At 30.9% G+C, this 135000-nt stretch overlaps 1 protein-coding gene across 1 annotated transcript; it reads left to right on the plus strand.

Moving 5' to 3' along the window:
* The first annotated feature begins 19088 nt into the window (after nt 1-19088).
* LOC148305200 (carbonic anhydrase-related protein 10-like) lies at nt 19089-99079 on the plus strand. The gene is made up of 11 exons (XM_088267074.1): nt 19089-19358; nt 61971-62250; nt 63104-63151; nt 63420-63556; nt 67030-67221; nt 89373-89468; nt 89948-90014; nt 90642-90796; nt 92028-92159; nt 97910-97952; nt 98543-99079. Exons 2-11 carry the CDS (start codon nt 62151-62153, stop codon nt 98620-98622), a joined length of 1050 nt encoding a protein of 349 aa, XP_088123200.1. The 5' UTR covers nt 19089-19358; nt 61971-62150; the 3' UTR covers nt 98623-99079.
* The last annotated feature ends 35921 nt before the right edge of the window (nt 99080-135000 follow it).

Raw genomic sequence — 135000 nt, forward strand, 5'->3', positions numbered from 1 at the left:
TTCGATAATAATTTCCTTTCAAAGTCGGTGCGATTTTCAATTTTCGCCTCGTGCTGAGCATTCGACGTTGCTTTTTCGAACGCCGGCGATCCGAATTCAAATTTGAACGGCATCCGATGTAAACGCTCTCTGAACGAAGATTGGGGGAATTTGTAGGCGAGTCATAGCCGCCATATTCCCGAACGGCACGTGATCGGCGGAGGTCTGTTTTACCGACTTGTCAAAATGTAACGGATGTCTTCTTAAAATACTCACCTTGTGAATCTCCTGAATTTTAGCGTGCTGTAAAACCTCGATATAACGGACTTATTGGGAAAAATATATGTTCCCCGGTAATGATTTTTATTGATAACATGTCACTTTCAACAAATAAAGAAGAAAAAAGTCCCTCTTCAAGCACAAGAGCTCAGTCTCTTTTGGAGAGGCTCAGCGAACTTAAATTAAAAGATTTTATTTAGTACAAATGTATAAAAATTGTATTAAATTGTATAGATTTTTTAAAACTTTATTAAACAAAATAAAATAAATAAATTGTTTGGGGAAGGGGGTGTCCGTTAAATTCGAAAGTCCTTTATTTAAAAACAGATTTTAAATAAATAATTAAAAAAAATATATGAACACTGTGCTTAATTTAAAAACAGTGATTTAAATAATATGGGTACATAAAACGAAAATAACTTGAACAATTATATTTTCTTGAATGTTTTCACTGATACTTTGTGGCTCATTTTATAAACTTTATAAAATAAAACTGCTTTGTTTTTTATCACATTTTTGGGATAAAAAAGTGGTTGAAAACAAAGTAGTTTTATTTTATAAAGAGAACAATTATACTTAAATGATGCTCCGAATGCTGGAAGATGTATGTATTACACCTAGTCTAGGCAACTAGAAACAACTGAATTATGAATGCTTAGATGGTCAGCTGGAGTGTCTTTTAAAGACAAAAAAAATGCATTCCTGGAACATATGTATGTACATGTTTAATCCTGATGATGACAATGTTTTTGTTGAAACTAGTTGTAGAAAATTAACAACAAAAAGTGGTTAAAAACAAGGTAGCTTTATTTTATAATTTCCTTTTTAAAAAGTGCGTTAAGATAAATCGAAGGTTCAGGCGCTTCTAAAATAAATAATTAGAATAAAATAGACTTCTTTAAAAGGCAACGATTAATAAACGAATTCGCGCTTCTATTTTGCCGGCTTTGCTTCTCGCGTGATGGCCTCCCACCAAACGGATGGGAAAGCCATAAATAAATCCACCGAACGCGGGTATTTTTTTTAATTGAACGCCTTCACAAAAGGGAAGAATGCGAATTAAAAGTTGCATGTTAGACCGTTGATTAATTAAAAGATTGGGCAGATAATACCATCCGCGCTTCTCAAACATGGAGGAATATTGATATTAAAATGTATTTTTTTTAATATTTGACAAACAAATTCATTTATCGATGACAGTATCTGGCCGAAAAGCAAGAGACACAAAAATATTACCCAGGACTAAAATACCATCATTCGGTAGTAAGAAACATTATATATCTTAATATTGCTTTCATTTTCACACTCTGCTTTATATAGAAAAATCTGTTTATTTCGTCATTTTCAAAGTTTAAAAAAAAATTTACAAAAATGTAATTTATAAAATTTAAAAAAATCTTTATTCTTGACTCTCATGTAATTTTATTCTTTTGAAATTGAAATTTTATATTTTTCAAGGATTGACAATTTTGTTGAAAATATCAAAATGCATAATTTTCAAACCTCGGTTGAGGGCTTAAAGTAGTACGGAATATTTTTAAAATATTTTTTGCTGTATATATATCGCTCACTCCTTTCAAGAATATAATATATCAAAAATCGACAATTTTCAGTTGAGCATGTTTTCAAGATGTCCAGAAAACGTACTATATCCCAGCAAAAGCGGCATATTTTTAACTTAATATTTATCCGCTATGGGGCAGAAAGTGTAGTTTTTTTGTATTTGAAGAAAAGGTATTGTTTAATTTTTTTTTTAAATATGCTTAATATTTTTCAAATGGAGAAAAAACCTTCAGGTTTTACCTAAAAAATCTGTTGCACAGTAAAAAGTTCAATAAGTGGCTTGATATTTATTTTTAATACATTTGATTATATTCTTAAATTTTAAAAACGATCTCATGAATGTCAATGTCTCAATCAGGTATGTCAAATACTTGAAAGCGGCCGGGTCAGGAGTCGTAATAATCGTCGGGTATGTATGAGGAGATGCATGAATGTAGAAGAGGCAAAGAATGTTTGCAAAGACAGAGTGGTGTGGCGTTCGATTCTCTCTGCCTACCCCTGCGGGGAAGCGGCGTGATGGTTAGTTAGTTAGTTAGTTAGTTGAAAAATAAAGTTTTTTGATATATGACGTTATATAATATAAAACACATATTACTTTGTGTAATACTGAAAACGGTACTGCACGAAGTGACCGACGAATTATAAGAAAAGTGTTATATTACCATATCGCAAAGTTAACAACGATTTTAATATACAAAATACACAAAGTTTTATAAATCGGTTTTTCTGTTAGCTGGAAATCGATTGTAAATTTATTTGAAGTCCTGTAACAGAAAAAAACGAGTGCCTATCCTCAAAATGTACAAACGAGGAACCAAATTAAAATAATGCTAAAAAACAGGCAACACTGGATTGCGTTACAAATTGTAGGTGTGATCAATTCGGTCATTCCCGTCGGAGAACAAAGCGGGCTGGCGGGAAATCCGACGATTTGGTGGGAGTTTATGCGCGCGTAACATGTTAACTCCCGCCAAAATGGATTTTCCGTCAAAGAATTTCTCGTATTGATGGCGGTAGATAAACAAAGTATTTTTCCAATTGATGGCCATAGATTTAAAGGGCGGAGGGCCCGTGAAAGGGAATTGTTTACATTCGTAAAATGATTTTTTATATTCACACATATCGCTCACTCCTTTCAAGAACGTCATAAATAAAAAAAAAATGATTTATCAGGAGAACGTTTTTAAAGTTTAAAAATATAATACAATTTATTTAAAATAAATATAAAGCCACTTGTTGAACTTTTTTCTGTGCAAACAGATCTTTTTAGGTAAAACCTGAAGGTTTTTTCTTCATTCAAAAAATATTTAGTACATTTAAAAAAAATGATTAAACAATACCTTTTCATTAAAATGCAAAAACAACACTTTCCACCCTCTGTAGCGGGTAAATATTAAGTTTAAAATATGCCTCTTTTGCTGGGATTTAGTACATTTTCTGGGCATTCCGAAAACATGCACAACTGAAAATTGACGATTTTTGATTTATGACGTTCTTAAAAGGAGTGAGCAATATATTAATTAGATAACGAAAGACATTATGTTTTAAGGCCCAAAGTATTTTTCCAATTGATGGCCATAGATTTAAAGGGCGGAGGGTTCGTGAAAGGGAATTATTTACATTCGTAAAATGATTTTTTAGATTGATGTATTAATTAGAACATTATGTTTTACGTCCCAATTTACGTGAAATTGTAACTTAAGGAAACACTTGTTTTTATACCACTTGAGTAAAGAGTGTTTCCACAAGTGTTTCCTTAATCGTTGTAACATGTCTTACCACAAAGTTAATGCCGAAATAAAATAAATTGTAACTTAATATTCTATAAACCTTGGTAAAATTTGGCAGTTCGAATTTTTCTCAAAAAGCCGTTAAAATTTAAAAAAAATCTTCAAACATATCGTTTTTAGAACTAAAGCGTTTTCAAAGGGTGAGGAATAAAAAATTTACTCGTGTAAAGTTACCACTTGACCAGCCTATGATAGGTCATAAGCCCTGTAAATACCCAGACTTCCATGTTCTTCTTCATCGAATCTGAGAAGCAAAACAAAATCCTGTGATAATCAAATTCATTATTTGTGAAAAATAATTGTATACACCTAAAATATTCTGATTAATTGAAATGTATAAATTGAGGCTATTTCCATACAAAATAACGATTTTCTTTTTTTTTCTTCAATTCTTCAACTATTTTATTTTTATTTAATTTGATTTTATTAGCAACTATTTATTTAAAATATTTTATTAAAAAAGTACTATAACAATTAAGAAATTCACAAGTAATTCTTAAAGGTTTTTCTTTTTTATAACCACACTACTATAATATTCAGGCGAACAAATAAATGACAAGTTCGGTCAAGCTATTTTCAATATGTATGTATATCATATATTAAAAAATATATATATTCAAGTATTCATTCTCAGGCCATTTACCCTTTTATTAGTAGCGGTGGTGTAGTGAATCACTGGATATATAACAACAAACAATGAATTAGTGTTTGAAACCGAAGGTCTGACTTTATTCGTCGTTAATCAATACGAACCGAAAAGTGATTTGTCTTCTTCTACTTTTATAAGCTTTATAGTAAAAGAATGTTTCATTTTTCACATGCTTTATTGAAAAATAATGTTTGATTTTTTTATGCTTTATTGAAAAATAATGTTTGAGTTTTTTTGATGTTGTATTGAAAAATAATGTTTGAGTTTTTTTGATGTTGTATTGAAAAATGATGATCGAGTTTTTTTAATGCTGTATTGAAAAATAACGTTTGCGTTTTTTTTATGCTGTATTGAAAAATAATGTTTGAGTTGTTTTATGCTGTATTGAAAAATAATGTTTAAGTTTTTTTATGCTGTATTGTAAAATAATATTTGAGTTTTTTATGTTGTATTGAAAAATAATGTTCGAGTTTTTTTATGCTGTATTGAAAAAAAATGTTTGATTTTTTTTGCTGTATAGAAAAATAATGTTTGATTTTTTATATGCTTCATTGAAAAATAATGTCACGATATTGTCAATCATGAGTAGAATGATGAATTTTGCACGTGTGTAAAGTGATCACTTAACCAACCTATTATTATAGGCATTTTCATATCCAAACATTCATGTTCTTCTTCAAAAAGTCATATTTAGGAATAATTTTATTAATTTTCTCTTTGAACGAGCTTTCTTTAAATTTACTCAGATTCCATCTTAATGTCTAATAGATGCATTGAAACTGCAGAACATTGCATCCACACAGAACACGACTTCATAAAGCATTTACCATGTATGTAGCATCTTACCTTCAGTAGTTAGAGCCCAGGGGTGACTAATCAAACACCTTTAAGTAACATTTTTTACTAATATTTGGTACACAAGTTAATTCGTTTATCACAAACCCTTACTAATAGTTATTTTGTGACCACTTTATTATTTTTAATGAACCTAGATGGCTATTTGATAATTGATAATTGGATGAGAATTAAGAGTGAAGTTTCACATTTTCTCTCGGTGAGTAGCACTAACATAAATAACTTTAAAAAAGTAAAAATAAAAGACCAAAACCACAAATGTAATGCTTTAAATTATATTAAAATAATAATTGAAATTGTATTTTGTATTTATATTTAATTGTATCTGTTTCTTTTTCTCTCAACGTCATATATTTCTTCTCTCTCGTGTAACGAAATGTGCCTAATAAACGTGACGTGTCCTTAAAATTTCAACCTCAATTCTCACTCAACGAATTATCGATTATCGAAGGAAAAGTTTTGCTTGAAATGTATTTAATATACTAGGGGTGTCAGTAAAAACTTTTTTTTAAGTGAAATAAGCCGCAAGGCCTCTATTTTTAAGGCTTTTTGCAGATAGGATAGTAAAAATAGTGAAGGTAAATGTGAAAAACACTTGACAAAAACCCAGTCTAATTAAAAATAAGTCATTCTTAAATTTATTTTACAATTGGGGGGAATCGAACCCGCGATGCCAATTTCGCAGTCGAGCCTACTACGCCACGGCACCTGTCGCACTGTCATGAAAGGTTTTTTCATAATTTTGACTGAAAACTTGAACTGAAAAGGTTTTCCATCTCGCCCCTGGCTTATGTAGTTTCATTACTATTACAGCGTATGGAGATTGCATGTTTCAAATGTGATTACTTTGACGGTATGCAAATTAAATACTTGAATAGATCCTTAATGAAGTCATTTAGTCGTTCCTATGCTCTGTACGGAAGTTTGATTGCATTTTTCATAATGCTGTTCTAAATGCATAAACAAACACTTCCAGCGTTCTCGCAAATAATAATACTAAAAAAATATTTTCATGAATTGATTCGACAGTCACTTTGTGATAATAACTATCCATTATTGATTAAAATTTTGTGTTTAAAACGGTGTTTGAAAATGATACGGAATGCATCGAAACACGTATCACAGTAGATTTTTTTTAAAAAGTGGTATATAAATAGGAAAACTTAAATAAAAAAAAAAATTTTTTTGAAAAAAAAATATGTACGTGTGCTTGTCCAGAAAAGCTGTTTTCTGCGTAACAAAAAGCTTTTCTTCATTTCACCAATAGATTCTCTAGTGAAGTTCTAGTGATTCAAGAACAATGTTTTTAAATTGGTTAATATATATAGAACTTCCAATAATTTGAGTATTGTGGTCGTCAATAATGGGTAAAATTGGTGAATGTTACACGTGTGTAAAGTGATCACTTAAACCAGCCTATGACGGTCGTCAGCCCCGTAAATGCCCAGACTTCCATATTCTTTTTCATCTTTGATGAGATGTCAAAAAATAAAATGTTAAATATTACTTTTATTATTATAAATGCTCGGTAGTGCTTCGTTTTGAATTTATCGGTTACTCCTTTCAAGAATGTTAGAAATAAAAAAAAATCGTATTTTCAGGTGAACGTTTTTAATGTTTAAAAATATAATACAAAGTATTAAAAATAAATATCAAGCAACTTATTGAGCTTTTTACTGTACAACAGATTTTTTTTAGGTTAAACCTGAATGTTTTATATCAATTTGAAAAATATTAAGTATAATAAAAATATAATTAAACAATACCTTTTCTTCAAAATGCAAAAACAACAATTTCTGCCCTGTAGCGGGTAAATATTAAGTTAAAAATATGCCGCTTTTGCTGGGATAAAGTAAATTTTCTGGGCATTCCGAAAATGTGCACAACTGAAAATTGACGGTTTTTGATTTATGACATTCTTGAAAGGGGTGAGCTATATGTATACCCCATTTCCAACTCCAAGAGAATAAATGATTTTTGTTGAGTAAAATGGCCTTTAAATCTCACCCTTAAGACTTCATAAGACACCTGTACTTTTAACAACCGTGGAATATAACTTTTTCATATAAAAATCCGAAGAACTCCAACTTCTCTCCTTCCTTCTCGCTCTTCGTCACATTTTTATTATTTTTCAGCAAACTTTCAACTCCGAAGAGGAATAGAAACTCCTTTAGGTTAATCCTTCCCCTGAAGCTTATTTAATTCTTAAGAAACACCTTATTCAATTTCATATCTTTTGTCTTCCGGAAAGTTTGCGAAATATTTTTTCATGAAGTTCTAAATTCGGGATTATTTCGCGAAAACTTGCTGGTTTTTCTTTAAAGCTTTGAATGTGACTGGGAAATCAAAATAATGTTTGAATAGGGTAGTTCAAAATAACTGCAAAAAAAAACTCTCACATGTTTATTAAAAATTTCAATTCCCTACCAAAATAGAGAGATATTAAGCATATAAATGAGACAAGGATTAAAAACCTAAAAAATAAAAAAAATGCAATACATTAAAGATCATACTCAAATATTCAATTTAATTTTTTTTTAATTAGTCAAAGTATACAAAACATTTTGTATAAAAAAACTAGGTGAAAATTAATACTGAAATATTTTATTTTAGACAAATTTAATAACGTTTTAAGTATCTTGATGAATATGTAGTTGTGTATTAGTTTTATTACTTCTTCTAGAAACCCTTTTCTTCAAACCCTCATGTGCACCCGATGGTGCATAGGGCACTGCATCATATAAACGCAGTGTTGTGTTGATCGTTAACACACGAAGGAAAAGTGATTAGCTCACCGCTTCAGGTACCAGTCCAGGGTAAAATCGAATAAATATTAGAGTGAAAAATCACTTAAATTTATTTGACCCCCTCCTGGGAATCGAACCCGAGACCTCCAGTACCATGCTGACTATTTTTACTTTTTATGTATATTTATGATTTAAAAATTTCACACAAAAATAATATTTTTACAATGATTAATAATGGATTGAATTTGACTTTAAACGGGCAAGGTTATGGTAGAAGGTGCTTTAAAGAAAAGAACTTATCTCTTACATTAAGTATCAATAAATAAAAATCAGTATCTGTTCGTACCAAATAAAACTCTCCAAAAATACTAGTGAATATATCACTATTTAAAAAAAAAAACCTATTTTTCTAAATTTTACTATTTTATAAAATCTATTTTGTCACGTGTTTCAATGCATTCAGCATCATACGTTGCTTATAACAGTGTATCAGTCCAGTAAAATTATACGTAAAAACGAATCGAAGAAACCCACCATACATACAATACTTTCTTAGCAATATAAGTTTCAGTTCGATATTGGGCCTACGTCTATATAAAAGTACACAGTCGAGGGAGAGTAACTTGGAAGCTATCTTCATGAAAGAAAAGTTTTCAGCCTCAGGCTACATCGGTTTCAGATCCGGGGGTGAAAATGTTCATTTATTATTAAGGGAAAAAGGTTCTATGCCAAACTAAGCAAAGCGATCCTGTGAAGAGATTAGGTGACCTTCTATTGAACAGATTCCTAGATGGAAGATTGCTAGAAAAGTTCTTCACATTGATTTCTTTTCAGATATAAGTATTTTTGATCGATTCTATACATTTCACCATAAAATATATTTAAAAAAAAAATACTTAGTCGTCTGTGTTAATTGCTTAACACGTGTTTCGATGCATTCAGCACATTTTAAAATTGTGTTTGCAAAACACGTGTCACAATAGATTTTAAGAATAAATGGTATTTACCAAGTAAGACATAAAAAAAGATAAATATTTGTGTGTTGATTACTTACAAAAATACTTCATTATTTACGATTTCATTCTATTTCTATGAGTCTTAGCGGCTCATTATGAAAAATAGGTAGGTATCAAATTGTAGTAGAGCGGGCTCGAACCGAGAAACTCTGACTCAAGAGTCCGTGACCTAACCGCGGGACCACAAACCAATACACTACTAATACCAATACGTACGAAATTATTCATTAGAAAACAAGGGAAAATTCTGTGCTGTGAATCTAAGTTCAGGCTTTGAGTGTGTCGAGATATTACTTAATATTTTAAGAATGAGCTCCGTGAAAAACAAAAAAACTTGTGCCGTCAAAAGCAACCGAAAACAATTTATTTTCCCTCAACACTTAAAGTAAGTCTTACCGTCCCACTTGACTTAAATCCTCTCGGAACTGACACAACACAGTGGTTAAAATGTACGAATTTTCAAAACTTACACTTTTCATTGCGAAATATTTTTTTTAAATTTAATTTTAGGATTTAATTCAGGGTTTAATTTATGACTGAAAGGGGCAACAGGTTGTTGCCGAAACTAGTAAAAATGTGACTGGATAAAAAAAGTATTTTTATTTCTCAAAATTATATATCAATATGATCCACAAAGTTAATGCTTTCAATATTCAATACAAAAAATAATAATTTGTGCTAGCTAATATGCCACTTTTCCGTATGGGTAGGTAGAGAACTTATAATGTAACGCCATCATTATGTATTTACTAACATTCTTTACCCCTTCCACATTCATGCATAACCTCATACATATTCATACATCACACTTTTTAAGCATAGAGAATAGAACGCCACATCAATGTGACTTTGCAAACAGTCTTTGTATCTAACACAATCATGCATCTCTTCACACAAACACGCAATCATTCCGACTCCTGACCTGACCACTTTAAAGTATTTAAAATCATTGATAATGCCAAGAATTTCTTGGTGTTTTTTTGCTTCTATTAACACCAAGATTTACCTCATTTATTTCTTTCAACGTTATTACGTTACTCATTTGATCGTAATGTCCACACAATTTTAACAAATATTTTACCAATAATGCTTATTTCAGGCTTAGATTCATTCGTTATTTGACCATTAGAACGTCTATCATACATCGTTTTGCCGAATATTCATCTAAGAGATCGCAAGTTGACTGCATTTAGTATACTTTTATTTCTCTTTTACCGCATACACACACACACATACACACACACACACATGTTTGAGTTGAGCAAGCTTTCCATAAGGATGTCCGCCTCCGTAGTGTAATAATGGTCAGCACGCTCGGCTACCGTTCTGGAGGTCCCGGGTTCGATTCCCAAGGGGGGTAAAATGAACACAAGTGATTTTTTCACTGTCATATTTATTCAATATTACCCTAGACTGGTATCTGAAGCGGAGGACTGATCACCTTTCCTTCATGTGTAAACGATCAAGATAACACTGCGTTTATATGACGCAGTGCCCTATGCACCATTGGGGTGCGGATAAGGGTTTTATTATTTTATTATTATTAAGCTTTCCATTTAGCTATTACTGGGAGACACCTAAAAACAAGATTCTCAATTTTTATCAATTTGAGCTTCTCAATCTATTCTTCACAAATAATCTGGATTACTCATCTAAGTTTAAGTTATTTTCACATCTCAACATAGACAAAGAAGATTATGAGAGTCTGTCATACCTGCCGATGTCCATTTTTCTCTGAAAACGGACCACTGTGAGAAGTCCTCCGAAGCGTGCGACTTACGGCCACTCGAGATAGCGGAACCGTAACTACGTAAGGACGTAACTACCTCCAGGTCGAAGGCACTTAGATTCAGGCCAAAGCACTCGAGAAACTGTGCTGGTATAGAATGGACTTATAAGTGTACACAGTATTATAATATAATATTATTCTTACTCTATAGTGTTAGTCTCTGTATTGTAGTAGTTAGTGCGTTCGGCTTCCTTGCTGAAGGTCCCGGGTTTAATTCCCAGGGAAATCGAAATAGAAAAATTAATCGAAATAGATGTCTCTAGTGAAGTTCTAGTGATTCAAGAACAAGGTTTCTAAATTGGTTCTGCTATATAGAACTTCCAAGAATTTGAATAGTGTGATTGTCAATAATGGGTACAGTTGGTGAATGTTACACGTGTGTAAAGTGATCACTTAATCCAGCATATGACGGTCGTCAGCCCCGTAAATGCCCAGACTTTCCTATTCTTCTTAACTTTGAAGAGATGTCAAAAAATAATAGAAAAAAAAGAAACTTGAAAATAATCACTCATTTGATAAAAATAAAATTCTAAATATATCACAGACATGCAATAGAGGACTGAAATTAGATTACTTAGAAATATTAGAAATTAAAAAGGCAATTAATAATAATTTATAACTAATATATACACAAGTTCATGATTTTTCTAAAAGTCCGTTATTAAATATGTTTCCAATCACTCATCATCCCTGATCCCTTTTGACTGTGACTGCCAATCAACAAAAAAATAAAGACACTTAAGATCTACCTCGCTCCTTTGCATAACCGTCAAAATATTTTGAATATTGTGTTTTAGTATAAATCAGTCTTGACAAAGAAGCGGTTACCTTCGTAACCGGTAGACATTATAATTAAGTTATAATACAATATTTATAGTGATTTTAATTATAGAAAATTACGAATATAGTGCCTCAAATATAAATTATAAAAAAAACAGATACTACGCCCTCTTTAACCTTGAACGTCCTATGGACCCAACTCTGAATGTTAGAATTAGTTTCAAATAAGGTGTTTGAAAATCACGCGGAATGCGTCGAAACATGTCTCAAAATACATTTTAAGAAATAGGGGCATTTAGGGAAAAACTTAAATTAAAAATGGATAGATTCTACCTCAAAGAGACTGCAGAATATATTAATGAAATTAAATGTATGAGGTTTATCACTGTTTTACCTATTAATTTATCACCATTAACACAGTCACAAAGTACAAAATGTACCTTTACCAAGTATTTACAACAGTTATTTTTAAAATTTAAAGAAAATTAATTATTTAATTGCAAAAATACGACATGGCTGAATAATGCGAATAATACCTTTTTCAGATCTACCTACTTTTTTTCTCCATTAAAACTAATTATATAAACTACATTTAATTGTATTACTATGTATTGTAAATATTGTACGAGTATAATTAACATAAAACAAGTAAAAAATATCTAATTTTTGTTGATTTAAATTTCAGTTTATAATGTTAATATATAAAAATAGTCAATTTTCAGTTTTGTATGTTTTCGGAATGCCCAGAATATGTGCTACATCCCAGAAAAAATGGCATATATTTAACTTAATATTTACCTGCTACAGGGCAGAAAATGTTGTTTATGCATTTTGAAGAAAAGGTATTGTTTAATTATTTAAAAAAATATTCTTAACTTTTTCCAAATGAAGAAAAAAAATTCAGGTTTTACCTAAAAAATTGATGCACAGTAAAAAGTTCAATACGTGGCTTACTATTTATTTTTAATACATTTTATTATATTTTTAAACTTTAAAAATGATCTCCTGAAAGCAAGTTTTTTGACATATGACGTTGTTGAAATGAGTGATAGATATGTCACGAGATTGATCAATATATCAAGGAGTTCTAAAAATTTGAGTAGTTCGGTTGTAAATTGTGGGTAGAATTGGTGAATGTTGTACGCATGTAAAGTGATTACTTAAATAGCCTTTAACAGGTCGTAAGCCCTGTACATACCTAGAATTTTCACATTTTTCTTAATTTATTTTAAAATGTCAAAATTTAATAAATAACTATATTTTCGTCACCTCTGTTGAGCTTTTAAAATGCATCAATTTTAAAATATAAATTTCTCACAATTTCAGCTAAAAATGTGACATTCTACATAACAGCTGAAAGAATTCAATACTTTTGTCCTTAAGTTCTTATGGTGAAATCTGGTTCAGACGCCATCCAGTCTTCCCGGCGCCGAAATATCGACGCCCCACCCCGACGCCAACTCCCGAATATCAACAAAATATAGGAACATATAAAATAATGTAATATCTGCAAATAATGCGAAAATATTGTAGTTTGAAATAGCATGTACTGTTTTATTTACTTTGCGGAACAACACAATGATACAAGTATTTAAAAAATAAAAAGACTTGTATGTCTATGTGTAATGTGTAATAATATGTAATAACACTATGTGTAATATATTTGTAATAATCAATACTTAATAATATGTAATAACACTATGTGTAATAATAAACTTTTCTAGTTTATTATTTTCAAAAGATGGAAATACAAATCACTGGTTCATGAAAATATCAATGGCTCTCGAAACTAATCCTGTGTATTTACTAAATTAACAACTTTTTATTTGTTTCCGAGCACATATTTTATTTGACCAGTGACCGGGTTTTGTTACTATCGATATTATCAAACTAGTCTGTTAGTCATCACCAGTCTGATGATGTCAGTAACAACGAAACCCAGCCACTGGTTAAATAAAACATACGCGGAAAAAATACTTTATTGTTGTTGTTAAATTATATAAAATGCAGTTCCACCACGAAATATTAACATGAAACTTAAATATAGCCGTGTTTATATACTTGTATAAAAAAACACTTGTTTATGACAATTTTTGAGTTTATTATAAAAATAAAAATAAAACTTCACTTGTTTCAAGAACTACAGTTATTCTCATTACCTTCATCAAAACATCTGTAGTTCTAAAAACTAGTCGTGTTTACATTAATAAACTCAAGAATGTGGTTTGTACAAACGTTTTGGATTTTTATAAAATAAAACAACTTTGTTTTAACCACTTTTTATTGGTACACTTTTTCCAACCGGTTTCGACAAGAATCTTGAATTCGAAAACATTGAAATACTCATAGTTAGGTGAAAGTTAATTATCCTTCCCTTACAATGCCAAAAACTTCCACGTACTCCGTACACCATATGAAAATGTGATAAAAAAAACAACGGGAAAAAACTTAAATTTAAGTAATTTTAATTTTAATTTTTTTATTATAGGAGTCTTCACTTGAGATGAAACATCTTGTTCTATGGACCATTGAGTACGGATAAGGGTGAAAAATCATACCTCACAAAATACCCAATAGTTTAAAAATTTCACATTTTCTGTTTTAACTATTGTTATATATACATATTTGTGAGTGAGTGCATATATTTTTTGAAATTCCTATTTGATCGAAGGTTTCTTTGAATTTTAACGGTATCTAAGATAGCGCATTTTGAGTGGGTCGTGCGTAAATATGTATTTATGTATCTGTGAAAATACATATATAAACAGTCGTAGGTTGCTACCTATACAGTCACTGAATGGACTTCTGACGCACGACTAACAATTGTGATTCAAGGAAATTTTTCGTACCCTCTACAAAGAAATATCGTTTTAATGATATTTTTCGATATAATAATATTAATGATTTAAATATTTCATGATAAAATTTTTAAATAAATTTAAATTTATAATAAACCGACTTAATTACCCTAACGCCATTTTCCCGAAAGAGCAGGCAGAGCTGATAAAATGCCAGACCAATATGTCTTTGTAAGCTATGTATCTCCTCATACATACCCGCCAATTATAACAATTCCTAGCCATGTCTTTTTTTTCTTCTTCATCTTATTTTCATATTTTTTTAATACTCGATTATCCCAATATCTCCTCGGTCTTCCTTTGCTTTTATTATTTTATCATTTGCCTCATAATATTTGTTTTTTTCGTTCATTCAACATAATTTCCTTGTTCCCATACATCTTGCATAAAACCCTTACCATATTCATATTTCATTATTGTTAAAAAGGACCTATTGAATCCATTTAATTTTTATGTGAATTGAACGAGTGAAGAAAGGACATGAAAAAATTATGAGGCAATTCGATTGGTGAAAGAAACTGAGGAAACCTGAGGAACTTAACACGATCAAGTATTTCAAATACCTGGGCGTGGTATTTTCGATAAAATTATGTATATTGAACGGTGTGTTGAGATGGTTTGGGCATGTGAATTGAATGAGTGAAGAAAGTACAGTAAAACAAATTCATGAGGCAAATCGGTTTATCTTTTAAACTTTTTAAGTTAAAACCTAATCAGGGCCATGAAAAGTTGAATAAGTGTTATATTATCTTAATTTCCATGTCACTTGGACTCTTGGACATTAGGAAAACTTATGATCAAGTATTTCAAAAACTTGAAAGTGGTCAGGTCAAGAGACGGAATAATCGGCGTATATGTATGAGGAGGTGCATGAATGCGGAAAAAGCTAAGATTGTTTGCAAAGACAGATCGGTATGGCGTTCTATTCTCTCTGCCTACCCCCACGGAGATGCTGCACGGCGGTAAGTTAGTAATAAGTGAGTTAAACACTCCTTTTTATTCTCATGTCACTCTTATCGGAAGTGCGCGACCATCTCCTTAAACTCCATACGATCTTGGTCAAGCCGGATGAGGAATGCTGCCTCCGGTATTTCAAACCACTGTCCAAGATCTTTGATCCATGATGTTTTTTTACGCCGGAAGCCCCGTCTGCTTTCTACCTTTCCCTCTACTAAAAATAATACATGATAATATATAATTCTACTTAAGAAACGTTTATGTATAGTAGATCTACGCATTTTCGCGTAATCAAATCACTCAATTTCCGCCAAAAAAATGTACGTAGGATGTTCATTTTTCCGGAGGCGTCTGCGCAAGCGTCGGCGGAGATAAGCCACGCCTATTGTGTGAAGAAAGAAAGGGACGCCTAGATGTCTCATCCCTCATCCCTTGTAACTTGAGACGGATGAACGCCTTAGGATTTTTCTCAGATTTTCCTAAAGGCTTGGAAATGAGAGTACCGAGTTTTTTGTCAAAGAAAGCTCGCGTGTGGATAATACAAGGCGTTTCGAACATGCCTACATATACATATTGCCTTCCATTCTCATTTGTCATAAATACATACATACTGATTGTATATGTATACTTCAAACACACTCTTCTTCTTCTTACCTCTTTTCGCATTCAATGGTGCATAGGGCACTGCATTGTATTTACCTATTGTTATATTTATCAACATTTTCATTGTATTTATATTTTATGTAAATCATTGTTAACTTTGTGGTATCGTAACGTAACATTCTTCTTATCATTTATTGTACACTTTTGTAATACGACTTATATATAGGTAGTAAAGATATCGCTCACTCCTTTCAACAACGTCATATATCAAAGAACTTGATTTACAGGAGATCGTTTTTAAAGGTTAAAAATAAAATCAAATGTATCAAAATTAAATATCAAGCCACTTATTGATCTTTTTACTGTGCAACAGATCTTTTTAGGTTAAACCTGAATGTTTTTTCTCCATTTTAAAAATATTTAGTATATTTAAAAAGTTAAGTTAAATTAAAAAATATCTTTTCTTCAAAATGCAAAAACAACACTTTCTGCCCTGTAGCGGGTTAATATTATATTTAAAAATATGCCGCTTTTGCTGGGAAAGTATTTTCTGGATAGTCCGAAAACATGCAAAACTGAAAATTGACAATTTTAGATATATGACGTTGTTGAAAGGAGTGAGCGATACCTCAAAATAGATAATAAAGATTTAAATTGGAAACAGAATATGCAAAAGACGGTATGCAGTTGACAAAAATTGATAAGGCAACAGGGCATAAAGGTTTATCGCATTTAGAAGTGTCTTATAAAGAAAATATGACAAGAGAAATAAGATAAATAAATGAAGTATGTGATAAATCTTTATTGATATAAGATGAATTCTTTGTGTCTATTGTATTGTATCTAATGATTTTTTTTGGGATCAACTTTATTTATTTATTATCTACGTATGAGTTATCTTTATAGAGATTTTTCTTGATATATTGACAACCAAACTACTCAAATTTTCGGAATTCCTGAATATATGATCAATCTCAAGACACTACATATGAATTAACAAAGGCCATTCACGCTGGATTAAGAAATTACCCTAGTGAAAAACCCAATGTGGGCATATTAATTTGTATTTTGTAATTTTATGTAAAATGAAAAATTTAAATAAAATATTTGTGATAGATTTATATTATCCACTGAACTTCGTGATGGAATTGCATTTTTAATTTATTATTAGATCAAAACCAATATTTTTAGCTTTTCCACTTTTTTATTTGACCAGCGACGAAACCCGGTCGCTGGTCAAATAAAAAAGTGAAAAAGCTAAAAATGTTGGTTTTAATCTAATAATAAATTAAATATTTGTGACTCTCAAATGATAAATATATATTATTTTTTGACATCTCATCAAGATGAAGAAGAATATGGAAGTCTGGGCATTTCGAAAAACTCAAATTATTGTAGATAAATATATCTTTATTTGTTGTAAGTTTTCTTTTATAATCAAGCATCGCTTGATAAGTGATTAGTTTGGAATTTAGCAGTGTAACTTAAAAAAATAATAAAAATTACAATATCATCAAACAAAGGAGAACGAAAAAATAATGTAATACTTACATATCAGCTCGCTAATTTGAATGCTCCATAATCCAAAATTTGCTATAATTCGATCAATTTCGCGACTCTAGTGACGACGAGCAGCTGATGCTAGTTTGAAAAAGTCCACCTTCTGAAGCCGTGAAAGCTTTCAACAAAGCCACCAACTGGGCTGAATAAGTCGTCTAGAACACTGAGAAATTTATGGTTTTGAGACAAATATGTGATTAGAGCATTGATAACCAATTAAGTTCGTTGGTTCAAAAGAAAATATCTGATGTTTTCAAGGTAATATCAAAATTTAATTATTTGAAATTATTTATTCGGATCCTAAATAAAAATCTTATGAAATAAAATTGCAGAATATTTTCATAGAGCGAGATTTCCTTTTTTTCGTATTTTTCTTAAAACACTCATTAATTCGAACAATTCCCTAATCCGAACTACACACTGTACTATTTTATTATTTTTATTTTATTCAGAAATTTAACAGAATAGTTAAATAAGTCATGTCATTCACATAAGTGAGTTACACAAAGTACTATTGCAATTACAAAATTCTACAACTATAAATTTGTGAAAATACCTGAAAGAGGGACGGGAGGGAGGAAAAGGGAAAAAGTGAAAGCTCAAAGTTCAAGTCAATGACAAATTGTGTGAAAATAGGGATACAAAAATTGCATAAATATAGTAACTCTACGTTCGGATTAGCGAGCTAGCATTATAATTAATATAAAAACCTATGTCACCCGATAAACACAGAACGATAATGGAAATCACTGGTGAGTATTAGAACACCGCAGTAGTATATGTAAATAGTTCCCGTAAGATCAACAAACTTCAAGTCCGTAAAAGCTCTCATGAATGCATTTAAATGCATCCCGTATGGCTGCATTCAATGCAAAGACAACATTCAAATACAAATTGGTCACATTATCCAGCCACGTTTTCATTTCAATACGAGCGTATTGTATAAAATACGAGTATCATAGAAACTGCAGACAATTTTGAAATCGATATTTTTTATCTATCATTTGTCTGGAATGCAGTTGGTAGTGCTGTAAATTTTAATAATAGACTTCCATTCCATTTACTCTTCTTCATCGTTGTTTGGAAATTAATGAAAACAATTGATTTCATTAATGATTGCCAGTCAGTTTTAAGTTATATCTACTATTTTTAAGTTCAGTTTTAGTTCATAAATACGACTTATTCTAAAATTCGAATTGAATGCTGAAACAATTAATAAAAAACTAAATATCAGTGTTTGTTTTTTTTTATTATTTTAAAGTTACAAATGGTTATTTACCTTGAGTTTAATTCAAATTAAAAATACAAAAACAAATATTTTACGCATTTATTTTTTCAAATAAATTTGACTTCTAAAAACTTGAAAATACTCTTATATTTCTCAATGAAAACAATCAAAGGTCAATCAGGATATTCGATTTTTTATTAACAGTTATTTTCGCTATGTTTTCAATGAAAACAATCGAAGGTCAATCGGGATGTTTTTCGTTCGCGGGACATTAGCGTGTGCTGTCCCCGAACGACGTTTCCTCCCCTCCACTGTGATTTAAGTTGAAAACGCGCCCACATTTCATATGGCCTTCCTGAATTTAGGCGTTCCGCCTAGAAGCGGGACAATCCTGGCCTGTACGTAGGAAAAGCGCTGAGTTTCCCTCAGTCTGGCAGTCTGGCGCCGATCTCCGCGCGGGTAGGACGTCTCTACGCCGGAAACTGTGAGAAAATACATCGAAAATTTACGAGATTGAATTTCATCCCTTGTATGCAACAGTGAGTTGAAAACTTTTGAAATACAACTTTTGAAGTTATTTTTTTTTACAATTGATTGAGTGATTTGAAAAAATATATTTTCTTGAATTTTGCGTAGTTATGTGATTTTTTTAAAAAATAAAGTTTAAGTGGAAAAAGTTTTGAAGAAATTTTGCTGAACTTGAAAGTAAGTAAATGTTTAATATTTAATAAGTAACGATTAGTATTTCCTGATATATTGAATTTTTGTAAATATTTTTTAAATTTAAATTAATGAATGTAAATAATAAGGCACAACAGAATGAATTATACCTCCAAAAATCATTTAAAACTGATTAAAATTATTATGATGTAAATGTTGTTTCCAAAACTTTCAGATTAAAAAAATGTTGAAATAATTTTAATATCAAGTTTAAATTAAAGCCAGTTATACATAATATATTGTTATTTAAATTTAAATAAAAATTCGTTTTATGTTATGTATTAACAATTTCTGCCCTCTAATTTAAAACAGTTGAAAAGTTAATAAAGCTGTTTTTGTTGGTTGGAAGATATTAAATTTTAGCAATTAACCGCCAATGCTCATATACTCGAAAAGTTTGATAAATTAACTTACAATTAGGCCGCTTACCCACAGGGACATGCAGAGAGAATAAAACATCACACCACTCTTTGCAAACATTCTTCGACTCTGATTTCACTCATGAATATCCTCATTCATACCCACCGATTATTCCGAATCCTAACCGTTTTCTAGTTTTTGACATGCTCCAATTTACAACTTTATTAGCCTCATAAATTTGTATAAAAAAATTGGTTTCAAAATTTCTGCATATGCAAAAATTGTATGTCGACAGTGCGGACACCTTTATGAATTGGAAATACAATATACCTCAACTGTTGTAAATATATTCCCCAATACTTTTTAATGATGTTCAAAATTTTTGGTACAAAAAAAACGTTGGTAATTTTTTTCCTTAATACAATGAAATTTTCTAGTATAATTGCAAAACACTGAAAAGATCCAAATTTGAAATTTGGATTAATCCGTTAATTTGACTTTTTACCTATGATCTTGAAGCAATCGAAATAAAAATAAATAAACTATAATTAGAATTTAAATTGGAAAATGCTATTATTTTTACAATCGTTTTTGACATGTTTTTCGATGCATTCCGCATCATTATTGAACGCCGTATTTACCAAGTAAAAAATAAATTGAAAATAGATAAAAATTAACACAAAGTGACTGCCAATAACACAAAGTGCCGAATAAGTAAACTTTTGTTTGTTTGTTATTAATTGTGACTATTTTAATGTCCGCCTCCGTAGTGTAATAGTCAGCACACTCGGCTACCGTTCTCTAGGCTCCGGGTTCAATTTCCAGGGGGGTAAAATAAATATAAGTGATTCTTTAATACCCTGGGCTAGTACCTGAAGCGGAGAGTTGATCACCTTTCCTTCATGTGTTAACGATCAAGATAACACTGCTTTTGTATGATGCAGTGCTCTTTGCACCGTCGGGGTGCGGATAAGGGTTTGAATTATTTTATTGTTGTATTTTTCTACAATCGTCAATTTCAATAAACAAAATAATATTAAAAATACACAGAAATTAGAAGTTTTTTGTAAAAATGTATTTTACTATTCTCTCTACCTACCCCTACGGGAAATTAGCATTATGGTTAGTTAGTGTGTGTGTTAGTTATAAATTCTTCTACTTCTTCTTACCCTTTTTTCACACACAATAGTGCATAAGGCACTGCATCATATTGACGCAGTGTTACCTTGATCGTTACTTACATGAAAGCAAGGTGATCACCCCTGCGCTTCAGTGACCAGTCCAAGGTTATATTAAATAAATATTAGAGAGTAAAATCACCATTATTTGTTTTCACCACTCCCCTTGGGAATCGAACCCGGGACCTCCAGCATGGTAGCTAAACACGCTTACCATGGCGTTGAAATATTTTTTTTGTTGAATGCTATGATTTCATTGGAATAAAAAATGTCCATACAATTGACTGTAAAGAAAACTTTAAATAAATATGGACAATTATGTATGCGTCACGTATATTGGGTACTAATCAAGGAATAATAAAAATGAATGTTTTTTAATACTAGATCCAATATATTCACATATTCTTATGTATGTAAGTTTTTAGTGAGCACTTATTTAAATAATTTAGGGTATGACATATCTTTCTGTTAAGCGATATAAGATCCGTCGGTAAAAAAAGTATCGGATTTTTGTAATCTATTCCATAAAGGGAATTTTTATTTCATTTACAACCTTTTGAGTGTGTCCAAATCTGGATTATCTCCAATTACAGGAGTTATTTGCATATTATTTTTTAACACCTCATCAAAGATGAAGAAGAATATGGAATATTCTCAATATTATTAATATTTAAAGCATTTGCTTTGTGGTTAGTCATTTTTACTTATTTTTTTTTTACAAAAATGTTAATAAAGTTAGTATATAACCACTCACCGAGATTTTTACGTCTACCGGTTTCGAGACGTACCCGTCTCTTCGTCAGGACAATCACTAACACAGCATGCAAACAATACTACCCTTCACCACCATAGCACCATTTACACACTTTGTGTAGTTTTAAGTGTGTAAATGGTGCTATGGTGGTGAAGGGTAGTATTGTTTGCATGCTGTGTTAGTGATTGTCCTGACGAAGAGACGGGTACGTCTCGAAACCGGTAGACGTAAAAATCTCGGTGAGTGGTTATATACTAATTTTATTAACATTTTTGTAAAAAAATAAATAAGTAAGAATATGGAAGTCTGGGAATTTACGGGGCTTCTTTACATCTCACCAATAGATGTCTCTAGTAAAGTTCTAGTGATTCATGAACAAGGTTTCTAAATTGGTTCATATATATATAGAACTTCCAAGAATTTGAGTAGCGTGGTTGTCAATAATAGGTAGAATTGGTGAATGTTACACGTGTGTAAAGTGATCACTTAAACCAGCTAATGACGGTCGTCAGCCCCATAAATGCCCAGACTTCCATATTCTTCTTCATCTTTGATGAGATGTTAAAAATAATTTTTATTTCATTTAATTATTTTTCTTTCTTGTGCTTTTTACTCTCATTTGCACCCAATGGTGCATAAGGCACTGCATCAAATTGATGCAATGTTATGTTGATTTGTTTTGTCGTTGTACTATTTACCTAACTAACCATCACACCCCTACCTCGCAGGGGAAGGCAGAGATAATAGGAAGCCATACCACTGTGAGTATGCAAACAATATTCCTCTTCCATGTTCATACATCTCCTCATACATAACCGACGATTATTTCAACTCCTTATCTGACCTCTTTCAAGTATTTGAAATACTTGATCATTTTATGTTTTCCTCGGTCTTCCTCTGCTTCTATTATCAACTGCATTCAAATAATTTACTCATAAAATAAAATTTTAAGACCGATATTTCGAAATTTATGTTTACGTAAATTAAACGGACAAATTCTAAAATTACAAACTATTATTAATTTTAATATAACGACAATCTTACGACTCAACCAAAAGTAGCGCTGAATGTCAAACACCTTTCTTAAGTTTATCGGTAATGCTGCATTCTTTCCTTATTTCACCATACAAACATCTATCACACTTCCTATTATTGGACAAACGTCTGAGAGATCACTTTTGGCTGCATTTAGTCAGATTTTGCCATCTTCATGCTTCCTTAGGGTTGGTACTGGGACTCCACTGTGTACTGCTGTTTAGCTTTCACTGATAGGTTTTTATTTGCTATGACTGATTTCAGTGCACCTTTCAACATTCTTTTCCAACCTTCATATCGCTCACTCCTTTCAACAACGTCATATTTCAAAAATCAACAATTTTCAGTTGTGCATGTTTTTGGAATGCCCAGAAAATGTACTATATCCCAGCAAAAGCGGCATATTTTTAACTTAATATTTACCCGCTACAGGGCAGAAAGTGTTGTTTTTGCATTTTGAAGGAAAGGTATTGTTTAATTATTTTTTTTAATTATACTAAATATTTTTCAAATGGGGAAAAAACCTTCAGGTGCTACCTAAAAAGATCTGTTGCACAGTAAAAAGTTAAAAAAATGGCTTGATATTGATATTTCAAACAATTTATTATATTTTAAAAAATGAAAAACGATCTGTTGAAAAATCAAGTTTTTTGATATTGTTGAATTGATGACGTTGTTGAAAAGAGTGAGCGATATGTCTGAGAGATTGCATTTCATTTTCATTTAGTCTACTTTTATCCTATTTTTATCATCTTCATGGTTCATTTTGTTTTCATACCTTAGGGTTGGTACCGGGACTCTACTGTGTACTGCTGTTTAGCTTCCACTGATAGGTTTCTATTTGCAATGACTGATTTCAGTGTACCTTTCAACATTCTTTTGAAACATTCATATGTATCGCCTAATTTCAAAATCCGCCAGATTCAAGTTTATTAGATTTAAAAATGAATACACTATCGGACTGCCAATTGTGGGCTTTATCGTTTAAAATATTTATATACTTGAAAACTCTGCTAAAAAATACTTATAAAAGCGTTGTATTTCAGATTCCACTTTATTCATGAAACTTGTCTTCTGACCCATATCGGCCAATCAGAGAGCGGGGATAGGTTGAAAATTAAGATGATGTCATTATCAGTTTGGGTCTTATGTTTTTTTTTTTTAAAAACTGTTTTTTTTTATGGGAATATTCTCCATTGCATTATATTTTATCTATTAATAGACATTTCTTTTGAACATTAATGTTGCCGGAGAATTTTACATTTTTGTAAAAAAGACTTACATGGATCTAGCGGATTTTAAAAGTAGGCGACACATATGTTAATCCCTGTTTTTTTTAAATTGCTCCATTAATTTTTTCGATTTTTAAAGAAAAAGCTTAAAATATTTTTTAAACTGTCTTTATTATCTGAAAGAGTTTACCCATAAATGGAGGAAGAGTATAAAATCTCCTTTACCTCCCAAAGGACCTCTTATCAATTTCCACCCTTTTCCATACATAATGTTCAAAATATAACCTATTTTCTAGACAGAAGCAACCCTTTTAATCCATGACAACCTTTCGTAATACAAATGAAAATGTCTCATTTAATTATTTTAAAATATGACAGAATGATAACAACATTAGGAATGAAAAAATACAATATTACAATGTTTTAGACAGGCTCTGTGGCGTGGTTAGGTAGACACTCGAATGTCAAACTGGCGTCGTGGGTTTGATTCCCGCCAAGTGCAAAATAAATTCAAGAAATATTTATTTTCAATTGGTCTAGGTATTCTTGATGTATTTTTTTTTTTAAATATTTACCTTCTCAACTCTGAATATCCTACCTGCAGACAAGCCTCTAATTGAGACTTTGTGGGTTATTCCTTAATTAATTATAAAAAAAATTATTGACATTTTTAGGTGGAACTCCATTTTATATGAAAAAAATAACTACCACATAGTTTTTTCTACATATAAACATAAATGTGGAAAAAAACTGTCAAAATGTTATTTTATTTTATAATATAAAAACGATTTGGGTTATAACTAATTATAATAATTTTGGATAATTTATATAGCGCCATTTTCGTAAAATACTACCTTAAGGGCGTTTTACTGTGATTGAATTGGGAAAAAGAAGATTATAGAAATAATTGAAAAAAAATCATTTGTTTCTAGTAAAATTAAAATACGAGGAAAACTCGACATTATCAAGTATTTTAAATACTCGAATGTGGTCAGGTCAGGAGTTGGAATAATCGGCGTGTATGTATGAAAAGATGTATGAAAATGTGGGAAAGAAAATAAAACTGCATGCAAAAATAGATTAGTGTGGGATTCTATTCTTTCTGCTTACCACTGATGGTTAGTTAGTTAGTATAAAAAAAAACATTTGACAAAAAAATAACCGTAGTTCCCAAGCAAAATTGTGTTACAAAACCTTTTTTATGTTACAATAATTAAAGAAAACACTTTTTTTTTACCACTTGAGTTTTATTATAGACTACATGTTTCAGAAGTTAAACTTCCATCATTCAGGTCTGTATAGTAACTAAAATATAAAATATAAAATTTTTCTATAAATAAGGAGAGGGGAAAGTAAGTAAGTAAGTAAGAAAGTTAGTAAAATATTTAATTCACGTTATAATTCCTTCAAAAATTGTGATTATTTTGCTATTGATACAGAATTTTTAGACTTTTTCTTCACTTTAAAGACCATCAAAATGGGGTATTACAAAATAAAATACTATTTTCATACATTGCTATTTAATACATTTTCATATTTTTTTTTGCATTAAGCTCTTTAGTGAAAAATTATAAATTTTATTTTTACAAAACATGAATGAGGTTTATCAAATTTCATTAGCGTACTACTTTTTGACGCCAATCTTTTCAAAGTTATTGATTGAAGATTATGAAGACCTATCTAAACTAAAATAATCTTTTTCATAGAACTACGTTAAAGAATATTTTACTTGAAGATATTTTTTAATAAAGTTTTTTGTTATTTGAAATTATCGTTAGTCATTCTATTATAAATTTTCTGGTGATAAAATATCTATAAAAATGCTAGGTTACCATGTCTTAAATATTTTTGTTTATTTTTTAAAATATCTTTACATCAGTTTTAACTAATTGATATTGAGAGTTTTTATTCATATCTAAACACAGACGAAGAAAAATTTGAAAGTCTGGTCATCTTTATCGCTTACAGCTCTGGACTAAAGGCTGGTTTTAAGCATCCTAGAGCTTATGACCTGGCATTTGGTTAGCTTAAGTAAAATATCACTTTTTTATTTCGACCACTCAAAACATATTAATTTTGTATTAGCAATACTCAGTAAAACCAAATGTGGTATTGAGAAATTTGTATGTAAAAGAAGGTTCAATTGAAAGATAAATATAAATTCCGAAATTTGTCTAGTGTGGTTGTAAAAAACCTAATAATTTGATAAAAGAAAATGGGAAATTTAAAGGATAAACATTTTAATTGTTTGTATAATACTCGAAATAAAATTCGAGTCTAGGAGAGGTACTAGGCAAAATCTATATTCGCAGTATTTGTAGGTACATAATGCAAACTATGCCATGTTCTCTCCGATTCCGAGGCTTCATATGTAAGCCAATGCTTTTGAAAGTATAGATTTATTTAATATATTGTTATCCACCTTGAAGTCTGTACTTTCTCAGCATTTCTTATCCATGTTATAATGGATACATTTAAACGATGTGTTTTACTCTCTCTCGATGCTCGCTGATAGTGTGTAAAGGAGACGTGTATTTATCAGTGCTTACTATTTGTTATTTTATTATTATTTTATGTTTAAGGCTTTTCGTTTCTCTATAAGTGTATTTTTATATAAGATACTGTATATATGAATTATGTTAAAGGCCTTTCAAATAAATAAATAAATAATGCAGGCTGCAATAAGCATTGTCAATCAAAATAAGAAAGGTGTTTTGAAATGGTTTAGATAGGTGGATATGTATGGAGATATATGAATGTATTTTTTTTATTTTATATTTTTATTTATTCGGGAATTGTACAGCTTACATATAAAAAAATGACATAAAACAATAGTTACATTAAGAAAAATAAACATTACATTACAGTTACAAAAATAGTTACATTAATAAAAAAAAGCCAATTAAACAATTCCACATTTATGTTATAAAACTATTAAAAAACATTCAAAGATTAAACAAAAAAGGGTATTATATAAAAAATAGATTTGGCAGGAAGGAGAAGGAAAGGAGAGGAATTAATAAGGGTGGTTTAAGGATTTTTTTTCTTGGTATGAAGTTTAAAAATATATTTATAAATATACATACATACATATACATACGCATACGTACACACATATATATACATATACATACTTATACATATTCATTATACATACAGAAAAAAAAATGAATGGAGATTAATGAATGTGTAACAACCAAAGATTGTGGTTTTTTATTATATCCACCTACTAGTTTACTGATTTTTTTTTAGTTAGTATCCATTTCTTAAAATCTAATATAAAATGTTTCGATGCATTGAAAGACAATAAAATTTAAGAAATAGTGGCATTTACCAAGTAAAAATTAAATTAAAAATAAAAAGATATTATCAAATTGTGACTGCCGATTCAAGTTAAGTTTATTTTTATACTTATTTTTCATATTTAGATTTTATTGATATTTCAAGGACATGACTCTTAAGGTGTTACCCATTTTTCTCAACCCAAAAAAGAGACTCTTCTTTCTTGGTAGTGTTTTCCGGTAAATTTAACCCCAGGCGCTGGGAGTTCGGTGAAAGGGACCAAAAAGGCTCTATTGGAAGGCGCACGGGTCATTTAAAGCGCTGCCTCGTTTTATGACGAAGGGATGTCGTTGCTTACTCAGTCAAATATCAGGGGGACATTAGAAACTTTGTCGACGCATGGGTTGGGGTCGGAATGGTACTTACGGGAGCTTAAGGGTTAACGACCCTTCAAATTTACACCTGATTAAGTCATTTTGGTGGTGTTTATGGATGCTAAGTGAATTTGTGACTTTTCAACGCATCAAAATCATGATAAATTAATTTTATATTCATCACAGATTATGTGTGATGATTAATATTCAAATGATTGTGATAAATATGCCAAAATGTATATAGAATATTGTGTGTTATTTATTGTTTCGGCATTCATTTTGTGGTAAGACTTATAAGTAAAAGAAATTTTAAATAAAACTCTGTTTTTTTCTAATTCTTCTCAAGTGGTAAAAAACGAGTGTTTTATTTATAATTTATAATATCTTATGTGTTTGTATCACATTGTGGTGCGACATGATTAAATCGCAAATAAAACATTTGTATTTTACCGCATGTTTAGTTTAATCATGACTTTTCACTTATATGGTAATAAGTGATTGAATTATAAATAAAACATTTATTTGTTTTTTACCACTTGAGTATTTTATTGTTACAACTCTTTATGGAAGCTACAGATGTATAGCGATGTATATATACAGATGTATATATCTGTAGCTTATGAGAGAAGTGTTTTTATTTAAACCAGTAGTTGGAAGTAATTATAGCTTCTGAAACTAGAAGTAGCAATATTATGTTTTATATATTAACAGGTTTATGCCGAATCTTCTTCTTCTTCTTTTAGGACTAGGTCCTGTCATTCTCGGGTCGCTCCTGGGAGGTGGAAGACCAGCTATCCTTCCATCGTTTAGGTTGTCTTCCTAGGGGTCTGATCCCGCTTATGTTGCTGTCCGCTGCCACCCTCACCACTCGATCCGAACTAGCTCTTCTCACATGATCTCTCCAGAAACGTCTTCTTTCTCTTCCCCATCGCACAACATCTTCAACATCGCAGATTTTTCTTATATGTGAGTTTCTTACTCTGTCGCGAAGTGTAAGGCCTGCAATGGGTCGTAGAGTCTTCATTTCCGATGTCCTAAGAAGGCTTTTTATTCTCGCGGTGTCGGCTCTTGTTTCCGTGCCGTATGTCAGGATCGGTCTTACGCAGGTTTTATAGATCCTCACCTTACTCTTTTTCAGCATGTATTTGTTTCTCCATCAATAAATATAAATATATTTATGTTCAAAAGGAGAAAACTTAATATTTGTATATATTAAATATGCATATTGACAAAATTGTCGAAATTTTATAACAAGAGTCTCCAACTATTTTTTACTACTTGAAAACAACGGTGATTAAAATATTTTTTTTTGCCTTTATCACCATTTTAAAACCATAAAATATGCAAAATAAATAGGAGTTTTTATGTGTGTCGAAAATACAATTCATTTTACTTTTCACAATCCCAAATAAGTACACGTCACTTTAGCGAACTTTTAAAACCTCCTATCTAAACTTCGGTATGAAAAGTAAATTGAATTTTCAGTATCTGGTTCAGGGGTAACGCGAGGGTAGGTGACGGAGTTACCCCTTGCAGTTTGCAGCGAGCAGTATGTCAGGTCGTATGGCTGAAGCGGCGCCCCCGATGGCGAACTGTTATACCGTTTCAGTGTCAGGTTTCAGGCTCACTCCTCGACTACTTTCAGGACGTTTCTGTCTTAATTATCTGAATACGTGTGGGAGCCTGAAATTCAGTCTACAGGAAACTGAAGAGCATATGAATGTGTTTTAATGGGATACCTTACAAAACGAGATTAGATGTTTTTATCTTTTATGAAGTTATTTGAGAAAAAAGCATTGATAAAAATAATAAAACAACTTGTATAAAATTAATTAACTTTGTTTTCACAACTTTTTTATTAAAACAATTTAACCCGCCGGTTTCGACAAGAACTTTGTCATCATAAGGGTTTGTTTAAATTCAAAAATATTAAAACACTCTCACCAAAATCTTCCACGCACTCCGTAAAAATCCTAAATTTCATTTACATCACCAGATGGATCAAAATTTTTTTTTTAATTTTTCAATCTAATTTGTTATCATCCTGGTCTGGCAATTTTTTTAAAAATATTTATTTTTATTTTAGGAACATAGATACATTTTTTCAATGTAAAAAATTCATCATTTGCCTTCGTAAAAGAAACGATCAAGATCACATTGCGTCAATACAATGCAATGCCCTTTACACCGTTAAGTGTGAATTAGGATGGGAAGACGAAGAATATTGCATTAAGACATAAATTATACGAGTACATGGTTTGTTATTGGATTGCTTCCGAATGTTAGTTATAATTGTGATTGATTTAGAATTTTGGCTGAATTAAAAATTTGTGAAGAGATTATTAAAAACAAAATATTTCTATTGTACTACGATATGGAAGCCACGGAAATTTTTCATGACATTTCAGGAATTCCTGAAATGCTTCCTAATAAGCCGATTGGCATAGTTTATTCAGTTGAGAGTAATGTTCTCCCAATTTCCTGGAATGTTCCCACTATTCTCAGAGTTACTGGAATAACAACGAGCCAACAATACTAGAGAACGGTTTAATTGTCGGCCTTCTCCGCGGGGTGGAATTCAGGGGATGTTTTGGTCTCAAAATCAAAACTATGTGTTTAAAAGTCAATGAATACTATATTAATTAATATAATTCATTATTATTGCTTTGGTTTCTCTTCGTGGTTAATTCGTAAGTGCGTTTGCATAGCTTGCGCTTGAAGTCCCAGGTTCAATTCCTATAAGGGTCAAAAAAAAATATTATATGCGTTTAAATGATTTGTAGTACAACATTTTGAGTGTGTCCAAATACTTGTTCACAAATCTAGATTATCTCCAATTAAAAGAGTATTTTTCAAAGAAACCAGCCTATGACGGTCATCAGCCCCGTAAATGCCCAGACTTCCATATTTTTCTTCATCTTTGATGAGATGTCAAAAAATAATATGATTTGTAGTAGTTAAATGTCAATTCACAATATTTTGAGTGTGTCTAATTTTGTTGCTCACAAATTTTAGGTTATGTTGTACTTATGAGTTTATATACCAATGAAAAAATATATGGATTTCTGGTTATTTAAGGCGTTAATTAGTATTCAATATATCTAAATATTTTGTGAAGAATCTTACTCCTATATTCTACTCACGCATTCGTTCCACATATCCAAACCATCTCTACACACTTTTTTTGTTTTTATCGAAAACGATTTTCCCAGGTTTGCATCTTTTCCTTATTTTACCATTCAAACATGTGTCATACATCGTTTTGACGCACGTTCATCTGAAATACCGAATAATGACGACGTTCAATCATCCTTATTTTGAACTCCTTGCTTCTCTTCTATACAAAAGGGTAGGTGCCAGGACTCCATTGTGCACTGTTAGAAGATGTTGATTCTTAGACAAAACAACAATGTGACAAGTTAAAAAATATTCTTACTTTCCACCATTTACATTTTCATTTACAGTCACCATTTCAAACATGTATCAAATATCATTTGCCGCACTGAGAGATCGCATTTTGATTGCATTCAGTCTACGTTCATCCTTCTTTTGCTAAACTCCATATTATGCTTATATGCATACAGTAGGATTGGTACCAGGACTTCATTGTTGCGTGTAAACTATTGTAACAAGATTACATATAGCATTATGCGCAATAAATTTTGGGGAGGCTATATTTACCTTTTAGCCATTTACAATAGTATGTGGACCTCCGTGGATTGTTTTCGTGAATAAACCGAACTTATAATTACCAGAATAACTTTTTCTTCCTGCTCACTTCTGTAATCCTGTTAGAATTAAACAGGCTTTCCATTAAATCAAAGCCTTGCAGCTTTATCAGAAGATTTCCAACTATTTTGTTGACTCGTTTTCTGCTGAAACTTTAGCAATCAAATGTTAAGAGCGAGGTGAGAGGTGAGTCGAGGAAGGAACATTGGTGACAGAGATATTTACGGAATTCTTAATTACATCGAAACAAAGTTTATCTTCTAAGAACAGCGATACACCTAATTAAAAATTTTCATGGGCCCAAGCCCAAATGACCCATTTTAGCTGAAAGACAATTTTTTACTTGTTACGTATTAAAATATTTAAACCGACATCTTCAAAAATAATAGCAACATTTTAAGTCAATAAAGACTTCTTCTTCATCTATGTTGAGACTAACAAACCATCACGCAACTTCCAAGAAGGGGTAGGCAGAGAGAGTAGAATGTCAGAAATCTGTCTTTGTAAACAATCCTTGCCTCTTTCGCATTCATTCATCTCCTCAAACATATCGGCCGATTATTGCCCTGACCACTTTCAAGTATTTGCCTTTTTTTAAATTTTATTTATTTATTAGAAAACCACATTTTTACAAAAAAAATTGAAATGAAAAACCAGACTTCAATTGCCATTATAGGTTTCTACTTAAAATAATATTAAAACTGTATACAAGAATAACGTAATATTTGATTATAAGTTTTTTAATTTATTTTAAAATGATATTTGATGACTGTTTCAAGTGGTTTTTGACCGTCTTTATAGTGTAATGGTTAGAACAATTAGCTACCGTACTGAAGGTCCCATTTTCAATTCCCAGGTGGGTTAAAAATAAATATAAGTAATTCCTACTCTCATGTTTATTTCATATCAATCTTGACTATTTCAAAAAACGCTTGACTTCATAAAATTAACGTTCAAGACAACACTTCGTCGATACGATGCAGTGTCTTATGCACCATTGGGTGCAGAGAAGGATAGCAAAAATAAGACATGTAGACAAAATACACGTCTGATATGCATTTCATTTATATTCTGTCACCTGCCTTCCTTAGCCTCCATATTTTTATAAACTCAAATAATAATAATAATTCTTCTTCTTCAAACCCTTATCCGAACCCCAATGGTGCATAGGGCACTGCATCATATAAACGCAGTGTTATCTCGATCAAACACACAAAGGAAAGGTGAACAGACTTCCGCTTCAGGTAATTTTGAATAAATATTAGAGTAAAAAAATCACTTATATTTATTTAACCCCTCTTGGAATTCCTCCTGGGAACCTGAGACCACCTGAACGGTAGTCAAGCATGCTGACCATTACACTACGGTGGCGGATAAAAAACTCTTTGATAGTGTTTGATAATGTCTTGGTAAGACGAATATATCGTTGTATATATTTAAATAAAAGTGGGATTCGATCTAATTATTTTTTTATTGTGGATACATTACTCAAAAATTAAAAAAAAAATATTCTACCAACTGACTGCAGTTACAAATAAATCACTCCATATTTTTGTTCAATACTCATATTGTATCATATATTGTTCGTACGCCGTTTCACATATTAATTGCCATTATATGTCTGAGCTTAATTCCTTGATCTTCCCCCATAAAGTACCCTAAACTCGCTGTGTTCTGACGATCACACCCCCTCCCATACCCAGTGTTAATTATCCCATTACGGGATACTTCCACCCTCGAACAATGGCCTGATTCTACAACCCCCTAACAAGGATATAACATTCTATGGGATGCAGAAATTATAAATAAACATACATACGTACATGTCGTAGTTAAATTTAATTAAATAATAATAGTGCACGATAAGAGTGTTATTTGTAACATGACATTTACATAGCGTAGTCATAAAAGGAAAGTCACCTGGTGCATTTTTTTATAAAAACGTGATCATTGACTATTTGATATCTTACTAGCTTAATATTGCCCTGAAAAAATCCCTTTTTTAAACTTGGAAGTATAATATATTGACTTATTAAAAATGACTAACTGCATTGACGTTTATTTTCTTGCCAAGCAAAAGTGACTTAAATGGCCCAAGTGAACATTTTACGTTTTGTTAGTTGGTCACTTTCTCCTGTACGACTACGATGTGTTTAGTATGTAAAACTCCAGAACCATATTTCAATAAAACACAATTTTTATTTAACAAAATAAAAGGAAAAAAGCGAAACACTCTCCTTATCGTTCATCGTTCACTTTGTGTAAAACCACTTTAAAAAACACTACTCTATGACTACCGTTTCGGAATAATCATTAATTTATCAGGTCAAATGTAGACTCAAGTGAAATTGTTAGGGTCTGACATTTATTTGACCTGATGATGGAATGATTATTCCGAAACCGACAGCCACGTTTTAAAAAAAAAGTTGTATTACATAAAGTAAATGATGAATGATAAGGAGAGTGTTGTATTATACTACCGTACCACAAAGTTAAAAATGCTTTTAATATACTATTGTAATAATTTGTAAATTAATGTTATAATTTTATTTTCAACCATTTATATTTTTGGTACATTGATAACATTTTCTTTTTGAATATTTTTTACAGATATTTTATGGCTCATTTTTTAAAACTTTATAAAATAAAATAAAACTTTGTATTTAACCACTTTTTTATTTTTATTTTTGGTAAATTTTTTAAAATCGTTTTCGAAAATCATCTTTCATATACAGAGATGGATAAACTAAAATTAAAAGTCGAAAATATTTATGGCAGGATGAGGAAGTGGGTAATTAAGGCCAACTTACCTACACATCCATCCCTGAATATGAGAAGATGCTTGTCAAAACCGGTTTTATTCGTTATATGAATATGAATTTGAACAAGTGTCGGATTGTGGTCTAGTGGTTAGTGTCGTAGGCTCTTGAGTCAGAGTTTCTGTGTTCGAACCCACTATACCACAATATGATATTTATTGTTAAAAATGATACGCTTAGGCTCACAGAAATCGTATGAAATTCAAGTATTTTCGTATATAATAAAAGTTAAATATGAAACATTAAAAAAAAGTGAAATCACGGTAAATTTCCACCAATTACTGTTATTTAAAAAAAATATATAATTCGTCTCGTTGATATAACGAAGTCTACTATAAATGGTTTTACAATCCATAAAATGAATGTATTGCGTGGGTGAAACTCCTGAAATTAAATACCTCTACACGTAAGATTCAACACGTTTCCATTTTACCCTTAGCCTAGTTTATTATGGTAGATTCAATTGTAGTAAATATAATTTACTAGCATATTGTTAAAAAGGTTGACGAATTAATTTAAATCGCCTTGTTTTTCTACCTCCCGGTTCAATTAGGCGTGCTTAAAATTATAAATTTGGATAATTCGATTCGATCGAATTGAACTTTCTTCAATCCAACATAGATGGTTGTTGTGAACTCAAATGTACTTGTCACGAGATTGATTGATAAATTGTGTCGGGTTGGTGTCGTGGACTCAGAGTTTCCGGGTTCGAACCCACTCTACCACAATTTGATACCTATTTTTGATAATGAGCCGCTTAGGCTCACAGAAATATTATTGAAATTTAAGATTTTTCGTAAAATAATAAAAACACGAATATTTGACTTTTTTTAAAATTAATGTTTTACTTAGTAAACGCCACTATTTCTTAAAATCTACTGTGACACGTGTTTCGATGCATTCCGCATCATTTTCAAATACCGTATGCATCAAAACACGTGTCACAGTAGATTTTAAGAAATAGTGGTATTTACTAAGTAAAACATTAATTAAAATGGATAGATTTTACCACAAAATCACTGCCGAATCAATTAATGAAATTTGACTTTTTATTGAAAAAAATATATGCATTTAAAAAAAGAGATATATTTGTGATTTTATTATTAAGAAGCTCTTATTATTTATTATTTAGAATTTTTATTATCATAAGCTGTGTAATTATCCAGACTTTCATATTCTTCTTCATCAACGTCGACACACGAAAATGTTCAAATAACGTGCAAGTGAAAAAAAATGATGAGCTGATTTGTGAACAAGTATTTGGACACACAAATGTTGTTATATGAATTTTATAAAATAAAACTACTTTGTTTTAACCACTATTTTATTATAAGTACACTTTAACCTACCGGTTTCGATAAGAAACTTGTCACCATCAGAGTTTATAAAATTCTAAAACATAACATAACATAAAAACATTTAGGATTTAGTTTTTGGTAAGGGGATGTAATTAATTATGAGTATTTTAATGTTTTTAGTGTTTTATAATTTAAAAAAGTAACAAACCTTGATGATGACAAGGTTATTGTTGAAACCGGTAAGTTAAAGTGTACTTATAATAAAAAAGTGGTTTAAAAAAAGTTGTTTCATTTTATAAAGTTCACAAAATGTGCCTCAAAGTATCTGCGAAAAACATTCAAGAAATGTTATATTAATCATTATCTTTTAATTTACTTTATTTTAATGCAATTCATTATTGAGTGGCAGGCTTCCGGGAGAGGCTGATGAAGAGCTCCAACCTCATCATAAAGCGGCTTGTGGAACACAGATGGGGGCTGGACATGTGGCGGCACTGGACCACAGGGCTGCGTTTGCCATCGAGCTAATTTTCATCTACATCTCTCCAAATTTATTATTATTATTATTGTTATTCTTTTTTCTTCCTCTTTTTTTATTTGTTTATTATTTTTAATTTCATTGTAAAAAAAAAAATGTTGTAAAACATATTTGGCTGACTAAGTATTGCACCCACCACTTAGTCAAGCTGGAATAAAGAGTTATTATTATGATTGTTATTATAATTATTAGCGAAAATTCCAGGCAAAATACTCGCTATATTTACCAATGTAAACGAGGCATCGGTAATGTAGCTGTGCTCAATTCAGCCTGTGACACGGTACAAACATTTAACTATTACGACTCTCGGAATGAAACAATATCACTATAATCAACTATTTGGTTTGATAACCGTCTTTCTACTTGTAAGGCCGTTATCATATCGCTATAGGCCTCGAATAAAGCTTAGCTAATGCGTATTGGGGTAGTTTGTAGGGGTTTGAAGAACAATAGTGTCGGTGGTTGGAACGATAAGTACTTATATCTGGCTCCGTGGTCGAGTGATTGGATTGCTTGGCTGCCATGCAAAGCTCCGCTTCCCAGGATAGACAAAATATTTTTTGTAGTAGTTTTGAAATACCGAATCTACTGAATCCACCTCCGTGGTGTAATGGTAACGGTATTTAGCAGGTCCCGGGTTCGATTCCCAGGGGGGATGAAAATAAATATAAGTGATTTTACACACTGGATTTTACCTTGGACTGGTCATCTGAGGGATCACCTTGCCTTCATGTAAGTTACGATCAAGATAATACTGCTTAAATACGATGCAGTGCCCTCTGCACCCTTAAGAGAACAACAGAAGAAGAATACTACTATTTCATTTTAAAAAAATTGTGACAACGTTTATGTTTAAAAATGATGCGTTATTCATCGAAACTCGTCGAACAATGGATTTTAAGAAGTAGTGGTATATATCAAGTGAAATTCAATTGTTTTAAAAGCACTGTTTATTTATTTTTTATTTAAGCACTTTGTGATAATGTCAATCATTAAAGTCACAACAGATTTTAAGAAAGTGTTGTTTACCAAGTAAAATGTAATTTAAAATAATAATGCGAAATATTATTTTATTATTTTTTGACATCTCATCAAAGATGAAGAAGAATATGGAAGTCTGGGCATTTACGGGGCTGACGACCGTCATAGGCTGGTTTAAGTGATCACTTTACACACATGTAACATTCACCAATTCTACCCATTATTGACAACCACAATACTATATTATTACTATATTATATTATTTGTGAAATATTATTACATATATTTGCTCTTCTAATATGTTTACCCGCACATATCAATTTCACAAATTTTCATGGCTTTTTTGGGCAATGCGAAAGAAAATGGTTATTTAAAAATGATTGGAAATGAAAGTATTGCGATAAACAACAAATGTGTTGGATAGATTTCGTTCCTGAAATTGATTCGTCTAACGTCCGTTCATATTTATTTTACCTCTGATTTATTTGTATTCATATTTATTTTATTTTATTTGTGTTTATATTAATTTTGCTTTATACCTATTTATACTTAACATATTAAAACATATTTATTTTACCTCTGATTTATATTTAGTAAGCCAACATAACAACTAGAAGTAAAATAACTGTAGATTCACTGTATTAAGAAACATCTTCAGAATGTAACTGTTTTCGAAGGAGTTTCTTAGACAATTTAAAATGATTAATAATAATAATAAAAAATAATAAAACCCTTACCGCACTCCAATGGTGCATAAGGCACTGCTTCATATAAACGCAGTGTTATCTCGATCGTTTACACATGAAGGAAAGGTGATCAGCCCTCCACTTCGGGTACCAGTCCAGTGTAATATTGAATAAATATTAGAGTGAAAAAATCACTTTTATTTATTAAACCCCACTTTAACCCGGGACCTCCAGAACGGTAGCCGAGCATGCTGACCATTACACTACGGAGGCGGACTAATGAGAATTTTAAAGTTTTAATTTCAATCAGACCTATTTTATAAACTGCCAAACTTTACAAACAAATTTTACAAACTGCTCTTTGAAGTGAAATGCACTGCTGGTAATTTCAGTCACTTGCCGCCTTTGAATATATCAAATACTAAATGAATGGGGTTCGAGGGGGTGTTCATCATAAACAAGTTTATTGTTATTCAAGCCTCGTTAGTTACGATGTATTACAACATAACGCGTATGGCATCAAAAGGTTTTACAATCATACCAATTGAGAGGTTTAATTGTCCCCATGTAAACAAAACAGTGATGTTAAGATGTTAACAACATTTTACTAACTATTTGGGATAATGAATCTGTTGACTGGTTTCCGAATGGCACTTAAAATTTAAAACCAGCTTATAAGAACAAGATTTTTTAACGTAAGGATGACTGGAAATACTGTTCCAGTCTCTTTCTCCTAAAAATGTATATGTAAATTATTTCACAGTGAAATGAGCATACTTTTCCTCTCTTTCCATTTGTATACGACGTCCAAATCCTGGATTATTTTCACATAATTGAGAGCTGCCTGAAAACTTGATTTTTATTATTTTTATTGACAGGCGCCGTGGCGTTGTTGGGTAGACGGTCGACTGCGAAACTGCTATTTGGAACTGTTATGAACTATGAAACTGGTTCGATTCCGCGAAATGCAAAGTAATTCAAGAAAGATTTATTTTCAATTGTTCTGGGTGTTTGTGATGTATTTTTCACATTTACCTTCCCTATCCTTACTATCATACCTAGAGACAAGCATCTAAAATAGACGCTTTGTGGGTTATTCCTTTAAGAAAAAAAAGCTCTGGGCATTCACGGGGCCGACGACTGTCATAGGGGGTTTAATTGGACACTTTACACACGTGTAACATTCACCGATTCTGCCCATTACTGACAACCACTCTACTCAAATTCTTGAAAGATCTATATAATATATATATATATATATATATATATATATATATATATATATATATATATATATATATATATATATATATATATATATATATATATATATATATATATATATATATATATATATATATATATATATATATATATATATATATATATATATATATATATATATATATATATATATATATATATATATATATATATATTTATATATAAATATATATAAACCAATTTCGAAACATTGTTCTTGAATCACTAGAACTTCACTAGAGACATCTATTGGTGATGTTTGGATACACTCAAAATGTTGTAAAACATCTATGTATGTTATTATCTCACCGACTCGAAAAATAATTTCGGATGAAATTTTTTTTTAATGAAATAATCGCAGATTATTTGAACTGAAGCGTTTTGGTGTAAAACACCTATTAGCCGTGAAGAAATAACGAATAATTTATCACTGCTCCGCATAATTTTAATTGCTTTTATCAGCGAGTTATTTGGGAACAAATGAATTTTTAACCAAGTAACGATTTTGGCGCCGTCCTTATCTTCGTAAAATGAGGGTTGTTAGGGACTTTATGGACTTCGTTTCGTTTATAAATAGGGGAATGGAGGCACAATCGATGATATCGTTATAAAAACCTGCTTTATGGAATTCAAATAAATAATAAAACATTAAATAAAAATGTAACTTTGATAAAAAATGACTATAAATAATATATTGTAACTTAATTATAATGTCCACGGGTTTCGAAGCTAACCGCTTCTTTATCAAGACTGTTTAATACTAAAACACTGTCTTTTAAACAATAATCAAAATATTTTGATGGTTAGGGAAAGAAGCTTAGGTAGATCTCAAGTGGCTTTATTTTTTTGTATTGATTGGCAGTCACAGTCAAAAGGGATCAGGAATGATGAGGATGATGAGGAAACATATTTAATAACGGACTCTTAGAAAAATTATTTACTTGTGTATTTATTAGTTGTAAATTATCATTAATTTCCTTTTTAATTTCTATTATTACTTAGTAATCTAATTTAAGTCATCTATTGGATGTGTGTAATATATTTAGACCTTAGTTAGTGCTTCAAATATAAATTATATAAAATAAAACACTTTTATAAGACCACTTTTGAGTTAATAAATGTAAACACGGCTAGCTTCGAGAATATCTGTAGTTCTCAAAACTTGTGTTTCCATTAGATTTATATTTCACAACTTTTTGAGTGTGTCCAAATACCTGTTCACAAATCTGGATTTTCTCCAATTATAGGAGTTGATTTTCATATTATTTTTTGACATTTTAACATAGATGAAGAATAATATGGAAGTCTTGGCATTTACGTTGCTAACGACCGTCATAGGCTAGATTGTCAATCATGGGTAGTATTTGTGAATGCTACACATGTGTAGAGTGACACTTAAACTAGCTTATGACAGTCGCAAGCCCCGCAAGCCCCAGACTTCCATATTATTGTACATTTATGTTGAAACGTCAAAAAATAATATGAAAAGTTAACTTTATCAAGTGTGACTACATATATGGATATGAAGAAAGCTCCTGGTGCATATCAGTACAGAAGTATATGGCATTTTATCCTCTCTGTCTACCACTACATAAAACGTTGTGATAGTAGTAGTAGTAGAATAATCATCGATCGATACTTTTGAGGGTTCAATTAAAGTTTAGCACGAAAGAAAGTTAGATAACCAAAGCGATATTTAATTATCAGCGATACAATTTATCAATTAACAAAGAAATACTTCAATTAATATCTCTGCAACAGGTGGGCTTCGTTTCATAACCTTCCACCCCATTTAATGCCTTCGAATTATAAACCTTCTACATTTATTCATTCATCCCTCATAGCAAGTGCTTATTATTAGAGGGGGTAGCATTTAAACACTAAAAAACTTAAAATATGTAAAATAGCTTTGTTTTAACCACTTTTTATTTGTACACTTTTCCAACCAGTTTTGACAAGAACCTTGTCATCCTCAGGGCTAATGTGCTTATTTTAAAACATTGAAATACTCATGGTTAATTAATTATAAAATATTGTATTGAAAGGGTAATTAATTATAACCTTACTGTGAGTATTTCAACTTTTTAGAATTAGTACATAAACTCTGAGGATGACAAGGCTCTTGTCGAAACCGGTTGGAAAAAGTCTACCAACAAAAAGTGGTTAAAACAAAGTTGTTTTATTTTATAAAGTTTATAAAATGTGCCACAAAGTATTTGCGAAAAATGTTCAAGAAAAACTCTAAAAAACGTTAAATTATTTGTAAATATGTAACAAAATAATATTTACTTTTTTCCGCATGTATTTTATTTGACTAGCGAATCAATTTTTGCCGTTACTGATATCATCAGACTAATGGGAGGCTAGAAAAAATAGTATATTTTAAACACAGCAATGCAGGGGTTGAAAATTATAATTTTATGGTATATAAACGTGTATAAAATATTTAAGAGAATATAATACATCTACATATAATAAAAAACATAAAGTTTTTATGATGTTTGATAATGTTACGGAATGCGTCGACCCACTTGTCATAATAGATTCTCAGAAATAGTGGTTTTTCCCGAGTGAGAATTAAATTGAAAAAGTAACGTATTTTAAAACTTTTTCTTACTATAATTATTTAATGGCCTCGGTTTATTTATTCAAATTGCCCGTGAAATTGCTCCATGTATATTTCATGATACTCGTCGATGCTTATCGTTATAACGGTGTAAACACGATATTTGCTCTACAGCCGATTATCGCACGTGAAACTATTGTAAAATGTTTTCTATACATATTCCTGAAAGTTTGTAAATTTATATGTTTTTTTATAGGAGATAAGAACCTTACACTGCTGTCTTTAGTAAAAATCATCGTGTCTTTCATATTAACCCCTTGTGTGATTTGCCCGAATACAATTCGGATAGGTATTTTGCAGTAACAGTGATTTGCCCGAATCTAGTTTGCGCACATAGTACATGAAACTTTTTATAGTGATTTTTATAGTCGTTCCCCCACCGGTCTAGATATATCCATTCTTCCTTCGTTTTTATTTTTTTTCCTAATATTGTTTATTTCATGGATTATATCTATTTATTATATTTAAAAATATGATAAAAAAGAAAATAGTGAAAAAAGGGAGGTTTTTTTACCCATTTTTTCCAAGAGGTTGACCACGGAAGTGGTTTATGCATATTTTGATATATATACCCGCCGATTTTCTGACTACTCATCTAACCACATTCAAGTAATTGAAAAACTTGATTATATATTGGATTGTAACATTATAAAAAATGAATTATTTATTTAAAAAAATTAATAAATCTAACTTCACCTTCAAAAACATGATAGGAAAAATACAGAAATTATTTCCACAGAAATTTGAAAAATGCTGTTGTTCAAAAGGGAACCAAAATATTCTATCCAGATAGAGTGAGTTTCCTTCTTAATTTTTTCAAAATAAACATACAAGGGTTAAGTAATGAATTAATCAAATACGTTTTAATATAATTTCAATTTGAAATTTTCATATACTCGTATGTTCCACGTGTAAAAGTCTAATGAAAATGTACCATAATTAATGTAAATTGCTTATAAAAATATTATCATTTACTTTGTGGGAAATTTTGGCTTCGTTAAAAGCTATGAAATCATTGCTGATAATATTATTATAATGCTCAGAGGAAAGAAAATATATTATTAATTTTAGTTAGATATTATAATTTTATGTATGTTCAAAGCAAAATATGTACAGAAATTTAATGATGTTACAAATAATTAAATAATGAAAAATTTTAATTAACACCTTTTAAAAAATATATTTTCATTAATTTTTTAATTAACATAAATACAAATTGAAATAACTTGCCTAAGTTTAAAGCATATTTTACAATACAAATTTGTACAATTATATTAAAGAAAATTGTACATGACATGCAATCAAATACGACATGACCGAATGATTTCATTTCCATTATCCATTGGTGAATAACTAAATATTTCATACTTAGTTTAGTTATAAAATTATTTTATGGATTATTTTATAAATTTGTATTGTAAAATATCATCAAGGCACGGCGTTCACTTCTGCGCTTCAGTAACCAGTCCAGAGTAATTTTAAATAAAAGTTTGAGTGTAAAATTGCTAATATTTATTTTCAACCCCCCATGGGAATCAAACCCGGGACCTCTAGCACGGTAGCTAAACACGGTAAAAGTACATTAGTTACTTATTATAAAAATACAGTTGACGAGTATATTCAAACCCGTAAATGAAAGCATCTGTAGATTTTAAAACTAGTCGTTTAAAAATAAAATATAATGTTCAAGTGATAAAAAACAAGTATTTTACTAATCATTTAATTGACAAAAATACAACTAACATTTCAGAAATACCAAAAAAACTTGTGCTTCAAAGTGTCTTAATACTAGTCAGTTTTAATGTTCTCGTTTATTAATGAACACTTATAATTAATAATGCCTAAAAGGGATATTATTTGCCGAAAGCGTGCGCCGTTTCAGCGTTATTCTTCAGCGATAAGCACGGTGTTTCAGTTTTCAGGAAGATACGCAGAAAATTTCATGTTTTTCAGATAAAAGTGAATTGTAATTAACTGTTCCGAATTTAATATCCGGAGTACGTGCGGTCTCGAACGGAAGGCTTTGCTGCTAGCTTTAACGGGGTGGTTTTATTCGTTCAGATAGGGGAGTGTTCGTCTACTGAAAAAATAGACGTGAAAAATAGAATGACTACATTCCCTAAGGGGTTTTTTAAACATTTGAATTTTAGATCAATATCTAAAAATATTTTCAAAAACTTTTTATAAATTCCAATGATATTATGTTGAGAACCATCTAACCATCATGCTGCTTCCTCGCAAGAGAAGGCAGAGAGAATAGAGAGTCACATCAATCTGTCTTTGCAAACAATCATGTTGATTTAAAACATTTTGAGTGTGTCCAAATACTTGTTAAAACATCTGGATTATCTTACACGCTTAGGAGTAATTTTTTCAATTTTTGACATCTCAGCATTTATGAAGAAGAATATGGAAATCTAAGCATTTATAGGTCAAAAATGTATAAAAAAATAATTTGTTAGGGAAATAAAATGAGAAATAGGAATAGAGAAAGATCGAGGAAAACTTGGAATGATCAAGTATTTGATGTGTTTGAAAGAATGTTTGAAGGGGCAAAGAAGTGTTGTAGCGTTCAATTCTTTCTGTTTACCGAAAGGTTGTTAGTTATTTAGTTAACCTTTATTAAATAAAATTGATAATCGCATAAATCGCCTTGGAGAAAAACGTCTGCCAATGAAACGTCTGAAAAACGTCCGCAAAAATCCGATAAAAAAATCACTTTCCGTACTGTATTACTTAAAATATATATGAACGAAGCACATTCCAAGTTTATAAAAAAAAGTGATTTTGAGGGTAAAGGAGTATTATACAACGTGAACATATACGTATATTATCGACTCATTCATATCTTGTATTCGTGGATAGGATATTGAAAATAATGTTTACCGCTTTAACCGAATGCAGCCAATACAAAATCCCTCGTATTTACTGTATGGGGTGTCACAAAATTTTAAATATTTATATATTCTCTCTTTTTTTTCTTCTTTTTATTGGTGTAAGCCTTGTGGCCTACTTTAGAGAGATATTAGCCTCCTGCAATGTCGATTCCCATCTCTTTGGTGGTCTACCGGAAGTCGGCTATGCAATGCAATGTAGGAGAATCTGGATGGTTCCATTCTCCTATATTCATTCTCGTATATTTCTCTTATCCTGGTGTTCATTATTCTATCTTGTAGATTATTGCCAAATATACTTCTTAGAGTCTTCATTTCTGACACTCTTAGAGCGATTTTTCTTACTGCTGTGTCCGCTCTGCATTCGATCCCATACGTCATGAAGGGTCGTATAAAAGTTTTTTTTATTTGACTTTTTTCCATAAAAAAACATAAACAATGGAGTCCTGATTCCAATCCTAATGTATGGAAGTGGAGCACAGAATTGGCAAAAAAGGATAAAAGTAGACTGGATTATCTCAATTTAAAAAAGTCTAACAACTAAAGTACTCATACATTATTAATTAAACACATCAATAAATCGGCTGATCAAATCTTTTTCAAAGAAAATTAAAAGTTTTATTACGTTTAAATAGAAATGAACAAAACGTTGGTTGATATAAAAAAATGCACAAAATTTAAGCCACGAGTTTAGTGTTACCGCGTACAGCTAGAGGCTCACATCGAAAACTTTAGCGATTTTCAAATTTGTTTAAATAGTTTTCGCCAAACTGTGGTTGATTTAAAAACCAGTGGCGTATTTCACGTACGATTACAATTATCTAAACAGAAATTGAGAAAAAAAAGATTGACTCGTCAATGGAATATAATCAGCTAGGTTGGAAAAACGATCGTCAAATGTTAAAAAGAAACATTTTTTTTCAATTTCTCTACAAAAATGAAGAAGAATCTGGCAGTCCGGGTATTTACAGAGCTTGTGACTTGACAAAGGCTGGTTAAATAATCACTTTACACTCGTGCTCATTGACAACCACTTGATTCAAAATTTTGCAACTCCCAGATAAACTCCCAGATTAATCTCATATTGGAGTACATATAAGTTCACAACAGCTATCTATGTAAGAATGAGAAAGCTTTTCTTAAGATGTATTCAAGATCGTAACACCAATTTTTTTCTCATACTGGGAAAAGCCAAAAATGTGTGAAAAAATGTCTGTATGTTTGAATTTGTATATATTATAAAATATGTCGTTTTTCAATGTTAAAATTATTTTTAAAACATAAAGCGGCCTTGGAGTGATTTCTAAAAAAAGTGCTATTTAATTTGTCCGATAAAAAAATAATGAAATTTATTTTAATATTTATTTTAACCATCGGGATTCGAACCCAAGACCTCTAGTATAGTAACCAAGTGCTCTAATCAACGAAAAATATATTTACAAATTATGCATATTATTACAAATTAACCAGCTGCCTGAGATGCTTAAAATATAACCATTTCAGGGATCCATCATAAAAACGGAAGAAATATTTTATTGGAAGATATTTGTGTTAGTGATAAGGTATATTTTCTCGTTTGTTTCCTTTTAACATGCTTCTTACCTATATTTTTCTTATACGGCTATTATTACTTTATCCATTTATTGTTTTGTATTTTACATTTTTGCCCTTTGCTAATTTTGTTTGATTCCTTATCTTTTTTACTTTCTAATTTCGCTCACTCTTTTCAACAACGTCATATATTAAAAACCGTGAATTTTCAGTTATGCATGTTTTCGGAATGCCTAGAAAATGTACTTTATCCCAGCAAAAGCGCTATATTTTTAACTAAATATTTACCCGCTACAGGGCAGAAAGTGCATTTTTAAGAAAAGATATTTTTTAATAATTTTTTTTAAAAATACTAAATATTTTTCAAATGGAGAAAAACCTTGAGGTTTTACATAAAAAGATGTGTTGGACAGCAAAAAATTCAATAAGTGGCTTGATATTTATTTTTAAAACATTTAATTTTATTCTTAAACTCTGAAAACGGAAAATGACCTTGTTGAAAGGAGTGAGCGATTTGTGTTTCAGTCTTGTTACCTTCAATTTCAACACAAGTAATGGAAAATACTCATTTTGAATATTATATATTGGACTTTTGTCTGTACCATAATTTATCTTAAAATTATCAAATAAATAAATAAAAACTAAATAATAATTATTTATATATGTACAACCCTTTTCATTACCAGTTTTCACTCACCATTGATTACGTCCAATTTTCAGCGCGTGAAGACTTCGCGTCTTAAAAATTTGTCAAGCATTTATTGACCACCATGTGAAAATGATTAAAGTATTTAAATAACGTTATCTGTCTTACCGAGAAATTGATAAGAGCTCTTTCATTCCGTCTGATTGAACTAGACTGTGCGTTGGGAGGGTAACGATAGTTTTCCACCGATTCTAACGCGCTAAGATCACGCAAAAGGGCAATAAAAAACCAAATTATGCGACGGTAGTTCGTATTCCGAAGCCCTCAATGGTTACGGCAAGGAAGCATCAAAACAGAATTAGAGTGAAATGATTTTAATTTATTGCCCCATTCGAAACAATTTTAGTTATAAAAAAGATGTAGAGGAAATCCGGTGGAAAGATATGGGATCGAAATTCTTCATACGCAAATTGGAAGTATAATTTAGATGCATAATAAGGTAGAATAACTCATATCTAATATAAACTCACGAGTAAAATCATAGAACTAAAATTATTTGCTTCAGTAACTTCAATACTCACTTAGAATCATCGAATTGTTTAAACTCACAAGTAAAATCATAGAACTAAAATCATAAATTACAAGTCATAGAAAAAAATAATAAACTCACAAATCAAATCATAGAACTAAAATCAGAAAATCACAAGTCAAATCATAAAATAATCGTCGTTTTTAATCATGCCTTTAGAAACTGAAGTGAAACTTCCTAAAACATTAAGAATAAGAGAAATTCAGTGTGAGAGATAGTGTGAGTGATCATCTCAAAAGAAATATTGTACAGCGAAAAATTTTTATAAAAAATGGTTTATTCAATATTTTCATTGTCATTGATTGGTTTTACTAATATTAATTGTGATAACTAAGATATGATGTGATATATTATTATGTATATTATTTCGGAATGACGAGAATACTTTTTTGATAAAAAACCAGCCGAGTTTGGCCCGTAGCAAATAAAGTTTAAAAAAATACAAAACTATTCAAACTATTTAAATATCACAATTGTCCATCCCTACATTACAGCATTAAAATATTAAAACGAAATTATTATTATTTACAGTCCTCGTTTTTTAAATATTTTTCAGGGATTTATTATTGATAACTGGCTCACCTTAGCCCAAATCAAATAAATGGTCAACAAATACAAAATAATTCAATCTGTTGTCCAACTTGCATTTTTATTCAAATATTAAAACGAATTTATTTTCATACGGCGTTTTTAAATATTTTTCTAGGATTTATTATTAATTACTGGCCGAAGTTAGCCCATGTAAATAAATGGTAAAAAAATACAAAATCATTCAAAAACTCTTAAATTGCTTACCGTACTAATAATGAACCTACCCCACCCTTATATTAACCCTTTCAAATATTTAGAGCTCAGATATCATAAAACCATCGCCCATATTTACTTTTCAATGGCCGACGCTAGGGTGTGCTAGTCGTCACTTCCGGGAGGCAGCCTTGCTTCCCGCTCAACCGGAAGTACAACCTGATTCGGAGAATACCATTTTTAACATGCTTGATATCCTGTTTTCAAAATGGGCATTATAACAATGAATTGATTTCCTTTTATTTTCGGCTTTTGCGCTGTGAAAATATTTTTTCAAATTGAAATTTATTGATATCTTAACAAAGATGAAGAAGAATATAGAAGTCTGAGTATTTTAAGGGCTTACGATCTGTCATAGGTTCGTGTTATTGATCATTCAATACACATTAATTTTTCCATTAAATCCTTAAAGGTCTCTCTTAAACTCGACCATAGAAGGTGCCGAAGAAAAGCATCACAGCATATGCTAATTAAATTGTCTTTAATTAAATATAAAGTAATTAACCAACCATCACTTCGTTTCGCGCAGGTGTATGCAGAGAGAAAAGAACCACATAATCTGTATTTGCAAACGAACTTCAATTCTTCTAAATTCATGCATCTCCTAATAAGTACCCACCGATTATTCCGACTCCTGACCTGACTACTTTCAAGTATTTGAAATACTCGATAATGCCAAGTTCTCCTCGGTCTTTCTCTGCTTATATAACCAATTACATTTACCATGTAAATTGTTTTATTTAAAAAAATACATATTAAAGGCAAAGCACCTAAAATTGAGTGAAACATGCCAATAATAAAAAAATTGTGAACCAGTATTTGGACACACTTAAACTGTTGTAAATAAATTTACTGATCAAATTATAAGCTAAAATAATAAAAATTATATTATCTGGCGTTTCTGAAGTAAATTATTATAATCTAGGATTCGGAACTCACATACTAATAAAAGAGTATCTACTCAATAAAAAAGCTTCTTTTCATCTCAACAATAGATGTCACTAGTGAAGTTTTAATGATTCAAGAACAACGTTTCGCAATTGGTTCATATGTATATAGAACTTCCAAAAATTTAAATAGTGTGGTTGTCAATAATGGGTGAAATTGGTGAACGTTACTTTGAAGTATTTGAAATACTTGATTATGTCAAATTTTTCGCAGTCTTTTTCTGCTCCTAATAATTTCGTTTATTTTTATTTCTTCACTCATTCGATTCACGTGTCCATGCTTATCTCAGCCTTGTATTTTTTCCTTATATCACACATAAACTTCTATCATGTATCAGAAACAATTAAAACATGTCTTTAATTGAATATTATTTAAGATATTGATAAAATAAGGGTGGAAATGTTATTTCCAGTTAGCCTTGTATCATTTTCCCGCCAAACGCGCCCTTCCAGCGCTTTGTGAATCCCGTAAGGTTTTGGCGGGAACTCTGCATTGTTCTCGATCCGGTTCCGTTCTAGCCGTCACCCTTACATTAGGGTTGTCACAGCTTCCGGAATTTTATTTTGTTTCTGATGATTGCGTGCGTAGTGGGAAAATGGACGGTTATTAGATTGACAAGTAATAAAATAAAACAGATTATTTTTTGACATCTCATCAAAGATGAAGAATAATATAGAAGTCTGGGCATTAACGGGGCTGACGACCGTCATAGGCTGGTTTAAGTGATCACTTTACACATGTGTAACATTCACCAATTTTACCCATTATTGACAACCACACTACTCAAATTCTATAAGTTCTATATATTTGAACCAATTTAGAAACCTTGTCCTTGAATCACTAGAAATGATTTTGTGAACAAGTATTTGAACACACTCAAAATGTTGTAAAATATAACAGTATGCATTTTTTTACCCTCTCATTCTTCTTTTTCTTACCGCACTCAATGGTGCATTGAGCACTGTATCTGTTATTTACATTCTTCTTCTCCGTCTTAATCCTCATTGCTGAGGGTTGTGACCCTTGCAGAAGCATTGACTCTTCTCCAGTTATCCCTTGACTGCGCTGCACGTAGCGCTCCAACCACTGAGGTGCCTGCTGCTGCCTTAATTTGATCGGTCCATCGTGTGGGGGATCTTCCTCTCCCTCTCTTTCCCTCCAGGCTACCGATCACAACTAGTCGTTCCAGGCTATCCTCGTTGCCACGCGCAACGTGTCCAAAGAACTGGAGAATCCGTCGGGTACAGATATTGGCCAGAGACAAGCCATCCAAGCGTAGTTCCTGGCGAATGGACTCATTGGTGCGTCTAGCTGTCCATGGAATTCGGAGCATGCGCCTCCAACACCACATTTCGAAGGCATCAATTTTTCTCCTTTCTGCTGCTTTTATAGTCCATGTTTCAGCAGCATAGAGAAAAATGGAGTGGACCAAGCTCCTGACAAGCTTCATCTTGGTGTTGTTACTCACACCCCGGTCTTTCCAAATTTTGTCTAGCTTAGACATGGCACTTTTGGCGATGGCGATACGACGTCTAATCTCTCCTTCACAAGTTCCTTCATTGCTGATTTGAGATCCAAGGAACTGGAACTCGTTTATTATCTCTAAACCTTCCAGTGAGTTCCCGAGATCACCAAACTTCTTAGATCGATCTATGATCATGATCTTGGTCTTGCTTTGGTTAATCTCTAGTCCCAGTGCCTTGCTCTCAATCTCTACTCGTTTAAGGAGATCTACCATCTCTTTTGGGTCTTTGGCCAGAAGTGTTGTGTCGTCCGCATATCGTATATTGGACAGCTTTACGCCACCAATGGACACTCCTCCATTCCATTCGTAGAGAGCCCTGCGCATGATGTATTCCCCATAGATGTTAAACAGGTCAGGGGAGAGTATGCATAGTTATTTACATAAATGCAAAGTTATCACGCTTCCGCTCCGGGGACCAGTCCAGGGTAAAATTAAATAAATATAAGAGTGTTAAATCACTAATGTTTATTTTCTTCTTCCCTCTGGAAATCGAACTCAAGACCTCCAGCGCGGTAGCTATCTATTAGACCACGGAGGCAGATCATTATAAGTTTCAATATAATTAATATTAAAAGTGATATTTATCAAGTTAAACTTTTGTTTTATTTAAATTTAAAATAGATAGATTTCACCACAAAGTGACTGCCGAATAAATGAATTTTGAAAACTAGTTTAAAACGATTCATGTGTATTTTTTAAATTTCATTAAGTGTTTGTACCCTGTTTATAAATACAAGGTAGGTTTACATATTTACTAAAGCGTTTTCAAAGACGTATTGTATGGACAAAAAGGTGAAGCAGTGCAGATCAGCCGCTCTATTCTTTCATACTTTGGCTCAATATAGACTCGTACAAGGTAAAATAAACGTAGGTACATACAAAAGATAAGTTATTACATATAAATTATGACAAAAAATGCATTTAAACTGCTTTAAATTAAAATTCGTTGGCTTTGCGTAATAATTTCATTTTCGAACCCTAACCTGCACCTCAATGATGCATAGGGCACTGCATCATATAAACGCAGTGTTATCTTGATCATAACACACGAAGGAAAGGTGATCAGCCCTCCGCTTCAGATACCAGTCCAGGGTAATATTGAATAAATATAACAGTGAAAAAAATCACCTATATTTATTAGGCTTCCCTCTAGGAATCGAACCCGGGACCTCCAGAACGGTAGCCGAGCGCGCTGACCATTTCACTACGGAGGTGAACGAATACAAATAATACGAATAATAGAATACGAATCGGGAAATAAAAAACAAATAAATAAAGCGAGCGAAATTATTTCATATGTTCTGCAGTGTTACATAATCAAGAAACGTCTTATATAGGGAATGAGGTAAAAAAGACATTACGGTTTTTGTGTCATATTTAACATTCAAATTTAAATTGAATTTATTTGTGTCAACCCTAACACGTCTCTACAATGAACCTCTATACTTGCGTACATTCATACAGCCTTCTGGCATCCTGTTACAAACTGAATCAGCCTTCGGACACGGGGGTAGTCGCAGGGAATAGGGGTGGAGAATGAAGAACAAAATTAGGCGAATATTTGTCTTAACTTCGCGCGCACTCACACTGGGGGCATCTTCCGGTAAAGCTAATTTAAAAGTTTAATAACAATATTTGCTTATTGCTTTAATTATTAATTACAAAAGCTTAATCAGAAAAGAGATATGTTTTCCTATTTATTTTATGAGATACAACATTTTGAGTGTGTCCAAATACTTGTTCACAAATCTGAATTATCTCCAATTACAGGAGTTATTTTTCAATATGGAAGTCTGGGTATTTACGAGGCTGACGACCGTCATAGGCTGGTATAAGTGACCACTTTACACACTTGTAACATTCACCAATTCTACCCATTGTTGACAACCACACTACACAAATTCTTGGAAGTTCTATTTATATGAACCAATTTCGAAACATTGTTCTTGAATCACTTACTTATGTTCTATCAGTACACGTTCAACGATCAGTTTATTTTATTTTTAGTTTTTAACATTACAAAACTGAGATCACTAAAGCCGCTGTGATCTTTAAAATTATTGTCAAAATGTCATGACTTGATTGGCTCTGTTAACAATGTTGCAATATATGATATGTGTCAGCCCGATGACTTTTTGAGTGATGTGTTCTATTTTCTCTGCTTATTCAGCGTTATGGTTATATTTGAAGTACAAATTGCCAGAATAATTGGCATTTCGTTATAAAAAAATATTAAAATGATAGGAAGCATTTGTTTTTATACCACTTGAGTTTATGAATGACTTCTAGTATCGGAAGCTAAACTTCTATCGTCAGGTCTGAATAATAACTCTTAACTTTGAGTTATTATTCAGACTTGACACGATGGACGATTAACTTCCGACACTAGTAGTCATTAATAAACTCACATGGTATAGAAACAAGCGTTTCCTTAATGATTTACAAGCGTTTCCTTAATGATTTTTACATGTCTTACCACAATGTAAACGCCAAAACGATAAATAAAATTTAAAATATATAATACACTTATTCATAAACTGTGATCCTTATTCTCACCAAATGGTCGACCATCTCAAAATAATCGTCAAATTGGTGAAAATTTCATAAGGCAATGTAGTCAGTCGAGGATAATATTGTTAAAAATCACTGATTTAAATCGACCCCCCTGATAATCGAACCCGGTACCTTCAGCATTGGAGAGAAACTTGACCTAATCCAACCTAAACACTCCACACTCCTTGAAGACAAAAAACATTACAACACTCATTATTTTAACGAGATATAAAAAAAAACATAAATAAAATAATGCCATTTTTGTATACTTCGAGTTTTGTGTTACCGTATACATCTAAAGGTTCAAAACTTTATCCTATTTTAAAATTTATTTAAATGGTTTTCACCAAACTGCGGTTTATTTAAAAACTAATAGGGTATTTCATATACGATCACAATTAAGTAAAAAAATATAGAAAATACAAAAATTGAGTCATACGTCAAATAGAATATAATACATCTAAAATCTGGCGGTGTCAAAAGTCTGCGTAATCGGAGGGCATGTATGACTAGATGTATGGATGTGAAGGAGGCTAGGAGTGTATGTCAGGACAGAAGAGTGTGGCGTTCCATCCTCTCTGCCTACCCCTGCGGGGAAACGGCGTGATGGTAGTAGTAGTAGTAGTAGTAGTAGTAACCTGTCATTAGCTGATTAAGTGATCACTTAACACTCGTGCCCATAATTGACAACCACTTAATACAATTTTTTGCAAATCCTAGATATATGATTAATCACATAACAGAACACGCTTACTCCTTTCAACAACGTCATATATCAAAAAACTTGATTTTTCAGGAGATCGATTTAAAAATTTAAAAATATAATAAAAGTGTATTAAAAATAAACATCAAGCCACTTTTTAAACTTTTAACTGTGCAACAGATTTAGGTAAAACCTGAATGTTTTTTCTCCATTAAACAAAATAATGGCATTTTTGTATTCGGGATAGAGTTTAGGTAAAGTACATAGTATCGCCGAGTAAACATTGCCTAGTCACAGTTGTCATGTTCACGGGTCACACATCAGACATTCATTGACCGGAGGAAAGCAGAAAGTTTTCTCGTTAGGGTTCCAGATGTTCCGACCCCCTAATGACCGAATGGAGGTCACGAGTAAACATCTAAACATGTTGTGTACATCCCTTATTTCCTACCCTTTAACACAATCATCCCCAGCGCTGTTTCAAATATATATATATATATATATATATATATATATATATATATATATATATATATATATATATATATATATATATATATATATATATATATATATATATATATATATATATATATATATATATATATATATATATATATATATATATATATATATATATATATATATATATATATATATATATATATATATATATATATATATATATATATATATATATATATATATATATATATATATATATATATATATATATATATATATATATATATATATATATATATATATATATATATATATATATATATATATATATATATATATATATATATATATATATATATATATATATATATATATATATATATGTACGTATTTTAACATTGAGATGGTTTGGACGTGTAAAACGAATTTATGAGGCGAATGTAATTGGAAAGAAGCAGAAGAAGACTGAAGAAAACGATCAAGTATTTCAAATACTCAAAGTGGCCAGGTCAAGAAAATAATCAGCAGGAATGTATGAGGAGATGCCTGAATGTGGAAATGTCGAAAAATGTTTGCAAAGACATATATTCTCAAACAAACATATATTACAAACGTTATATTCTCTCTGCCCACCCCTGCGCGAAAGCAGCGTAATGTTTGGATAGTTATTTTGTTTCTTAATTCATTAAAAATTTCGATATTTCAACAAATTTGGAATGAAATGATACGTATGTAATAAAAAAGTATATAACAGGATATTTTTTTAAAATAAATTATAAAAATTGTGAAAGCTAAAAAAATATACAAGTAAAAAAAATGTAATAAGTATGCTGGTTCTCAAGGTGTTGTAATAACCCTAATTTTCGGTTCAACTCAATAGATGTCAGTCTTGAAGTAGACGGACAAAGGGGGTTGGTTTTGTTTGCATCAATTAAAAGGACATTTTCAATAGTTAAGGACATTGATGCCAAACATTGTGGTTTTCGGTTGGTCAAAAATTATTAAGGGTTGTTTGCTGTTCGCATTAAGTAAGAGCTTAATTTTTGTCAAATAAAAGTATCATTTACAAAGTAGAACATTATTTCAAATCATAAGCAAAGGGAATCAAGTTATTATTTAATTTTTAATGAAGTATTATTGTGGTTTTGTATTTGAATTTATTCTAAATATTATTAATATTTAAAGCATTTACTTTGTGGTTAGTAATTTTTACTTTTTTTTACAAAAATGTTAATAAAACAAGTATATAAACACTCACCATGAATTAAGTTTAATTTAAAACATTAATTGAAATGGTATTTACAATATTTTTATTGTGTCTAAATACTTGTTCACAAGTCTGGATTATCTCCAATTACAGGAGTTAATTAAACCAGCCTATGACGGTCGTCAGCCCCGTAAATGCCCAGACTTCCATATTCTTCTTTATCTTTGGTGAGATAAAACAAAAATAATACGAAATAGTATTCATGTAACGTGTTTAAGTTATTTTTAAAATATTAATTGAAACGGTTTTCATTTTACATTGGTGAAGTTTTAATTTTAATAAAACATTTCTTAAAATGGTATTCATCTACAATTGATAAGGTTATTTTAACACATAAATTATAATGATATTCATCTAACACTGTTGAAGTTATATTAAAAACATTTGAATTCAAAATGGTTTTTATAAACTTTATAAAATTGAACAAATTTGTTATAACCACTTTTTTATTATTAGTACACTTTAACCTACCGGTTTCGATAATAACCTTGTCATCGTCACAGTTAATTTAATTCTAAAGCATTGGAAACATTAAAATACTAATTTAAAAAAAAATAAATTATTTAATGTTTTTAATGTTTTAGAATTTAATAAGCCCTGATGATGATAAGGTTATTGTTGAAACAGGTAGGTTAAAGTATACATATAATAAAAAAAAGTGGTTAAAACAAAGGTGTTTAATTTAAAAAAGTTTATAAAATGTGCCACAAAGTACCTGCAAAAAATATTCAAGGAACAAAATGGAATTCATGTAGCATTGTGAAAGTTACATTTAAAACATGTATTTAAATAGTATTGATCTTCTTGTGTTATGCGAGAGTAAATATTTGAAATGCATATGTAAGGGTTGTTCAAGCATATAATTTGACTGTCGCAAGTTATAATTTGTTGAATATTTCCTCTGCGGGAATCATAATAATTTCAGGAAAGGTTTTTCCAGATGTCAGTATGCAATGAATCTCCAAACAAATACTTCATAAGTTAACTTAATTTATAATACAATTGTATGAACGCAGCTTTAAGCCCTCAAGGTATAAACATACGTGTTAATGAAACCTGTAGGCTTGAAAATTTAGATTGTGTTTTTTATTCTCTACTCTAAAATTTATTCTGAAAATCAGGGGTGTACTCCATGCCTGACAATTTTATTGCGAATATAGAGTGATGCCTCGTATGACGAATTTAAATAAATAAAGGGAAGGGGGGGGGGAATTAAACCCAAGTCATGAATAATTTAGAAAATTTACAAATGCATACAAATTTAAATTCAGATAAAACGTTAATTAATAAAATACTGTTTCAAAATACGTCACCATTATTATCTATGTTTCCTTTTACATAAAATCTTCTTCCTTAACCCCCGCTCCCTTTCCTATATTAATTAACCTATATTTTAACCCTTATCCACACCCCAGTGGTGCATAGGGCACTGCATATAAACGCAGTGTTATCTTGATCGTTAACACATGAAGGAAAGGTGATCAGCCCTTCGCTTCAGGTACTAGTCCAGGGTGATATTGAATAAATATTAGAGTGAAAAAATCACTTATATTTATTTGACCCCCCTCCTGGGAATCGAACCCGGGACCTCCAGAATGATAGTCGAGCGTGCTGACTATTACACTATGGAGGCAGACAAAAACCTATATATACCTCTAAATTAATTTTTTGTTCGTTAGTTTTAATTTTGCCAGAAGATGAAAACATCTGTAAGTTTTCGAAACTAGTCTTTTATAGAAATAAAACTCCTTAAGTGGTATATTCAAGTGTTTAATTGTAAAAAAAAATACTGTGTGACAGATTTCTAGGAGAGACAAATCTAGAATGCACTTGGCAGACTATGCGGGTATGCAAACGATTGAGGGTATGTTGTCGTCGCTAAAGTGTCACCAACGTACCCACATTCCTAACAATTTAATTCTTACTAAGTAGTTTTTGAAATATCATACATTTGAGGATTTGGAGGATTTTAATGCTATTTTATAATACGTAACAGAACATCCGGTTCTTCGATCACAAAATCAATTTGATGTACCAAGGCTGAAAAAGGGTTTGGGAATAATATTAATAATTCAACTTATGGAACATGAAACCGTTATTATAAGGGGTGATCAAAAGTAACGTTTAAATGTATCGATTTTAAATTATTTGAAATTTAATATGTTACATTATGCTATTATAATGAAATAATAATAATAAAAAAAACAAATTTCGTATTAATGAGTAAAGAATGGACAATATATTATTTGTGAGGCGAATGTTGTTGAAAATAGAAGCAGAAAAAGACCGGAAAAAAACTTGGCATGATCGAGTACTCTAAATACTTGAAAGTATTCAAGTCAGGTGCATAAATCTTCGCCTCTTCTACGAGGCAAAGATTGTTTGCAAAAACACAGTGGTGTGGCGTTCTATTCTCTCTGTCTACCCCTGCGGAGTAGCGGCGTGATGGTTAGTTAGTTTTTTTTAACTCTTGATCATGTACCCATTCCTTTATTTTGCCTTTGTTCCATATTTTATTTCGACCTCTAACATCCGTCGGCAACAAATTAAAAATGTTCGGAACGATATATTGCAGTGTTCGACTCCCATATTTATTTACAACATTTTGAGTATGTCCAAATGCTTGTTCACATAATCTGGATTATCTCCAATTACAGAAGTTATTTTAATATTATTTTTTGACATCTCATCAAAGATGAAGAAGGATATGGAAGTCTGGGCATAAAAGAGTTTCTGCTCAATAAAAAAGCTTCTTTTCATCTCACTAATAGATGTCTTTAGTGAAGTTCTAGTGACTCAAGAACAATGTTTCAAAATTGGTTCATATATATAGAACTTCCAAGAATTTGAGTAGTGTGGCTGTCAGTAATGGGTAGAATTGGTGAATGTTACACGTGTGTAAAGTGATCACTTAAACCAACTTATGACGTTCGTCAGCCCCGTAAATGCCCAGGCTTCCATATCCTTCCCATATTTATTGTTAATATCTCACGCAGGAATCGAACTAAGGACCTCCAGCACATTTTATATAAATGAGCTTACCGTTAAGATCATGAGAGATCATGTGAGAAGAGCGAGTTCGGATCGAGTGGTGAGGGTGGCAGCGGACAGCAGCATAGGTGGGATCAGACCCCCAGGAAGACCACCTAAACGATGGAAGGATAGCTGGTCTTCCACCTCCAAGGACCGACACTAGAATGACAGGATCTAGTCCTAAAAGAAGAAGAAGAAGAAGAAGAAGCGCTTACCGTTAAACGCAAAGACAGACTGTCTTTATTTATATGGGTTACAATACATAATAACAGGAATTAAATACGTCGATTCCAACTATTTAATAGATCTTTATAACGAAGGACAAATTATTAAGGCGGAAGCATTAATTTTAATCATGAATATGTAATCTGATTTGTAACATTCTCTGTAGCTTTGTTACCCGGTACATTCCTTGAGCCGCACTAATAAATGTTGAAAGCTTTTAATGTAATTGCATTTAAATTTTAAAGCTCCATTGTTCCCGGTTTAATAGGCAAAATGAAAGCTGGGAAAATCGATAGATTAATAGCTGATGTTTTATGTATCAACTGTTTGAATTAAAGCACTAGTGGCTTAAAAGCTTCTCCACTATATACGGAGATAATATCTGCATTCAAAGCAAACGAGAGAAATTGTGTTTTGTTCGAAATCGATGTAAATTTTCCTGGATGCAATACACAGTAATTGAAATATTATTTTATGTATTAATTTTAAATTAAACATGGATTTTTGAGTAAACTAAGTAGTATTTTATTAACAAAAACACATAAAAATTTAAATTGTGACAATTGTTTCTCCTTTTTAGGGTATTATCAAACGAATGTCTTGGTAGAAACAAATGTCACAATTTTAATTTTATGTGTTTTTGTTAATAAAATACAACTTAGTAGACCCAAAAAAATCTTTGTTTGATTTTAAATGAATACATAAATTAAAATGGAGTCCTACATACAAAACGCCAAATCAATAAATAAATTGAAATATTTCTGAAAAGTTTTTAAGAAATCTGTTTATACATTAACTTTGTGGTAAGACATGTTACAATGATTAAAGAAAACACTTCGTTTTTACCACTTGAGTTTTATTATAGACTACATGTTTCAGAAGTTAAACTTCCATCATTCAGGTCTGTATAATAACTATTAATAGTTATAATAGTTATTATACAGACCTGAGTGATGGAAGTTTAACTTTTGAAACATGTAGTCTATAATTAAATTCAAGTGGTAAAAAACAAGTGTTTTCTTTAATCATTGTTCTAATTAATACTTCGTTTGCCCAAACTATCAAACATACCTTTCTTTATTTCATAGATAATTATTATTTCCTTTTATCACCATTTGAACATCTATCATACAAGGTTTTGCTGAACATGTATCTGAAGGATCTCATTTCGACTGCATTCAGTCTACTTTTATCTTTCTTTTGCCAAATCCATGCTTCACTTCATTGAGTGTACATTAGGCAAATATTATGATTAATAATGATGAGATATGCATCGTAAAATGTGTCATTATACATTTAATGTAATGGTGGTTTTTAACAAGTGAAATTTTATTTTAAAAAGTGTCAAACAGTTATTGGTCGAAATCAATATTTGGCAAATAATAAGTTTTGTTTAAAAACGTGTCACTATACATTTTAAGAAGAAGTGGTATTTTTGAAGTAAAATTTTATTTACAAAATGTCAAACAATAATTAGTCTAAATCACTATCACAATTAAAGCAATAAGCGTATTGCTGCACATGTTAAAAATTTCACTTTGACTTGTATAGCTACATAAGGACCGTCAGTCCATTTGGTCTTCACATTCGTTTGAAAATGACATAACTAGGCGAAACAATTGTCACAATTTTATTTTTTTATGTATTTTCGTTAATAAAATACAACTCAGTATACTCAAAAAATCTTTGTTTGATTTAAAAATTAATACATAAAGTAATAGAGGTATTCACCAAGTAAAATTTAATTCAAAAAATGTGAAACAATAATAACACAATTAAATAGAGCATGATAACATCCTTCATAATATCCTGTAATCATGGGTTCTCCCACCACAAAGTAATTTCAAATGAAGTAGTTTATTATTCACCCCTACCCCCCCAGTTCCTTAGACTGTTGTTTAACCCCCTCGCGCCCGTAATTATGTGTTTATTAAATCGTTTCGTCTGGCAAACGAGCGACACCCCATTTAGCGGGCTGTTCGCTCATCCGTTCCACGGGACCGAGAGGGTTAATGGACTGGCTTCATATAAATGTTGAGACCCCAATCTTCATTTATAATCCCCAACAAATTGACTTATTTTCCCTATATTGTGACCGTGTCTTAATCTTTGTTCACAAATGTGGGTTTTGTCCAAATGTGGGTGTTCTGTAAGAGTAATTTTTCATTTTTATACAAATTTTAAATCGTAATAATTTTAATTTAATTACCTGATGATGGAATGATATTCCGAAATCGGTAGTCACGAATAAGTGTTTATAAAATTAGTATTACACAAAGTGAACAAAGAATAATAAGGAGTGTTTTTTTTGTAATATCTCATGTCCACCTCCGTAGTGTAATGGTCAGCACGCTCGGCTATCGTTCTGGAGATTTCGGGTTCGATTCCCAGGGGGTCAAAAAAATATAAGTGATTATTTTACTCTAATATTTATCCAATATTTCCCTGGATTAGTACCAGAAGCGGAGGGCTGATCACCTTTCCTTCATGTGTAAACGGTCAAGATAATAATGCGTTTATATTACGCAGTGCCCTATGCACCAGTGGGGTGCAGATAAGGGTTAAAAGAATAATAATTATATGGAAGACTGGGTATTTATCTTAACAAAGATGAAGAAGAATATGGATGACTGGAGATTTGCAGAGGAGTACGGAAGTATTCATCTAAAAAGTCGTAAATTTTATCATTTCTAATTTTTTTTAATGCTAATTTTGTCTGATCCCGAATGAGGTGTTTCATTTACACATTTTTTTATTGGCATCTCGAAAAGTTGAAGATATCTTGTAAGTCTGGTCATTTACAGGACTTACGACTTGCCATAGACTGGTTTAATTGATCATTTTATTACCACCACCACATTACATTCACCATTCTACCCATGATAAACAACAAGGCTACTCAAATTTCAGATATTGTATTTATCCTTTAATCATTACCTTCATCCCCATGTGCGTTTTAGGCTGTTTTAAATGTTGAGTAATTTATTTTATTTTATTTAGCCCTGTGAATTTCCAGACTTCCATATTCTTCATCTTTGTTGAAATGTCAAATATGTAAAAATAACTCATAAATGGAGAATACCCAGATTATATACTTATGTTTTTTCAGTTCGAAAATGGAGTGAATTCTTTGATTCCGTTCATTTCGATATTGACATCTATATATCTTTTAAAAAAAATAATGATTGTAGTTTTTTTCCCACAATTTATTAATAATCAACTCTTTTCTTTGTCCTCAGGTTCTGAAATTCAACAAACTACAAACAAATTCAACAGGACAATGTGCGATTAAAAGTGCGAGTGGCAGTGATTTAAAAACCAGTTCTTCTCAAAGTTTTTTTCAAAAATGACAAAATAATATTAACTGTCGAGTATGAGCAATGTATTTTGCTAAAAAAATAATATTTTTTTGAGTTAAAATGATTTATTCACAAAGACTTACTAGTGATAGAAATAAATTTTGGTGCAATAGGGGAGGATGGTGTCTTTTTCTCATTATACTATCTTTCCTAATCAAAGGTAAGAATACACATTTTGTATATTTAGTTGTTTTAATTTAATTTATGGATTTGACGTTCAATTTGTGAAATTCATTCTTCTTTTTAATTTATATAATATCTATAATTTATATTGAAGCACTAACATTGTGATTTTCCATTTTACAAAGAAAATGTAACTTTGTTTTAAAATCACTAAAAATATTTTATTATGACTTAATTATAATGTCAACCCGTTTCGAAGCTAACCGCTTCTTTATCAAGACTGATTGATTTAATAGATCATCTGTATTAATCAGTCTTGATAAAGAAGCTGTTGGCTTCAAAACTGGTAGAAGTTATAATTAAGTTTAAATAAAATATTTTTAGTGATTTTAAAACAAAGTTACATTTTCATTGTTAATTTATATATTAAATGTTAAAATCAAACACTGTTTTTTTGAGTCTACTAAATTGTATTTTATAGTTAAAAAACACATCAAATTAAATTCTGTGACAATTGTGGCATTTGTTTGAAAATGCTATATCAATTGTAACAAAACTTATTTTTAAGCGTTTTTTAAAAATAAAATACAACTTAGAAGACTTAAAAATCAGTGTTTGATTGTAACATTAAATACAAAGTTTAAAGTAAACATTTTTATAAATTTGAATTAAAAATATTCATATAATTTATATTTGAAGCACATTGTAATTTTTTCATTTTAAAATTAAAATGTTAATCAGTCTTGATAAAGAAGCGGTTACCTTCGAATCCGGTAAACATTATAATTAAGTTATAATAAAATATTTATAGTGATTTTAAAACAAAGTTACATTTTAATTATGAAAATATTCACTTACAATAAATATAATAAATGATATATTTTTTTTAGATATATCTGCAAGTTGGGAAGAATGGTGGACATACGATGGAATATCAGGTAACATAAGCTTAAAATTATTATTAATCATTTTAATTTATTCAATATTTTTTAACGTATGCATTTTTCAAACTTTTAATACGTAAGTTAAGTTAGTGATTATTTCAAAAGTTGATTTGCCAATCACTTTATTTTTCTATCCTTTCTGAATTTAAATTTTACTTGGTAAAGACAACTATTACAATAATGTATACATTGAATGCATCAAAACACGTGTCACACTAAATTTTAAGAAATATATATGATGTTTTTTTTTTCTATATTTTAGGTCCTAATTTTTGGGGTCTAATAAATCCACAGTGGAACATGTGCAATAAGGGAAGAAGACAGAGTCCTATCAACGTAGAACCTGAAAAACTACTTTTCGACCCGGGGCTTCGAAATATCCATCTCGACAAGCATAAGGTAAGGGCATTTTATAAAAAAAATATTACTTTCTTTCAACCTTAGAAAACATACTTCCTAAATATACGAAACCATCTATCTTTTTTCTTTCTTTATTTTAAATTCTTTTGCGTTATACAAATATGACAAAAATTCAAATACAAAAATATATGAATAAAATATTAATACAAAAAAAGATCCCACAAAGGCATGGCCTGTGTGTGGGTACACAATATAATTTAGGTCATAGTAAAATAGAATAGTAAAGGACACTGGCAAGAATACAATAGATATAAGAAGTAGATCGAGAAAAATAGTGTTAATATAAAATACCAAAATACAAATTACTTGACTATTAGAAAAAAATATTTATAAACTTTTTTTTAATAAAATAAAAAACTTAAAAACATGAAAAAGTTAAAAGTTAGCAAGCATGTACTACATGAGTGATACGTCTACAAGCAAAATGAGCTTAAATTTGTCTCTTCGATAAACAATCCAAGCAAAATTTTAAACCTTCACAAATTGAGGTAATTAACATCTAACAAATAGTCTTTGTGGAATAAATTGAACATTTATATATCTGTTCCATAATTACTCTATTTGGTACTAATTTACACCCAGATCTAAATTTGTCTCTTTCTAAAACCATGACTTTTGATTTGCCAACTATTGTGGGATCAAGAAGTGGAAGGTTATCAGTAAAATATTGCTAGTTCTTTGACTTCGGTTTATTCTACATACTACTAGGAGCTCTAAGTAAGTGACTGCTTTTAAGGAGAGACTATTGTAGCATGACCGCTTGCCAGACTACGTGGGTTTTCACACGGTTGTGGGATGTTGTTCTCACTTCTGTCAGCAACATACCCATATCTCTTATACCAACATTTATCAAAAAATAATTCTCCTTGTACATATAATACATATTTTTTTTACCTGCACCTGTAGGTCTTCTCCGTATTTCTATAAACAAACATATATTGTTGGATAAACATTAATGTAAAAAAATTAAAAAAAATTAACAACGATATTTAGGGCTCTCGTGAAATGCTTGTCAGACTAGAGGGTCGCCTCAGAAAACATTGCGTAACTCAATTGCTGTGTGTTTTTGTGTACTTCAAATGTAGAAGTCCTCACAAAAAGTTACATTTCCAATATTACACAAAAAATTTTTTAGATGCAAATCTGTTCTGCTTACTGTATTCTATCGAAATCTTAATTAATGTTGCAACAAAACGTGACCAATCCTGTGTTAAACCAATATGAAATCATTAAATCGCACCAAAATATAGCAATTTTTCAAGCTAGAATTCCTGATTACTTAAAATCATTTATAATGGAAATGTAACGTTTTGATGATGACCTCCACAAATGCATGTGTGATGTTGTACGGTGGACTACATTTTTCATTGTAGGTACGATCCCCATCACAAGGTTTTATTGTACTAAGCCATATAAAGATAGGTTTCGCGCAGCATCGAATACGTAATTATTTTTATATTAATTACCCGTTAATTGAATTTTAGAAGTATAGTTTAAAACGCTTAAATTATCATGTTGGTACTTATCAAGCCATGACGTCAGATATTCGTAAAATAATCCTCGTGCGGGGGCGTTTTCGCCAAGTCCCTCCAATGTTGCATTTCCGTTCCGAGTTTAGGCAAAGCCTACATTCGGCCGTCGTAATCCGCCGGAAGCCCCTTGTAGCCGGAAATAGTGACGGTTAATATTGCAGAGTAGAGCCTCCCGCCATAGATAGGGCCGAACACCCCCCGAACGGATAGTTTAATTACCCATGTGAAGTACCGCCAGCAGCTGTGGCTAGTACGACTTTTAGAAAATTGTAATCGTTTTAGATTTATACGATATTTTGAGTGTGTCCAAATCTTTGTTCACAAATCTAGAATTTATCCACTCAAAATATATTTATATTGACATCTCACCAATGTGAGCTTCGACTCACATTGTTGTTGACCTGTATTTTAAATAAAAACAAAGGTCTAAATAATTTCTTGTCTGCCTCTGCAGTATAAGTAACGTTCATGTAAGTAACCATCAAAATAACACTGCGTCAATATGATTCAGTGCCCTATGCACCATTCGGTGCGGATAGAGGTAAGAAGAAAAAAGAAATATATTACACATATGCAACAGAGGATTTTAATTAGATTACTTAGAAATATTAGAAATTAAAAAAGCAATTGATAATAATTAACAACTAATAAATACACAATTAAACGGTTTTTCTAAAAGTCCGTTATTAAAACATCCCTGTTCCCTTTTGACTGTTACTGCTAATCAACACAAAAAATAAAGCCACTTGAGATCTACCCAAGCTGTTTTGCCTAGCGGTCAAAATATTTTAAAATTTGTTATGTAGATAGTATTTTAGTATTAATCATTCTTGATAGAGAGGCGGTTAGCTTCGAAACCTGTAGACATTTTAATTAGGTTATAATAAAATATGTATGGTGATTTTAAAACAAAGTTACATTTTAATTATTGATTTATATATTAAATATAAAAATTAAACACTGTTTTTTTGAGTCTACTAAATTGTACATACTTTATAGTTAAATAACACATAAAATTGAATTCTGTGGCAATTATGGCATTCGTTTGAAAATGCTATAACAAGGCGAAACAATTGTAACAAAATAAATTTTTTAGTGTTTTTTAACAATAAAATACAACTAAGTAGACTTAAAAAATCAGTGTTTGATTGTAATTTTAATTAAAATTTATGATAAAATATTTATTGTGATTTTAAAACAATGTTATATTTTAATTCTAAAATGGAAATTCACGTTTTCGTTTCAAATATAAAAATAAATTATACAAAGGTATTTTATTTAAACCCGTGTTGGAAATAGGAAGGATAATCTAGTGTGGGCTAATCGGGAACTTCTCAGTATTTGCTCATTGCTGGGAGAAACCACGTTGCACTACTCAGGAGAAGGCGGACTGTTGGCTGTCATCAACATACCTTATGTTTCACTAGAAGTGGGTTCAGCATTTTGTGTCCTAGCATAGTTCATAGTACCAATGTCCTTCACCTTTTAATCATGTATGATACTCTGAACTCTTAAGTCATCCTCTAGATATCTTTCGAAGAAATTCCATTTAAAAATTATCATCCTTTTAAAAAGTATTTAACCAAGCATGCAAAGTTTTTCTCGGTCAAAATAAATATTTTAATAAAAAAATAAATAAACACTTGAATATACCACTTGTTCCTTAATTTATTAACCTAAATATACCCCTTAATATATTTTTTTTTCGTTAGTTTTACCAGAAGATGAAAACATCTGTAAGTTTTTGAAACTAGTCTTATAAATAAATAAAACTCATCAAGTGGTATTTTCAACATGCCATTCCACAAAGTTAATGTCGAATAAATAAATATAATTTTATTAATTTTAATTACGAATGCTTTCAAAGTCCCTATCACTGTCAGCGGGGCATGTAAGTTAATGCAAAGTATTTTTTCTCAGGTGAGCGGGATCCTTCAGAACACTGGGCAGTCGCTGGTGTTCAGAGCCGACAAGGATTCCAAGCAACACGTGAACATCTCTGGAGGTCCTTTGGCCTACAGATACCAGTTCGAGGAGATATACATCCACTATGGGACGGAGAACCATCGAGGGTCTGAGCATCATATTCAAGGATACAGCTTTCCAGGAGAGGTAAGGTTCAAAACAAAAATAAATAAAAAAAAATTCTATTAAAAAAACACTTGTATGATACCATTTAATAAGTTTATTTCATTACACGACTAGTTTCGAAAACTACACATGTTTACATCTACAGGTGAAAAGTAAGCATCTGTAGTTTTCGAATAAAATATATTTTATAAAGTGGTACTCACAAAGTGGTGTTTAATTTTGACATACAATTTGACATACGTTTTAATAGAATTAAATGTTTTTTTTTATTGATTTGGCGTTTAATTTGTAGAACTCCATTTTAATTTATGTATTAATTTTAAATCAAACACAGATTTTTTGAGTCTAGTAAGTTGTATTTTATTTAAAAAAAACACACATAAAAATTAATATTGTGCCAATTATATGAACCAATTTAGAAACCTTGTTCTTGAATCACTAGAACTTCACTAGACAAAATCTATTGGTGAGATGTAAAGAAGCTTTTTATTAAGCAGAAACTCTTATATTAGTATGTGAGGTCCGAATCCTGGATTATAATCACACACATGAGAAACGCCAGAAAATACCATTTTAATTTTTATTATTTAACCTTATAATTTGACCAGACAATTTATTTACAACATTTTGAGTGTGTCCAAATACTTGTTACTTGGTCGTCAGCCCCGTAAATTGTGCCAATTGTTTCGCCTATTTATGTTCATTTACATTACATGACCGTCAGTCCATTTGATCTTTAAACGTTACTCTTTAAATAAGCTAAGTCACCCATTAACCGTACACTTATTTTTTGTAACTGCAGACAGTTGGTATAGATCCATATTTAATTTTTGGGTAATATATCCAAAATTAAACACGGTTATTAGATTGAATCCTACTTTTATTTACATATAAATGATATGTCCGCCTCCGTAGTGTAATGGTCAGCACGCTCGGCTACCGTTTTGGAGGTCCCGGGTTCGATTCCCAGGGGGGCTAAAATAAATATAAGTTATTTTTTTCAGTGTAATATTTATTCAATATTACACTGGACTGGTACCTGAAGCGGAGGGCTGATCACCTTTCCTTCATGTGTAAACGATCAACATAACACTGCGTTTATATGCCGCAGTGCCCTATGCACCATTGGGTGCGGATAAGGGTCTAAAAAAATGATAATCTACGACGCGTTTCGTCTTATTAAGATATTATCAAACACGTAGACTGTACACATCCAATGAACTATTTAGAAGCTACATGGTCCTGGACATGCGTCAACTGTTCATCAAAGAAGCATTGATTTACTTCTGGAATAAAATGGATTAGGTAAGAACTTAACAAAATATTCTAACCCGGGCAGCATTAAATATAAACTATGTTAGCCCATCCGTTAAAACAAGTTTTGCTCAAAAAAACTTTTCATTACTTTCGCCAAAGATATTTAATTTGCTGTCTATAATTTGATAAAAATTCCAGTAGTGATCATGTCTTCAAGAGCAGTGTCCGTCGATGGTCGCTTCTCGTTGGAAGTGACAAGGTAGAAAGTGAATTAATTAAGTCCAGGTGTAATTATTTTATTATAAAACCTTTATTTTATTTATTGTTTCGGCATTAACTTTGTGGTAAGACATGTTACAATGATTAAAGAAAACACTTCGTTTTTTACCACTTGAGATTTATTATAGACTACATGTTTCGGAAGTTAAACTTCCATTATTCAGGTCTGTATAGTAACTACATTATTGTTATTATACAGACCTGAATGATGGAGGTTTAACTTCTGAAACATGTAGTCTATAATAAAACTCAAGTGGTAAAAAACGAAGTGTTTTCTTGAATCATTATAAAACCTTTATACTGTAAATAGTTATTGTATCTTTTGAATGTAATGTAAACAATCTAATATTTTAAAAGAAAAACAAATAATAATTGTATTAACATGTAAGTATTCGGCTCAACACAGGCCATGCCTAAAAGAGACATAATACATATAGTTAAAAAAAAATGTATGTATCTATGAAATAAATAAATAAAATAAAATACACTGCATTTACATAGGCATGTAACTTCTTCTTCTTCTTCTTTTTTGGCTTTCCACCCTACGCGAGACTAGATATAAGTCCTCGCTGATAAACTAAGAGAGTGTTACCACTTTGATTTTGAATCGTGGAAAGTGGAATATCCGAAGTAAATGAAGGGGAAAATCTTTATGTGTTTTTTCGAGTAGATGTTAGATAAAGAGCCGGAATGGAGGGTGGAATCCGAATGCTTGAAAGGTCAAAAGCGTATCGATTATTTCGGAAACATCCCCGTGCCTAATGAAATAAATTTATGCTATCAGCGATCATGGCGCACTACGGCGCGGGAGGGAGACAGCTGAATCACAAAGCTCACACAGGGCCGGCAACATAATTTATTTATGATTTAAATATAACTTTGTTTCCTAACTTACTAACTAACTAACCATCACGCCGCTTCCCCGCAGGGGTAGGCAGAGAGAATAGAGCGCCACACCACTCTGTCCTTGCAAACATTCTTCGCCTCTTCCACGTTCATGCATCTCCTCATACATACCCGCCGATTGTTACGACTCCTAACCTGACCACTTTCAAGTATTTGGCATACCTGATCGTGCCATGTTTTTCTCGGTCTTCCTCTGCTTCTTTTCCCAATCACTATAAATATTTTACTATAACTCAATTAGAATTTATTTATGGATTTGGCGTTTAATTTGTAGAACTTCTTTTTACTTCAATCAAATCAATAAAAAAAATTAGCGTTTAATACATAAATTAATTATAATGCCTACCGGTTTCGAAGCTACCCGCTTCTTTATCGAGACTGATTAATACAAGCGATTAGCTTCGAAACCGGTAGTTTCACCGATAGTCACGCTACTCTATAATATTCTTAATACACCCAATGCACCTAAATATCTCGCAGAATTTTTTTTATACATCTCAGGTCTAGTCTAGTGCCCTTTCTTGGGAAAAACGAAGTTTATCACTTCGTTTTTCCCAAGAATGAACACTTTCCATTCCTCGCCATAACACATCATTCTTTAGTAATTTTTTCTGTCCAAGCGGCCAGGCAATGGAATGAATTACCTTTCCTAGTAAAAAACGCACCATCCCTTATGACTTTAAAGAAACATCTGAGATATTACTCTCTATCATTAGATTCCAACTGTCCATCAAACCTCTTCCCTTAGTTTTTTCCTCTACCTCCTTCCCTAAACTCTATTTTTCCTTTGCCTTCCTCTTTATGATCAACTTGTAATTTATGTTTTTTTTTTAAATGTTCAAGTACTATCTACCCTCTGATTGCAAACAGCTTTATATATGTAGTATCAAACGTTTCGATCAGTATCACTAGTCTGTTTTTGGTTGGTTGAAAGATATTGCTTTTCTTATTTCTTTTCTGTACATAAAGTTTAACTAAATAAATAATCCAGTATCGAAAAAATAAATTATATTTAAAATTTAAGCGACCGTCCGGTCCTGGTACCGCGGCTCACAGGTTTCACACACAATTACATTAAGGGAAACAAAACAGAGTATATTTAGATTTTAAATTAGCGATTCTCGCCATAAAACTCCCGTGGGTTTGGTTATCTACTCTAAATTTTAATTCCTTCACGTTTCTGAAAATTGTAATTTGACTGAAAACTTTCACAAATTATTTTTCATGATATCCTATCATTTAAAATGTGTTTATGTTCAAAATAACTGAACAAAGAATAATTGGTAATGTAGGTCTCAAATTGAGACGAAGCTTCATCGAAGTCTGAGCATCCCAGAGCTTACGGCCTGGCATTTGGCTGGCTTAAGTGATCACTTTATACACTTTAAATACAAGTTGACCATTCCGCCCATTCCTTAGTTTTGAATGACGGTGGTGCGTTCAATTGAGTATTTGTGAAGTATGATGAATAGTTTTGATCAATTTAATATGAGATGGTGAGATAGATGGCTCTAGTGTATTTACATGTACAGCGTCATGAGATTAATGATACAGTATATGTATGAGTTCCAAAATTATAAGTAGAATGGTGAATGTTATACGTGCATAATGTGATCACTTCTCCATCTTATAACAATTTTTAAGCCTTGACAATACTTACACTTTAATATCTCATATATTTCTTCGCAAAATATTATTTTTTATTATTTTTTTTTACTTGATAAATACCACTATTACTTAAAAACTATTTTAACACGTTTTTTTATGTATTCCGCATCATTTTCAAACATTGTATTGTATGGAATAAATCTAAATACGTATCACATTAGATTCTAATAAATAGTGGTATTTACCATATAATACTTTAGTTAAAAATGAATGAATATAACCAGAAAGTGACTGTCGAATCAATAATTTTTTAAAGGAAAATTTGATAAATAATATATATATTCTTCAAACCCTTATCCGCACCTCAATGGTGCATAGGGCACTGCATCATATAAACGCAGTGTTATCTTGATCGTCAACACATGAAGGAAAGGTGATCAGCCATTCGCTTCAGGTACCAGTCCAGGGTAATTTTGAATAAATATTACAGTGAAAATATCAATTAAATTTATTTAACCCCCCCTGGGAACCTCGAACCCGGGACCTCCAGAACGGTAGCCGAGTATGCTGACCATTACACTACAGAGGTCATCAAAATATATGTTTATCTTACATAATTCTCGTTTGTTAAATTTTCGTACCTTACAACAGAGTGACTGCAGAATCAATACGAGTTAAAAGATATTTGTATATCTAACATAATTCTCATTTTCTATTGTACCTAAAACAAACATGGATATAACTCGTAGAGAAATCAGTTTATTTTACCATTATTATATAAAGTGCTTATAAACATTTAATAAAACACGAAACTAGTTGCACTTGAAGTTGTTCACACATCACACATATATCTTTCGCCCTATAAAATATGAAATACGATTCCTCTGGCGCAATAAAGACGATATTTGTATGCCGAACCCTGTCATAGTGCAGGATAAATGTCCATGGCGTAAATCAAACTTGCCTAGCAAACAAAAAGAAAGAACATTGATAAAGTTCGCGATTTGCACCCTTGTGGAATCGCAAGTGGCATTTTCGGCGACTGGACCATTTTCAGATAGCTTTTTGAACTTGGTAAATACCACTGTTTCTTAAAATCCATTATGACACGTGTTTCGATGCATTTCGCATCGAGAAAATGGTGCGGAAATGAAATGTTGATCATGATACATGAAAACACAAATATATAAGGCTAAGAAAAATACTGGATTACATTATAAATTGAGTAAAATAAATAAATGAAGAAGAGTAGGAGGATCTGGGCATTTACGGGGTTTACGACAACCATAGGCTAATTTAAGTGATCACTTTACACACGTGTAACATTCACATATATTCCATATTCTTCTTCATCTTTATTGAGATGTCAAAAAATAATATGAAAAATTACTCCTATAACTGGAGATAATCCAGTTTAGTGAACAAGTATTTGGACACACTCAAAATGCTGTAAATAAATAAATATTGAGTGAATGTAAATCTTACTTCAAGCACAAGAGCTAAGTCATTTTTTTGGAGAGAAATACTGTAACAAGTATATTTTTTTATAAGTAGATATGTGAAGCTTTTGAATTGCAATATTTTTTGTAACGTTAATGCAAATAAATAATCAAAAATTAAAATCTATCAAATAATTCATTCGTTGCTTCGGCAGTCACTTTGTAGTAGTATCTATCCATTTTTAATTACATATTTACTTGGTAGATACCACTATTCCTTGAAATCTATTGTGTCACGTGTTTCGATGCGTTCACCATCAGTAGATTTTAAGAAAAAAGTGGTATTAACCAAGAAAATTTTAAATCTTAAATAAACAAGTAGTCGTTTGAAACTGCAGTTTTCCCGGCGGTGCATTTCGAGTCCGATAAATTGACACCGCTTAGCGTAGTAAGATTCTTGGCACATCTTCGTCTTGGCGCAGTATTTCCGGTTCGGAATTCGAATCCTATACATGAGTCGTGCGGCGACCGGAACTGGGAAGTAGGTTGTTCACAAAGTTAAATGGTTGGAATTTGAACAAGACGGTTGACCCATTAAATGCAAATATTCGAAAAGTTTAAAATTGAATTACGGAGCCGCCGATATTTCAAAAGTCAATTCAAACAAACAAAATAATTCATACATGTTACATCTTTGATGCATTTTGCTTATTTTTTACATATACTTTAGCTTCAATTTAGTATTCTAGCTACTCATTATCTTATTATCAGCTTCATTTTATTTTATGTAGGAAATGAAAAAGGTTTGGAACGATATACCTACATACATATATGTGTAAACTCACCAATGAACAAGTACCTAAGTATCCTTTTTTAACATCTTAACATAGATGAAGATAATGGAAGTCTGGATATTTACAGGGCTTATGACCTGTCATATGCTGGTTAAGTGACCACTTAAATCACGTGCAACATTCGCCATTCTACCCATGATTGACAACCACGCTACTTTAAAAATCTAAATATATGATAAAACTCGTAACTCAATATGCCCGAGTCACAATAGCCATCGATGGTGGGATGAAGAAAGCAAAGGTTCTTTCCATTTGTATGTGACATGAGAAAATAATGTAAAACGTACCACCTGATTTGAGATAATCAAGATTTGTTAACAAGTTTTGTATTTTTATTTTGTTATAATATTTTTTAGTTAATAAAATATGTATTAGGGACTAAAAGTTACACCCACTTATTTAAATTATTTTCATTTTATTGTTATTATTATGTTAAAAAAATATTTGAGAAAAAAAAAACTAATTAGAATCTAACGTGTCCAAGAGTATGGTCGTATATGTATGACTTGAATACAACACATGATTTATGACGTGATTTATATCAAAACATGTTTAAAAAATGATTTACGTCAAAATTATTGATGTAACTGTACATGTTTACTGGTGTAAACGTTATTTTTATTGACAAAAATATGTTGCTTATAGCAACGACTATGATATAAAATTATAAAAAAGTAAAAAAAAAAATTCAAAAACTCAATCCTGGATAGGTTAATCTAAAAAAAACAGATTTTTGACATAAGATTGAGTGACACAATCAAAATCGTAAGTTAAATAGGAATCTAATTTTTTTAAAGCTTCTTTTGAAGGGGTTAACGACGCCGACGCTAACGCCTCCGTATAGATCCGATTCAAATGGCATCGCGACGCTCCTATTGAAGTGATAAATACTTAAATCATCCAGCGAACTGCCTTGGTTCCGCTTCCAAACTTTACATACCGACTCATATTAGGGGCATACACATCAACATTAAATTAATTAAAGAATATTCGGAACTGCAAATATATTTATATTTATATATATATATATATATATATATATATATATATATATATATATATATATATATATATATATATATATATATATATATATATATATATATTTAAATATATATGTATATATATATATATATATATATATATATATATATATATATATATATATATATATATATATATATATATATATATATATATACATATAATGATAACACTTGGCGAGATCAGATCAATCAGAACCACAAATCTGGTGGTGACAAAAGTCTGCGTAATCGGCGTGTAAGACTAGATGTATGGATGTGAAGGAGGCGAGGAGTGTATGTCACACAGAAGAATGTGGCGTTCCATTCTTTCTGCCTACCTCTGCGGGGAAACGGCGTGATGGTTGTAGTACTAGTATAAATTTAAATTATTCCACCCTTAATAAATTAAAAAAGTTTTATACATAAATAATACGTATCAAATATATATAAAGAGTTTAAATATCACTATTTAAGTTAGTGGTTTGGTTGTATTTACGTACCAAGTGAAATTTGATGTTAAATTAGATATATATTACCACAAAATAAAATTATTGATATTTCCTGTTGATAATGGGTTTCTCTGTAAAATGTTAATAATGGGCTTATAAATAGGCATATTCTTCATCTTTGTTGAAATGACAAAATTTAAATGTAACTCCTAAGCGGAGAAACCCCGATTTGTGGACAAGGATTTGGACACACGAATGTTGTAAAATACTGTCATTTTTATGCTAAATGCACTCCTACCCAATTTCATTCTCTTGCCGCCTCTGATTTTGAAACATCATCCAACTTGATACGTTGCATTAGGCTATTATCCCGTGTACGGAGAGAAATACACACACTGTAAGACAGTCTGCATCCACGTTCTACGTTCTACGTAACTACGTTCTACGTGTAAGTGTGTTCATGCAGTGTCTATTGTGAATTACATTATCACATATAGGAATTATTCCACACATCGGGGGATAACAACAGATCCACATGTTCGTTTTGATGAAGAAAAGTTTATTGACATGATGTATCAATATGAACTGTTTTTCTGTTTTAACGTAATAAGTAAATTTCGATGATATTATGTGGTATTAAATAACGGATATCAAACGATTTAATGGAGAAATAATGGATGTTCTTTAATGTTTTTCGCAGATACTTTGTGGCACATTTTATAAACTTTATAAAATTAAACAACTTTGTTTTAACCACTTTTTTATTATGAGTACACTTAAACCTACCGGTTTTGACAAACACCTTGTCATCATCAGGGTTTATTAAATTCTAAAACATTAAAACATTAAAATACTAATGATGAATTACATTCCCTTACCAAAAACTTCCACACACTCCGTAAAAAAGCCTAATAATAAAAAAGTGGTTAAAACTAAGTTGTTTAATTTTATAAATTGATTATATTCATTCTTCAGTCAACACACCAAACATATTTAAAAAAAAAAACATTTAAATAAACTAAAAGAATGGTAAATTAATAACACTTGTATAATACCACTTAATGAGTTTTATTACATTACACACTACTAGTTTAAAAAACTAAAAGACGTTTTTTTTTCTATTTATTACCCTATCAACTTCTTTACACACATATACGGCTGTCCAAATTAAAAACACAGTAAGGGACATTTTTTTTAAGTACGTTTTTTTTGCATTTTTGGACTAAGTAGATTTGACTTAGTCCAAAAATGCAAAAAAAAGTACTGCAAAAAAATGTCCCTTACTGTGTTTTAAGTTTGGACAGCCGTTTACCTAAATATGTTTGTAGATAAAAAAGTCTGTTAATTTTCAAAACTAGTCATGAATAAAGAAGTAAATCTCATTTAGTGTTATTATACAAGTATGGCACATTTTATAAACTTTATAAAATAAAACTCAAACTTTGTTATTTAACACTAACTTGTGATAATTTTTTCAATTGAAATCGACAAGCACTACATCATCTTCGGTACAAATCCATCCCCAAAGATGACAAGGCACTTGTCAAAACCTTGACTAAAAAATAAAAGATATGAAGATATGAAGTATTAATATTTATGAGTTTTTAAAAATTCAGTTTTTTTTTTCTAAAATATAATAAAACATATTATTTTTTTTGTAAGACGTCTAATCTGATTTATAAGGCGTTCAATTTGGTTCGTTAAACGTCCAATTTGAAGTGAAAAATCTTTGTACGAAAACCGAATTAACCGGGTTATTAAGAAAAAGTAATTTCATTTGTTTTATTATTATTATTATATATTGTCTATCACTAGAAGGAAGGAAGGTAGAGCTGTTCGTCAATTACACTAATGCACTTCTGGTACCCCTGTACATCTTTGGCTTCCATCCGACTAAAAACTGAAGTCTGTCTAACTTGAAAACTTTCAAGTTTGAGCAAATCTGCGAAGCAGGGTGTAGCGAGTAGCTCCCAAGTTCCGGGTAGCGCAGTCAATTCAATCTCCCGTGCAATGTTTCAATCTTGTTCTCTCCGCTGCAGACGCCCAGGGCTGGAGGCGTCGCGACGCCCTAAAGCTCTCCGCACACTGCACTACGTGTCAACCTGACTTAGCCGAGCTTTGAATGAATTATAAACTATTTACTTTCATATTCTGGAAAGTGAACTTTTAAACCATGCTCAAATGAAGGTTTGCAAGATGTAAGGGGTTGAGATGTGTCAATAATTGTTTTTTAACAATTTGAAAATTTTTTCTTCTTCTTTATTTACGGCTAGCCAATTTGTACATAAAAAAATATAATGCATTTAACAATTAATGTAATAATTTTTACAAAGGTGAAGAAGAAGTCTGGATATTTGCAGGGTTAATGATCTGTCATAGGCTTGTTTTATCAAGATGCAGATTCAGTGTACTTTTATTTATGTAATTTAACTTCAGTACCGAAAATAAATATCTATAAAGGCGGACTTATTGCCAAGAAGCAATATTTTTGAAGCAACCAAAAACAGACAAGTGATATTGGTTAAATTATTGACACCTTATGTAGCTGTTTGCAATCAGAGGGTAGATAGTGGTTGAACATAAAGTTTAAACGACAAAAAATAATCACAAATTAAAATTAACTGATATTTTATATTATATATATTTATATATATATATATATATATATATATATATATATATATATATATATATATATATATATATATATATATATATATATATATGTATATACAAACGTAAACATGCTTTTAAAAGCTACATATATTAAAAAATATGATCACCCAAATTAATTATCCCAACGCTATAATAGATTGGTAAAGTTTCACCTTGTAAGTAGAAGAATTTACCATAGTCGTGTAACTTAAGCTAAAACTTAGTTAATTACAAGTTTTCTTACTTTAAGGGGATGTTTTATTTAGGGGTGAAGATCTTCACCCTCGAGCTTTAGGGATAATTTTCACGGAGCGTAATACATTAATTTCAAAATAACGCCCCCAAAATTGACTGATGTTATGCCTTAATACCTAGAGTAATTTGATGTTATAATACAATTTATGTGTCGGGTTGTGGTCCCGTAGTTAGTGTCGCGGTCTCTGAGTCAAAGTTTCTTGGTTCGAACCCATTCTATCAGTATTAAACTAACTAATCATCACGCCGCTCTACCGCCGAGTTAGGCAGAAAGTATAAAACGCTACACTACACTGTTTTTTCAAGTATTCTTCGCCTCTAAACATTCGTGCCACTTCTCATACATATCAACCAATTACCATTTTTAAATCCTTTCACAAATCAGGGTTTTTCCACAAAGAAGCTATTTATTCATTTTCGAAATCTTGTCAAATTTGAAGAAAAATATGGAAGTATGAGTATTTACAGGGTTAATTTCCTATATATATATATATATATATATATATATATATATATATATATATATATATATATATATATATATATATATATTATATATATATATATATATATATTTTTTTGTATATATATATATATATATATATATATATATATATATATATATATATATATATATATATATATATATATACATGTATTATGCAATTAAAATTTTTTTTTGAAATACTTTTCAATTTGCATTATTTTAACAATTTAATAAAATGTATTCTATGGTTTTAGCACTACGTACGTATTGAAATGCCTTTCTCATCCACAGTAAACTGAAATACAACAAAGATATAAAAGTAAGCTGCAGACACAGTTGCATATTTACAAAATACAGTATTGCATTTTACACTGCGAGTGTCTGAATGTATCTCGAGAGACATGAAGTGTACTCCGCAGATACATACAGATGAAAAAATTAACGTTTCATGTATTTTGAAATTTCAAATTTATTTTTGAATCTTAAATTTACACATTACGGTAATTCATAAATTTAATTTTAATGTATTACCGTAATTCAATACTGTTGTGAAAGCAATTGAATTTATTTAAAAAAAAATACTTATATAATTATGTGTAGTATTTTAAAATAAATACATAAAAACGAAACATTTTGGAATCATACATCGTTTTAATTTTTACTATTTATATTTATAATGTTATATATTAAATGCATTGAAATACGTGTCACAATAAATTTTAATAAGTTGATATATTAACAAAGTAAATATTAAAAAAAAAACTGTTATTTGTACAAGTAAATTTTATGGAAAGTTTTTTTTTTAAATATCTGAACATAAATGATGAAATGTATGATCAGTCATAGGCTGGTTTAAGTAATCACTATATACATGTTTATCGTTTACCACTCTTTATTTATTTTATATTTACTTAAATTTGGATTGTATATTTATGCTTCAATCCAAAACATCTAGCGTGCGCTACTTCTTCGGTACCATCTACGGTTGATTTTAGTAAGTTTATAATTTTTGTTTTTTAGTAAAATCCTCCATGAAATTAATCTAAGATTGTTACCATTTTTTTATAAATACTAGGGGAGATGCCTGAAAATACCGTTAAATAATATTTAGTTATCTTTTATTTTGTCCGCCTCCGTAGTGGTCGGTACGCTCGGCTACCGTTCTGGAGGTTCTGGGTTCGATTCCCAGGAGGGTCATATAAATATAAGTGTTTTTTTTTTAATATTACCCTGGTCTGGTTCCTGAAGCGGAAGGCTGATCACCATTCCTTCATGTGTAAACGATCAAGATAACACTGCGTTTATATGACGCAGTGCCCTATGCACCATTGAGGTGCGGATAGGGGGTTTATATTTATTATATAGTATTTATTTCCCACAATGTCCGCCTCCGTAGTGTAATGGTCAGCACGCTCGGCTACCGTTCTGGAGGTCCCGGGTTCGATTCCCAAGGGGGGTAAAATAAATATAAGTGATTTTTTCACTGTAATATTTATTCAATATTACCATGGACTGGTACCTGAAGCGAAGGGCTGATCACCTTTCCTTCATGTGTAAACGATCAAGATAACACTGCGTTTATATGACACAGTGCCCTATGCACCATTGGGGTGCGGATAAGGGTTTTATTATTTATTATTATCATTTATTTCCCACTTAGGAATTATTCATATCAAGAGTTTTGTTGATATATCGACAAAAATTGGATAATAATTTATTTTTCTTCGTCTATGTTGAGATATCAACAACAACTAAAAACTCTTATTCGGAGGCCAACCCAGAATTTGAGAACAAAGTATGTTAAAATCATTTCATTTTATAATTTTTATAAAAAAATAAATCGTTTATCAGACTTGTATCTTCAATGATGATATCTTCAATCGAATTCTGAGTTTAGGATGAAAAAAATCCAAGAAATATTTGAGATCAAATCCATCTTTATCAGTAAAATCGCCAACGTAGCCAATTCCTTCAACGAGTCACAAATTTTCACCCCATCATTAACTCTCCGTGATCTTTTTGATAATGCGATATTAAACCCCCGGTCACCTGGCTAAACAAACTACCCCTATCTGGCGCGAAGCCACCCGTTCGAATCATCCCTCCACTCCAATAGTCATAAATAATTCAGTAGGCGTTCGAGACCTGTAAACGTAGAACGAGTAATTCCGTATAAAGTCACCCTCGCAGACTAGCGACCAAGAAAGAGAAGTGGCCATCTTGGGAGTGACAAATAGCTGGACCACAAAGGAGTCTCGGACAGGAAGGACATTAATTGCACCAGTTATTGACTCTGTCAATAAATCATACTTCATTTTGACATGTTCTGAAATCGACATCACAATAGAGACAAAACAAAGAATGCATCGAAACACTTGTCATTATAAATTTTAAGATAAAGTGGTATTTACTAAGTAAATCTTAAATTAAAAATGGATAAGTTACCACAAAGTGACTGCCAAAATAATCAACGAAACTAAATTAGGAACATGATTTTTATTCGAAACACTAACTTTGTGACAATGTAACTTTGTGATTTTCCATTTCATAATTAAAATGTAACTTTGTTTTAAAATCACTGTAAATATTTTATTTTAATTTAATTACAATGTCTACTGGTTTCAAAGCTAACCGTTTCTAAATCAAGATTATTACTAAAGAAGCGGTTAGGTTAAAAACCGGTAGACATTATAATTAAGTTATAATAAAATATTTATAGTGATTTTAAAACAAGGTTACATTTTAATTATAAAACAAAATTAAGAGTTTACGCGTTCGTGGAAGCCTGGGTATAACAAGCATCAATAGTAAGGAAGAGGAAAGGCATTTGAGATGGTATTTTTTCCTCAATTCAGTCACAGTGAAATGCCTTTGAGATACGAAAATGGCGCTTTATAAATTATCCAAATTTATTTATATTATTATTCTGGGCATCAAGGATGCAGAAAACATAATCGTAGTTTGAACCAGGCAATCGCCATGAATTTTTGTCGAAAGACATCTAGAGGAAGACCAAAGAATTCATGGATGAAGCAGAAAGTTCAAATATCGCTCACTCAAAAATTGACAATTTTCAGTTGTGCATGTTTTCGTAATGCCCAGAAAATCTACTATATCCCAGCAAAAGAAGCATATTTTAAACTTAATATTTACCCGCTACAGGGCAGAAAGTGTTGTTTTTGCATTTTGAAGAAAAGGTATTGTTTAATAATTTTTTAAAATAAAGTAAATATTTTTCAAATGGAGAAAAAACCTTCAGGTTTTACTTAAAAAGATATGTTGTTAAGTAAAAAGTTCAATAAGTGGCTTGATATTTATTTTTAATACATTGTATTATATTTTTAAACTTTAAAAACGTTCTCCTGAAAAATCAAGTTTTTTGATTTATGACGTTCTTAAAAGGAGTGAGCGATATGTACTTGTTGACAAATCTCGGTTTCCCCACTTGTGTGTGCGTGTTTTTTTTTTACATTTCGACATATAAACAAAGATGGTCCATCATCAATATGGAAGTCTGTATATTTACAGGGCTTATGACCTCTCTTAGGCTGGTTATGTGATCATTTTACACACGTGCAACATTCACCATTCTACCGAAGGTTGATAACCACAATTCTCAATTTTTAAGATCTCTGTTACATATGTCATAAATCTCGTGTCGTGAGAGTTCACTGGAGCCATTTTTGGCTGGTTTGAGAAGACTTATATTAGGCAGAAAACCTTTTTTATTGTAGATATATGAGAGATCATTGCCAAATTATTTTACATACTGCTCCTCCTAAATCCTAAGTGGAGAAACCTAAATTTGTGAACAAGGATTTAGACATACCTTAAAATGTTCTAAATGAAAATTATGTGTTGAAATTGAATGTTTTTGGTACAAAATTATGTTTATTTTGACAAAATTTAAATACAACCTTTTGAGTATGTCCAAATACTTGTTCACAAAATCTGGATTATCTCCAATCACAGGAGTTATTTAAAAATATTTATTTATTTATTTTATTGTAAAGTGGTCACTTAAACCAGCCTATGATGGTCGTCAGCCCCGTAAATGCCCAGACTTCCATATTCTTCTTCATCTTTGATGAGATGTCAAAAAATAATATGAAAATTTAAATAAAATAAAAATATTTTAATACCGCGAAATATCCATACTATATCTTTTGTATTTTGCCAATACTGCATACAAACCTTTGCCTCACTTATAAATTATTCAGTAAAAACACATTTTGACGGAATTTTTACCGGCTGAGCTAGAATACCAAACGGAATAACTCAAGTTCAGAGGAGATGGAAATGTAAGCAATATATCTCTCTTCGTTGGTCCAGTACCGCTGGTTCATACAAACCTCGGTTTTATTGTGACACTTGGTTCTTTTGTTCTAGCCGTCTTGGAACAGGAGGGCAGAGAGGAGGAGAGGGTAGGGCGGTCAGGGTGGAATAAATAAACGAGATCCTAGTTAGATCTCCTCGAAGGGTGTCTAGGAGAAATCTAGAGAAAGCGAGGGATTGATACGAGAAACGTTAGAGAAGTAAAGCTGTCAAAGATAAAGCTTTTATTAGCTCGGCCATGGGGCATCGACGTATCGACCAAAAATGATCGCTGAATTGGGCCTGAAATTTTGACCTGAAAAAGTCGGACTGAAATTTCCGTTAAAACTTATATTTTTTTCAAATTTATATTTTGGAACTGATAAGAAAAACGCGGAAAAAAGTCTTTATTACATTTTAAAATCTCAACATAGATGAAATAGATTTATATTATCCACTGACACTTCGTGAGGGAATTGCATTTTTAATATATTATTAGATTAAAACCAATATTTTTAGCTTTTCCACTTTTTTTAATTTGACCAGCGACCGGGTTTCGTCGTTACCGACATCATCAGACTGGTGGGAGGCTATATATAAAATATATAAAACAAGGCAGGAGTTAATAACCATGATTTGATATAATTTTATTGAGAAATTAATTTAATTTGAGTGAATTTAAGTATTGTATGATATTAAAAATATTTTAATAAAAGTTTTTTTTTATTGAGAGCACGATTTTATATAAATATTTATATATCTATTATAACTTTATATAAAATCGTGCTCTCAATACAAAAAAACCTTATAAAAATATTTTTAATATCATACAATACTTAAATTCACTCAAATTAAATTAATTTCTCAATAAAATTATATCAAATCATGGTTATCAACTCCTGCCTTATTTTATATATAACTTAACAATTTGTATAGCCTCCCACCAGTCGGATGATGTCAGTAACGACAAAACCCGGTCGCTGGTCAAATGAAAATAAAGTGGAAAAACTAAAAATATTGGTTAAAATCTTATAATATATTAGATGAAATAGAATATGGGAGTCTATTTATTTACACAGCTTATGACTGGCAGATGTTGATTAAGTGATCACTTCACACTCGTGTAACATTCGCCACTCTACCCATAATTGAAAACCACCCTACTCAATTTTTTGGAACTAATACATATATAATAAATCTCACTACGCTAGATTCTTTTTAAAATCTATTTGAGTTCACTGTAGATATCTGAAATTATCCGGAGCATTGGTCTGTATGTTCCCGATAGTTACCTAAGACAGCGTCGGCATAGATTGTTTCACATTCCTATACACAGGACCAACCTGCCGATGGTTATGCCTGTAGGAAGAGCTACCGCTATGTTGAACAATATCACATTGGATATTGATCTGTTCCGTGTGTCCGAAGGAGTTTTCCGAAGCGGGATTCTTTTACACCTTTAAGTCTTCTTGCTTACTTTTAATATAAACGCCTTGAATATTGTTTGTTATACATATATTATTTTTTTTGTTGAATAAATTGAAAAAATTGAAAATTTGAAAAAATCTATGGTTGATTTGAAAAATATTTTATTTTAGCAGAGATCCTAGCAGGGATTATTTTACATATGAAGAGATGCCTGAAAACATGATATTTTTTTTATGTAGCTCATAATTTGACCGGATTATTTTATTCACCATTTAAAATAACTCCTAAGTGGAGAAGCCCATATTTGTAAACAATGATTTGTGTACACCATAAAAAATTGTAAAGTTTTTATTAATATGACCATGGGACATTGACGTAATAACCGAATATTATTGATCTGAAATATTAATTTGAAAATGTCTGTCTGTTTTAATCAAAATTTAAAAGAACCATAACATTTAACCGAAAATGAGAAATACATTTATGTTAAAAGCGTCTTTAATTTTTCTAGAATTAATATTTTTATGCTTTATTGTATAAGTAAATATTTTCATTTTCACTCTACATCCCTGACATGACAGAACTTGTTGGCATTTTCACCTTTTGATGAGAACATCTGTAGTTCTCAAAACTCAAGCTTTTTATTTTCATGTTTTAATCATCATGTTATTCCACAGTATGAATACAAAATCAATAAATAATATAACTTCCCTCTTATCCTATCGTATTAAAGCTACTTCCTCTCAAGAGACATTATAGATCCATTTAGCTTCTTATGCCTTATAAGGGTAGACAAAAACTACCCCCTTGTAATAAATCACAGGCCTTTATTTATTTACTTACGTTCATCTACCCTTTACTTCTAAATTCTGCAGCCTTACAATTATTTACAGTGTAAATAAAATCCTGTATCGATTTTGTTGGTACAAAAAATGAGGAATTGTAAACATTTACATAATATCATTTTTTGTATCGTGTTTTCGGATGGCGATTTCAAATAAATGTTTGTAATTTTCATATCGTTTGTTCAAATATATAGTTTAATTAAGATTTCATCTTGTATATTAAACATATATTTTACTTTTTTGTATGCTGACGACGCTGTGTTTCTTGCCGATAGTAGAGAAGACCTGTAGGAGCTGGTGACAAAGGTGTATAATGTGTGCAAGGAAAGTGATTCGCTGGTGAATATTGACAAATCTATAGTCATGGTATTTGAAAGAGATGAATGTAGATTTTGGGAAAAATAGAAGTGAATTGGGAAATTTTGTAACAGGTTGACAGATAATTTTATATATTTGAGAAGTATTTTTTTTAGGAATGGAAAGATTGGTATAGATGGAAATGAATTTCAGAATTCTTTCAAAACCCCTATTCATTGCTTAAAAAATTCATGAATTCTTTCAAAACCCTATTCATTGCTTAAAAAAATTTAATTTGATAATATTCAAGAGATGTTGGGTCATTGATGGGTATTCTTGATGTATGAATAATTTAGTATGGGCGGGTTGCAGTCGATATGTTAATACGATGTAATGTACTTTACATGTAGCTAGATAAAGCCCTTAGTGCCCACAGACACGCTAACTGTACTCCACGTCAATAAAGTACTTCGCGTACATAATATATTTCTTTTTTTTTTAACCCAATGATAAAATCAGGTCTTTTGATTTGTGAAGCATAAAATTTTTATCACAATATTTATATTGTTTCCAAATACATGTTAAAAAATCTAGATTTTCGCCATTTATGAGATATTTTTTAATGTATTTTTATTAATTTTTGTTTAGTCTTAAAATGAAAATATTTGTTCCTTGTAATTGAAAATCGTTTTATTTTTATTATGCGAAAGTTATCAAATATATATATTTATAAAAATATATATATATATATATATATATATATATATATATATATATATATATATATATATATATATATATATATATATATATATATATACAATATATATATATATTTATATATATATATATATATATATATATATATATATATATATATATATATATATATATATATATATATATATATATATATATATATATATATATATATATATATATATATATATATATATATATATATATATATATGTAGCTATATTTATACACAATTTTAGAAATTTGAGTACTGTGGTTTTCAATCATGGATAGAATGGTTAGTGGCAAATGTTACACGTGTATAATGTGATCACTAAAACCAGCCAGGTCGTTAGTCCTGCAAGTATCATGTTGTAAGAAATATGTTGACAAAACCCAGATAAGTAAATAAAGATTTGGACGAAAAGTCAATATTATGTGAAGATCATGATCGTTGAGACTACTGCACTAGTCGATTACCCTAAACGTATTCAAATGTGTAATGTAAGTAGTTCTCAAAATCAAAGTAGTTCTCGAAACTAGTCGTGGTCACATGAATAAACTCAAAAGTGGTATTAATCGAGTGCTTAAGACCACTCTATGAGTTTATTAATGTTCTTTTACAACATTCTGTGTGTCCAAATATAGGAGTTATTTTTCATATTATTTTTTACATCTAAACAAAGATACATAAAGATTCTTTAATAAATTCAAAAAGTAAATATTAATCTTTTCGATCGGTCCTGATATATTATCCTTACTAAGCGGCAGTCAGTTAATGCACAGTGTTACCTTGCAATGTAAATAACCGATACATCATCAGTACTGACAAGTTCATATATGTATTGTATTACGTACATACATATCAGCAGCATACACTCCGTGACAAAGAGATACCTCAACATATCAGAACTCGAGTCTTTTATCATTAAAAGCTCCTTCGATATCCTGATCTCATTTCAAAACCTTTGGTCTTATTTAAATTTGATTTTGCAAATAAAAGAATATCACATCATTTTTTAAGATCTCATTAAAGATATTTTATTTATTGTTTCGGCATTAACTTTGTGGTAAGACATGTTACAATGATTTAAGAAAACACTTCGTTTTTAACCACTTGAGTTTTATTATAGACTACATGTTTCAGAAGTTAAACTTGGTAAAAAACAAAGTGTTTTCTTTAATCATTGTAACTCTTTAAAGATGATGAAAAATATGGAAGTCTGGGCATTCACAGGGCTGACATTTAACAATTACACCCATTATTGACAACCACAATGCTCGAATTCTTGGAAGTTTTATATATTTGAACCAATTTTGAAACATTTCTTGGATCACTAGAACTTCACTAAAGACATCTATTGGTGAGGTAAAATAAGCTTTTTATTGAGCAGAAACTCTTTTATTAGTACGTGAGTTCCGAATCATGGATTTTAATCTCGTATACGAGAAAAGCAAGAAAATATCATTTTAATTTTTATTATTTAAACATATAATTTGACCAGTTAATTTATTAACAACATTTTGAGTGTCCAAATACTTGTTCACAAATCTGGATTATCTCCAATTAAATGATTTATTTTTCATATTATTTTTTGACATGTTATCAAAGATAAAGAAGACTACGGTCCATAGGCTATGACGGTCGTCAGCCCCGTAAATGCCCAGACTTCCATATTCTTCTTCATCTTTGATGAGATGTCAAAAAATTAAATGAAATAAAAGCCTTATAAATACTCAGACAAAACTCTTAAGTCATAGTTCAAAAAATGTCAGTGAAACAATTGTATATACATATATTTAAAAAATTAAAGCCTTAAAAATACCCACATTTCCATATCTTCGTCTGTGATGAGTTGTCAAAATAAAAAAAAGGTAATGAAACAAATTTCCAAAAAAGATGTACGGATTACTTGTTAAATTTTGAATTTTAAAACTTGAATTTTCAAGATTTATAAAATCAATCGTTGGAAGGCAAATTGTTTGAATATATTTAATAAATTCGTGCACTTTTCGGGCACGTGTTATCCACCCCGCAATCCTCAATCATCCCTTCCACGTTCCCGGGGGAAGTCCCAAATCGGGAGCAATTTGCGACGGGGATCGATCTATCTTCTAGAGTCAATAATGTCTGAAGTGTGCTCAATAATCCGATCCGACGAGGCATAGCCACCCACGAATATAACGTACTAATCACTACACCAACATCATCAAAATATAATTATTTCAAAATAAGTGATGCTGAAAAATGGGCTGTTTTAAAAGGTCGATGGGAAAAATTTGTTCCTTTCTTTAATAAAGATACGAGTATATTGCTACAAACTGAAAGCAATGTCGAAATCAATAGAAACTGACAGGTGCCGCGCCGTGGCGTAGACGTGGCGTGGGGCAGACGCTCGATTCTAAAAATGGCATTGCGGATTCGATTCCTGTCAAGTGCAAAATAAATTCAAGAAAGCTTTATTTAACATTTAGTAGTTTTTAAATCATATTTTGAAATAATTTTTTAAAATTCTTATTTTCATATGGTGTATGGTATGTGAGTATTTTAATGTTTTAGGATTTAATAAACCCTGATGATGACAAGGTTCTTGTCAAAACCGTTTGGTTAAAGTGTAATAATAATAAAAAATAAAAAATGTGGTTAAAACAAAGTTTTTTAATTTTATAAAATGTGCCACAATTTTTTTTTTTTAAAATTGGTCTGGGTATTTTTTATGTGTTTTTCACATTTACCTTATTTACTATCCTACCTGCCGACAAGCCTCTTATACAGGCTTTGCGGGTTATTCCTCAAAAAAATTTAATTATATATTATAGGTGTTTATCAAGACGAAGCATCTTTATAGAAGTCTGAGCATTCCAGAGCTTACGACATTTGACTGGCCAATGTTATCACTTTATACACTTGTGTAATGTTCACCATTTTGCCTAAATACAAATAAAATCCGTGTTGCATTTAAGTTTAGATGAATGCAATGTTGCAGGATTCCATTCGTAGGTTGGTCTGAATTTTGATAGATATAGAACTACGACAGATGATGCTGCCATCAGTTAAAAAGTTTCTAGCTTTTGGCATATTTAAATTTATTTTTAATCAATGTATTACTTAGTAAATACCAAGTTTTCTTAAAATCTACTGTAACACATACGGTGTTTGAAAATGATGCGGAATGCATCGAAACACGTGTCACAGTAGATTTTAAGAAAAAGTGGTATTTACTAAGTAATACTTTAATTAAAAATGGATAGATTTTACCACAAGTGACTGCAGAATCAATTAATGAAAATATTTTTATTTATTTTACTGATGACATATTTTCATTTTGGTTTCAGATACAGCTGTACGGATTCAACAAGGAGTTATATCACAACATGTCTGAGGCACAACACAAATCGCAGGGCATTGTTGGGATATCGCTGATGGTGCAAGTAAGTTATTCTCTATTTTAAATGTGGTTATTTATCAAGAATCCACTCGTTCACGAGTGATTTTATAAACTGTGGAAATCCTCACCATAACGTTACATTTCCATTATAAATGATTTTAACCTGAAGATGGAAGCATAGCTTCGAAAACTAGTCGTTAAAATAAAATAAATATAACTCAAGTGGTAAATAACATGTGTTTTTTTTACAATTGTGATACAGATATCTCCTACTTCCTTAAAATTATCAACTTACTTAGCTCAACCATAGATGGTGCCGAGAACTGGCATGTGAAAGAACATGTCAATTAAAGCATCAATACAACTTTTAAAATTTGAAAAGCGTGGTTGTCATCGTGGTGAATGGTACACGTATATAAAGTGATCATTGATGTTTAAATTTTAAACCAACAAATAACAGATTATAGTCTTCTTCGTCTTTAGTAAGGTATCAATAATTTCATATGTCTATATTTTTTTCAGATTGGTGACACCCCTAATCCAGAACTCCGAATAATAACAAGCACTTTTAATAAAGTATTATTTAGGGGTGAGTCTACAGTTAATAACCTTTTTATTCAAATTATATTATTTACCGATTTGGTAAAACCTTTTTGAAAAAACATAATGTTTAAATAATAAACACTTGTATTAGACTCACGCGACTATTTTCGAGAACTATTTATGTTTTTATAAACAGGTAAAAACATACGACTGGTGACAGTATAGTACCGTTTTCGAAACTAGTCGTGTTCACATGTATAAACCTGAAAGTCTTATAAAAGTGTTTATTTTTTTAAATTTCCTTTCCACTCATTAAACCTAAAATCAAAGACAGATGTAACAAATAATATGTTTAAATAATAAACACTTGTATAAGACTCACGCGACAATTTTCGAGAACTATTGATGTTTTTATAAACAGGTAAAAACATAAGACTAGTGACAGTATAATACCGTTTTCGAAACTAGTCGTGTTCACATGTATAAACCTGAAAGTCTTATAGAAGTGTTTACTTTTTTAAATTTCCTTTCCACTCATTAAACTTAAAATCATATGCAGATGTAATGAGTGTGTTAAGTCAGATTTATGTGGCGTTCTAGTCTCTCTGCCTACGATGCGAAATGATAGTTAGTTACTTTTGATTTTAATATTTGTTAATTTTTTGTCCTGAAGGTGCATCCACACCAATCAAACATCTGTCACTGAGCGCGCTATTACCAGACACAGAGCACTTCATCACTTATGAAGGCAGCACTACACATCCCGGTTGTTGGGAGACGACAGTGTGGATCATCCTTAACAAACCCATCTATATCACAAAACAGGAGGTGAGTTTTTTTGCTATCCATAATAAAACTACTAATGACCATAATTTGTAATAATATTTTTAGACATAATTTATTGACTTGATTTATTGTATAATAAAACTCTAACTTTGTTTTAACCACTTTTATTTTTGGTACTTTTTTTCTAACTGGTCTCGACAAGCGCTTTGTAATCTTTAAGGATGGATTAGTAACTGATGACAATGTGCTTGTCGAAAACGGTTGGAAAGTACCAAAAGAAAAAGTGGTTGAAAACAATGTTTGAGTCTAATTATATAAAGGTTATACAATGTGCCAAAAAGTATCGGTAAAAATACATTTTTAACTTTATGGAATATCATGATGATATTATGTAATATAAAAATAAAATGCTTATATATGATTACTTTTTGAGTCTATTAATGTAAACACGACTAATTCTGAGAACTACAGATGTTCTCATTAAAAGGTTGGATTTTCGTTTGTAATGTGGAGTTTGTATTTTCACGTCTTGTTGAGAACATGTGTGGTTCTCGAAACTAGTCATGTTTATATTGATAAACTAAATATTTGGTCTTATACAAGTGTTTTATTTTAAAATTTTATATTTTTAGATAAATCATTGGTCTCAGAATTTTAATATAATTCGAAAGACAGATATCAAATATTAATTAATAAAATAAAATCCGAAAGAAATTGAATACAGAGACCTTGGAAGTACCAAATTTAATTCAAACAAACCATGAAAATATATTATTTTTTTGACATCTCATCAAAGATGATGAAGAATATGAAGTCTGGGTATTTACGGGGCTGACGACACACAGGCTGGTTTAAGTGATAACTTTACACACGTGTAACAATCACCAATTCTACACATTATTGACAACCACACTACTCAAATTCTTGGAAATTTTATATTTATGAACAAATTTTAAAACATTATTCTTGAATCACTAGAACTTCACTTGAGACATCTATTGGTGAGATGAAAAGAAGCTTTTTGTTAAGCAGAAGCTCTTTTATTAGTGTTTGTGAGATCCGAATCCTGTATTATAATAACACACATGTGAAACGCCAGAAAATATCATTTTCATTTTTATTATTAAAGCTCATAATTTGACCAGATAATTTATTTACAACATTTTGAGTGTATCCAAATACTTGTTCACAAAATATGGATTATCTCCAATTACAGGAGTTATTTAAAAATATATTATGATAAATATATTTTTAAACAAACTATTTGTTCTAGATGTATGCCTTAAGGCGGCTCATGCAAGGCTCTGAAGAAACTCCAAAAGCTCCTCTGGGAAACAATGCCAGACCCCTGCAAAAACTTCATCATAGAACTGTCAGGACGAATATTGACTTCCAAAGTCAACAGGTTTGTACATTTCTCTCACTCTTAAATATTGAATCAAAGCGGTGGAATTGAACGAATGACCAGTAGGACCATTCTCAAGAGATATCGCTTGCTCCTTTCAAGAACGTCATAAATAAAAAATCGTCAATTTTCAGATGTGCATGTTTTTGGAATGTCCAGAAAATGTACATCCTTTTAACTTAATATTTACCCGCCACAGGGCAGAAAGTGTTGTTATTGCATTTTGAAGAAAAGGTATTATTTAATTATTTTTTAAATAAACTAAAATATTTCAAATGGAAAAAAAAAACCTTCAAGTTTTACCTAAAAAGATCTGTTGCAGTAAAAAGTACAATGAATAGCTTGACATTTATTTTTACATTGTATTACAATTTTAAACTTTAAAAACGTTCTCCTGAAACATCAAGTTTGTTGATTAATGACGTTCTTGAAAGGAGCGACCGATATGTGTTAGAATGGAAATGGCAATAAATTGCTTCTTCAAAATCTGTGACCTCTTCAGTTATAAAATCTTCAATTACAAGGTCTGTTGACGTCAGTCAACAGTGTGTCCAAATACTTGTTCACAAAATCTGGATTATCTCCAATTACAGGAGTAATTTTCATTTTATTTTTTGATATCTCATCAAAGATGAAGAAGAATATGGAAATCTGGGCATTTACGGGGCTTACGACCGTCATAGGCTGGTTTGAGTGATCACTTTACACACGTGTAACATTCACCAATTCTACCCATTATGGACAACCACACTACTCAAATTCTTGGAAGTTCTATATATATGAACCAATTTAGAAACCTTGTTCATGAATCACTAGAACTTCACTAGAGACACATGTATTGGTGAGATGTAAAGAAGCTTTTTACTAAGCAGAAACTCTTATATTAGTATGTGAGATCCGAATCCTGGATTATAATCACACACATGAGAAACGCCAGAAAATACCATTTTCATTTTTATTATTAAGCTTATAATTTGACCATTACATTCTTTACATCTCACCAATAGATGTCTCTAGTGAAGTTCTAGTGATTCATGAACAAGGTTTCTAAATTGGTTCATATATATAGAACTTCCAAGAATTTGAGTAGTGTGGTTGTCCATAATGGGTAGAATTGGTGAATGTTACACGTGTGTAAAGTGATCACTCAAACCAGCCTATGACGGTCGTAAGCCCCGTAAATGCCCAGACTTCCATATTCTTCTTCATCTTTGATGAGATATCAAAAAATACTATGTACCTTAATGTATGTACCATAAAGTGTGTAATTGTCATTTGTGTGCTTTTATGGGAGGTGCTTTCTTGTGTTATGAGAGAGTTATTCTTAAATGCATATGTAAGAATACTTTAAGCATGTACAGTATCGAACAGATTAATTGAAACTAAACTTTATTGTTGAATTTTTGTAAAAAGTCATCTATTAATATTTAAAATAATCTCATTTGGGCTCAATCAAAGATTTGATTCTTCTTGGCATCTATTATATAAGGTTTTGGCACCTGGATTATGAATAAAATGAGCTTTTCCGCCGTAGTGCAATCAATTTTGGAGAGCCGATTCTTACAGATTGCCGATAAATTTTAAATAAAATTTATGTCTGGAAAAATTCTAGACCGATCCATCACAGTTCATTGTTTTTGTGTGAAAAAAATCATCATTTTTTTTGGATTTGTGGTAGGGGGTTAAATCCTGCTGAAATATTCCATTACCATTTGACCTTTGTTTTTGTATCTCAGGTAGTATCTTTTCCAGTAGAATTGGGTGATACTTCTCGCTATTTATCATCTCAGGCACTGAAAGAAGCAGCCCTGGTCCATAATAGGAGGAACACCCCCAAAACATTTTTAGAAGGTGTTGAAAATACGAAAAAAAAATTGTTTCAATTAATCTGAGCTATACTGTAGTTTTTTTACTGTCATAAGTTGAATATGTGGATGAAGAAGAAAATGGAAGTAAAATTGTGTGGTTTTATGTACGTTCTTTAGTGTTTATTATGATTCGCGTATTTTACTGAGAGTTAGTTAAGTTATAGTAGTTTTGTAAAGTACAAAGAAAAAAAGCCATTAATGGACATATTATATATTTCCAATAACAACCGATAGTTTTCGAATGAAAAAGTTTTATTTTAAATCATGTACCCAAAACAAAACAACATCGGTTAAAAACAAACTTTTCGTGTTGGAATGTTCATTAAAGTAATGGAATATAGTGTGATTTATTCGAAAACGATAATTTCGGAACCGCAAACATAAAATAGACGTAAAATGTAATGATTTTCCGTCGAATAATCGTAGTGGCACATTAATTGGTACATTATTTATGACCTACCCTGTTTCTACATTAGCTCAAATGGATAGTACATAGGAGTACGTTGAGTATGGTGCGTAAATATATGCTGTATACAGAGTGTTCCAAAATTTTTTTCATTAATATTTTTTAAAAACCTATTTTATTTTTTAAAACTTTGTCAGTGGAATCGATCGTGTTTTCGAAAATTAAAACGCACCCATACAGTGAATACTTAAACCAGCCAGCGATAGGTCGTAAGTCCTGTAAATGGCCGGATTTCTACATTAATTTTTGTTGAGGGTTGAAAATAAATATGTATTAGTTATTTCACACTCTTATATTTATAATTAAATGTAACTTGATTTTGAAATCAGTATAAATATTTTATTATAACTTAGTTATAATGTCTACCGGTTTCGAAGCTAACCGCTACATTATCAAGACTGATTAATACTAGTATAAATCAGTCTTGATAAAAAAGCGGTTACTTTTGAAACCGGTAGACATCATAATTAAGTTATAATAAAATATTTATAATGATTTTAAAACAAAGTTACATTTTAATTATAAAATGGAAAATCACAATGTTAGTGCTTCAAATATAAATTAAACTCTTATATTCATTTGATGTTACCGTTGACTGATCTCTGAAGTGCAGGAGTAATCACCTTGCCTGTAAGAAACAATCAAAATAACACTGCGTCAATACGATGCAGTACCCTATGCACCATTCGGTGCGGATAAGGATAAGAAAAAAACATTTCTTCAATTTTTTTTGTAGATTTTTCTATTGAGGTTATAAAAATGTTTTACTACATCTATGTTGAAAGAAATTATACATATCATCTTTACATCTGTGTCAATGAAAAATCATGGAAAATGCAATTTGAATAAACGATCCAATCAATAAATTTCATCATCCTGTAGGAAGAGGAAATAGGTAAAACCGGATGTCATGATAACCCCGCAATACACGAGAGACTATGGAGGGTGTTGATTGATTGACTAAATATTGTCACCCCGCTGTGGATTGATAGCCAGCCATTGTTTAATGGAAAATGGTTTTTATTCAATTCTGAAATGTACCATACATTTACTGATCAAATAATGGACACCGAATAACAAATGCCCCCGAACGACAACAAGTCGTGAAAAACAACTAGTTTAACAAACAGCCTACATAGTGAAAAACAGCGAGTTTAACAAACAGCCTATGTAGTTTTATATTTTCATTTAAAATAATCACCCTTACGGTAAAAATAATGCAAGAATTAATTAAATTCCTCGAATGACAGCAAGTCATGAAAAACAACTAGTTTAACAAACAGCCTACATAGTGAAAAACAGCGAGTTTAACAAACAGCCTATGTAGTTTTATATTTTCATTTAAAATAATCACCCTTACGGTAAAAATAATGCAAGAATTAATTGAATTCCTCGAATGACAGCAAGTCATGAAAAACAACTAGTTTAACAAACAGCCTACATAGTGAAAAACAGCGAGTTTAACAAACAGCCTATGTAGTTTTATATTTTCATTTAAAATAATCACCCTTACGGTAAAAATAATGCAAGAATTAATTAAATTCCTCGAATGACAGCAAGTCATGAAAAACAACTAGTTTAACAAACAGCCTACATAGTGAAAAACAGCGAGTTTAACAAACAGCCTATGTAGTTTTATATTTTCATTTAAAATAATCACCCTTACGGTAAAAATAATGCAAGAATTAATTAAATTCCTCGAATGACAGCAAGTCATTAAAAACTACTAGTTTAACAAACAGCCTATGTAGTGAAAAACAGCGAGTTTAACAAACAGCCTATGTAGTTTTATATTTTCATTTAAAATAATCACCCTTACGGTAAAAATAATGCAAGAATTAATTAAATTCCTCGAATGACAGCAAGTCATTAAAAACAACTAGTTTAACAAACAGCCTATGTAGTGAAAAACAACGAGTTTTACAAACAGCCTATGTAGTTTTATATTTTCATTTAAAATAATCACCCTTATGGTTAAAATAATGATAGAATTAATTAAATTCCTCGAATGACAACAAGTCATTAAAAACAACTAGTTTAACAAACAGCCTATGTAGTGAAAAACAACGAGTTTTACAAACAGCCTATGTAGTTTTATATTTTCATTTAAAATAATCACCCTTATGGTTAAAATAATGATAGAATTAATTAAATTCCTCGAATGACAACAAGTCTTGAAAAACAACTAGTTTAACAAACAGCCTATGTAGTGAAAAACTGCGAGTTTAACAAACAGCCTATGTAGTTTTATATTTTCATTTAAAATAATCACCCTTGCGGTAAGTCTTGAAAAACAATTAGTTTAACAAACAGCCTACATAGTGAAAAACAACGAGTTTTTTCAAACAGCCTATATAGTTTTTTATTTTCATTTAAAATAATCACCCTTACGGTAAAAATAATGCAAGAATTAATTGAATTCCTCGAATGACAGCAAGTCATGAAAAACAACTAGTTTAACAAACAGCCTATGTAGTGAAAAACAACGAGTTTTACAAACAGCCTATGTAGTTTTATATTTTCATTTAAAATAATCACCCTTATGGTGAAAATAATGCAAGAATTAATTAAATTCCTCGAATGACAGCAAGTCATTAAAAACAACTAGTTTAACAAACAGCCTATGTATTGAAAAACAACGAGTTTTACAAACAGCCTATATAGTTTTATATTTTCATTTAAAATAATCACCCTTGCGGTAAGTCTTGAAAAACAATTAGTTTAACAAACAGCCTACATAGTGAAAAACAACGAGTTTTTTCAAACAGCCTATATAGTTTTATATTTTCATTTAAAATAATCACCCTTACAGTAAAAATAATCCAACAACCATACATTTTTTTAAGTCAAGGGATCTTGCATCCCTTATGTCACCGTGACCATATTAGGTCTATTGCGACCTCCCTCTGTGTTACAGCTCACTGCCAAGACCTACGTGAGTCATGTAACTCACGACCTGTCTTGGTGGTAGGAGCTTCACCTTCTCGGAGTCCAGTAGAGGTCCTCCAAGGATGTGACTTCGTTTGTGAGCGAGTGCGTCACAATTGTAGAGAATGTGGATTGGCGTTTCGTTATCCTCCATACAAAATCTGCATACATACTGCATCATGAAGACTCATATATAGATTTATTTGAATTTCAAAATTAATTTTACCACCAAAAAATTTCGGCACAAAACTTAAGTGCAAGAATTTAAACATTTGTATAGATATATCATAAGAACCTGTTTTAACTTTAAAAATAATTTTGTAGCTCTTTTCCATCAATAAAACGTGAATTTTCAAAGTGATGTTTAAATCGAGGGGTGGAGATTTTCATCTAGAGTTTAATTGAAACGATTACTTTAAAAGCTGATATACTGTTTGAAAAATATATAATTTTAAATGCATTGTATTAATAAAATACATTTGTTTCAGAATGGTAACTGCCCAACAATGTACAGAGACATGCACTACAAAGGTATTTATTTTACTTACATAATTGTTTTTAAATTTGTCATTTTTTAAATTATAATATCCATTTGTGTATTCTATACTAACCAATCTTTAACCTTCGAACCCCAGTCTAGTTAATATTTTATTAAAATATTCATATTCTGTCCGCCTCCGTAGTGTAATGGTCAGCACGCTCGGCTACCGTTCTGGAGGTCCCGGGCTCGATTCCCAAGGGGGGTAAAATAAATATAAGTGATTTTTTTTCACCGTATATATATTCAAAATTACCATGGACTGGTACCTGAAGCGGAGGGCTGATCACCTTTCCTTCATGTGTAAACGATCAAGATAACACTGCGTTTATATGATGCAGTGCCCTATGCACCATTGGGGTGCGGATAAGGGTTTTATTATTAATATTAATATGAAGTAATATTTTTTTCTACATAAATTTTATTTGACCAGTGGCCGGGATTCATCAGTTTGAAAAAAAGCTAAATAGTTGTTATTTTATTATATAAAATGCAGTCCTGCCAAGAAATGTTAGTACAAATTTTAAATTTCATTTTGTGCTTTCATCGTGATTCATGCGTTGTGTTTTTATTATTTTCATAGCTACACAATGGCCCAGGGACCACAGTGCGAGGTACAGGAGCGCAGAAGAGTTTGGCACAGCCCTGCAACCAATTCATTGAGTGAAACGAAGAAATGTCCATTATAGAGAAGAAACCCGTCAATAATTTCAGGGTTACCAAAATTTAGACGACATATTTTTTCTTCATATTTTTGTCAATTATTAAACTTGTTCTATGGTTGTTAGTGTCAATTTTTTAAATTTTTAATAATTTAAAATGGAATTTGGAAATAATTCAAATATGTCAATATTTTAAATTATTGTGTCCATCTGGCTTTAAATTGTTTTTAAAAACGTTCACTTCCTAATTTTTTAAATGTTTTTAAATATGTATGGTTAAAATTATTACTAATTAGTAGATATATTTAAAAAAATAAAAGCTTATGAAAATGATTATGTACATACTGTTTTCAATGTTAAATTTAAGGCTTTGTAAAATTATAGAGAGAAATATAAATTATTTATTGATTCGGCATTAATTTTGTGGAACAAAATAACAATTTGATTATACAAAATTAATATTTTTTTTTCTTAATAAAACCACTTTTGAGTATATTAATGTAAACACGACTAGTTTCGAGAACTACAGATTTCCTCTACTACTTCTTAACTACTGGTGAAAATACAAATTATTTGTTAGTATTTTCATATAACATCTGTATTCTCGAAACTAGTTATGTTTACATCTCAAAAAGGTCGAATACATGTGTTTATATTTCATAATTAAAGATGTTTTAACCATGTCATTTTTATTAAAAAAATATAACCATTTTAACCCACTCCTTTTTAATTTTTATATTTAATTTGATTCTTTTAAAGCGTAATTCGTTGTAAAAAAATGTTTTGAAGATAACAGGTAAATAAAACAAGAAAAAAAATACACTTATATTGACAGGTTTAAAATAAAATCGAAATAATTAACTTTTAATTTTTTAATCAAGGAATGAGCTTTTTATTTGATTTTTTCTTTTCTTAATTATATTAAAAATAATCATAATAAATCAATAATAAAGTGTGGTTGAAAAATAATTTCTCACAAAGTTGACATAATTTCAAGTGATTGTGTAAATTTCCTTAATTTACTTATAAAATTAAATAAAATATTTGTTTATACTTATTTAAAAATATTCAATAAACAGCAATGTTGTAATGCTTTGTCTAAAGTATAATGCGAGTATACCCTTTATTGTAAAGTCAGCAATGTGTTGGAATTAAAAGGTGAATTTTATAAAAATTCTGTCCACTGTTATCTTTTAAAAATCTAGAATGATTAGCTTCATTTAAATATTGTGTATTATATTATAAAATTAAATAAATAGATTTTTAATAATTGGTTAGCATATAAAAATATCTAATCCAAAAAAAAGTACATATAAAAATTTGTAAATAGCATTTTTTTTAATTTAAATATTTATTTTATTTTTATCTTAAAATGAATGATCTTATTTTTTATGAAAGTTGTTTTTGAGAAATATAAAAAGTACATCATTTATTATTTTGTCATTAACTTTTGAATTAATTAATAAAATGATAAAACACTTGGATAATCACTTTTTTAAGTATATTTAAATAAACACGACTAGTTTCGTTCTCATAAATAAGCGAAAATACAAACAAGCGAAAATAAAGATTGTATTTTCACCTGTTGATGAGAAACCTTGTAGTTCTCCAAACCAGTCGTGTTTACATGAAAAAACAAAACTAAAAAAGTGTTCTTTACAAATGTTTTTTAAAGTTAAATATATCATTATAATTGTTTAAAAAAAGAGTTTTTATTTTAAAATAAATCCAACTTAATTGTGTTTTAAAATTAATAATTAAAATGTTTGAAATTGTTTAATTTAAGAATTCATTATTTTTCCTTACTTAAATAAACTTTACCTTTATTTTCGTTTAATATATCCATTTAGAATTCGTACATTAATTTAGATATAAAACCATTATACACTTGATAAAAATATACTGATTGTTATAAAAAAGTCAATGAGTAGAATCGATAAGAAGTTAAAACATGTAAAATGTAGATAACTAATGAAAGTATAGAAATAAAATTTTATAAAAAAAAAATGTTTTTATGTTGTCATTTTTTTAAACTGATAAGTATCCCAACCATTCCTACCTGGACATAAGTTCCATAAGATCAAATTTATATCAAAACATATCTCAAACCTTTTCGGTCCCCCAAAATTAAAAAAAAAATGTAGGTAGACATTCCAATAGGAAAAATCTTTTGTCTTCTGCTCCACATACTGTTGTAATAGATACGAGTGACAAAAATGTAAGCTTGGAATTTAAATAAATAATACTAATGATGAAAAAAATGTCGAATAACATCCGACATGGTACCTAAGAGGAAAAAATCGATGTCGAATGAGATTTGACATTGGACCAGCAAGGGTTTACACTAGTTTTGATTAATATTTATTGAGTTGGAATAACATAATGATTTTAATTAAAAAAAATGAAAAACCAGTCTCAGACAATTTTTGAGTTTATTAATTTCAGCACGACTAGTTTCGAGAACTACAGGTATTTTTTATCAACGGGTGAAAAAACAAAGTAAAACGCAATTTTTTTTTTACATACTGTTAGAGGTGGGTGGGTGGTTATTGGAGGTGGTTATTGGAGGGGCAGTTTTAAGGTTGTAGTTAAGCAAGAACATGTAGGGTAAGTGTGTATTTAAAAAAAAATTACTTCATATTTTATAAACTTACTAACTAACCAACTATCATGTCACTTCTCCGCAGGAATAAACATAGCGAATAGAATGCTAAATCAATCTGCCCTTGAAATTAATCATCGCATCTTCCACATTCATAGTTCTCCTAAAATACATGTTGATGAGAATATAAGCAGGCAGTTTTCAAAACTAGTCGTGTTTACATTCATAAACACAAAAAAGTTGTCATTCACAAATGATTTTTGTTTTATTTGGTAATATGACTAAATTCATTACTCCGTTTCCATGCAGGGGTAGGCAGAAAAATTAGAAAGCCACACCAATCTCTTTGCAAACATTCTTCTCCTCTTCCACGTTCATGCATTTCCTCATACACACCCGCCGATTGTTTCGACCCCTAACCTGACCGCTCTCAAGTATTTGGCATACCTGATAGTGGCAAGTTTTTCTCGGTCTTCCTCTGCTCCTATTCCAATTAAATTCGCCACTCATTCGTTATACATGTCCAAACCATCTTAACACACCTTTCTTAATTTGATCGATAATGCTTATCTCAGTTTTGCATTCCATCCTTATTTCACTATTCGAACATCTGTCATGCATCGTTTTGTCGCACATTCTTCTGAGAAATCGCATTTCGACCGCATTTAGTCTACTTTCATCCTTCTTTTGCCAACTCCTGGTAATATGACACTTATCACAAAAAAAGTTTATTACGGGAATTAAGAGTAGTGACAATATGCAGGATACTGGTTTTTCACTACAAATTAGTCGTTTTAAAACACAAAATGGACGTTATATTGTATTCATAAAAAAAAAGATTTTTATAATATATTCATATTAGTACATATATATATATATATATATATATATATATATATATATATATATATATATATATATATATATATATATATATATATAATATATATATATATATATATATATATATTTATATATATATATATATATATATATATATATATATATATATATATATATATATATATATATATATATATATATATATATATATATATATATATATATATATATATATATATATATATATATATATATATATATATATATATATATATATATATATATATATATATATATATATATATATATATATATATATATATATATATATATATATATATATATATATATATATATATATATATATATATATATATATATATATATATATATATATATATATATATATATATATTTATATATATATATATATATTCATATTGTGAATACCTGTAAAACGTCCAATTTTATGTGTTAGACGTTCAATTTAATAAGTTATACCTTCGATTTTGTTTATAAAACACCAATTTGATTTATGATGCGTCCAATTTGGTTAGAAAGGCGTCCAATTAAATTTGTAAAACGTCCAACATGAAGTAAAAAACCTGTACTTACAAAACACAGCAATGTTTTAATTCACTTGGTTTGAAAGCCAAGCTCGAAAAAATATTGCAAAACACTGTGCTAGAGAGGCCGACGAAATGCGAGGATAAAATAAAATAGCGCAGAAAGAAGTTGAGTAGCTTCATATCTCAAAGCCGGCATTGTTAAGCGCTGCAGAGCACGTATGTTTAAAGTAACCGGAAGTAGCGGCCATGACTCCAAGATGGCGTCCGTGGCATCCGTTTCCTTTTCCCGCCGTCTGCGGCGCCATTACCCCGCTTTCCCGCCATTTTCCGCGCTGTAAAGCGCTTTTTTCCTACCCCGCGTCGTTTCTGAAAACTTTTCTATCGAAAATGAGATAAATACGGGAGCCGTTTTGCCTTATCTTACGAAAATATCATGTGTACATTTATAAAATGGTATGTGTCCTGGGCAATTTTTAAAGAAGTTTGACGTTTTTTTCCCTAATCGAATACAAGGTTCATTTTTTTTGACATCTCATCAAAGACGAAGATGATATGGAAAACTGAGCATTTACGGGGCTGACGACCGTCATAGGTTGGTTTAAGTGATAACTTTGCACACGTGTAACATTCACCAATTCTATTAGATGTCAAAATAACTCCTGTAATTGGAGATAATCTAGATTTTGTGATTCTAAGGTTATTTTTACTAACAATATTTTGAGTGTGTCTAAATTTTGGTTCACAAATTCCAGATTAAACTTCACCCCAAGGAGTTATTCAGAACAATATTGAATAAAAATATATCTTGATATAGATGAAGAATATAAAGAATCTAAAATTAGTGAACGAATTAGTATAAGGACTGATATTCCGAAATTTGAGTATGACATGCTTTATTGATCAAATTAAAGGTGTTTTGAGATGGTTTGAACATGTTAAGAGTAAAATGAATATATGAGGCAAATGTGGTTGAAAAAAGGAGCAAGAAAGACCGAGGAAAACATGGCAAAACCAAATTCTTGACAAATAATTGAAAGCGGCCGGGTAAGTTTTAGAAATAATCAATTTTATAATTGTAAAAAAGCATGTACGAAGAGATGCATAAATGTTGAAGGGGCGAAGAATGTTTCCAAAGACAGAGTGGTTTGGCAGTGTATTCTCTCTGCCTACCCATTGCGTGATGGTTAGTTAGTAAGTTTATAAAATAAAACAACTTTATTTTAACCACTTTTTATTGGTACACTTTTTCCAACCGGTTTAAAAAAAACCTTGTCATTCTCATGTACTAATTTTAAAACAGTATAATACTCATAGTTAGGTTAAAGTTAATTGATTTAATTTCAACAAAGTTGTTTTATTTTATAAAGTTAATAAAATGTGCCATAAAGTATCTGCGAAAAACATTCAAGAAAAGTTAGTAAGTTAGTTAATTGTATCAATAAACCAATATCTTATAAACCTAGTGTTATAGCAGTAGGCTGTCAGTGGAATGCACAGATATTCAATTAGTGTAGGCAGTAGAGTAAGGCAGTGAGTTAAAAAAGGTACTAGGGTAGGCAGTTAGTTAAAAAACTTACTAGGGTAGGCTGTAGAGCTAGGTAGTAAGATAAGCTGGTACTACTTAGTAAGGTAGGATAGGTACCTACTGGTTGCGTTTTTATATGTCACGCGGGTATAGGATAAGCACTGCTTTTCTACCTATATGGAAACACGCCCTTGCTAATAAGGTTTGAAGTAGCAGGCTCCTAAATGATTTTTAAAAATGATTTTTTACTATTTTGTTAAATAAACAAACATAAAAATATCCAAATATATTTTTTTAAGCGTGGCATGAACTGGTTAACTCTCCGTCGCGACACCGCAAAATTTTGCGACCACAATTAATCTAAAAGTATCATAACCCCTTCAAACCCTAATAAAGTCATCTCGACCTCCTTTGGAGATGTAATATAATCCAATTACGAACGGCGGTGGTATAAATATTCATATCGCCACCGAGAGAAGAGATGGCTCCACTGTTACTGGTTTTCTTAGCAGACAGATGAAGTTGAGATCAGAGTGGTTTCTGGCAAGCCGGACCAGAGCCGGTATCTTCATTTTATATCGGTATTGATCAGCGTACAATGACGTCATTCAAAGTTAAAGATCTTTAATTCAATATAATATAGTTTACGCGAAATGATATTTAAAAATTAATATTTTTACAATTTTTCACTGGATGCATTGACTGATATTAATATGAATATTAATTCTATATACTTATACCTCAAATAAATTATCGAAAATTCTTTTGAGCTTTTTTTTAAACTTCATAACTTGATGAGCTGATATGTATTTTTACATATACAGGTATATGCCATACAATGATGTGATGATGGTTTTTAGATAAAGAACACTAACAGTGTGTTTTTTTGCATGACTAATAAATTTTTATTATATCCTTATTCTATAAGAAAAAAAATCAAACGTAGTTAAAATAAGTTTGTAAATAAAGTAATTGCAAGTGCTAAAACTTTTTTTATATAAATATTAAAATAAAGTTAATTTTAAAGTTAAAGCATATGTTAAAATGAATTTCAAATACTGTTTAGTTACTAACATTAAGTTATAAAAGATTTTTCAAAAAACCATAGATTTTTTTTTAAATGAGTGTTTAATCTATTTATAATATGGATGTGCTGAAACATACTTACAACACATAAATTGTTTTAAATATCATTTTCAAATTTTTTTCAATTTCAAATTTATTTATTAAAATTAAGATGAATTAAATCTTAAATTGCTAATTTAAATCAATTTAAAGCAAATGTCAAAAACAGCATAACACATTATATTTGATTCAAAATTGAAAACAGATTATTCATGTAATAAATGTCATTAAAACGAAAAAATATTATTCATGTTATATTCCCCATGTCAACGTTTTTCATTCCGTAAAATATTAATGTTGGCATATGATCGTATGTATATTCCGTTTATTATATGTATTTTGATAAAATGTTTACAATATTTCACTTAAGAAAAAAGTTGAAAATTTTTTAAACATTGATCAAGTGAAAAAAATATATTTGAAACAAATTAAGAATATAAATAACAAATATATGTATTTATTTATTTCGAAGATCTGGTATTATGAAATTTATAAATATAAAAAAAAAAACAATTTGCAATTACCTGCTAACCAGCTTTCGCTGTGTGCCTGAAGGAAGGCAGCAGCTTGTACCAGTAATCAAAATGTGAGTGGATTATTTATTATTGTAATTGGCACACCTGTGGGCTTCAGGGGGTTAATAAATTGGATTAATATGGAACAGGATAAAGAATAAGTTAGTGGGGTTAGTCGGGCGGGTATCTTAGCGAAGGGTTGAAAAGGGTTGGAACGGCGAAGATCAGGAGAATATTTGATACGAAAATAAAAAAAATTGTTTTCTAACAAATTTATATATATATATATATATATATATATATATATATATATATATATATATATATATATATATATATATATATATGTAATAAAATACCTAGGTACTCATACATTTTATTAAGTACCTACATAAAGAACAAATCTACCGCCAGATGTCGCATGCGTCGCACTGAATAAACAAAAGACATCAGATAGAAAAATATAATATTGTGAACTGTCAGAAGAAAAATATTGTAAAGATTAATTAAGAATAAACTTTTACTGTCGTAACTATAATTACAAAGCAATACGTTGTTTATGTTGAGTGATTTTAAAACAAAGTTTTATTGAAATTATAAAAAAAAGAAATCATAGCTTAAAATAAAAATTATGAATAAAACCCATTTTATTGATATATCATCCGTGGGGTATATAATCCTGTATCTGACAAGATATTAAAAAAATATATATGAATATATGAAGATTTATTTTCAATTGGTCTGGGTGTTTGCGATGTATGTTTCACATTTACCTTCCTTATCCTTACTATCCTTCCTGCAGACAAGCATATTCAATAGAAACTTTGCGGGTTATTCCATTTAAAATAATAAAACGAAATACACATACATTCATTAAATTGTCTTTTTTTAGATTACGTTTTTGTATTTCTGACGTTTGTGTAGATTTAAATTCACCTTGGATTACTGCACTCGATCAGATTAAAAATAATTTTTATTTATTTTAAATCTTCATGGATGATTACAGTATTCTCAACTCTATGCAAGTTCAGGCGAAATTGCATTGAATAAACTTAAGAGTCCAGTAGGAGGGAGGTGGTTCGTCAGGTATGTAAATGCGATCGAAATTAGATTTTTCCCGAACCCCTACAAAGGCTTGCGAGGTGCAACTTTGGATACAGGATAATGATGCAACGGTATACGAAGGGATGGTACAATCGAGGACGAAAAGAATCGCACGATAAATATACACATTTTCATAAATATTACAATGTTTTTATATTAAAATATTATTAAAATAATTATAATCGTCATATTATTTTTTGATAACTCATCAAAGATGAAAAAGAATATGGAAGTCTGGGCACTTACGGGGTTGACGGCCGTCAAAGGCTGGTTTAAGTGATCACTTTACACACGTGTTACATTCACCAATTCTACCCATTTTTGACAAGCACACTACTCAAATTCTTGGAAGTTCTATATATATGAACCAATTTATAAAACTTGTTCTTGAATCACGAGAACTTCACTAGAGACATCTATTGGTGAGATGTAAAGAAGCTTTTTATAAAGTAGAAACTCTTATATGTATTATAATCATATTTTTAGACGTCTCTTTAAATGTGAAATAATTCGGGAAAAATTGGACAAACATTTATATAAGGGTTACTGCTAGATTAAAAGCTTACATAACTCAGTCATTGGTAATTCAGCAACTCACATATCGCTCACTCCGATTAGGAGAGAGGAATATAAGTTTTATATATAGTTGTCACAATTTGGGTATCCTAGTTTTTGGCTGGTTTAAGTGATCATCACATGCAAAATGTATTTTTTAAATATTTTAGATATATCGCTCACTCCTTTCAAGAACGTCATAAATCAAAAATCGTCAATTTTCAGTTGTGCATTATTTCGGAATGCCCAGAAAATGTACTTTATAATATTTACCCGCTACAGGGCATAAAGTGTTGTTTTTGCATTTTGAAGAAAAGGTATTGTTTTTTTTTTTTTTAACTATATTATATATTTTTCAAATGGAGAAAGAACCTTCAGGTTTTACCTAAAAAGATCTGTTGCACAGTAAAAAGTTCAATAAGTGGCTTTATATTTATTTTTAATACATTGTATTATATTTTTGAACTTTAAAAACGTTCTCCTGAAAAATCAAGTTTTTTTTGATTTATGACGTTCTTGAAAGGAGTGAGCGATATGAGAGAATGATTGAATTATACGATATATATGAAAAGAAAAAAGATTTTTATATCATTAATTAAATACGATCAATTAACATTGAGTGAATTCTCCAAGTACAAGAGCTTGGTCCCTTTTTGGAGAATATAACATGTTAAGAAAGTTTCAATTATACGATATATATATATATATGACTAATACAAAGAAAAATACTAGTTTGTCATTAATTTATTATAAATTTATTCCAAAAAAATCATAAGTGTGATTGTCAGTCATAAGTAGAATGGTAAATGTTACACGTGTATAAAGTGATTACTGAAATCAGCCTATGACAAGTTATAAGCCCTGTAAATCTATACAAGGCTTAAAACTTGAATAAATAAGTAACTAAATTTTATTTTAAGTCCATTTAAAAAATCCCATTGTGATTCATTTGTCTTCTTACTTTGTTTAAAAAAAAAATTTCAGACTGTTATAAATCTATTTTAATGATCTGATGATGAAATGATTATTTCAAAACTGGTAGTCATGAATTAGTGTTTATTAAAGTGAATGATAAGGAGAGTTGCATAAAATCTTCACGATACCCACCCCTATATGGACACCCTTTCCTTACACATACGTTTGCCGAGATATTACGAGTTTTGGCAACTTCATGCAGCTAAATCCAAATGTCCCATGTAGCAAGCACAGTGCAGTCGGCATGTCCGCCAGTACGAGGTTCAATATTTCTCACAAGTTAGACACAAATATATCCAGACACACCAGGCAGCCGTGTCTGGCGACCAACTTCACGCAAGTCTGTGTCGAGGTGCTTCCGAGCTAAAAGTTTGACAACTTCTGGACCGAATTCCCACCGTGCTTCTCAAACTTTGATATCTATATCGCCGTCGAAATATGTGTCGTCCGTCTTTGCAGCGCAGTGGTTGGAGCGTTTGGCTACAGTTCATGGGATACGGGGTTCATGTATTTTTGAAAAATCAAAAAAATTACATATGTATGAACCTCACATACCAAATGAAAAAGTCTTGCTGTGTATTTTTAAAAATAAAAAAAAATACGCATATGTATGGACCTCACATACCGAATGAAAAAGTCTCTGCTTAATAAAAGCTTTTCTCGTCCCACCATAGATGGCTAAAGTAAACTCGCGCATACTGTGTTACGAGTTTGAATAATATATCTAGAAGTTTAAAGAATTTGAGTAGTGTGGTTGTCAATCATGGGTAGAATCACTTAAACTTTTGACGGCCGTAAGCTCTGTATATTCTTTCTTCTTCGTCTAATTTGAGATGTCAAAATATAATATGTTTGTTACATATTGATGTGATTTTTTTAAATTAAATTTAACCCTGGTAAATATAATTCAAAAATCACGCAAGGCGAAATAGCTGTCACTTTAAAAAATCTAGCACTGCAGGATCATATCGTAGTCATACAGGAGAAAGTGACCAAGTGCATTTTTTACAAAAACGTGATCGTTGACTATTTGATATCTTACTAGCTTAATATTGCCCTAAAAAATACCAAAGAATTTTATACTTAGGAGCATAATATATTGACTTGTTAAAAATGACTAACTGTATTGATGTTTATTTTCTTGCCAATCAAAATTGACTCCTAATGGTAAGTTGGTCACTTTCTCCTGTACGACTACGATATGTAGTATTTTAGTTTATGCATAACACCCTTAATGGATGAGATCACCAATATCCTCCTTGATATTTTAATGCAAATTATCGCACCAAAATATACCGATCAAATATTCCCGTTGTAATAAAACATACAAACTGTTTTGCATCGTACGTTATAAAATCTCTTATAAACCACGTATTCAGATTTTTTTTTGCACATTTATAAAGAAGTTTTACTTTTTTTCTCATTTATGAGATACACGTTACAACTTAAATATAACAATATAAACAAATTAAAAATATATATATTTTACAAACTGCTTCATAGCAGTTTATTGTGAATTTTTGACTTGTTTATTTTATTTTTCAAAAATTAAATATACTTCTACAAGTCTCATTCAAAATAAATTTTGAAATCGTATGTATTCTTTTTCTTAATTTTTTTATATTTATTGGAAAATCAACAGAATATTATCAAATATAACATAATAAATAAAATTTAAAAAACAAAATTCTATTTACAGGTTTTCACTTAAGTAATCTAAAAATAAAAAATAAACTGTCGTATACATAAAAGTATAACTATTTAATAAACTTATATTAAATGTTTTTACCAAAGAATAAAAACTTTCTTTATCAAATAGTCAAATAGACATCAACAATATTTCTATTATATTCGTTTATAATACTGTTTTTAAAATAGGTTGGTTTTGTTTCGCTTAATGCCGTCCAGTAGGGCTTTTCAAAAAACAAGTCATAACTAGCCTTTTCGGCTTATAACGCATGATTTGACAATTTCCAAAATGTTCAACGCCCGCCGTATTTCCATTCACTCTGACCACTAGCCGGAACCATTAGTCGAATTATCGGATGATGTCCGGTGCGTTTTAAAGGCGAAACCGGGAAACCATTTCCAATCGGGAATCGGCGAACAATGCGGGTAAGATACGAAAGTAGATATAACACTTTTGTTCAGAGCGTGTAGAACAAACAAAGTTGTAATATTGATCGTTTATCAAAATTCAACGATGAATTGTTCAACTCGACATTGTCAGCGCTGAAATCATTCAATATTGTCAATCGACATTGATATCGTTTACTAGCTATACATCTCCGGAAAGAAAGGGTTAAAAATTTAATGACAAACTGCTCCATCACCAGTTTGTTAAGTCTTTTTTAGTACATAATTTATATATAACTTTGTTTTAAAATCAATATAAATATTTTATAATAAATTATGTTATATCGACGGCCCCTACGTAAAGTACTCTACCTGCAAATCTGTTACTTTACAGGTGAGAGCTTACAAGATTTTTTCAACGTATTTTTTTATTATTAATAAACGGTTTTATCTTAAATTCTAAACTAGTATTATACATTTAAAAACACAGTAACATAATATATTAAATCGTTTTAAAACTTTATGCTTGTCAAAATTAAGTAGTAAGCGTTTTAGGAGTTCAGTTCATTTCGAAAATTCGGTGAGCTTTAAAACGGGTAGACTTTATACAAAATTGAGTTATATTATACAAAATCAGTATTAATAAAATATTTTTTCTGATTTTAAAACAAAGTTTTATTTAAATTATTAAATGGAAAATCACAAAATTATTTCTTCAAATACAAATTATATTATTCAGTATATATATATATATATATATATATATATTGTATATATATATATATATATATATATATATATATATATATATATATATATATATATATATATATATATATATATATATATATATATATATATATATATATATATATATATATATATATTGGGTTGATGCAAAAGTAATGACCGTTTTTTATGATCCCAGGTAAATTTTTTTTTTTCATAAATCATGAAGAGTATCTTCTTTTTTTATGATTCCATTGTATAAAGGATGCTTTCCCTCTACTTTCTATTCAGTTTTGGCCTGGCTAGAGTACAGTAATAACCCCTTGTATTTTTTCAAAATGTCGTTCGATAAAGTGCATTTACGTCATTGTTAACTTTATGAATTCCGTAAAGGCAATACCGCGAGTGTGGCAACCAAAAACATTTGTGAAGTGTATGGAGCAGATGTCATCAAAGTTCGACAGGTACGAAGATGGTTTGCAAAATTCCGATCTGGAGATTTTTCACTCATTGATAAACCACGTACCGGGCGGCCATTGAAGTCTGATGACGACGAATTAAAAGTCATAATTGACACCAATCCACGTCTAACCATCAGGGAGATTGTGTCAATGATGGGAGTCAACCAAACAATCGCATTAAGACATTTGAAGCGTATGGAATGGTTTCGCGGTACGACGTTTGGATACCTCATCAATTTATGGCTGCCAATTTATTGGATCGTGTTTTAACGCGCGTTGCTTTGAGTGCGAGACAAAAACAAGAATCTTTTTTGCATCGTTTGGTGACGGGAGATGAGAAATGGGTCGTGTACAACAACGTGACAAGAAAAAGACATTGGACTATACCTGGACAAGCCCCATTAACAACTTCGAAGGCCGAAATCCATAAAAAAAGTTATACTTTGTGTTTGGTGGAATAATAAGGGTACTGTGTATTTTGAACTCTTGGAACACGATAAGACAAGTACAGCAGAACGATATTGTCAGCAATTATCTAAATTGAACATGGTCCTTCAAAAGGATAGACCAGAATTGGTAAACAGAAAAGGGGCAGTGTTTCATCACGACAACGCGCGACCACATGTGGCTATGATGACCTAACACAAGCTAAATGAGTTAAATTGGGATGTTATCAAGCATCCACTGTATTTTCCAGATCTTGCTCTTTCTGATTTTTATTTATTCCGATCACTGCAAAAAAAATTAAATGATGAAAAAAATTATTCAATAGAGCAGGTAAAAACATCCCTTACTTCATTTTTCGCATTAAAATCCACGGAATTTTATACTACTGGTATTTATAAGTTGATAGAAAGATGGGAGAAGGTTATAAGAACTTATGGAAATTATATAATTAATTCAATAAATAATACACAAGAAAAAAATTTAAAAAAAAATATATGTAAAAAACGGTCAAAACTTTTGCATCAACCCAATATATATATATATATATATATATATATATATATATATATATATATATATATATATATATATATATATATATATATATATATATATATATATATATATATATATATATATATATATATATATATATATACTGAATAATATAATTTGAATCTGAAGAAATAATTTTGTGATTTTCCATTTAATAATTTAAATAAAACTTTGTTTTAAAATCAGTAAAAAAAATATTAATACTGATTTTGTATAATGTAACTCAATTTTATATATATATATATATATATATATATATATATATATATATATATATATATATATGTGTGTATATATATATTTATATATATATATATAGTATATATTTATATATATATATATATATATATATATATATATATATATATATATATATATATATATATATATATATATATATATATATTATATAAAAAAAATTACAATAAAATATGTTTCAAGTATTTTTAGTTGATTAGTGAAATTACTACAAGTAGATAGTGTTTTAGTATTAATAACTCTTGAAAAGGAAGAGGTTAGCTTTGAAATAGGTAGACATCATACATAATTAAGTTATAATAAAACATTTAAACTGATTTAAAACAAAGTAATAAATCAATTATAAAGTGAAAATCACAAAGTTATTGCTTCATATTATATTATTAAGTATATTTTATTTTATTTTTTTATTTAAAAAATTGACCTAAAAATATGTTTTGAAGTATTTTCAGTTGATTACGTAAAATTACTACAAATATATAGTGTTTTTGTATTAACCAGTTTCGAAAAGGAAACGGTAAGCTTTGAAACCGGTAGACATTTTACATAATTAAGTAATAATAATATATTTATACTGATTTTAAAACAAACATGTATATCAAATATAAAGTGGGAAATCACAAAGTCAGTGCTTCAAATACAAATCATATTTTTAATATACTTTATTTTATTTTATATTTTATAATTTAAAAAAAATCTATTTAAAAAAAAAAGTAATTTCAGTTAATTACGTGAAATCATTTCAAAGAACTCAGTGATAATTATTATTTGTTATTAATATTCCCATTGTAAGTCACTTTCAAAGTAAAATCTCAATTCGTAACGTGTTACGGCCATAATTACGGAAGCCATCCAGGGCGCGTTTAATTTTCTCCAGCCGCTATAACGTTTCCGAACTAATTACCGAAAACATCTGCAATCTCACCTCCAATCGGCCCGCGCCCACGGGCCCTCGGTCTTGGCGGCCATTTTGCAGAAAAAGCGCGGGAAGGAGTATTATTGGCGGATATATTTGTAGCGAGGTGGCGGCGCTAATTAAAAGAGGCGGCATTTAAGTGAATTAGCAGAGACAACTACCGCCGGGTACTTACCTACAGAGATTGCAATTCGCAGCAAAGAACTACAGGGCTACTAGAAAATGATTATATAACTTACTAACTACTAGAAAATGACTACATAACTTACTAACTGACTAACCATTACGTCGCTTCCCCGCAGGGGTAGGCAGAAAGAATAGAAATTTCAAATTTAATTTAAATTTCATATAATGTTTAGTAAATATAAACCAACGTTTGAATATGATGTGAAGTGCATTGAAACAAGTGTCACCACAGATTTAATGATAAAGTGGTATTTACCCAGTAAAACTAAAATGAAAAAAAAATGGAAACTTGACTTGTATCCTTATACTACTGGCGTGTAGACATACCAATGTACGTATGTAAGCTAAAATTTAATTTATAAGCAAAACTTCAATTAAACTAACTAACTAACTATAACACGCCGCTTCCACGCAGGGTTAGGCAGAAAGAATAGAACGCCACACCACTCTGTCTTTGCAAACATTTTTCGCCTCTTCCACGTTCATGCATCTCCTCATACATACCCGCCGATGATTATGACTCTTAACATGACCACTTTCAAGTATTTGGCATACCTGATCGTGCCATGTTTTTCACAGTTTTCCTTTGCTCCTTTTTCCAATAACATTTGCCTCATAAATTTGTTTTAACGTTCTTTCCTCATTTATTCGTTCTACATGCCCAAACCATCTCAACACACCTTTCATTGTAATTTCAATAATTAGGAAAATGACTACATGTTTCCTCGTTATTTTTCTTTCTACTGATAGATGCTCCCAGGGCTACTAGATAATGACTCTATGTTTCCTTCTTATTCTTCAGCGAGTGCTTTTGCCTAGAATTTTCACTCATGAATTACATGAAATTATACTAACTTTTAACATAAAGAGTAAATCCACTCACAAGTAGGCAAAGGCTATGAAAATTATAAAGTTGAAGCCTGAGTAGGGACATGATAAACGGTATTGCATAAGCCGTAGCTAGATTTCAGAGTCACTTGGACGTTAGGTAAAAGAAAATCTAATTATTCTTCTTTTTTCTTATAGATCCTCGTATCTGACTGTTTCGTTATCCGTCTTTTGTGATGTAGACTGTCAGCCGTCATAAGCTGCCCATTATCAAAAATAGAAATCTTGTTAAGTCTTGTAAAATAAAAATAAAAAAAACTTATCAAAGTCTTGCTATTGTAGAATGGACTCAAACCCAGAAACTCTGATTCAAAGTGCGCGACACTAACCTTGCTTTGGAGTTCTTCCAGATGGTTTTCTTCCGTCTGGGTTCTCTTGAAGAGCAATTCGGGCCAGTCTATTTCCTTGTCATCTTTGACTAGGGTAATGATCTCAATGTTTCCACAAATTTCGAAGGTTTCATGTTATTTGATTACTTTTCGCCCCTCAGAACCAGTGGCGTGCACTCCACATGGGCACATAAATAATGTCTACTCTAAAATAAAGTAATAAGTATGAAAAATATTGATTGCGAAGGAAATACGGAGATGTAGTCTTTATAATCTTATAACCCTTATCCACACTCAATGGTGCATAGGGCACTGTATCATATGAACAAAGTGTTACCTTGACCGTTACGTATATGAAGGCACGGTGATCACTTCTGCGCTTCTGGGACCAGTCCAAGGTGATATTAAATAAATGTTAGAGTGTAAAATCACTAACATTTATTTTCACCCCCCCTGGGAATCGAACAAAGGACCATCAGCACGGTAGCTAAACACCCTAACTTTTACACCACGGCGCGGATTTTTTTACAATAGTGACACTTTTTTGTAATCACACTGTAGGTCCATAAGTACTCAGAGGGCTTCTGCCAATTGAATTAGCCGATGCCACAAAGGAGATAGGAAAGTAGCTATAAAACTTTTTCATCGAAAGAGAAAAATAAAACTTTTAGTTACTACTCCCTTAAGTGGAACTCGTATTTGTGAAATATTTCTTAGGAAAGCCAAACATTATACTCACCAATATAATTTATCCTAAGGTTAGTCTTACTGCTATCTGCATTCGCATGCTTAGTGTTGGTAACACTGAAGTCATTTGATTAAAAAATAGCTTTGATCGGGTAATTTTCAACTTTTTTTTTGGTTTTTTTAATTACCTAAAGTCCAATTGACTTTGAAATCTAGCTACGTCTTATGCAACACCGCTTATCATGACCCTCCTCAGGCTTCAAATTTTTAAGTGTCATAGCCTATGCCTACTCGTGAGTGGAATTACTCTTTATGTTTAAAGTTACTATAATTTCATGTAATTCATGAGTGAAAATTTTCAACGCTGTTGAAAAAACAAAAAAATATCCTATACACATTATTTGAAAAAATCGGGTGTGACCAAAAAAAAAACATGTTGTGACCTCTGCGGTGATCTCCGATGGAATGAATTTTGTGTTTGCGAATATCCCCTTAAGAACCCGTTGACCAACTGCTTTTTTAACAGTTTATTGGGACTTTTTCGTTTATTTTTTTGTAATTTTTTTATTAATATAACTAAAAAACAAAAACTACGGTGCCTGTTTAAGCGTCGGTTATATGAGTGTTTGATAGATTAACGTAGATTAAAGTAAACCACTTCGTGCTTTCGATGCTCCGCTTGTAGATATGTAGTTCCGATGCACAGCCGGTAGGATTCCCAATCCGTGACCTGCCCTACCCTATAAACATTTGCCTTCCAAAATTGAACCATTGAAAAATAATGTATTGCATAAAATAATGTAATTGTTTTAATAATGAAGGTGGTTTAAATGCCGCTGAAAAGCTACACTTTATGTGAGAAATGAAATAAAGAAAATAATTTAATGTCTTAACAGAAAAGAAAGAACAGCCAGTTTGACTTTCGCTGACAGGGTGTTATTTTGCTATAGCTGAATAGTGAACAGCAAACACACACACAAACACACACACACACAAATATATAAAGATTAATAAAAAATTATAATTAAAATATAGCTTAAAATATTTAAGGAAACACTTGTTTTTATACCACTCGAGTTTATTAATGACTACTAGTTTCGGAAACTAAACTTCTATCGTCAGGTCTGAATAATAACTATGAATATTAACTGAATAATAACTATGGTTTCGAAGTAACTGCGTCTTTATCAGGACTGATTAATAACTTGATAAAGAAGCGGTTAGCTTCGAAACCGGTAGGCACTATAATTAAGTTATAATAAAATATTTATAGTCATTTTAAAACAGTATTGTATTTAATTATAAAATGGAAAATCACTTTAGTGCTTCAAATACAAATTATACAATATTTATATTTTATATAATTTAATCATATTTAAAACTAAACGTCATACAATTACGATTATTAAACACGTTTCTAATCAATAAAAGAAAAATAAACAGAAAATTAGGTTTTTAAAATTTTCAGGATTTTTGCCCCATGGATGATTTTTGGTAGGCTTTCTCTTCGTCAAAAATACGTCACGTTTCCGTTGCATAAGGATTACACAGGATCTGTATTGAAAACACGTTAATTTCTACATCCTGTGTTGTGTTTTTGTTTGCGCGTTTTCAACAGGGCTTCGTTTTATTTTTTTAAAAGGATTTAATACGAGTGGGGGTTTAAAAAAACACGACACCTATAAATGAAAAATTACGGCGTTTAAAACGGTTTTACCATAAAATATTAGCATAAATCGAACATTGTTAATTTTTTATTTCGTCGATATTTTAAACTAGCTAAACCAGGCCAAGCATTGCTGTGATTCAGTCTGGTCATATAAAAATTAAATGTAATAGAAACACATTAATTGAATAGAAACACATTATTGAAGACTTCTAATATTAATCAATTATATATTAATTGTTATTAATCATAACTTATTCAGACCAGACGATGGAAGTTTAGCGTCCGAAACTAGTAGTCTTCAATAAACTGAAGTGATTAAAAAATCAGTGTTTCTTTAATCATTTTAACGTGTCTTACCACAAATAAATGTCGAAACAATAAATAAAACATCCATTTTGAGACATCAAGATATTGTTATTTTTATTTTATATATTTTAAATATATTTACAAAAATATAAAAAATTAATTCATTTGATAGACATCCTCGTTTAACATATCTTAATACTACAATGATTAAAGAAAACACTTGTTTTTTACCACTTGAGTTTTATTATAGACTACATGTTTCAGAAGTTAAACTTCCATCATTCAGGTCTGTATAATAACTAAAATATAAAATATAAAATTGTTCTATAAATAAGGAGAGGGGAAAGTGAGGGGAAGGGGTTAGTCAAAGGGCGGAGTTTGAAAACAAAGTTTAAAAACAATTAATAAAATATCTTAATACTAGTTACGCTGCTCTTCTCCAAAAAGAGATTAAGATCTTGTGCTTAGAGAAGGACTTACACTGATATTTAATTGTTTATACCTACGAATGATATATTAGTTTTATTTTGATTTATTTTTATTTCAATGTTTTTTTTTCAATTTACTTGTTTAAAAACCTTTTTTTTTTTTTTTATTTCGTAAATTTTTTCATATCTGTAGGAAAGTTATTGAAATATTTGTTTCCCAAACATTTGAAGTTCTGTTGGTATTGTTTGGTATTGCATTTTGCTATGAACTTTTTTTAGATTAAAATATTTATCACCCCTTAATAGTTTTCGAATTGCTATTTTATGAAAATTGTTTCTACATCAGGGAACTCAAAAATTCGCCTTATGCGACTGTTTTATGTTTATAAATAAACAATCATGTTTTTCTACAAAGTTAATGCCAAACCAACACATATTATGCTATCGAAGTTTTTTTTTTCTTTTTTTTCTTTTTTTTCTTTTTTATTATTATTTTTTTATTATTATAAATTTTTAATTAAAGATACATTGTATGGCAAAATAATCAACATAGTTGCATTTTTTTTTTACAAGTTGCAAGCATAAAACAGTATACAAACGTACGTTGCCACGGATCCATGCGAGCTGGTACAATTATGCAATGAAATAGGGTATTGCCTCAAACGTCGCGTCAATATACTCGGCTTGCTAGGGGAGGTTGCTTATCTAATACCTTTCTCAACCATATCGCATTACTCGGGAGATATCATGTCTAGTCTACCGGATCCTGCTGAATATTAAAAGTTCAAGAACCACTGGCAGCTTTCTAAGGAGTGATGCGTTCTGTAAAAGCTTGCAAGGATATAAATTCGCGTATATGTAAATGTGTATATAGAAGTTATATGTTTTTAATTTGTAATTTTTAGTTATTTTTGTAGTATGGTAATATAGCACTCTTCTTATCATTTATCGTTAACTGTGTGTAAAACCTTTGTTTTTTAAAGTGGTATTACACAAAGTGAACCATGAATGATAAATAGGGTGTTATTTGAATTTAATTTATAAAGTTGAAATTACAATTTTTTTCAGCCCTTTACCGCACCCAGTGGTGCTTAAGGTACTGCATCTTATTGAAGCAGTGTTATCTTGCTAGTTATTTCATGAAGGCAAGATGATCACTCAGGGACCAGTCTAAAGTAGTAGTAAGGTTTAAAATCACTAATATTTATCATCACCCCCCTGGAAATCGATCCCGAGACCTTCAGCATGGTAGCTTAACACGCTAACCATTACTATGGAGGATACAATGCAAAATTACTATAAATTAAGAAATATTGTAGACCTAGGTGTAAAATGCTAGCGAATGGGGAAATTATGAAAGAGATTGATGATTTCGTACGTTTTGAGAGCACATTTTCACAAAGGATGGAAAGATTGGTACAATCAAGTGATAATAAAGGAGAGTAAATCATGGAAACGGCGTGAATTGTACACAAAGACAGAGTGGTGTGGCGTTCGATTCTCTCTGCCTACCCCTGGGGAAAACAGCGTAATGGTCGATTTTCTAGTTAAATAATTTCTATCCTACCTGTGTCATAGGTAAGTAATAACCTTGTACAAAGATATTAAAACTATATACAGGAAAGTTTTTCCATTGTCTAGTGAAATGTCAAACGTATATAATTATCAGTTATTACAAACAAAATCCGAGGCCTTGAAAGCTCTGCTCAAAACAAATCTATTAGCCTTATTCCCTTTCACTGTACTTTTAATAATCCATAACACCATTAATGCCTAAAAGTGAAAGCGGGAGAATGAAAATAATAAATAAAAAAACCCGTTAAAACAATACTCGCCCATCAATAACGGAAGTCCATCAATCAATTTTATCATTTCGACCATAAATATTTTGAATTCGCCACCCCCTTGCCCCAAACTTTTGTGAAATCAACCCCCTAACGATTTCCTTCCAGTCCGTATCGTTTGTCACAGATACAGAGGTCAGTTAATGAATATAAATGGGTTTGGGCATGAAAAAATCGGCTGTTGGACGAGCCTACGCGCATGATATATCTAAAAATTGGAATCTAAAAGCTCTGTAGGAATGTTGATAGAGCTGGAATTTGTCAACGTAATCCGTTAATAAATGAATATTGATTCTGTCAGTTGCTATTTATTGGTTGATATATATATGGGTTAGTGCCTTCAACGTAGTATTTTACGCAAATGACGCTTCATTTATTATCATTAATAATTATGTTAATTAATTTGCAAAACTCTACAATATATATTTTAAATATAAAAGTCAAACAAAATTGAAATATATAAAACTTGTGTGCGACCCATCGTTACATATGGGATCAAATACAGAACGAAAACCAAAATTACTCTAAACGCTAAGAGTGTCAGAAATGGAGACTCTCAGGAGCATATCTGGCAAGAGTCTACGAGATAGAATGAGGAACACCAAGATAAGAGAAATATGCGAGATCGAAGATGTCGTTAGGTGGGGTAGATAACGAAGAAGACGATGGTATGCGCATGCAAGGAGAATGGAACCATCCAGACTCCCCCACATTGCACTGCACGACCAACCTCAAGGTAGACAACTCCCAGGCAGACTCCAAAGAGATGGATTTACAGATGGGACTCGACATCGCAGGAGGCTTATCCCTCTTATAAACTGGCCTACAAAGCCTACACTAAGAAGAAGAATAAAATATAATACTACACAAAACAAATCAACATATTTTGAGGTCTCAACATAAATGAAGAAGTATATGGAAATCTGTATTTTGGAGTATTTTCGGGGCTTACGACCTATTATTGGCTGGTTTAAGTGACCACTTTAAATACAGAAACAAAAAAAACTAACTAAATTCAACCATAAACGGTGCTTAAGAAGAAATAAAGGATAATTTCAATATGTTTTTCGAAATGAACAGTTTGCAGGATGCATAATACTCATAGTACACAGAGCAATGAAGGACATCATCTCTGTTATTACATTTTGTTTGAAAATTATTTCTTGCAGCCGTGTCGACCAATTTTGAACGTCTCCGACGCAATGCCATTCTGTGCATCGTGCACTCTGAAATTCAAATGCGCTTTTCGCTGCACACCCTGTATTATACGCTACATAGTGCATAAGGCGATAGGACATATTGAACTTGTAATATCAAAGGACAAATATTTGTGAATGAGGACGTTTTAGAAGAGTTAAAAATCTTTTAAGTAAATTATTTTTTAATTAGCTGGAGGTCCCGGGTTCGATTACCAGGGGGGGTGGTAATAAATATTTGTGATTTTACATATTAATATTTATTTAATATTACCCTGGACTGGTGCCTTAAGTGCAAAATTGATAACCTTGCCTTCGTGTAAGTAATGATCGAGATAACACTGCGTCAATATGATGCAGTATCTTATGCACCATTGGGTGCGGACAAAGGTAAGAAGAAGATTTTTATAATTTATATTTGAAGCGCTGACTTTGTGATTTTCCATTTTAAAATTAAAATGTTACTTTGTTTTAATATCACCATATATATTTTTTGTAACTTAATTATAATGTCTACCGGTATCGAAGCTAACCGCTTCTTTATCAAGACTGATTAATACTAAAACACTATCTACTAAACAAAATTCAAAATATTTTGACGGTTATGCAAAGGAGCTTGGGTAGATCTCAAGTGGCTTTATTTTTGTGTTGATTGGCAGTCACAGTCAAAAGGGATCAGGGATGATGAGTGATTGGAAACATATTTAATAACGGACTTTTAGAAAAATCATTTACTTGTGTATTTATTAGTTGTATTATTATTTTTCTTGAAAGAACATAAATACTGACATGTTTTTGGTATGAAGTAATATCTTCCAACCAACATAAATACAGCTGTTTGAAATAAAAAAATAGAGAATTTGAAATGAAACATTTATATGGTAAATGTCGACAATAATAACTTAAACTTAGACATTTATAAAAATATTGGTATTTACTAAACATTTTTGACTAACTAATTAACCATAATGCCCGTAAGGTAGGTAGAGAGAATAGAACGCCACACCAATATGTTTGCAAACAATCTTCGCCTCTTCATTAATACCCAAAAAATAATTAATCAATTCTGTAAATAAATCTGAACATTATTTCCCAATCAATTTCATTACGTGGTTAGCTTATCGACTAGCTCTCTGATAATATTAATTATATTAGCGAGTGGTAGTACCTGAGCCACCCCCCGCCACTGGAGCTCTCCCCGTAGGTGTGGCGAGCTGGCGGGAAATTGATATTGATGAGTCCAGTGCGACTCGTGACCGAACTCCGGAGAGCGTTGTGTTTAAAAACTTTTCAAATCATTTGATGGATCACACTCGTGCACTGGGGATAGATTTACAGCCATAACACAGCCAGTGTTACGATGTTTTTGTTCGTATTTAAAAAATGCACTTTTTTTATAATAAATTGGGTGTGTCCAAATCATTGTTAACATCAAAATGTTGTTTGATTTGGACACCACGCAAAACGTAGTGAATAAAATTCTTCTTATTATTTTTTGACATTTCATCAAAGATAAAAAGAATATGGAAGTCTGAAACATTTACGGGGCTGACGACCGTCATAGGCTGGTTTAAGTGACTTTAAAAAGTGTAACATTCACCAATTCTATCCATTATTGACAACCACACTACTCAAATTCTTGGAAGTTCTACATTTATATCGTAGCCATACAGGAGAAAGTGACCAAGTGCATTGTTTTACAAAAACGTGATCATTGACTATTTGATATCTTACTGGCTTAATATTGCCCTAGAAAAATCCCAAAGCATTTTAAACTTGGGAGTATAATATATTGACTAGTTGAAAATGACTAACTGCATTGGTATTTATTTTCTTGCTAAGCTATAGTGACTTAAATGGCCCTCCTGAACATTTTACGCTTTGGTAGTTGGTCACTTTCTCCTGTACGACCACGATATATGAACCATTTTAAAAACCTTGTTCTTAAATCACCAGAACTTCACTAGAGACATCTATTGGTGAGATGTTAATGATTTGAAAATAACTCCTGTAATTGGAGATTATCCAGATTTTGTGAACAAGTATTTGGACACACTCAAAATGTTATTAAAATGGACTGTTTTCAGTCGTTTCAGGACAACTATATTGAAAGCAGCTTTAATTCTGAAGGATTTTTTCATTGTTTTCAGTAACAATTGGAAAATATCGGGGTTTATTTGCCTTTTATGAACCGATTCGTATAAATCACGCACGCGGAGAAGATACAGCGTCGGACGGTCGCGTCTCGGGGCGGGCCGGGCGGAGCGGGCGGCTGACTGGAGAGAAATTGGGGGGTAAATGAGAGATGTAAGAACAAGTGCTGACCCTCACTGCTACGCCTATCGGGGCGTAGGGTGACAATACTTTGTATGTGATCCTCATTTCATAGTTTTATTTATTTATTATTTTTTTAATTATTAAATAAACATGTAAATATTAATAATATGGAAACTAACCACTCATTTGACTATCATACACCTAAATTATTATACTCTGTTACTAATAAAGGTCAAGTCATGAGTAATTTATAAAATTTAGAGATACATAAAAATTTAATTCAGATAAAACATTCATTTATAATATACTTACTGTTTCAAAATACGTCACCATTATTATCAATGTTTCCTTTAATTTATTATCAGATTAAAACCGATATTTTTAGCTTTTCCCCTTTTTTATTTGACCAGCGACCGGGTTTCGTCGTTACCGACATCATCAGACCAGTCTGATGATGTCGGTAACGACGAAACCCGGTCGCTGGTCAAATAAAAAAGTGGAAAAGCTAAAAATATTGGTTTTAATCTAATAATAAATTAAAAATGCAATTCCATCACGAAGTGTCAGTGGATAATATAAATCTATTAAAAAATGTTTCCTTTTACAACAAATCTTGTTCCTTAACCCCCCTCCCTATTTTATCAACCTATATATACACCTAAATATATTTTTGTTCGTTAGTTTTAATTTGTACCAGAAAATGAAAACATCTGTCGTTTAGGAAACTAGTCGTAAATATAAATAAAACTCATTAAAGTGGTATATTCAAGTGTTTAATTTTCATAAAATTAATTATCTGTATATTCGCTCTTTATGCATAGCCTTCGTTGAGCCGAAATACTAACATGTTTATTAGACATATCGCTCACTCCTTTCAAGAACGTCATAAATCAAAATACGTCAATTTTCAGTTGTGCATATTTTCGGAATGCCCAGAAAATGTACTATATCCCAGCAAAAGTGGCATATTTTTAGCTTAATATTTACCCGCTACAGGACAGAAAGTGTTGTTTTTGCATTTTGAAGAAAAGGTATTGTTTTTTTTTTTTCAATATACTAAATATTTTTCAAATGGAGAAAAAACCTTCAGGTTTTACCTAAAAAGATCTGTTGCACAGTAAAAAGTTCAATAAGTGTCTTGATATTAATTTTTAATACATTGTATTATATTTTTAAACATTAAAAACGTTCTCCTGAAAAATCAAGTATTTTGATTTATGACGTTCTTGAAAGGAATGAGCGACATGTTTTGTACTTTGGTGGAACTGCATTTTTAATAATAGAATAAAATACTGTTTTGCAGTTTTTTCTACATTAATTTTATTTAACAAGCATCTGGGTTTCATCGTCACCAACATCGTCAAAGAGAAAATTCTATGTTATATATACATCAGGCAGGGGTCGAGAACCATGATTTTAAATATTTTTTTCTGACAAAATGAATGTAAATTGAACGAGTTTAAGAATATTATTTTTTGACATCTCATCAAAGATGAAGAAGAATATGGAAGTCTGGGCATTTACGGGGCTGACGACCGTCATAGGCTGGTTTAAGTGATCACTTTACACACGTGTAACATTCACCAATTCTACCCATTATTGACAACCACACTACTCAAATTCTTGGAAGTTCTATATATATGAACCAAATTAGAAACCTTGTTCATGAATCACTAGAACTTCACTAGAGACATCTATTGGTGAGATGTAAAGGAGCTTTGTTATTAAGCAGAAACTCTTATAGTATGTGAGATCCGAATCCTGGATTATAGTCACACACATGAGAAACGCCAGAAAATACCATTTTCATTTTTATTACTAAGCTTATAATTTGAATAATGTGTGTTAATAATAATGGGTAATTAAGTGTAGTTGTCAATAATGGGTAGAATTGGTGAATGTTACACGTGTGTAAAGTGATCACTTTAACCAGCCTAAGACGGTCGTCAGCCCCGTAAATGCCCAGACTTCCATATTCTTCTTCATCTTTGATGAGATGTCAAAAAATAATATGAAAATAACTCCTGTAATCGGAGATAATCCAGATTTTGTGAACAAGTATTTGGACACACTCAAAATGTTGAGTTTAAAAATTGTATTATAAAAAAAAAATAACGTCCCCATTTTTTTGTGATTCAATTCATGTAGATCGAATAGTTAAATTCTTGTTTCCCTTAATGTCATTTAATTATTATTATTGTAGTTTGTGTTTGTTTCTATCTCTATATCCTCTTACATACTTTATTTTTGGTTATTACAATGTATTTCGTTTGTTAAAGCTAAAATCACTCGTGGTTGATTAGAGACTTAAAAATAGTCTTATAAATGTTATTAACTTTATATATATATATTTTTTTTTAACAATTAACACTTGTACAATAAGGCTTAATAAAGTGGTTTATAAGCATATTATTTTTTGACATCTCGTCAAAGATGAAGAAGATTATGGAAGTCTGGGCATTAACGGATAATCGAGATTTGTGAACAAGTATTTGGACAAACTCAAAATGTGTTATATAAGCGTTTATTCATTTTTTAATCAACATATTATTCCACCAAATTAATGCCGAATCAATAATTAATATGACTTTGTATAAATTGTGGTCACCCCAGGTTCCCGCGGGCCATGTGGTATTAACGGCCGTTTAAGGTCATGAAAGTCGGCAAGAAGGGACATGAATCACGGCTGAATACTGAAGAAGCGGGAGGAAACGGGAAGAAACGGGAGGAAGGAGGGAAAAAACGGGAAAGTTTCCCGAGAAACGACCGCCGGCGAAATACATGTGTAATAATATCCACGCGGACCACCCTTTCCACTCGTAGAGAGAGCTTTATACGCGCGTTGAGCAGTCGCCATTATTGTCAATGGATGAAAAATCGTCACGAAAAATATGACGACGAATGCTATCAAACGAAATGTATTTTATGTTTTTTTTTGCATTATCTCTAACTAACTTACTTAGTTTGTCCGCCTCCGTAGTGTAATGGTCAGCACGCTCGGCTACCGTTCTGGAGGTCCCGGGTTCGATTCCCAGGGGGGTCAAATAAATATTAGTGATTTTTTCACTGTAATATTTATTCAATATTACCCTGGACTGATACCTGAAGCGGAGGGCTGATCACCTTTCTTTCATGCGTAATTGATCGAGATAACACTGCGTTTATATGATGCAGTGCCCTATGCATCATTGGGATGCGGATAAGGGTTTGAAAATGAATGAACTAACTAAGTAACCGTCTAGCTCTTTGCTACAGGAGTAGGTAAAAAGAATATAACCAAACGCCACACTACTAAGTCCTTGCAAACAATCATCGTCTTTTACACATATCGCTCACTCCTTTCAAGAACGTCATAAATCAAAAAACTTGATTTTTCAGGAGAACGTTTTTAAAGTTAAAAAAATATATTACAATGTATTAAAAATAAATGTCGAGCCACTTATTGAACTTTTTACTGTGCAACAGATCTTTTAAGGTAAAACCTGAAGGTTTATTCTCCATTTGAAAAATATTTAGAATATTTAAAAAAAATAATTAAACAATACCTTTTCTTCAAAATGCAAAAACAAAACATTCTGCCCTGTATGTAGTGGGTAAATATAAAGTAAAAAATATGCCGCTTTTGGTGGGATATAGTGCATTTTCTGGGCGTTCCGAAAACATGCACAACTGAAAATTGACGACTTTTGATATATGACGTTGTTGAAAGGAGTGAGCGATATATGCATCTCCTCGTACATACACGCCAATTATTTTAATTCCTTACCTGACCACACCCAAGTATTAAAATACTTGATAATGCATCTTAAAAGTTTTTCCTCATTTTTTATAGTTTTGTACATTAGCTTCATAAATTGTGTCGGCTTGTGGTCCCGTGGTTAGTATCGCGGACTCTCGGTTCGAACCCACTCTACCACAATTTGATACCTTTTTCTAATAATGAGCCGCTTAGGCTCGTAGAAATAGTATGAAATTTAAATATTTGTGTAAATAATAAAAAACACAAATATTTCACTTTAAAAAAAAAATGTTTTACCGTTCTTTCCTGACTCATTCGTTCCACACGTTCAACACACCTTTCTTGATTTTATCGATAATGCTTATCTCAGCTTTGCATTCCTTCCTTATGTCACTTATGGGGACAATATCACCCGCTCATTTTTTTTGTTGACATCAATAATTTCCTTAGATTTTTTTTTTTGTAAAACTTAATGTGTAAAACCTAAAATTCTTCCTTTTGTCGATTTTAAGTTTTTTGTCTGTGGTTATTTTCTCTTTTCATGGACGTGTGTCTACGGTTTTTAAAGCAAATGTGTCTTCTTTGTAAAAAGATACGCTACGCCTCCGTGAGGAATAAAGCTGTCTCTCCGCGTCCTACCAACTGCACAAAGTGTAACGTCAAACAACATCATAAAAACTGACAGACAATAAATCGCGAGTGACGTCACTAACTGACAATACGTCACGAGAGAGCTTTGCTTGAGGGCCAGGTTTTTCAATTTCATTTATATAAAAAAAAGGCGTCAGAATGTCGCGATCAAGTTTTGGAAACAATTGATTTCATTTCTTTCTTTGCATTTGTTGACGATTTTATTATTTCAAGATAAGAAAATGTTCATGGAATGGATAACGAGAGAATGGCTAAGAAAATAAATGTGGCGAATGAGCGCGGGAAAATAGAACGAGGATAGCCGAAAAAGACTTGGCACGATCAGATCAATCACAACTTTTAATCTGGTGGTGTCAAAAGTCTGCGTAATCGGAGGGCATGTATGACTGGATGTATGGATGTGAAGGAGACGAGGAGTGTATGTCAGGATAGAAGAGTGTGGCGTTCCATCCTTTCTGCCTACCCCTGCGGGGAAACGGCGTGATTATTAGTTAGTTAGTTTGTACATAAGTTATACTCTAAATAACGAAAGAATAATCAACTCAAGTGGTAAAAAAACAGGTGTTTTTCTTTTACAATTTCAAAGAATACTGCCCTTGATATTTTCTAATTAAAAGTAAAATTTAAGCAAACCAAGTTTCGATTATATTTTCAAAAGCTCTTTTAAAAATGTGAAGTTTTCACAGCAAGGGTAGTCAATCTGGAAGTTAATGTGACGAATTTACCCCTCCGAGTAAACCAAAGCTTTTCATCACCGCAATCTGTCAACTTTCATTGTGGAACGCTTTCCTTATCCGAGTTCCTATCGGGTAATTCAACTTGCTCGCCTAATAACTCAACTGCTTCATTCTTGAGTAATTCACTTGTCCTATCCAAATGATTTAACGTTTATTCAACGCTAAAAGATAAGATACTAGAAAATAATATTTCAACATTTTGAGTGTGTCCAAATACGTCTTCACAAACATTAAAAAAATTAAACACTTGAATATACTACATTAATGAGTTTTATTTATATATACGACTAGTTTCGATAACTTACAGATGTTTTTTTTTATCTTCTGGTGAAAATTAAAACTAACGAACAAAAAAATATTTTGGGGTATATATAGGTTAATAAATCTAGGGAAGGGGAGGGGTCAAATCTGTATTATCTGAAATGAGTTATTTTCTACATAGTTTTTTTGTCATATCGCTCACTCCTTTCAAGAACGTCATAAATCAAAAAACTTGTTTTTTCAGGAGAACGTTTTTAAAGTTCAAACATAAAATACAATGTATTAAAAATAAATATCAAGCCACTTATTTAACTTATTACTGTGCAACAGATCTTTTTAGGTAAAACCTGAATATTTTTTCTCCATTTGAAAGATATTTAGTATATTTAAAAAAAGAATTAAACAATACCTTTTCTTCAAAATGCAAAAATTACACTTTCTGCCCTGTAGCGGGTAAATATTAAGTTAAAAATATGCCGCTTTTGCTGGGATATAGTAGATTTTCTGGGCATTACGAAAACATGCACAACTCAAAATTGACGATTTTTGATTTATGGCGTTCTTGAAAGGAGTGAGCGATATCAACAAAGATGAATTAGAATATGGAAGTCTGGGCCATTACATGGCTTATGACCGTCATAGGTATGGATAAGTGATCACTTTACACACGTGTAACATTTACCGATTCCCATGACTGATAACCACACAACATACTACATTTTTTTATGAAATTTCTAAATATATTGATCAAACTCGTAAAACATTATGATATGAGTAACAGTCATCTATATTGGAATAAGGAAAGTTTTTATTAAGCATAAACTCTTTCTGGCTTTCTTTTGGCTTTAAGCTTTTGCCTTTGTTAAGTTTCAAAAATGTAATAAGCAATGTCTACTTTTACTTGGTATATAACACTTTTTATTAAATCTTTAGTCACTTGTATTTCGATGCATTCAACAAAACAACGTTTCCATTACCGGAGTGCCTCCTTAGAGTCTTCATTTATAACACTTTTGATCTATTGTTCACATATAAGACGTTATAGAAAACGCTCAAAAGAATTTATATAAGTTCACAAAGTTGAATATTTAATATCAATTTTAATTTTTAATTTTTTGAAAAAAAAACAGAGTCGCACAATTGTTTAATGTACAAAGGTTTGAAAATGTATGATGAGATGCCTGAATGTATGAAGAATGAATAGAGTCTGAAAGAATTTAAAATTAAATTTTTTTAATTATTTTTTTACAAAAATGTTAATACTTGTATAAGTATATAACCACTCACTGATATTTTTATGTTTTTATGTTTTTATTTACCGGTTTCATTTCGGGTTTAAAAAAATTAAATAACATTTTTTTTTAGGGTTGGGTCGCGTCAGAACGCCATTTTAAGATACGCGTATATAGCGTGAAGAAGTGGCTTGTCAAGTCACTTCAATCAGTGCATAGAGAACGCTTTTACTCTGACAAATTCATGTACCACGATGTCAGTAGACATGTACTCTTTCTTCGACGTATACGAGTACTACAAGTGAGCACTTACCGAAATGTACGAGTCGTGCACATATGGTATGTTACATTTCCCTCAAGTACTCACAGGTCGTAAAACTCCTTAATAACCAACAATTAACTAATCACTTTGCTGCTTGGGACAGGTAAAGACAATCTAACACCACATCATTTTTTTTTTGTTTTTTTTTTTGTTTTTTTGTTTTTGTTTTTTGTTTGTTTGTTTTTTGATGTTTTTTTGTTTTTGTTTTTTGTTTTTGTTGTTTTTGTTTTTTGTTGTTTTTGTTTTTTGTTTGTTGTTTTTTAAATGTGGGTAAATTCACACTGTTTTTTAAACGTTTCGTCTTCTTAGGACATTATCAAACACTCAATGATAATGATATTTATATTATGATAAAGTGTTGTCCTAAGAAGACGAAACGCGTCACATATTAATATATACATAAATAAATGTAGAATTCAATCCAACAAACCTTGTTTTATTTTGGATATATTACCCAACAATTATATTTTTTAACGACTATGTAGTTTCGGAAGCTACAATGCTTCCATCTACCGATTTGAGCATAAACGTGTTATTCAAACCCGTAGATGGAAGCATTTGTAGCTTTCAAAACTAGTCGTTAAAAATACAAAACTCAAGTGGTAAAAAACAAGTGTAAAAAACAAAATTTGTCATTATTATCTGATTTTTCTACAAATTAATCCTGCAAATATTTGATCTAGTGCCTTTTACACCACTATGTTCACAAAATCTGGATTATCTCCAGTTACAGGAGTCATTTTCATATTATTTTTTGACATCTCATCAAAGATGAAGAAGAATATGGAAGTCTGGGCATTTACGGGGCTTTTTTATTTCTTTTCATCTCACCAATAGATGTCTCTTGTGAAGTTCTAGTGATTCAAGAATGATGTTTCAAAATTGTTTCATATATATAGAACTTCCAAGAATTTGAGTAGTGTGGTTGTCAATAATGGGTAGAATTGGTGAATGATACACGTGTGTAAAGTGATCATTTAAACCAGCCTATGACGGTCGTCAGCCCCGTAGATACCCAGACTTCCATATTTTTTCACAAGATTTATTCGCCAATTTTCAACTTGTCGTTAAACATACAATACTCAAGTGGTAAAAAACGAGTGTAAAAAACAAAATTTCGTCATTTATATCTGATTTTTCTTCAAATTAATCCTGCAATGATTTGATCCAGTGCCCTATACACCATTATGTTCACATAAGAGTAAAAAAAGGAAGAATAATGATTTTAAGTAATTGGCAACCATCAGTTTCATTTAAAAGATGTTTCCATCCTCACAGTCACTCCATTGGATGGCAGTCACTTTACTATGTTGACAAATGAAGGGAGGTTAAGGAAAAATGAACTGTCAGGATCCCTTCAGCGCAGGACGATCAAATAGGTAGTAGTGTAAGCGGAATATAGCCTCCCAGGAAGGCTTCGAAGGAGTCCCTTGCCCCCGGACCCCATCCCTGCACGAGAAACTAGACACCTACCCTCCAGTACGTATAAATCTTCACTCCGTTAGGGAGTCGTACGTAATGGGGTGTTTTATTATTCCGTGATTTCTTTCCGACAAATTATCCCTTTTTGCGATTCTGTTTTTATAATAATTATTTTTGCTTTGATTCGACTTTTGTTTATCGTGAAGATTCTGTTTAGGGGTGGAAAAGAAAACATTTTATGTTTTCGAAAAAATATTTTTTATATGCTAGAAATAGTCTGGGCTGACATCAGCCCAGACTTTCATTTTCTTTTTATATTTGGTAAAATGTCAAAAAACAATATGAAAAATAACTCCTATAATTGGAGATAATCCAGATATGTGAACAAGTATTTGGATAAACTCAAAATGTTCAATAAATGTATTAAAAAAAATATTTTGCCGTTATGGAAATTGAATTAAGGACCTCCATTACAATAGCCTAACGCGCTATTATGTAGGTGGACAACTACAAGTAGATCAAATATAGTACGTATCACACATTTTGGGTGCTTTGCCAAAAAAAAAAAAAAAAAACTTTACTTACTTACTTCTAACCCTTATCCACACCCAATGGTACATAGGGCACTACATCGAACTGACGCTGTTTTAAATTGATCATTTCTTACATGAAGGCAAGGTAATCACTCTTGCGCTTCAGGAACCAGTCCAGGGTAATATTAAATAAATATTACAGTATAAAATCACTAATATTTATTTTCACCCCCCTGGGAATCGAACCTGGGACCTCCAGCACGGTAGCTAAACACGCTGACCATTAAATTAGTAATTAATAAATCTCTAAAGTCTCAAATACACCACGGAGGCGGAATAAAATAAAATTAAAACTACATCATAGTCTATGTCAGATTTACAGACATAACCGTCCACAAAAAAACCGTTATTCGTTGCACGGGGTGCTTTTCCTATTGCTCTACCGACCCCATTGTACTGCAAGTAAGTCTCTATCCATTTTTTATTTGTTCATCCCCTCTGAGTGAGCCGTTGACAGGAACGGAGGCTGTGCCCGCTACTGCCTTCGCGCCGCTTGTTCAATGACTATTAAAACTTTAAATTGGTACCTGAACCACTTTGGGGAATACGGAGTCATTTGTTATTATATCGGAAGGCTCTACGGTTGAACTTAATGTGGAATGCAACTTTCAAACTAGTTTATTTTCAAAATAGTAGCGCTTGAATCGTACATTGTTTATGCATCAAATAAAACTTCTACAATTCTTTTAACCACATTTCAAAAATGTCTAAAAATTTAATGAAGCACATACATAAATAAGTTTATTTAAAGCATGGTTTACTTATAATATAACACTCCGCTCCTCATTTATAGTCCACTTTATGTAATACTTCTTTAAACATACCTCTAAAATTCTTCTTTTAAGTGCTATTACACAATAATAATAAAAATAAAACCCTTATCCGCACCCCAATGGTGCATAGGACACTGTGTCATATTAACGCAGTGTTATCTTAATCGTTTACACATGAAGGAAAGGTGATCAGCCCTCCGCTTCAGGTACCAGTCTATGGTAATATTTAATAAATATTACAGCGAAAAAATCACTAATATTTATTTTACCCCCCTTGGGAATCGAACCCGGAACCTCCAGAGCGGTAGCCGAGCGTGCTGACCATTACACTACGGAAGCAGACATGACATGGTGGTGATACAAATGTATGCATAATCATTTTACTGTACCTATCGAAACTTTCAAAAACTTTCAAAATGATGCGGAATTCATCGAAACACGTGTCACATAAATTTAAGGAAATAGTGACATTTACCAATGTTAATATAAAAATTATAATAATTAATTTAAAAAACATTTTTAAATTAATTCAAATTTGTAATTTTTCAACTAAGTTTTACACCGGGTCAACAGAGTAAAGCGAAAATTAGTGATTATGCAGAGTGGAATATGAATCCCGAGACTTCTCATTAGGGGGACTCGCGCACCTGAAGTGAGCTTCAAGTGATCTGGAAGTCACTTAAACAACTTCACTTCTCGTCGCTTCACTTTGCTTCTGTTCGCTTTACATCTTGACGTCAACAACTGAGAAGCCCTCCTCGCCGCCCCCCTGAAAAGCTGAAATTACGAAAATAAAAGGGTTGCTTATTATTTAAATTCGTGTTATTTCGCAGAGCTTCCGAAAACTTTTGAAGGGTTGAAGATGAAATAATTAAATAAACTGACTGACTCACTTACCTACCGTAGCAGCACTCCGTAGAGGAAGGCAGAGAGGATAAAATACCATAGAACTCGTAATCTAGCCAGTGATATTAATAAAATCATGGATGAAAATTACTACAAGAATATTATTTTTTGTCATCTCATCAAAGATAAAGAAGAATATGGAAGTCTGGAAATTTACGGGGCTGACGATCGGCATAGACTGGTTTAAGTGATCACTTTACACACGTGTAATATTCACCAATTCTCTCCATTATTGACAACCACACTACTCAATTTTTTGGAAGTTCTACATATATCTATGAACCAATTTTGAAACATTATTCTTGAATCACTAGAACTTCACTAGAGACATCTATTGGTAAGATGAAAAGAAGCTTTTTATAGGGCAGATTTTTTTTTCTGCTCAATACTCCAAGAAAGCTAAAGAATGATCTGAAAACATTTGCATTTAAAAAAACACGATTTTTTTTCAGCAGCTGAAATTGGAATTGTTAAGAATTGAAGCAAGTATAAATACGTATCATTTCACATTATAATAATTTGTTAATCATTACATGCTTTTCCGCAGGGAAAAGCAGAAATAATATAATACCAAAGGACCCTCACTTCCTATATAAAAACATTTTATCATCTTTGATGAGATATCAAGAAGAATATTTGTAAGAAAATCAAAGATTTCTATACATTCAATTAATTGTT

Source organism: Brachycentrus maculatus, unplaced genomic scaffold (genome assembly GCF_059751285.1).
Source record: "Brachycentrus maculatus isolate JH-2025_06_01 unplaced genomic scaffold, ASM5975128v1 h1tg000280l, whole genome shotgun sequence".
NCBI classification, from domain to species: Eukaryota; Metazoa; Arthropoda; class Insecta; order Trichoptera; family Brachycentridae; genus Brachycentrus; species Brachycentrus maculatus.

Coding starts and splice junctions, on each gene's coding strand:
- LOC148305200 (XM_088267074.1), top strand. CDS start 62,151: ATGATTTATTCACAAAGACTTACTAGTGATAGAAATAAATTTTGGTGC. Junction 62,251..63,103: donor ACTATCTTTCCTAATCAAAG/GTAAGAATACAC, acceptor TATTTTTTTTAG/ATATATCTGCAAGTTGGGAA. Junction 90,797..92,027: donor TCTATATCACAAAACAGGAG/GTGAGTTTTTTT, acceptor TATTTGTTCTAG/ATGTATGCCTTAAGGCGGCT.